Below are 144,179 nucleotides of genomic sequence, written 5' to 3'. Positions count from 1 at the left end.
CATTCCCCTGAACATCAAATCAAAAAATAAAAGCCAAATGAAAAAAATGGTAAGATAAAATGTAAGCACCCATGTCATAGAGCCTCAGCAATAACAAACAGCAAACAAGCATAATGAAGTTTTGTACTCAGTTTGAAGGAGTCTGGCTATTTGAAACAAGGCAGGACAATTTGTCAGTCCATCTGTTTGGCCGAGAGGGCTGAGGGGAGCCTGAGCCCCTGCGGTTTCTGTGGGAGTCTGAAACAACCTCTGACTATAGAATGCTCGCACAGACCCGCATTCAAACCAAACGAGAGTCAGAGATTCTCATGGCCAGATGATGCTTCAGACTGGTTTGAGATCCATATCTCCCACATCTAGTATCTAAGCCATGAAGATCAGCGGCCTGGATCAGTGCCTGGAACAACTCTGGCACATACCAGGAAAACAAATTTGTTTTGGTGAAGATGAGATTAGATGTGGCAAGACAGAGCAAAGAGTGAATACGGATGAGCAGGAGGTGTGATATTTATGGTTGGTAGCTTGTAAGATTCAATTACAGATATTCACAATAGCACAATTAAATGATACTGTATGTCCGAGAATTCGTCCACTTCCATGAGAATCAATAACAGACAAAGACATGTGTTCACTGGCATGCTGACAAGGAATAATTGATTCAGATAATTATAAAACAATTATAATTATTCAGTGTTTCTCCAAGAGATTCGTGGATCACATCACAAAGCATTTGAAATTCATTGTTGAATTAGCTGTTTTCTAGTATTACACCGGAATCAGAAAGTCATTATGTGGGCAAGTCCAAAAGTAATATGGATCTTCCCAACATTCTTCAAACTATCTTCTTTTGTGTCATAAGATTTGGATTTTGGAATGAAATGAGGGTGAGTATAAGGCTGAATTTTCATTTTTGTGTGAACCATCCATTTAGGAACAAACTCTCACAGCACTCTAACTCCAAGAGAAAGCCTTGAGAAGGCATAAAGCAGTTCTTCAGCTGTGGAAAAGTCAGAAAGATTTGTTTGGAAGTTCAGCATGGTCGTCCATAGATGGCCCAAATTTATTGGACACGACAGTTCCCTGCCCTCTGCCTCTCTCCTTTGATGCCCTCCTCTTTGACCTCGCTGATGGGCCTCTTGTCCACGAATCATTCGTTGTTCCACTCTCTTGCAGTCAGTCCTGCTGGCAAACTGGAAATGCTCATAAATGCTTATTCAACTATGGATAACACAATTACATTTTATTTTTGTTGACTTGTACGTACCCTACAGCGAAGTGAAAGTTCTATGATACAGAGCAGTGCACATAAGATGAATTGTCCAGTATGTAGCCACACCTCAGTGTCTACCACATAACAAACCGATGACAGCGGCTCACAGGCATACACCACAGCATCAGCGCTTTGACCTGACAAGGGAAGAGCAGGTGTTATTCAGCATAGACTACAGGCCTCTTTGTGTCTTTAAGGATCATGGTTCAGGTGTTGCTCGGTCTATTGCCCGGTCTGTTGCTCTGGGGCTGACGACTCGAAGCCCGATGTGGCAGCCACCCTCAGCAAAGCAGATCTCTGAGCCACACAACCCCAAACACTCCATCACAAATGTTCTACCAGAAAGACTCGGGAGGCAAAATACCATAACAAGTATACATTTATTAACAGCCCAGCAAGCAAATATTATGATATAAAGTTCTATGACGTAGGCCCCGTCCTCGTAATCCGAGAGTACAGAATCTGCATTTCCTGCCTGAAGACAAAGGCAGGGGCGCAGCTGACCCCCTGGGAGGTATGGGAACGGACCATCCTGGTGGTAGTGGGGAGAATGGAGGGGAATGAAAGCGTCAGCATCTGCAAACTCAGACATGTGTAAGTACCGATCTTTTATACAACAAGTATTAGAACACGGTTGGATAGACGAGAAGGTAATAAGTGACGTAACAATTAAGTCTTCCTGGCAGAACTTACGCTAAAGCTTTCATTTCTACCAGAAAGACTCGGGAGGCAAAATACCGTAACAAGTATACATTTATTAACAGCCCAGCAAGCAAATATTATGATATAAAGTTCTTTGACGTAGGCCCTGTCCATAGCTCGTAATCCGAGGGTACGGAATCTGCATTTTCTTCCTGAAGACGAAGGCAGGGGCGTAGCCGACCCCCAAAAATAGGTGGAGGAATAATTCCACCGGGACGGAGCCCACCCCCAAAGAACGGTAAAGAAAAGGCTGCGATGGACCACACAGAGACAAGGCTGTGACAGACCACACAGAGACAAGGCCACGCTGGGCCACACGACCGTGATAGACCACAGAGACAAGGCCGCGATCAGCCACACAGCCTTGGTAGACCACAGAGACAAGGCCGCGATCAGCCACAACGGCCACTAATGCTACACAGAAGACGAGGTAAGACTAGACAAGGTCACAAGGCCACACAAAACCAAGGCCATGGTGGACCACAAGACCGTGATGGGCCATAAAGACAAGGCAAAGATATGCCACGAGGCCATGATAGACCACACAGAACAGAGCCACGAGGACCACAAGGCCATGATAGGCCACATAGGACAAGACCATAATAGGCCACAATAGAGCTTAGATTCTCTGCCCGAGTCCGAGCCCGAGGCCGATATTTCCCGTCACTATCCTCGGGCCGGGTCGGGCCGGGGCCTTGATCAAGCACTTGTGTTACAAAACGCAACACGTCACGTGTCATGTGCAGCGTCTCCTCCGCTCGCACGCATCACACCGGGGCCCGGGATAATAGGCTTTAAAAATATTTATTTTGTTTAAAAAATATTCTATATTCTAAAACCTTGTTGAATTATATTAGAGTAGTAGCAAAGGCCTACTCCTCCTAAGCCATCCAAAGTTCATTCTTGTTCATTTTCTGTGTTCATCATTGTTCACGTTTTTTTTTTTTTTTTTTTTTACGTTTCTTCATTCGGATCCATTTGCGATTCATTCCATTCTGAATAAACAAACAACGCAGTTTGCATGCTTCATCCTTGTTACATTATTCATTTAGATAATAGGCCTAATTAATAAATGCACGCACAATTATCCGTGAACTTGATAAATGTTGCAGATATGTTTTACTATGCACTAACAAATGCCTTTCAACTTATGTGTGCAAAATTCAGAAGTAAATGAATGTGCAGCAATTTGTACAAATAGGCCTACTATATGTGTTGTAGCCATTAAATAAGCTCATTTAGTTTCATATTTCATATTTCACATTTTTTTCCATCTATGTTGAATATGAAAAGTGAACATCATGAGTAAGATAGGATGCGCAATATATCGGGAGACATGGAGTGGGTCAGACATGATTTTGACCACTTCATTCATTTTGTTTTGTAGAAAGCCTTACTTTAAATTGAATTTCGTTTTGTATAAATCGTATCTTAATTTTAATAAAAAATTTTATTAACGAATTGCCAGTATTTAATAAATAAGCAGCAAATATAGCAGACAATATAACCATGGGGCGCCCGCGCTGTCACTTGCATAAACGAAACAATTCAAAACGAAAAGAAATAGGCTACTCTGATTATGTAATCCATGATGTGCATTTCTCTCTATAGGCGCATTCACTACGGAGATGGCGATCGTCAACTTCATCTTTGCAGCCGACACTGTTTATTAATAAAAATCAATGTACGCGTGTCACCGGATTTACAAATGCACATCTTGCTTGTTGCACGCACACATATTATGTAGGCTACATATTACGAAATAACGAGATATTATGTTGAAATAACATTATTAATAATAATAAATCTTTAAGAATATTTGATTGAATGCTGAATGTTGTGCTTGTTCAATTTAATAAAAATAATACTTTAATTGTGATAATTAAAATAATTGAATTTTAAATATTAAGTGGCCTATGTTTGCTCATTTATTAATCGCATTTATATATAATATATCTAGCACCCCCTCAGCACCTGCGTTAAAAAATTTGGTGCTGCCCCTGGTTATAATGGCCCATGTAAAAAATCGGTTTAAATTGGGCTCGGGCTCATAATTACAGTTAATGTGTCGGGCCGGGCCGGGCTCGGACGTGCAAGGGCTCGGGTAGGGTCGGGCTTGATCCTAACCCTTTTGGGCCCGTTTTAAGCTCTAGGCCACAAGGCCACTAAAGGCCACACTAAGAAGAGGTCACACAGAGACAACGGCCACTAGTTCACACGTAACCGAGGCCGCTAAGGGCCACAACGCCACAATGGCCACATACAGGACAAGGCAACGATATGCCACAAGGCCTCGAAGACCCACACAGAGACAAGGCCCGCTAAGCCACAAGGCTGCAAATGCCACACAGAAATAAAACACTCATAGACGAGGCCGCTAGGCCACACAGAACCTAAGCCCCAAAGGGCCATACTGCCAGCGAAAGGCACAAAGGACAAGAAAACGATATGCCACAAGGCCATGGAAGACCACACAAAACCTATGCCCCGGAGGGCCACACTGCCACAATAGGCACAAAGGACAAGGCAACGATATGCCACAAGGCCACTAAAGGCCACAGAGAGACGAGGTTACACAGAGACAACGGCCACTAAGCCACATGGAGACAATGTCACGTTGGCCACTCAGACGTGTAATGCAGTGTCCAGTATACTAGGAGGGAGACAGACTGCAACTTTTGAGGACATTAACCATGAGTCCTGAACCAGGCTTTAGAGAGAGGAACTCCATTAGGTAGGATAAATAAGGGGGAGTGATCTGAGGATCTAGGACGGATTTTAAGGAATTTATCATAAATGAGAAGGGACAGAAACTATTATTAATTTAGAAATTGTTAATGTGAAGCTAGATCCTTGAGAGTCTTAAGAAAGAGAGTAAAGAAATTAGGTGAAAGTGTAAATCAGAAAAGGAAAGACCACGGGCAGGACTGAATTGTTTAGTTACTGAAGTGAATTCCCCTGGACGCATAAATCCGTAAGGAAGTTAGAAATACGGCTTCTAGCAGAATATTAGTGTACGTGGAAAAGAGACGATTGCGGACGGAGATGATTCATCTTTGCAATAAAGGCAAAGTAAAAGGCAACCGTTTATCTGGAGAATTGCTAGAGGATTTAGCTATGCCTTTCAGTAATAAGCGAACAGAAGTAGCAGTGAAAAGACTTGGAAAATCTGGACTGATATACTTGCGTAAAATGGAATACCTGCGAGAAATATTTAAATTACGATTTCCATAAATATAGACGAGGAAGTAACCACCTCAGGATGGGAACTAGATGAATCTGCTTCACGCACTTGAGTTGCTGATGTGATTAACCGCTGTCTGTGACGCACTCAATGAAGGAGCGTAGTGTTGCGTCGAACACATCGCTAGTCCTAAGCGGCTGTTCACTAAGGATGCGTCTGTGGCAGTGGAATGGGAAATAGTATAAGGTAATGAGATGCAAGTTGAACGTCTTTTAACTTGAGCGCAGTGTTTTTAGAATGCCGTTTCATGTGCGAGACCTTTAATGTGCTACTACTGTATGTTTGAGATGTCATGTTTTCATGAAGGTTGACAGGCTGGAAGGTGCTGTTAGTATCTCTGTTTTTACAAAACATTTACTGCTAATAATATTATTATCCATGTGGAGACATTTCCCCACAATGTAGGGAATACCAGGACAACACACACACACACACACTAAAGTGTATGTTTTATATAAAAGAATATATATAATAAAAATATTCATTATAATAAATAGTTTATATATATATAATATTTAATCATTTTATTATATTTACTTTAAAAATAAATATAACAAACTTTATTTATTTTAAGAAATATTTGTTACTACAATTTAAATAAATATTTGTATATTTTAATATAAACTAAACAGTATTTAAATAATTATATTTTTCTCAGTATATTGATAATTGATTTCCTAAATGCTATTTTTATAAACTTGAATATTCCACCATTCTCTAGGATTACATTCAAAGATTTACCTCTCTCTAAACATCACATAAAAATCAACTGTGATTGATCACTTTACAGCCCCTTCCTGAATAAATGGCTGATTATTGGCAAAGTGGACCAGACTTTATGCCAACAGTCAAATATCTGGATTTACCAACGATTAGCCATACCAAATTAACTACTACTTATCCATAAACATAAGCCCTCCTCATCCACTCTGATTGATCAATAAAAACACTCCCCATGTCCTCATTTCTGCTCTCTCTCTGACCCTTTCACCCTCTTTCCCCAGTGTTGCTCTGGATGTACTGATTTTTTGTTTGCATGCAGAGAATGCAGAAGCCCAGCACCCTGTTTGCATGTTATGAGCTCAGCGTTGGGAGTGTTGCACGTTGTAGTGTGGCCTGCATGGGCTGCATAATTCAGTCTAGCTGTTGCATCTGGGCGGGAGCTGAACCGCAGTGCATCTCCGTATCGGCGTTAATGATGACAGCCAGGCCGATAATGGTGTGGGCTGCCAGACAGGATCCATACAGATAACCCAGGCACAGCACTGATGGAGTCTCTTAGCGTCATTACCGTCCATCAGCTGGAATTACAGGGCAAAAACCAGCAGCAATATATGTCATTAGCAGAGTCACGGTTCAACAGACAGCCCTGCTAAAACAAGGGTTGAGACTAGAGCCATCAAGCACAGCCAGAGCATCCAGGCTCACACACACACACATATGCTGCTTTTATGATGTTTGATTCATCTACAGAATACGGCTACACTCTCTTTACGTTGATATCAGCATATCATTTTACCCAAGATTTTGTGCACCTCATGTACTTGGTTTTGACTAATTTGAACTAATTCATTTTTCATGACTTTAAATTATTTTAAATGCAAGAAAGAACCAATCGCAAGCAGATTGTAGACAAATAAGATAATTGTAGATGCATGAAATATTAATTTCTTAAGTGGACCTGGAGGAACACACACACACACGCACACACACACACTTTAGAAGCTATAATAGTGAGGACTTCTACACACAGTCATTTTCATACAAAGATGTGAGTGAGTGAGTGAGTGAGTGAGTGAGTGAGTGAGTGAGTGAGTGAGTGAGTGAGTGAGTGAGTGAGAGTAGTGAGTGAGTAAGTAGTGAGTGAGTGACTGAGTGAGTAGTTAGTGACTGAGTGAGTAGTGAGTGAGTGAGTGAGTGAGTGAGTGAGTGAGTGGTGATGGTGTGCGTGAGTGAATGTGTGTGTGTGTGTGAGTGAGTGATTCTCTTTTACCGGTACATTCTGAACGGTTTCTTCTGCTCAATGTTCACTACTACAGTACTTCAGCTTATACTCTTGAAACTTTCGAATTGCGGTCCTGTCAGTATTGCTGGCTCTTATTTGATAAACCGCTTGGGTAACATCGTTACCATACATGGGTTATCGCTATGAATAAAAGCATCTGATAAATGACTAAATGTAAATCCCATCAGACAAATGATTTAAGAAAAATGTCTAGGTTCAAAACTCAAACAGCGTTTACACAGCACGTTTCTACCCAAACACATATCTTTACAGCTGATAAGTCATTCTTGTTCAGAAAGAGGATATATATGTTGAGGATCTTATATGGGATCTTATATGCACATAGGCTAGATTTGATGTAGAACTAATTTGATGTTTTTTGTACTTTAAATAAATGCAATTACTGTATGTTGTCCTCCTACATAGGATCAACTACCAGTAAATTATAAATAATAATAACCTGGTAAACAGTACCACTACAAACTGCTACTTAGTACACAATAAACACCATGTGGCACATTCCATGCGGTGCCCTAGAATAATTTACTTTATGAAGGGAACTTTTTTACAAATTAAAGTATGACACTACTTTTTTTACTTTTGACAGATTTGACTTTTGCCCAAAAATCATATTCGAAGTTCGTTTGTTTATTAATATTCGAATATATTCAAATATTTATTAATAATATTTTTACGGAGATAGAATGGAGTCGATTCTGGCCTGCCTCGCCCCCGTCCTCCTCCTCTTCTTCCAGCTTGCTGGGATGTAGTGTTGACAGGTGGGCTCTCATGTTGCTGGTCGTCGCGTGGTATGTGAGTTTGGTCCTACATATTTTACACATCACTTTGTCCTTACTCGTGATTTTTTTCGTGAGGTTTCTTTGGGAACCCAAATAAAAGAAGCGCCACACGTTGCTTTTCAAATAGTCAGGAGTGTAGATTTCGAACTCCTCATCAGGCGTGGTTGTTGTAGGCGCTGGCGCGGCCATTGTTTTGGTATACAAAATAGGCGCTAACCAAGACGCTAACGTCACCTACCGGAGCCCAGATGACCAACAATAGCCTTGCTAATGAGCTCGCGATTCACAACTTCTCCAGGCGTGAAAAAGCCTCGGAATCTGAACTGAAAACAACGTTTACAAGCAAACACATTTACAAAAAATAATGCCTATAATAACAGGTTTGAATATTAAAGGCTGCCTATTCGTTCGAATATCATTATTTTTTTAAATATTCGAATTATACTCGAATAACGAAGTTCGGAGTCAAAGCCCTACACTACATACAGCCATAACCAGAAATATTCAGTAGTCCCTACTGCCCATACCAAAACCACTTATTCAGTTTATTTAGTAATTTCAAAGAATTATCATTTTTAATTCAATTAAATTCATTTAAAAGCAAGATGGAATGATTTGCAACCAGGTTAATTGCATATAAAACACACAAAGATACACTCTAATGTATCTACACATTAGATACACTCATTAAAGATACACACAAGATAATTGTTAAAGCACATCAAATATTAACTTCTTAAGCAGTTCTGGTGCCTAGATTTTTTACCTTTTTAATACTGCATAACTTTCATTATTCATTATATGACATTTTCAACTTTCCACTGATAAGGTACAGGGAGAGGTCAGGGAAAAGAAAATGATGCTTTGGGAGATCACACAGGCCTTACGGCGATCATTTCTCAGGTTTACTAAAGCAGCCATATGTATATTATCTGCTTCACAACAAGGTCATAAATCCAGAGAGAAAGAGTGAGCGAGAGAAAGAGATGGAGAGAGGAAGAGCAAGAGAGATGGGCCCACTTCCTCAGGGTTTATCATTATGAGCATAATGGCAGGATGAAAAGGTTTTCAAAGGTTTGTTTAAGGTCCTGGGGTGGACAAGTGATGACAGGCTTTGAGGCAAAAAGACCAAACACCTATTAATAGAAGAGCGCGTTATCTTCAGGAGCGAAAAGATGGTTCAGCAAACTTAATAAATGTCTTCCAAATCAATTTTGTACAGATGTAAATGAAACAGACTGCGAGACAGATGATAAGTCTGCCATTACAGAGGAGCCTTTCTAGTGTGTTTACTCTTGTGTGCTGTAGCCAGTGTATTTAAACCTCAGTGTTGATAACATGATATTAATATATTAAATAGACTGTGCATCACAGCCCAGCTAATTAATTTCTATGCATGCTGTGCTGATAATTTTTAACCATATTTATTTAATATGCTAAGAAGGCTATTTGGCACACAGGGTAGTTGTCAGAAGGGCTACTTCTCAATAAATATAAGTACTAAATGTGTGGGGTTTTTTTTGCCTACCAGTGGTTTCAGATGTTGGTTTAAAACACCTAATTTAGAAATGCCTTAAATTATGCTTTTATTATCATCATTCATGTTCATTTTATACACCAAACTAAAATTCTAACATTGTCACATTTTTGTAACAGCTATTGGAAAAAACACAATAAAACCACACTGTCATATGGTAAAGGTCAACTATATAATGATGAAGGTAGATTTTAAATGAAAGGTTGAACTTTAATCTTCACAAAAAAATTGTTTTTGCTGTTGTTATTGTCCACAAACATATCGGGTCAGGGCAGTTCACATTTCTATTGGGGCAAAGTTTTACGCTTGTTTTAAAGGGATAGTTAAATTACGGCTTTGCGGGGCTTATTGCTTTAATAACATTTTTTGGGTGAACTATCCCTTTACCAGCACCAGCAACAAAAAAATATAACATTATTTCACATTTATTCCTCCACCAAACAATGTAGTTCCAAAGAGGTTGCCAAGCAACACATGCAGCAACAAAGAATCACAAACGGCAGTTGCGCAGTAATACTAATGTAATGCGGTCACAGGTGTATGTTTGTTGAGTAATTTACAACGGCTTCGAACGCGGCTCAACCAATCAGAATCAAGGACCGGAACTATCCGTTTTATAATCTTTCATTTATTACTCACCCTCAAGTTGTTCCAAACCCGTAAGACTCGTTCATCATCGGAACACAATTGAAGATCTTTTTGATTAAATCTGAGAGCTTTCTGTCCCTCCTTTGAGAGCCTTCGCAACTACCACTTTGACGCTTCAAAAAATTCTTAAAGAGATTCTTAAAACTAATCCATATGAATTGGGTGGTTCAGACCAAAATTTCTGAAGAGACATGATCACTTTATATTTTGAGGCTTTTATTCACATATAAACATTCATCAACACACACATCAGTTATGATAAACGGAAGCTTAAGCATGTTCGCTTGACATGTGAGAACCAATGAGGTTCATTTTCATGTTGCGCAGTACGTTTAAGCTTCAGCGAGAACCAATGAGGTTCATTCTTATGTGTTACGCAGCACGTTTGAGCTGCCGCAAGAACCAATGAGGTTCATTCTCATGTTACGCAGCACGTTTGAGCTTCCGCAAGAACCAATGAGGTTCATTCTTGTGTTACGCAGCACGTTTAAGCTTCAGCAAGTTCATGTTCTTGCACGTCAATCAGGTTCAGTTGAGCTTGGTTCCGCAAGAACCATTGAAGTTAATTCTCGTGTGTTACACAGCATGTTACGATCTCTATATGAACTTTGGAAGCGTCAAAGAGTCAGTTGCGTAGCTGTCAATTGAGGGACAGAACGCTTTGTGTTCCGAAGATGATCAAAAGTCTTACGGGTTTGGAATGACATGAGGGCGAGTAATTAATGACAGAATTTTCATGATAGGACTTTCTTCTTTAAGTCGAACAGTCGGAGTTATATTATATAATATCCTGGCTCTTCCCAGCTTTGTAATGGCATTGAATAGTGCCCGAGTTTTTGAAGCTCCAAAAAGCGCATTTTATTTCAGTTAGTCAAGGGAAATATTATATTTTATTTCAATTAACAAAAACTTTAAATAGTTTTTTATTTTTATTTGTAATAGTTTTAGTTGACAATAACAACACTGGTCGCAAAGGACAATCAGTGCACTGTTAAAAATTACCAGCATTTCACAATAATTAACAGTATTATTTTACAGTAACTTGTTGTAATTAAGTTTCCCTGTAATATCCCAATGAATACCTGTAAAAACTACAGTGTCCTTGGATTTTACAGCATTTAACTCTTATTTTACAGTAAAATACTGCAAATCAAAAACCTGCTGTTATATCACAACAAGGTCTGTAATATCACAGCAACACAGTGAAAAAAATAAGGATTTCACAGCATTAAACAGTATTATTACAGTGAAATATTGTATTGAAATATGCCATGGGAAGTCACATGACATAACCGAACTGTTTTGAATTTGAACTGAAAAGGCGCGGTCGTGTCCCTCTTCTGATTTTTCGGGCTGAATGGAGAAGGTGAGCAGCATGCATGTTTGCACTTACACCCATGTTATTTTAATATAATAATATTTACTTTCAAATAAACGTTTATTGCATGACACAGTTCACATTTTGTTAGCAAGTGCCCGAAATTGTTGAATGTTCTCTCAGCATCTCTCACAGCATTTGCTAATAGTAGTAGCCTAATGTTAGTAATGACGAGAGTTTAGCTATAAGTTAATTTTTCATGTCACAGCACCGTTTAGACAAATCTGGTGTTTGTAAAGTTTATAAAACCAATGATGGGACAAACATTACTATTTATGTGTGCACATTTCTGTAATTAGTCAAGGTTATCATAGATTAGCAGGGCTAACCGTTAGCTGTTTAACTTTAATAACTGATTCAAACCAAACGGTCCATGAAAAAATATTTTTCCAGCGGATATCCTAGTTACAACATGACTGAGCTAACTAGAGTAAGTTAGTCTCATGTCGTGTTCGACAATGAACGGGAGGGTTTTAACATTAGGGTTTCCCACTTGTCCTGATATGAATGAATAATAATTGTAAAAGTTGTAAATGCACTTTACATTGAGTGAGCAATCTCAAAGTGCTACAGAAAAAAAAACAGTATATGTATATCATTTTTGACATACGATAAAATTAAATTGCAATGATCATAATCTGCATTCAAACTGAAATTCTTATTGTTGGTTGCATTTGTGTAATTTCTCCTTTTTCTTTTCTTTCCAGGTCATCAGAGTTTGATGCTTGAAGTTGATGTAAGATTTTTTATTCAAATATTTAAAATGCAAAATGAGTGATTACATTATCAACATTTACCTTGCTTGCATGATTTACTACCTCTGACCAATGAACAATATTTATCCTTTATCCTAAATCCATGCTATTGTGTGTTAACTATGTTACAGCCATGTGCCGCTGGTCAATACTGCAGAACTCCCCAGCAGCCCCTGCTTGATCATTCAAGGTAATGTTACTTTGATCTAGTATCGAAATTTCTAACTCATTATTTTGTTTTCATTCTAGAAATCTACAAGACCACAATAAATAATAATAATTATAATTATAATAAGAATTACATTTGTATAGCCATTTGTATCTTAAGCAGATCACAAAGTGCTCATAACACATAATGTTGTATCTGTTCATTTCAGGTGACATGATGAAGCCCTCTGGATGGCTTGTATCCATCGATCGAGGGACATGTCGTGATGGGCCCACACCCTTTCTTTTTACAACGGAGTAGCTGCTTTCTTCAGCAGCAATTACGTCTTCAACCTTGAGTATCCTGCCGCTGGATCGTCGACGCTGGAGTTCATTCAAAGGTATTTTATAAAGATAACATTTAATCTTGTAATTCACATTATAGTACAGGCTTCCAACTCAATGATTGTCTTGAGGTCTTTGATTATAAATCTATTAGGGTTTGATGTGGGGAAAAAGCACAGCAAAAAGCACATCTTGATAAATGCTGTCTGCAATACATACTGTAAGTCTGTTTAAAACTGATACTATCTTTGCTTATTAACAGGTGCTTCCTGGGCATCAATCCTGAAAGAGGCTCAAAGACCAAGAAGCGGATAACAATGAACCCTCATGTGAGCACCCTTTTGAGGAAACTTATTGACTTTGAGTGGGCATCATATTTTTTTTTTTGCAGCGGTAGTTGTCAGGCTTAGTTTTGAGTAGCCTTGTTCTTTTTGTAATTTTTCGAGACAACTTTGCACTACAAGATTTTTACGTGTGGACTCATTATAATGTTTGAGACTGAGAGGAGCGCCTGACCCCTTTACGACATTCCTTCATCGCTCTCTTATCTTGCCATGAAGGCCTCATTCCCATCCTGTCCATTACTGTTATTGTGACACAGCTAGATGAATAGTTGAATTGTGAGACAGGGAGTTGAATTGCGAGTTTGCACAATTTCTCTGCATTTTCTGCATTTTAAGATGACTTTTATGACTAGAAAGTTGAATTTCTTGAACTCTTGAAGTTCTTGGCATCTGCTGTACATTGAAAAATATGTATTTGTTAATAAATATGCCATTGGGCTAACATTGACTAACATCAGAGTTGTTTGTTGGGGGGGAGGGGGTTAATTGTACAATGATTGTAAATTCACAGTAAATTATTGTCAACTTGTACATTACTTTCACAGTACACACTGTAAAATACAGGGCCTTGTTGTAACGATGTACAGCAAAAGATTGTAATTCCCCAGTAATGTACTGTAATATCACAGTAATTGCTTTGTCATTGAAGCTGTGAAGTTACAGTATACAGTTGTGCTTTTACAACAATGCATTGTAATATCACAGATGTAAATTTACAGTAAATTGCTGTGAGTATATTTCACAGTATATTGCTGTAATCCTTACTGTGAAAGTCATGCAAAATTTATCCAATTATTTATTGTAAATTCACAACGAAAAATTTTGCAGTGTGGGATCAAACACAAATCATATCACTCACCAGAGAAATAATGAAAGTTAAACTATTAAACCTGAAATTCATAAACCTGTCCATACCGGCACTGCTTGTTTTATGACTAATACAGAAAAATGAGCAAGTGTAATCTATAACGCCATCCATCTAACCTATTAATCAATTGACAAAAATCTGAAACTCCAAAAAAAATTAAAATAAATAAAAGTGCAACAGCTCCACAAAAGGCAAAAACAATGAAACCCACAGTGCAATATTTCAGGTTCATATGAAAATCCTGAGGATTAATGCGACCCAACCTCTGTGAGCCCTTCAGAAGCTTGCCGCGCTCATTGTGCAGTGCTGAGATGCCATTTTCTGGTCCAGTGACGCCACAGTCACTCTCATTTTGAACATACCCAGTGGCTCGGGTTCATGACTGGCATCTCAGACATGCATTAAAAGCTTTCCCTTTAGTACTGATATGTTAAGTTTGTGATGTGAGGCAAGTCCCACTTCTCCAGCAGCTACGCAGATGAGCTCCAAGAGCATTCTGGGAGCTCTGCAAGTCAGCCTCTATTAAAAATGACAGGATCAGACGTACATACACACACACACACAAACACACACATGCACTCTCCGATTGTAGATGGGTGGTGTCACGTCACCTCTCTCCGCAGACAAGTTCCGGAATTCATCATCATGCCAAAACACAGCTCATTAAACACTATTAGCCAGTCATTTCAGCAAATTAAATCCCCTCTCGACACCTCTTGCTTAACAAACAGCTCTGGGGTCAAAACCAAAGAGGGGGAGACTCAGGCAAATGAAAGCAGACCTCTCATAATAATAGCACATCTGGGACAAGCAGACATAATGTGATGTTGTTGTTAATGATCAGAGGTCGAGATTTGATTGTAATTACTTAAAGAGGCCCCTAAATAGTGATCGAGTGCCCATAATCGGCTCGAGGCGCTTGTGAAATTGTGCTCTAAACATGAGGTGTGTTTTCTTATTACATCTGTCTTGAACACTTGATTCTGATTGGTCAAATCGCATGATTCAGCAGTCAAATATTTCTTAATATTAGCCGTTGTTTATGCCAACGCTTCAAACACTGAAGTATCTTACGCTCACAAAGGCTGCATGTATTTGTTTGAAAACATAGGTGAAAAACTGTAATATTGTACAGTATTATTACAATTAAAAATAACTATTTTCTATTTGATCTTTTAAATTGTAATTCATTCCTGTGATGACAAAGCTGAATGTTCAGAAACCATTACTTCAGTCTTCAGTGCCACACTGAAGTTGAATGTCAGTGCTGAAAACAGCTTAATATTTTTGTCGAAACCGTGATAATTTTTTCACTATTCTTTGATGAACAGACAGTCCAAAAGAACAGTTTTTAATTTGAAATATAAATCTTTTGAAACATAAATATCTTTACTGTTACTTTTGATCAAATTAATGCATCATTTTTGAATGGTAGTATTACTTTCTTTCAAAAAAAAAAAAAAAAATCACTCACTGATGCCAAACTTTTTCACGGCAATGTATTTTCAATTCAAATCAATATTTCATGTCTATGTATTTATTTATTTAATTAATTAATTGGTGAGTGGTCATATAATAAGCAAGATAAATGTACAGTCAGCAGGGCATTATTGCAAAATAAACACCTTCAGAGGGAGACAAGTCCCAATCTTTATTTTGCGATAATGACCAACTGATGGCATACTATTCCTTACATATTAAACACCTTAACAGCTTTTTCATTTACAAAGGTCTTGGGAATTAAGATTAATATACAATTGTTCCTTTTCAGTTGCCTAATCAAGCATAAAATATTGCAATTTTACATAAAACAGCAGCTGCAGAGGGGATTTTTTGAGTGACGTAAAGGCCAGCGCATATATGAGAGTTTTAGGGAGAAAATAAGAGAGAAAGAGAGAGCGAGAGCGAGAGAGAGAGAGAGAGAGAGAGAGAGAGAGAGAGAGAGAGAGAGAGAGAGAGATGTGCCCAGAAAGAAGTAATTGCACATCAGAAGCTGACAAAATGGTGTTTTGATACAGCAAAATTGGCAGCTGAAACTTTCTGTGCATACAGATAATCTGAGGATTCAGGGCCTCAGCGATGTGCACACTGCCAGCACTGGCGGTTAGGGGAAATGCTTTCTGAAGTGATTTCCAATGTCATTGACGTCTAATGTCAGGAAAGAGCACAGGCTGACCCAGCTGTTTCACCAATCAGGGAACAGACACTTTCTTCAATTAATCCTCAGCGCAAACAATCTTATGTGCAGCTGTGAGAACTTTCCAAGTTAATCTGCAAAATATAACATTTACATAGATTTACAGTGTTACCAAATGATATGTTCAAATGATCAAGCGTAGCGTTAGTTATGGCAGGTCACGTTAGTCAAGCTCGCATCAGCTGACTTTCATCTGATCCACATCTATAGGAATACGACACCCATAACAACATTCATATAAGCTCCTTCTGTATTATTAACAGCTATCGTGTTTCTCAGGAGCTAATTACTCTCCTCCATCCCCAGCTCCCCCTCTCGTCCAGTCAGGATTTGGCATTCTGACTCCCCTTGAATCAGACTAAATTCTCGAATCATGTTGTACTTTAAAATCTTGAATTAAATATATTTGCATACATTCATGTTGGTTCTGTTCTGTTTACCCTAAGAGGGTTATTGCTGCTCTCCCTGCTCTTATCCATGCTAGGCTGCAAAGAACGGAACCATACCGCCAATCCAAACTGTATGCTAATTGTCAATCGTATTTGACGATAGTGGTCCTGACAGAAATAAGATTACTGTGAATTCAGCACATGGCAAAGTGGCAAACTACATCTACAGTGGGGTCCAAATGAGTCCTAATTGAAAAAGTAATCCTGGAAATAAAACTAGCACTCATTTTACATCATAATGTTTAAGTAATTTTGAAAAATAAGGAAGATTATTTTTAACTATGATATTAAGTATGTGATATTCATGCATGATTCATATATTTCATATTAATATCAATGTCAATATATTCTGAGTGAATACCTGTAACTGTATAGGGCACGGCTCATCAACTCCAGTCCTGGAAGGCCAGGGTTTAGCTGTTACCCTAACCAAAGCTAATTAAAGTGTTCAGAATTACAGACTGGTGGGTTAAATTGGGATTGGTAAATCTGCAGGACAGTCAGCCTCCAGGACTGGAGTTTAGGGCTTCTGTGTATGACTGCTGACAGTGAATATGATCATGACAGGATATAGAAATAGGAACAAAGAAGTGAATAGGAACAGGATGTTGTGAATGTGTTTTGGAAAACTGGAAAAGTGGATGAAACTTTTTGTACAAACTTGTGGAACTTGAGTGCTGTTATCATTAAAGCAAAAGGGGATATATGAAATAATAAGACATTCTGAATTCATGTTAATTTTAAAAAAATTCGATTATTATGCTAATAATGTTAAATTAGAGTAAAACTTTTTTTATTAAAAACATATAGTAGTAGCATTTTAATTAGTGGTTTTAACCCTCGTCTATATTACAGGACTATTCACCATTTCTACTTCGACCTCAATTATGGAGAACTAATTATTGATGAACACTTTAACTTTCACACATTGATATGCGTTCATTTCTTTTACTGTTTGTCAGAAATTATTGTCAAACCTTAGTGACAACTTAATAACTTGCCATCAGCGGAGCCACTCAAAATGAAAAATAGCCTAAATGATATTTTTAGGAAAAAGATACTGGATGCATTGCAGAGTATGTGTGGAAAAGGGAAAAAAGGATCCTTGCACGTAAGCATTTAGAAAACATTTCTTTAATTTTTCATAAAGCTTAAAGGAATTGTTCACTGCAAAATTAAAATCATTTACTCACCCCCATGTCATTTCAAAGCCTTATGGCTTTGTTTTTTCGTGAAAATCAAAAGGTGACTTTTTGAAGAATATCCAGGCCACCCTTTTCCATATAATGAAAGTGAATGAGGACTGGTGCTGTCAAGTTACCAGATGACAAGTTACATAAAAGAAGTCATACGGATAGCTTGTTAGACAAACAGAACAAAATTTAGGTCATTAGCTCAAGCAATATTATCATTCTTTTGATTTGGATCTTTTTGAAGCTTAAGCGCTCCAGTTACCATGTATAGAAACTGCATGGAGAAAAAAGCACATTATTCTATATATATATAGAAAATAATCCAAATGGGTTTGTAATGATAAATGTCATTTCTGGGTGAACTATCCCTTTAAATCCTGAACTGAGAGAAAACTAAAGCACAGAACAACACAACGCGAGTAAACCAAACAAAACAAGACAGATCACTCTAGCCCAACTCAATCTCTTTGATAAAGTGAATCTCAGTGGTTTAATTTCCAATGACGGAGAAATATTTTTAGCCTGACACAAAGAGGAACAAATGTCCTGAAAATAAAACAAAACGGGCACCACGTCAGAGGATTCTAAAGTGATCTCACATCAATAGCTCAGGAGCTGTCACAGAGGGACATTTGTTCTGGAACCGAGAGGATGAAATGATGACATTCAGGGGCCCGTTTTGTGAGATGATGTCTGGAGCCACCTGCCTGACACCTCCATAAATCAGAATGACTTTGCAGAGTCACACTAATGGAGACAAAACAGAAGATTAATACGTCTCAAGGTTTTGATAAAGGTTAATTTGGTAAAAGTATGCATCCGTTTGAAGCAATTACCAGCCACGAATGGTCGGTACCTGCAGAATTAGGGTTGCCATGGATACCCGCGGAGCAAGTAATAGGAATGTTTCCCTGCATGACAACATCTCGAATTTATTCATCTTTCTGTTATTTACCAGTTCATAATACACAAAAAATAGAGGCTTTTAAAGCGAGATGGCAGACCTGGCCTGTGTGTTACGCTTATGAATCCAGTATCAGTTATCTCTTCAGATCTCTAAATAGCTGTGACCACGTAACCTCTTGTATATCTGCCATATATTTAGGAAACACAAAGACATACTGACAGGAGTTAGGATGTTGCACAGTAACTGATATTGCAAACAGAGCTGTATGTTTATGGGGATCCATTTCTGATTTCTGCACAGAAACGTTTTCAAACATAACAGGTAAGGTCAATCTTGCTCTGCTGAAAAATAAAATCCTTAGACCAGTTTTTACCATCTTAATTTAAAATTTTAAATGAGTAATTCTGGACTGTTAGCCTACCGGCTTAGTTATTGTAGCAAACAGACCAACCTGACCACTGTAACCATGGGTGAAAAAAAAAAAAAAAAGTAAATTGTTTGTGTCATTATTGAATGAAAATTCTGACCACCTTATAGCTTTCTTTGCCATTTTAATAAGAAAATGAATGTTAAATCTAATTTGTTTTTAGTAAGATCACCAGATCAGAAATTAGTGTGAATCATTGTTTGCAAATTGGACTGATCTGTTTCTTTAGTTCTCAAATGAATCAACTCACTGAATTGATTCGATCACAGCAGTTAAGTGTGATCATATTTACGGTTGCTTGGTGGAATTTTGCGAGTGTATTTCAGTAGGAATCTGCATGATCAGGCGTTTCGTGTGAGAGAGAAAAGGTTCCCCACACAGCTTTAGGTTGTGGTCATATGAAATTGTCACAATTTCAGACCGTTAGTCACACAAATACAAAGTTATTTTGTGAAACGTACTCGGTTACTAACGTAACCTCTGTTCTCTCTAGAGAGGGAACGAGTATTGCGTAAGCTAGCTTACGCTGCGGGAAAGTCTCCTTTCACGAGATACTGAAGCCAAAAATTATCCTAATTTTTTAAAACTTGTCAACGCAGTGCGGCAGCCTGCAGACCTAGGGCAAGCGAGTCGCGTGCCCATTGGCTGCTCTGCGGCAACTGCAGCAGCCTATGGCTGAGCCTTGCGCGTGACGTCACGTCCAATGAGCGCGCTTGGCGCGCTTAGTGCGTCACAGCCCATCATTAGGGGTGTGGCTTAGCGTATATAAGCAAGGAACAGAGGCTGCTTCGCTGGTTTCTGTCGCATGAAGCGAAAATTAGCTCGTGGCGAGAGCACGGCGGGTTACGCAATACTCGTTCCCTCTCTAGAGAGAACAGAGGTTACGTTAGTAACCGAGTACGTTCTCTTACGAGAGGTTCTCTCGTATTGCGTAAGCTAGCTTACGCTGCGGGAACACCTTTGTCAACGCCGTGCGCGCGCCCAGCATCCTGAATGAATTCCCATGGGGAGCCCAGGGGACGCGAAGCGGAGCTGGGCGGCCAAGATACCACAGTACATAAGCACATACTGTAATATGGGGCAGGGAGCGGCACAGCCGGTCCAACTAACACTTCCATATAGTGTAGCTCAACCAGTAGAGCTAAATCAGCAGCGTAGCCCGCGCACAGACAGTGGGCTGGCTTACGCGAGACTTAGACTGATAGCACTTTGGCCTGCAAAGCGGGGACTTCCAGGTTGTAAAACCTAACAAATGTGGAGGGGGAGGCCCAGCCTGCCGCTGCACAAATGTCATGAATGGGAATCCCACTGGACCACGCCCACGATGAGGCCATGCCTCTGGTGGAGTGTGCCCGAATGCCCAAGGGGCACTGCAGGTTTTTAGATGCGTAAGCAGCTGCAATAGCATCGACTATCCATCTGGACAGGGTGTGTTTCGAGGCGGCGAGACCCTTGGTGCGCCCACCAAACGAAACAAAAAGCTGCTCTGAACGCCTGAAGGCTTCTCAGATATAGCAAATATAGCTTCTCAGCGCCCTAACTGGGCAGAGGAGGTGACTATCTGCCTCGCAGCCAGTATTCGGCAGGGCTGAAAGGGAAATGACCTGCGCTCTGAAGGGAGTGCCCAAAATTTTTGGGACGTACCCATGCCTCGGTCTGAGAATAACTTTAGAGTCATTGGGTCCGAACTCGAGGCACGCAGCGTTAGTGGATAACGCGTGAAGGTCTCCCACACGTTTTACTGAAGACAGTGCTATCAGAAAAACGGTTTTGAGCGTGAGGTATTTCATATCCACAGTTTCTAAGGGTTCAAAGGGATGTGCTTTCAGTGCGTCTAAGACCAGTGAAAGATCCCACATAGGAACCGAAGGGGGTCGCGGGGGGTTCATCCTCCTCGCTCCTCTAAGGAAGCGGATGACAAACTCGTTCCTTCCTAATGCGCGGCCCGGCTCTGAAACAGAGAGCGCTGAAATGGCCGCGACATAAACTTTGAGCGTGGAGGGGGACCTGCCCGCGTCCAGTAGCTCTTGAAGGAAGCACAATACTTGCGAGACCCCACATGTCTGTGGATTGAGCCCTTTGGTAGTGCACCATTTGTTAAACACAGACCATTTAGACGTGTAGAGCCGCCTCGTGGAGGGGGCTCTAGATTGTATGATCGTGTTCATCACCCCTTCTGGTAGGTCAGCATGTAATTGTTGAGGCTCCACGCATGCAGAGACCAGTGCTCTGGGTGGGGATGCCAAATCGAGCCGCGGGCTTGAGAGAGAAGGTCTCTCCGCACCGGAATCGGCCAAGGGGCTGAGTCTGCCAATTGTATGAGTTCCGGGAACCAGGCTTGGTTCTCCCAGAACGGGGCTATGAGGAGCACTGTGTGGCGCGCTTTCCTGACTCTCTCGATGACCTGAGGCAGCAGAGAGACTGGTGGAAACGCATATAGCGGGCCGCTGGGCCAAGACTGGGCCAGCGCGTCCTCGCTCTTCGAAAAGAACGCTGGGCAGTGTGCGTTGTCTTTTGACGCAAAGAGGTCGACTTTCGCTCTGCCAAAGCGGCGCCACAGCGACTGGACTGTTTGGGGGTGTAGAGACCACTCCCCAGGGGGAACGTTGTCCCTGGACAGTCTGTCGGGACCCTCGTTCAGATGGCCAGGCACATGCGATGCTCTCAGAGAGCGCAGAGAGTGCTGAGCCCATACGAGGAGGCGTTCCGTCAGGGCGCAGAGTTGCTTTGATCTGACACCGCCCTGGCGGTTCACATAGGCCACTACTGAAGTGTTGTCCGTGCGGACTAGAACATGGTGACCATGGAGGAAAGGGAGGAAGTGCATGAGCGCTTTCTCGACCGCGAGCATCTCTAGACAGTTTATGTGTAGGAGATTCTCCTGGTCTGACCAGTGGCCAAAGACCGGTCTGCCTTCGAAGAGCGCTCCCCAACCTAGGTTGGACGCGTCTGTTGAGACAACTTTCCGGTGTGAAACCACTCCCATATTCACTCCCGTGTGATACCATTCGGCTGCTAGCCAGGGCTGCAGGGCTGAGACACAGACCTGAGTCACTCTGATTAGCGAGCCGCCGGTCGCCCAGGCTCGATGGGATACGCGCGTTCTCAGCCAGCGTTGAAGCGGGCGCATGCGCAGTAAACCCAGCTGAAGCACTGCTGCAGCTGAGGCCATATGCCCCAGAATGCGCTGAAATGCCTTCAGGGGAACCCGGTCGCCTTCTTTGAAGGATGCAGCGAGGCGCTGGATGCGGCGCGCGCGCTGCTCCGACAATCTGGCCGTCATCGCCACCGAGTCCAGATCTATTCCGAGAAAGGAAATCGACTGCCGGGGCGAGAGCGAGCTCTTGGTCCAGTTGACCGCCAGGCCTAGACCCTCCAGGTGGTCGAGTAGCGCTGTTCTGTGAGACACAAGTTCTGTCTCTGACTGCGCTAGAACGAGCCAATCGTCCAAGTAGTTCAGAATTCGCATTCCCTGACTCCTCAGGGGAGCGAGAGCCGTGTCCATGCATTTCGTAAATGTACGGGGTGCTAAAGACAGGCCGAACGGCAGGACTGTGTATTGATAAGCTCGACCGTCGAAGGCGAATCTCAAAAATGGCCTGTGACGGGGAGTTATCTGGATCTGGAAATAAGCGTCTTTCAGATCGAGAGAGATAAACCAGTCTCCTGGGCGAATTTGCGCGAGGATCTGTCTGGTTGTAATCATCCTGAACGGCCGTCTCATGAGAGCCTTGTTCAGATGTCTCAGATCTAAAATAGGTCTTAATGCTCCGTCCTTCTTGGGAACGAGGAAGTAACGGCTGTAAAAGCCTGACTCGCTCAGGGAAGGATGCACCTGTTCTATGGCCCCTTTTCGCAGCAGCTTTGATATCTCTGCTTGAAGCAGATGTGCTGTTTCCAAACTCACTTTCGTTTCCGTCTGCGCTAGAAAGCGCGGAGGGCGACGAGCAAATTGGAGCGAATAACCGTGTCTTATGGTGTTGAGCACCCATTCTGACGCGCCCTGAATAGCCTCCCATGCTTTTGCATGCATGGCTAGGGGTCGAATGGTCTCTGGGTTCAGATCGGCGCGTTGCGCGGGATGGGGAACCTGTATCAGAGAAGACGGGGCGGCGCGCGCGCCGCCGATGCTCGGACACGAGGGCAGAAGAACAGGGCTGGCCGACTGTGCAGACTTTAGTAGCTCGATCTCGGACGATGGAGCGTGAACTGCTGTCAAACAACCCAGGCGCGAGAGCGGCGTGGGGATTATGGTGTCTGAAAGTGGGCGCGCGTGCTCGTGAGCTGGCGCGGGATTTGCACTTATGACACGGCCAGTGTTTGGGGGCTTTATGAGGTTTGCAACCTGTCTGGCAGAGCGAGCAGTGGGCAGGTGTGAGCACAGGGCTGTGGGCACATTCCCTACACTTGATACTCGAGCGGAAAGTTTCCGCTTTAAGAGATAGCGCTCTGGACGCGTTGCCATGGGAACCTGGTCTGTGTGAGGCAGTGAGCACACGGGAGTGGGCACTTTTTCTACACTTAATACCCCTGCGGCTTGAGCCGTGGCAATTTGAGGTAACTGAGTGACAGAGCGAGCAGCGAGTAGTTGTGAGCACGGAAGTGTGGGCACATTTACTACATTTAGTACTCGAGCGGTGTGAGGCCGCTTTATGAGAGAGCGCTCTGGGCGCGTTACCATGGGGATTGTACTTGTGTGAGGCAGTGAGCACATGGGTGTGGGCACATTTTCTACACTTAAAGCACTTATACTCTTTTTGAGATTTATCTGGGTCGCCGTGAAAACGGCGTTTGTGTGCAGGCGAGCGAGTGTTAATACTGGCTCGTTGGCTGCGGTGTGTGCTGCTGCAGTAGCCTGAACATAGGGGACTGACAGAGCTGTGCGTTTTGATGGCGGTCCGGCCGTAGCGGGACTCAACCATCTTTTCCTCCTTGCGGATGCTAGGAGGACTTCGCGGGCTCGGGCTTCAACGCGATCTTGGGCCGCGGGCCCCGTGGGGGCGGCGGTCTGTGACGGCTGGTCGAGCGCGACCTGGGGCGATTGCCCTGGCGTCGCTGCGAAGCGCTGGGGGGCCTGGAAGAGCGCTGGTTAGAGCTGCGCACAGGAGGCTGCGTTTGAGGGCGGCCTGTGGCTGAGCTCGAACGGCGGGGCAGGAAGAGGTCCATCGCCTGCGACGCCTTCTGCACTTCAGAGAACCGATCCACAATTCCGCTGACCGCAGGGCCAAAGAGGCCGGTGGGCGAGAGTGGTGCGTTCAGAAACACAGCGCGCTCTGACTCACTCATGTCCGCGAGCGTCAACCATAGATGTCTGTCGATGACGGTGAGCGCGGCCATGGATCTGCCGATGGCTTGAGCAGCGGTCTTGGTAGCGCGCAGCGCGAGATCCGTAGCGCTGCGCAGATCGGTAAAGGCAGACTGATCCGAGCCCTTCTCGTCCAGTTCACGGAGGAGGTCGGCCTGAAGGATCTGAAGGATAGCCATTGAGTGCAGGGCGGAAGCAGCCTGGCCGGAGGCGGCGAAAGCGCGGCCGGCGAGAGCTGAGGTGGTCCTGCAGGCTTTAGACGGCAGGGCAGACTTTGAGCGCCATCTAGCAGACGGCGGGCAAAGGTGCGTTGCCACAGCATCCTCAACGGCGGGGATGCCGTTATAGCCGTTCTCGGCGGCTCCGTCCACCTGGGAGAGAGCCGAGGAGACTGGCGGGCGGAGTCTGGTGGAGAACGGAGCGTTCCAGGACTTAGAGAGCTCGGCGTGGAGCTCAGGCAGGAAGGGTGCTGACCTAGAGGCAGGCGCAGGGCGGCGGCTAGGCAGAAAAAACCCGTCAAGGCGATTGGGCTCCGGCTCCTTAGGTGGGGACCAATCCAGTCCCATTCTCTCGACCGCTAAAGTGAGGAGGCGGAGAAGCTCTGCGTCAACACTAGCGCGGGTTCGAGAAGACTCCAGAGTCGAGGGGGCGGACCGGTGAGAGCCCGACCACTCCTCGCTGTCGGACGCGAGCAGAGAGCAGCTGTCAGCGGCATCATCTGCATCGTCCCCCAGGGCGACGGCAGTGCGGGCAGCGGCCGGCCGCTGCGTGTCGGTGAAGGGTGGGGGGGAAGGAGAGAGCGAGGCTCGCGGGAGAGGTTCCGGCGAGCGCTCAGCTGTAGCGTCCAGTTCCGGCGGCCTTTGAGAGCGACGTTTCTTCTTTCGTGGCCCGGAAGAAGCGGCCGGAGAAGGTGGAGTTCCTTCAAAGTTAGCGAGTCGAGCCCGTAGGGTCGACATCGGTAACTCCTCACACTGTTCGCAGCCGCCCTCGGAGAGAGCGCGAACAGCGTGGTCAAAACCCAGGCAGAGAGCGCACAGCACGTGGCGGTCTCCGTCGCTGAGCGAGGCTCTGCACGAGCCACAGGATGTGCGAGGCATTTGAAACAACGCCTCGCGCTCTTTTAGATGCAAGTGTGTCGCGGCGGACACACAAACACACAAACACAGAGCAGAAAAGGATATATATGCCGGATGGCGCAGCAGGCAGGGAAGGCTGAAGGCGGCGAGCGGCCGGCGTCCTCAGGCTGAGATCCTCGGCGTGCTGGTCGCTGGATTCGACGGCGGCTTCCTCGGAGATCAGCGATGCGAAGAGCTTCGCTGAAGAGACAGAAATCAGCGAAGCAGCCTCTGTTCCTTGCTTATATACGCTAAGCCACACCCCTAATGACGGGCTGTGACGCACTAAGCGCGCCAAGCGCGCTCATTGGACGTGACGTCACGCGCAAGGCTCAGCCATAGGCTGCTGCAGTTGCCGCAGAGCAGCCAATGGGCACGCGACTCGCTTGCCCTAGGTCTGCAGACTGCCGCACTGCGTTGACAAGTTTTAAAAAATTAGGATAATTTTTGGCTTCAGTATCTCGTGAAAGGAGACTTTCCCGCAGCGTAAGCTAGCTTACGCAATACGAGAGAACCTCTCGTAAGAGAACTTTAGATAGCGCAATCTGCTTGCAATCATATCATTCTCTATAGGGCACAACTGATTGGTTCCTGCTGTATCAGTAGCCAATGAGCTCGGTGCTCAACCTTCAAATACTTGGTCAGCATTTTCTGTTAGCAGTTGCAGAGCGCTTTCAGAAACCCTCCACCCTCCCCAGCTCCACCTGTATAGATCTGCTACGGGTAATTCATGTACGCTATATTGTACAGCAGCAGCATGTCTTACTTGCTCACAGCAGTATGTTGTGTATACTGGCAGTAGCAAGTCCCGTACTTGCTCTGCAGCGCCAGCAGCAATAACCAACAGCAGCAACAGGCATAGCAGAAATATTCTGCCAAGACCAAACATATCAACATTGTAAATTACCATGCCAAACACTCAGAGAGTTGTCGTGACAGAAAGCTATCGTACAGTTTCAGAGGACTTGAAATGTAATCACAAGTAATATGGACAATTTTATGACACATGTATTGTAAGGTGAGGTCACATTAGAGAAATGTCATCAAAACTTTGCTGGCAAACTAGGTCTATTGTCAATAGTGTAGTGATGTGTGAATCACCCTCACACAGAAGGTACTTTCAAACCAAGCAGCCAAGCAAGTAATGCGAATAATTCACATGTCCAACTTGAACACAACGAAATCTGCATGGGCAACTTTTTGGACCTCACGCAAAACTTCAGAGCTCAGTGATTCCAATTGAAATGACAAGATTTCACATGCGAAATTTCACAGAGCAACAGTAAATGTGACCGCACCTTAATGGTGCTTTTGTCTTTAACTAGTGAAAAGTAAAAAAAAATACATATCATACAAACGCAATAATTATTAAGAGACGTAGACGGAGAAACTGAAACAGCTGAAGAAACTCTTTTTGTCCCCCAAATTAAAGTAATTGATCATTTGAGGAGCTATCCCTCTAGCTGAATGTTTTTTTGTTTGTTTTTTTGCTTGGTGAAGATTAGTTACCAAGACCCATAAGTGACCTTTGCCTTTGCAGAGATCTTGTGTCCAGAAAATAAAGTATTAATGCAAGTTTTGTCTAATTCTTGTCTAATATGCTGCTTGAACATCTTTGCACATAAAAATAAATAAAAAAGATTCATCATATGCCAAACAGACTTGCCAGATGTATTGCAGCATGACAATAAATAATCTAGAGACCAATTACTCTTGTATGAGGCCATGGGTCAGACAAAACAAATGTATCCCCACAGGACACATCAACATGTTTTGCCTCATCTGTTCATCCTGGGCAAAACAAACCAAAACTCCAAGAGGATACAAAATAGGCTGCTTATTCACTAATTTAGGAATGTAGGTACTGTATTTGTCTTTGTGAAGTCGGTATCAAATGCTAAATACTTCTCTGTGAGAAGTCTTTTACAGTCAATGAGTGGGAGTTCTTGAAACTAAGCAACAAAGAGATGACAAATTTACACACAGACATTTACTAACATTTTTCATACTTTCACACTTTTGAGACCATGATTATTTTTTATTTTTTTTGCTACCCTTGATTTCCAGGCCAACAAAATATGTCATTTTTTTTAGTTTCCTTTACAAGTGATGATTAGCCATAAATGATGACACCTGCTGTTAACGAACAGTTTAACTGATGTAAAGCGAACACAAATACAATACTGGATTTTCTTTGGATATATAGGCCTAACTAATTTACCTATTAATATCTCATGAAAGGATGCATACAACAAGTTTAAACAGAGTTGCCATAGTCAATTATTAAAAGCAAGTTTGGGTGTAAAAGTTGTTCTTTTAGAGTTAGAGTTTTAGCTCTAGTTAGAGCTATCACCATTGAGTCAAATCACCATTATTGCGATCAGTGTACCAGTAGGATACTTGGACCTTGGTATATGTTAAATTACTTTTAGTTCAGCAATTATAAAAGTGTAAAAAAACAACAACAACCTTTTGCATTCATTGTGCATAGACACTTGAAATCACATCATAGTCAAATCAGAGAATGTCTAATATGGCGAGAAGTTTCACTCTCACTACACTTCCGGCTTCTGAACTGGTTGCAGTTCCACTCTGATTCCATATGAGGGCGCTCACAGGACGAGTGCAGAATGAATGGAGGTCAATGGCGGTATACCCCTCAAAATCCACTTTTCTCAGGATATAATTTTTTGTCTAGTAATTTGAATGTTGTATTCGAAAGGAGATGTAAAAAATTTTTACATTGCTGGGTGTTAGATTTTTTAGAGTCACTTATTTGCTTTAAAAAAGTCTTTCAAAATGTCAATGACGTCAGAATGCTGACGTCATTAGCAGAATGCTAGCGTGTTATGGGCAACAACAACTCAACCTGTAAGAAATCAAAACGACATAAGTACTCGTTCATTCAACTTTCGACCTAAAACCCATGTTGAACTTGCAAAATCTACAATCACATCTGAGATTTCTCAACGGCAATCGGGTGAAAGAGACAAATTTAGCCGTCTAGCCCCATTGACTCCCATTCATTTTGCACTCATGGCGAGCGCCCCCAGTGGAACTCTGGTGGTACTACAACCAAAATTCGGTACAATAGGGCTTAATAGGGAGTGGACAGGCTCTCCGTAGACGGGCTCTGGTCAAATGCTGTAAAGTGACTAATATACTGGCTTTATACAGTATGGCTTTCAGAAGAGATTTCTAGTCAAGTAATCATGAGGTCGATCAACAGAGGAGCTGTTGTTAATCAATAGTGTTGCAGTAAGATAAGCAGATGTTGTCTCTGAAAATGATTTGCATGGGAAAATTTGAACTGCCACAAGCCACATGCAGACATCAAAACTCAGCCTACCAATCTCAGCAATGGTGACAATCAATAAAACAAAAGACTCATGTCACAGTGCATGCTGGGTACCACCACAGTGCCAAACTCAACAATTGCACCCAGCATGCATTGCGGCATGGATCTTTTGGTTTTACTGTTTGTTTGTTTGTTTGTTTTTTTGAGAATCACCATTGTTGAGATTTGTATGAGTGTGAATGTCTAAGTATGTGTAATAAAACGTTTTTTTTGTAAAAAATGCAAAATGTTGTTACATCCTTCAGAAGCAGTATCTTCTCACGTAGTTTAACACTACAATCTAACTTACATTCTCTTATTACAATGGCATTCGTTTAATATACATTTTTTAGCATTCATTTCAATGTTGAAAGTGGTCTGATATCCTCTTATTTCGTACAATGTGTTTTTTTTAGAAACACTGCTGCACACACAGCAAGATAATTCATTTAATATTACCCAAAGTCCAAGTGCCCAATCAAATGGATCACCAATCAGTATAATGGTGACTTCAAATGAAATATTCAATGAAACAACATCAGCAACACTTAATAAAGCTAAACCGCAAATCATATTCAGATAAATTAAGAGTTTTATTTGGTTACATCTAAAGTTGTATTTTATTTGCAGTTGATTTCCATCTAAGTCTGTGTGGCTGTGCGTCTGCTTCAGTCTTGTTCTCTTTTTTTCAGTTTACTATTCATTAACACAAGGTGTCATCACTAGTAACGGCTAATCATCACTTGTATCGTGAACTTGATTAGTCAACCACCTGGATAAATCAACAGTCAACAATACAAAGTGTAGAACCAAACCTGGATGGATGGATGGATGGATGGATGGAAACATGTGAACTAAACCGATTAGTATTCAGCACCAATGATTGCAGGAACATCATATGAGGTTTGCACGAAAGATATTACAAGTGACTGAGTTCTGAACTCCTTCCTACAGCTCTCTGGAAGTGCAGTACATTATTTGTTACTTTACTTTATTTAACTGACACTTCAAAGACACTTAAAGTACACACTGCATGAAGACCCCAGCAGCAGTCTGAGGTTAAGTGCCTTGTTCAAAGATCAAGTCATCATAGAAAATCTCGTAAACGTACAGCTGACAGGTCACCAGCAGCCTGGTTTGAACTGATGGGCTTTGACTCGCTAGAGCAGATCTTGAACCACTGCATTACCAGCATACTGATTTGATTTTAACCATGTGACAATTCAACATTTTTAAACATAATGCTCTATTCACTGACTAACATTTCATCAGACTACTCTCTAAACTGCTGGTTTATCTCAAAAATGTATCTGTAAATAGATGAAAATACACATCTCATGCAACACTTGCAAAGTTCTGAGAAACCCATCAAGGTGATTTTCAATTTTCGATTTTCAGGAAGATTGGCCTCTAAAAAAAAGAAGAAAGAAATAAATGCGAGAAAATAAAAGTATCTAAGCACCTAAGCATCTGCAGCGCTCAAACATGTGACCCAAAGCTCAAATCTTATTGGTCTGGTTTCATAACTGGCTTTATTTCCTTCTTCTTCTTTTTTTTAACAAGAGATGAACATTTTTTATTGATCATTGACCTGTAAACGTTTTATATTGATCATAGAAGCAAACTATTTTTTTCATTATTCATATATACAGACACACATAATTTCCACAGCAAATCGCTAAAACAACAGACAGCATGTGAAAACAAACAGCGCTATCATTCTTACTGAGTTCCCCATGTGTTTAAAGGGATACTCCACTTTTTTCGGAAATAAGCTCATTTTACATCTCCCCCAGAGTTAAACAGTTGAGTTTTACCGTTTTAGAATCCATTCAGCCGAACTCCGGGTCTGACGGTACCACTTTTAGCATAGCTTAGCACAGATCATTGATTCTGATTAGTCCAGTAGCATTTCTTTCAAAATGACCAAAGAGTTTAAATATTTTTCCTATTTAAAACTTGACTCTTCTGTAGTTAAACCGTGTACTAAGATCGACGGAAAATGAAAAGTTGCGATTTTCTAAGCCTATATGGCTAGGAACTACTCTCATTCCAGCGTAATAATCAAGGAACTGTGCGGCTGTACCATGGGTGCAGCAGGCGTAATGATATGACGCAGCGCCTGAAAATAGTCCCCAGCTCGGTAACTTCTTCCAACGTGACCGGGACTAAGTTTGTCTAACCTATTAGACCTATTTTCAGGCGCTGCGTCATATCATTACGCCTGCTGCACTCATGGTACAGCCGCACAGTTCCTTGATTATTACGCCGGAATGAGAGTAGTTCCTAGTCATATAGGCTTAGAAAATCGCAACTTTTCATTTTCCGTCGATCTTAGTACACGGTTTAACTACAGAAGAGTCAAGTTTTAAATAGGAAAAATATTGAAACTCTTTGGTCATTTTGAAAGAAATGCTACTGGACTCATCAGAATCAATGATCTGTGCTAAGCTATGCTAAAAGTGGTACCGTCAGACCCGGAGTTCGGCTGAATGGATTCTAAAACGGTAAAACTCAACTGTTTAACTCTGGGGGAGATGTAAAATGAGCATATTTCCGAAAAAAGTGGAGTATCCCTTTAATGTCTTCTTTGTTTCCGTATCATGTATCCCAGTGATTGAGCAGTTAGCATATTATATATTTATTCAGTCTGTGCAGCTGTCCTTGTCCTAACCTCCCTCATGGGAATGTCCTGATGTTTGTGACATTTTAATAACAAGGCTATTTTAAGATGTTTTTACATGGATTGCACCCAATCTGTTTCACTTTGTTCTTCTGTTGTTTGATCCAAGATTTCAACATCTCTGTTTGCACAGCAGTAAAAAAAAAAAAAAAAACTCTTCATGTAAGGTCTGTCTATAATTACTGCCATTTATTTTCTCCAATAGATCATATTACGCTGTCAATTAGATATCAGAGATCTCAGTTTAATAAACTCATCACTCCCACAAATGCATTGTAAGTGCAGAATTGATTATTTCAGCTGTAATATTAATCACTGTACTTTAAAATACACTGACCTTTACAGAAAATAACGGAGCTTATTAATTAAATTCATTACCCAGACACCCCCAGATCTCAAATAAATCCCGTCCACTTGTGTCTCTCTGTATAGGTCAACAATTATTAAGTATTAACACGTCTGTATGGGATATTCTACACTTTCTAGTGATCATGCATGTATTAAAAATGTCTTGTCCTTGAGGTCTGTATGAACAATAACTATTCAGCAATTAATGCTGTTTTGTTATTAATGTCACTTATAGTATAAACTTAATACACATTCACATGAAGAAATTATTCATTCATCTATTGACAACCTATTTACAAGCAAAATAAAACTTGCACATGGCCTAAAAGGCAAAACCTGCCTGATACTAGTAATACCAGTGAAATACACTACCGTTCATTTTTTTTTTAAAGAAATTAATACTTTTATTTAACAAGAATACTGAAACTGAAAAACATTTAGCAGCACAACTGTTTTCAACATTGATGATATTATGACTGAAGACTGAAGTAAAGGTTTATCAAAGTTCAGCTTTGTAATCACAGGAATAAATTATATTGTAAAAACAAAAACAAAAAAATCACAATATTTCTGTTTGTACTGTATTTATTTACATGCAGCCAGGGACTGCATTAGAGACTTACTGACCCCAAACCTTTGAACTGCAGTGTACATATCTTGAAGTAGCTGCATTTTTATTAAATCTTTTTTTATTTTTTTTATTGAAACTTTTAGCAAATAAAAGGAAATGAGCTGACTGTTCACTCTCCAAGAGGTTGGACCAAACATTTATATGGCACACAAATCTCAGTTACATTATTCTGTATCAGTTGTAAATTCAATTTACACATCTCAAACTAAATAGAAACTATAAAAAATGACAGACACTTATCTCAAATTGTATTTTTCAACCCTCTGTTTTACTAAGACAGTTAGTCCAAAACCTTTAGTGCACCTGAAAAAGAAAGCAACTTCAAACAGAATCTGTTTCAAGCTTTGAAGTCTAGTTAGTTTTTTGTGGTTAAAAGAGAGAGCGAAAAAGACAAGCCGTTTAATTTCACAGTACTTGTGCGAAGGCCTTAGATGTCGTCAGATGAACTACAGAAAAAAACTCTCATCTTAATCTATTCTCGTCATAACCTATTTGCTAAGTTTGATTCTTCAGTAGAGGGAAGTTTATGCAAATAAGGTGGTTCCTAGACACCTCTCGTAGACAGCACTGGCCCACAGCTACATTCAGGGAGCTGAATGGATTAAAGTTCAAAGGCAAGAGTCAGGGATTACTCACAGATTCAAAGTCTTCAAGGGTGCAGTGCAGCCCTTGAAAACGACAAGATTTCACCATGTCCCAGAGGCGGCGAGTGGCTCGATCATTCAACTCCTGCCAGTCAAAACTGCACAGGTCGCACTTCGGCTCTGATGTTGAGTTGCGGCACGTACGCGCCACCTGTTTGGCTGGTGCGGTTAGTGAGGACGGTGTCCACAGGTAGGCCCCAAATCCCTCCAATGTGTTACACATCATCACAGGGTTTAAGAGTGGACAGCCGGGCTGGGTTCATGTTGCACAGCGTATCTGCAGGAAAGTCAATCTCGCTTCTGGTCTCCTCATCTAGATGGGTGACATGGTGGTATTGGAAATAAAAAGTAATAGAGCTAAAGAATTAGTGTAGAAGGAAGCCCAGTGATCCCACGAGGGTGAGCAGCCAGAGAGAGTATCTGATGGAGCCCATGTTTGGCTGGAGGATTCCATGAAGAGAGGTTTGTTTCTGTAACGCTCTCAGATTTGAAGTGCGAGTTTATACCGGCTCTTGTAGGGTGTGATTGTCGGAGAACTTCTTCCCACCACCCGTATGACACAGCTGCCATTGCAATAACGTCTGTTGGAAGACTTGCTAGAAAGTGAAGCAGCATCGGTCATGAGCCTTTTGTAAAACTCAGAAATGGAGTTTGTAGTCTAATCTAACAATATAATCTAGTTTGACTTTTTTTATTAAGTGAAGCCATCAACTAAAGATACATTACATTCATTGATCTCACTGCGATTTAATCTACAACTTCTTGTAAGTGAGCAAAGGCGTAAATGAGTCTGAACTAAAGTTCACTATGAATCTACTATGTATCATCATAATGATTGTGGCTGAAAAAAATCTTAGTTCTGAGATATCTTGGTTTCCATCCAAATACTATTTTTCTAGTATGAAATTATAAAATAAATTAACAAAATATGGCACCACTAAAAAATTTTTTATTAATGTTTAGTTCCTCAAGCATTACATTATCTTTTTAGCCACATTAGCTCATGATCAGATCAGGCAATAAAAGTCATTCTAGCGAATCTGTTTGTTCATGTAAAAGGTCAGACAAAATTTATTCAACATTTAGTCCCTGTGAGGCTTTTAGGTTGTCTTTTTATAGCAGAATATTTACTTAAGCAAATTAATAATTCTAGTGTTCAGTTGTACTTTTATTTATTGTAAACGTATCTGTTCATTACTCAAAACACCCTCACTGTTTTAGCAGAAAACTACACACAGTTTGTAATTTTTCCAGAAAAAGGCCGTAAAAACCTGCAAAATTGGTTAACTCAAAAAATTAGCTGAAAAATGGTAAATGGTTCTGTAAATGGTAAAACACTTTCAAACTTTGAATTACTGTATATCACATGACATTATATAGGTATACATCAAAAATGTTTCAGGTATTACTAAAAGGGCATGTTAGTGCCTGTATATTTTACAGCTTGTATAATTCATTAAGTGATTTAATGTTTATAACAAAATACCTGGATCTACTAAAAGCTGCTTTTTAGCTTACATTTTAACTGATAACCACCATGATTATACAGGTGGTATAATGAATGTAGTGCCTGCCTGTCGATAAAACATGGCCAATACTCATATATAATTATATATTAAGTGTTTGCTGCCAAAAAGATATTTTGTTCTTTGGGCTTCAAAGATCTTTTTTTGTTCTGTTTAATCTGTCTATATACAGTATATAACGTTTGAAAAGTAACTTACACTGCTGGCACTTCAAACGGGACGGGTTCTATGGTCAGATGAAACAAAACAAAAAAAAGCTTTTTTTGGCAGCAAACACTTGATGGGTTTGGTGCACACAGGGATAAAAAAGTACCCCATGTTTAAAATGAAATACTCTGCTGTATCTTTAATGCTGTGGGCCTAATTTTCTGCCAGAGGTCCTGGATATCTTGTTCAGATACATGGCATCATGGATTCGATCAAATACAAACAGATAAAAAATCAAAACCTGACAACCTCTGCTAGAAATCTTATAACGGGCCATGTTTGGATCTTCCAACAGGACAGTGATCCAAAAACAAACATCAAAATCAAAACAAAAATGGGTCACTGAGCACAGAACCAAGCATCTGCAATGGCCATCCCAGTCCCCAGACCTGAACCCTATAGCAAATGAGTGGAGTGAACTGAAGAGAAGAAGCGCCAACATGGATTTGGAAATCTGAAGGATCTGGAGAGATTCTGTATGAAGGAATGGTTTCTGATCTCTTGATCAGGCATTATAGGAGAAGACTCAGAGCTGTTATCTTGGAAAAAGGAGGTTGCAAAAAGTATTTAATAAAAGGGAAATAATTGTTCCCAACGTGTTTTGGAGAAACACATTTATTTCATTATGTGATTTCCCCCCCCAAATTCAATTATTTTACTTCAATGAAAGGTTAGATTTTTGCTAATTAAATATATATATATATATATATATATATATATATATATATCAAAAGGATTAACAATGCAGAATTATTTTTTACAGCCATCTTTGATCATATTTACCAAGGGGGCAAATAATTCTGACCAGCACTGTAGATGGTCCATATCATACACACAAACACAAAACACCATCAAGATAACATACAATATTATAATACCATAACATAAACATTAACTAAATAACAGAAAATGTAACACAAATACTCTAAGGTCATAACTGATAACACAAGTAATAAGAAACAAAACTATTTAATTTACATTTTATTATATGTGATGTACATATCATTTCTGTTAACTAAATTTACCAGCAGATCTGATTAAACTATTTATAACAAAATAATAAGAAATATATACTTAATTATAATAGTTGTAATTTCCCCTCCAGCAGCTTCACTTTTTTTTTTTTTTTTTTTTTTTTTAAAGGTGCTTCCCCAAAACTGCTGGATATCTGGTACAGAGGTTTACTGATCAATAGTGTGATTGACAGGCTTCTTAGAAACATGCTAAGCTCATAAGGAGTGAGCTACATTGTTTGCAAGCAGGATTTGTTAAACAGCACCAGTGAAAAGATGTAGAATGCGTAGGCAAGATGATGAAAGTAGGCATTTGAATCAGTTGAGATTCATACTTGTATACATGCACCAATATACATCTTCAGAGTTTTCACCCCTGTGGCACCATCATGCTCAGATGACAATAATTCTTCTTGAAGTCTGAAACTGGGGGCCCTCCGGCCACCTCCCACACAGGAAGATGGCGAGTATGATGTCACTCTCACTGGCATAGATTTAAGGACAGGCAGAGCACTTCAGGTCACTCTATACCTGACACTTCCACGCACAAAACAATGGGGTCCAAAAGTCGGAGACCACTAGAGAAAATGTCTTTATTTTTAATAAAAAAAAAAAAAAAATTATAATTTTTTTTTTAAATCCATTCAAATTTTTAAAACAGTTCAGGCCTGTTGTCAAGTGTATGGTGGTAGACAATATGCATAGTATAACCAGGAGAACATAAATACGCATCAAATAATCACATAAACCACACTTAATCACAACGAGAACCGACAGAGGATTGAACAAAACATTCACAGAGAACTAAACTAGATACAGGTGGGATTAAGTAACCTAGGTAACAAGCAGGGAGAACTTAGTAACTATGGAAACAATTAACTAAACAGAAAGCAAACACAGGAATATGAACAAAAACACAAAGAAACATAACATGACCATGACATTAGTTCCCCCCTCCCACCAGACGTGAATACCAGAGTGGAGGGAGGGAAGGGGTTTTGGAGGTGGACGAGGAACTGGCAAAGTTCAGGGAACCGGAAGAGCTTGTTGCTTGGAACGCTATAGCAGAGATGAAGGAAGGAGGAGCCAAGGTGGAGCCCTGATAGACCTCATGGGCAGAGCCTTGGGGCCTACGGACAGGGGCAGAGCTATCAACCTTGAAGACGCATGCAAAGCCTTGAGGACAATGGTCCAGATCGACATCGTAGTCCCAGAAGCCATAGGCGATACCCCTGGCTTGAGGGACCAAGGTAAGGACGAGGGCCAGGCAGAATGGGGTGACACCGGAGGGAGTGAGGACCAAGGTGGAGCCAGAGGGAAGGAGGAGCCCGGTGGAGCCGAAGAGGTGGTGGGCTGAGGGGCAGCTAGAGAAGCGGAAGTCCACACCGAAACCAGGGTGACGATAGACCAAGGGGGAGCCGGAGGGACGAGGGAGCCCAGTGACGCCTGAGTGATGGCGGACCATGGAAGAGCTAAGGAAGCATAGAGTTGTGGCAGAGCCGACGGGCTGACAGGCCGAGGTGGAGCAATGGGCTTGGAGGCCCGAGATGAAGCCCAGGGATCCGCTTCACAGCGTCACGCTGTATAGATAATCCACACTCATCGGTGTATTATCTCACCGGCACTAACTCCTTGATGGACCTAGCAATCACGGGACGGATGTGGTGACCGGCTTTGTCTCCGGTGATGGAGGAGGCTTAAACTTGTGTTCCGCAGTGGGCACTGGATCAGGCTATGTTTCTGTGGTGGTCATGGGCATTGTCTCTTGGTCTGTTGTGGGAGATCTCTCTACTTTACTTGCACACACCAGGCTGGGACAATGTGTCCTTTCTGTAGTGGACAGAGAGATGGCAGCTGGAGGTGTTGATAGCCCTGGGGAGTCAGACTTAATGTTGTCGTTGAGAGGGAGGATCCGCATACCCAAAAGTCATAATCGATGAACTCCATGAAAGGACGCTGATCCTCCCCCAACAGCTGCATCTGGCTGAGGATATCGTCCATCCCGCTCCAGAAAACCTGTTTCAAAGTTTCATCATCCCAGCACACCTCGTCGTAATGCTCCAGGAATTCCTCCATGTACTCCTCCATCGACCAGCCGTTCTGTGAGAAGCAGTCCATAAAATACTATTGTTGACGGGTTGGTTCTTCTGTCACGTGTATGGTGGTAGACAAGAAATACATGATGCAGAATTTCTAACAAAGATACTTTAATAAACATGCAGAGTATAACCAGGAGAATAAAAAAAGAATAAATCACATTAACCGCGCTAGTCTAGACAAGAACTGACAGAGGATTGAATAAAACAGGGCGTACTTATATGTCTGAAAAGTAACTCACTCAATATTAACTTCTTGTTCATAAAATTGTTAATAGAACTGTCTTAGTTTAATTTTAAGTTCTAAAACTGTTTATTTGCAGAATAAATAAAAAATCCAAGATTTCTAAAGTGGACAGTTACATAAATGCATTACCTGCAGTTTATTTTAATAGATGTGAATCTGTCTACAACAATTAAAACAGTGAGTCACAGCCGACTTCTCAGACAGCCTTTTACTTTTCATCAGTCATCAACCTGAGAGCAAGAAAAGTTTTTTTCAAATGTGCATTTACATGCTCTTGAAAGACAAAAAGTGCATACGACATTTATGTCAAATACCAAAGCATTTACCTAAAATAACAAGCTCACAAGGCCAAAAGTGGCACAAAAAAAAGAGAAAAACCTGTGAACTAAGCTTTGAAAAAAACAGTTACTTGCCAAACAGTTACTGTGACAACAGTTAGCTACTGTGGATAAAAGACAAAATCTAGTATCCAGTAAAAATACATAATGTAGATCAAATTTTTTTGGTTTAGGTTTCTGTTGCTATGACATTACTGGTTAATATTATTAATATAGCCTACAGTATGGTCTTTGGTTTGTGTCACCAGAAAAGAAAAGGTTGAGAAAACTATGCATGAAACGCACTGAAAACAAGCATGAATGCATGGTGCACAAGGCCAGAAACGTTTGCCTTGTGAACAAGTTAATCATTTTAACTGTAGTGTGTTATTCAATATTACATTTAAAATTAAGATATTTTAAATGTACTAAATTATAGGGCTGGGACAATAAATCGATTCATCGTGATTCGTGGATCGATTCCAATATTTTCTGAATGTGTCGCCATTCTCTCTCGAATCGATTCTGAGCTTAGTTTTTAACAGCAGATGGCGCTCTAGGCTAGTTTTTAACCGCACGCTTAAATTGCTTACGAAGAAGAGCGCTTGTGCGTTCGGCTGAGTATGATAATGAACTTGCACCTCAGAATGCTTTGATGACATAAGATTAATGTAAACAGCCTACTGCAAACACCCAAGGAATTCGCTTCAACCTTTTCGAACTTTATGAATGATTATTTTATAGAAGGTTCAAGTAGTGTGTGTAAGGCATTGGAAGCAAGCAGAGTACGGCTGTTTCTAAAGCACGCAGTTCTGAAAATCTAACAATCGATCCAGAATAATTTCTCGATTCACAATGCATCAATTTATAGTCCCTCCCAACCCTACTAAATTCTAATTCAACAAGATCCATTTTGATTTTCTAAAAAAATTTGCCTGAATGCAACCAGTTAAAAGAGGTTTAGAGGTTTTTTAGGAGATTTTAGTAGAGAATTGCACATGGTAGATAGCGAGATAAATTTAACCCAATTGTTAGTGAAAATACCACCAGTAACAATTTGAAAATAAAGATCAAGCTGCACTGAGCTGTCGAGTAAAGTAGGTGTCTTCACAACGTGACCCAAAGGGTTCATCTTTTAAAATCTTCACAAAAGGAACTTTTATTTTACCCTCGTCCGAGACAAATCAATCAGACCACAGCAGGCCCAATCTGCTTCCATTTTCACCGCTGTGATTGTTTCAGAATGCTGCAGCTTTCTTACTCTCAGGTGCTAAATCCTTTGACAGTTGTGGGCGCACTTCTCTCCTCTATGATTTGAGGTGAAGTAAACATCTAATGGGAGCCGTGCTAAAGTCAGAATAGCACACATAGCGGAATTGATCCCAATCTTCTCTGGAAGATTGACAACACTGACTAGACCCAGTAGTTTAAAGGCAGCAATTTTTTCCTTGTCTGTCGTTTTTAAATACTTTAGCACGGTCAAACATAGCATTTGTAGGTCGAGTCAGATCAGAGGCCAAAGAGTCACTGAACCTGGGGAAGGTTGCATAAACATGTCACTATGTTAAGTCTGTGTCCAAGAACTAGTCTGACCAACTAGCAGTTAACAAAAGGGGTAATTAGTCTTACTTTTTGGATCCAAATTTGACCAATCTACCTTTTTATGTAACTGACTTTAAAAGTTATGACCAGTCATGAAGAAAAAAGAATTAGATGACTAACTTGTAAGACTAGTCAAAAACAGTTAATGCAACCAGCCACTGCTGGTCAGTAAAATAATTGTATGAACAATCACATTTTAAAAGGGTATACACTACAAAAAAAAAAAAAAAAACATTGTAGCATCTGCTCATTTTAAAGGAAAGTGGTTAATAAAGGGATTTTGCCTCATTATTGTATATTGGGTCAAGTATTCAAGTATTTTGGTGAGAGTTTCTACATTTATGGAGAGGTGGACTGAGACTTGATTGACTTGTATTGATAGTGGTTTGAATATGTCTTTGAAAAACGTTCAAATAAATTTTTTAGTGATTTGATTTGATTTATTTATTTACATTTTAGATGGTATTATTGAACCCTTATATGTCATTTTTGATCAAAAGAAAAATGATACGATTAATTATTTTTTTCAACCTCAGACTCATTGTCCTTGGCTCATTTTCTGTGAAGAACATACAGTGAGGAAAATAAGTATTTGAACACCCTGCTATTTTGCAAGTTCTCCCACTTGGAAATCATGGAGGGGTCTGAAATTGTCATCGTAGGTGCATGTCCACTGTGAGAGACATAATCAAAAAAAAAAAATTCCAGAAATCACAATATATGATTTTTTAACTATTTATTTGTATGATACAGCTGCAAATAAGTATTTGAACACCTGTCTATCAGCTAGAATTCTGACCCTCAAAGACCTGTTAGTCTGCCTTTAAAATATCCACCTCCACTCCATTTATTATCCTAAATTAGATGCACCTGTTTGAGGTCGTTAGCTGCATAAAGACACCTGTCCACCCCATACAATCAGTAAGAATCCAACTACTAACATGGCCAAGACCAAAGAGCTGTCCAAAGACACTAATGACAAAATTGTACACCTCCACAAGGCTGGAAAGGGCTACGGGGAAATTGCCAAGCAGCTTGGTGAAAAAAGGTCCACTGTTGGAGCAATCATTAGAAAATGGAAGAAGCTAAACATGACTGTCAATCTCCCTCGGACTGGGGCTCCATGCAAGATCTCACCTCGTGGGGTCTCAATGACCCTAAGAAAGTTGAGAAATCAGCCCAGAACTACACGGGAGGAGCTGGTCAATGACCTGAAAAGAGCTGGGACCACCGTTTCCAAGGTTACTGTTGGTAATACACTAAGACGTCATGGTTTGAAATCATGCATGCGGAAGGTTCCCTTGCTTAAACCAGCACATGTCAAGGCCCGTCTTAAGTTTGCCAATGACCATTTGGATGATCCAGAGGAGTCATGGGAGAAAGTCATGTGGTCAGATGAGACCAAAATAGAACTTTTTGGTCATAATTCCACTAAACGTGTTTGGAGGAAGAAGAATGATGAGTACCATCCCAAGAACACCATCCCTACTGTGAAGCATGGGGGTGGTAGCATCATGCTTTGGGGGTGTTTTTCTGCACATGGGACAGGGCGACTGCACTGTATTAAGGAGAGGATGACCGGGGCCATGTATTGCGAGATTTTGGGGAACAACCTCCTTCCCTCAGTTAGAGCATTGAAGATGGGTCGAGGCTGGGTCTTCCAACATGACAATGACCCGAAGCACACAGCCAGGATAACCAAGGAGTGGCTCTGTAAGAAGCATATCAAGGTTCTGGCGTGGCCTAGCCAGTCTCCAGACCTAAACCCAATAGAGAATCTCTGGAGGGAGCTCAAACTCCGTGTTTCTCAGCGACAGCCCAGAAACCTGACTGATCTAGAGAAGATCTGTGTGGAGGAGTGGGCCAAAATCCCTCCTGCAGTGTGTGCAAACCTGGTGAAAAACTACAGGAAACATTTGACCTCTGTAATTGCAAACAAAGGCTACTGTACCAAATATTTACATTGATTTTCTCAGGTGTTCAAATACTTATTTGCAGCTGTATCATACAAATAAATAGTTAAAAAATCATACATTGTGATTTCTGGATTTTTTTTTTTAGATTATGTCTCTCACAGTGGACATGCACCTACGATGACAATTTCAGACCCCTCCATGATTTCTAAGTGGGAGAACTTGCAAAATAGCAGGGTGTTCAAATACTTATTTTCCTCACTGTATATCAGAACACATTTTCAATGACCACACAATGTACACAAAAATTCTTTATAGAATAGTAAGTGTTAGTATTATTGAGTCAAATGTTGGCGAAAGAGATGCGTCTTTAGTAGATTCTTGAAGATGGCTAAAGACTCAGCAGCTCGGGTATACTGTATATATATATATAAATAAAATATAAGTTATATTGACCCACAAGTGAACTGTAGACAATACTAAAACAACAAAAAGCTAATAATAACAACAGTAAAATGAACAAAAACATAAAAGCATATGTTACCCAAAAATTTGTTTGCATTACTGTAACTGCATCAGTAACATGAGCAGCAGGTCATGGACCTTAGAAATGGCTTCAAGATATGATTGTTTAAAAGTGCCAGCTTTCATCATGCAGCCTGAAAGAAAATCAAAGCTGATTCTAATTGCTGCTCCACCAAACCACTCTCATTCTTAGACAAACTCCAGCTTCATTGCAGTGTGGCCAATCCACTGAGATGAATTTCCCTTTCTACTTCGCATACAATCAAATCCAAAAATATACATATAATGGATAGAAAGGAATGAGGCCAATGTGGTACCAATATTTGAAAGATCAGAGCATGAGCCATAAAAGAATAGAATGATGCAGAAAGAATAATGTAGGCCGTATGTTTGAATCAGTGCAGGAATTCAAGGACATTTAATTAGAGCATTTACCCAGTGGTAAAGAGCCAGGATATGGAGTCATTTATACCTGTGTCAGATTCATAAGAAGCCCTTGTCACGCTGTTGACAGCCCATGACATTATGCCAGTTACGAATAAAAGCTGTCGTGAAAGAATGAATCTTAATTGCTAGCTATAATCTGCTGTCTCAGTTTATGCCAAATTGCTACATTGTTTTCATAATAAACCAGGAGACCAGGCTGCATGTTCATTGGAGAACGATAATGATTTTTTAATCTGAGACAATTTGCCAATGTTCCTATTACACTATACTGTAGTAATTACAATTACCCATAGCAGGGATAAGCAGAACTATCATCATATTTAACTCCTTATCTCTCCAGATAAGCTCACAAATCATGCTCCTGGGATAATTAGCTGCCTGGATTAATGAAACTCCACTAATTAATAGGCCTTTGTCAGTCTTCAGTGACAAAATGATGTTTTACCTTTGACAGCGCTACACTGCTGCAATCCCCAAGCGCTAGACCAAAACACAAAGGATGGAGGAAAATAACACATTCTGTTAAGTACAGCATTGCGGAAATTCCAGACTAATAACAGGATTACAATGCAGGCAGACCCAACTGCAGTTTTTGGTGTGTACACATCAGAGTCTATTTGACGTAAGAGTAAGTTTGGTAAGAAAGCTGCTTTCAAACAGCAGGAACTGCATTGGAATACCATTCATGTGATCTGCCATTAGGATGAAAGCAACTAGTTTATGGAAGTAACTCAATATTAAAACCACCCCCTGTGGTGAAAATCAAGTTTTTAATGTTGTTTATATGTCTATGTGGTGTTTTCAATATACTTTCAGACAAACCATGTGCAAATACATGAGACAACACCATTGCTGAATATTTGTCCAGTCTCAAAAACACGGTTTGAAATCACTGGTGTTTCTGATGTCACAAACTAACTTGTAACCAATCCTCTCACAAGGGGGGTGGGCTTTAGCATATCATCGTTACTATGCTGTGAAGCAGGGGAGTCTCAAAAGAAGCCATACCATTATATTTTTCTGTTGATATGGAAAACTGTGTACATTTAGCAATAGTGGGTGAATTATGTAGGCCTATATGATGTATATTATGATGTTATGATAAAATACATGCCTTTCTCCACTGACATCCTATGATGTTCCTGAAGGATCCTGATTTTCAGAAGGCAGCTGTCTGACTCGGAGATGGCGAATGAGTACATCTTTTGAGTAACATTAGCAACACATTATAAGCTATTTGATAACGCAGTCATGCAAAAGGGTTAGTCATAATAATCATATTAATTACCGTTATGTGTCTGACGTTGTAAAGAGCGATACCTTTGTACAGTGTTTACTACAGTAACTTGTGTAAAAGTTGTGCAAGTGGATCTCTAAGCTGGTGTAGATTTGAAAATCAAGCTTTTCTCCGTTATGGTTGAATCACAGAAGCTGCACCAGTCATTTTGCCAAGAGATCTCTTACTTATTATTTTTATATACATGATGTGTCAGACATACGAGAGAAACAGGCATAGAAGAAGAGTAAGGTTACAGGCAAGGTGGTCTTCATTCCAAATTTCTCTGTTCCCCATTTCTATTTCCTCTCTCTCTCCTCTCAACCCATTATGCCTTTGTGTGTTACCTATGTGTTTCTCTGTGTATACATTTATGCTACATAATATGCATCAGTAGAAAAACATTCATTTCCTTGTAAAGAATATGCCAACTGTACAACTGCTGAAGTACACATCATCATTGGAAAACCTTTGCTCAGTGAACATATGTTGCATTGCATACATACTTCTATGCAACATATACCTCATCCCCAGCATTTGAAATGAACTTTTCCCCCCACCAGCCAATTTTGCTACAAAATACTGATTTTAAGTTACCGGCCATTCAGAACTTCTACTAGCCAAAAAAAATAAAAATAAATAACCAGATTAACTACGTCACAGCTTTATATATATATATACATATATAGCTATATATATATATATATATATATATATATATATATATATATATATATATATATGAGACTCTGTTGAATTACTTTGAAAGACTACACAAGATCCTAGAGTTTCCCAGAACTGTTCATGTCACGTCTGCCGAGCCTGTGTCTTCGGACAGGATGGCCGCCGTCGAGCCTGTGTCTTCGGACAAGATGGCCGCTGCCGAGCCGGATCCAGTGTCTGCGGACAAGATGGTTGCCACCGAGCCTGTTCACGTCACGTCTGCCGAGCCGGTGGTGCCAGTTCCAGTGCCTGAGCCGTTGGTGCCAGTTCCAGTGCCTGAGCCAGTGGTGCCAGTTCCAGTGCCTGAGCCGTTGGTGCCAGTTCCAGTGCCTGAGCCGTTGGTGCCAGTTCCAGTGCCTGAGCCGTTGGTGCCAGTGCCTGACCCTGAGCCGTTGGTGCCAGTTCCAGTGCCTGAGCCGGTGGTGCCAGTTCCAGTGCCTGAGCCGGTGGTGCCAGTTCCAGTGCCTGACCCTGAGCCGGTGGTCCCTGTTCCTGAGCCTGAGCCGGTGGTATCTGTTCCTGAACCGGTGGTGTCTGAGCCGGTGGTATCTTTTCCTGAGCCGGTGGTGTCTGAGCCGGTGGCGTCTGTTCCTGGGCCGCTGATATCTGTTCCTGAACCGGTGGTGTCTGAGCCGGTGGTGTCTCTTCCTGAGCCGGTGGTATCTGTTCCTGAGCCGGTGTCGTCTGTTCCTGGGCCGCTGGTATCTGTTCCTGAGCCGGTGGTGTCTGAGCCGGTGGCGTCTGTTCCTGGGCCGCTGGTATCTGTTCCTGAACCGGTGGTGTCTGAGCCGGTGGTGTCTGTTCCTGAGCCGGTGCCTGTTCCTTGGCCGCCCGAGGGGTCATATCCGCCCTGGCCGCCCGAGGGGTCGTCTCCGCCCCGGCCGGTCGATGGACTGTCGTCTCCGCCCCGGTCGCCCGATGGACTGTCGTCTCCGCCCCGGCCGCCGGATGGACTGTCGTCTCCGCCCTGGACTCCCGAACTTTGTGTGCCTCCCTGGCCTTCTGAACTGTCCATTCCCCTTGTCCCGCCCTGGTCTGTCCCTCCCGTCCCGCCCGTCCCGCCCTGGTCTTATGGAGCGTCTGGTAGCCGCTCCGTAGGGAGGGGGTAATGTCACATGCCTGTCCTGTCTTGTGCTGCACATGGGTGTTTTGTTATTTTGGGCCATGTGCTCTTGTCTATTGTCTAGCCCCTCCCATCTTGTTATCTGATTATTGGTTAATTTGTCCCACCTGTCTGTCTCGTTACCCTCCTTTGTTTGTTCCCCTATTTAGCCTCCTTGTGTTTGTAGTCTGGTGCTGGTTCGTTGTCCGAGTTGCTTGTTCCTGGAGTCTCTGTGTTTTGAGTTTTTGTACCTTGTCTGAATGTCACTAATAAATTTCCTCTGCATCTGTATCCTCGTCTCATGATCATCCATTACGTGACACTTCTATACGTTTATATACATTTTCTAATTATTTATTTCCAACTTATATTATGTAAAAAAAATATATATATTATTTCAGCAATTGTTATCCATGTGTTTTTACATCTTTAGCATGCTCTCTAATATAATGGCATGACATATGCCATAAAAAAAAAAAAAAAAAAAATTAGATCATCCACTATTATAAAGCATTTCTCATTGCTGATAAATAAAATAAAAATATTAATCAGCATCAGACACATGCAATAAACATATGTCATTTTGAGTGAAGTGAAGCGAAAACCACTTTCCAATTTTTGCACATCCTCCTTGAGTTGTTTCCTGGTTACTGTGGTAAACATCTGCCACAAATTCTCGCATTGATGACGCAAATGTACCGGAATACAAACATTTAAAAAGAGACCTACAGGGCAAGGAGAGACGGGTGGAAAACAAAACATTCAGAAATTTCAGACCGAAAAATAAAACTACAGGGTGGGCCATTTATATGGATACACCGTAATAACATGGGAATGGTTGGTGATATTAAAGTCCTGTTTGTGGCTTCTAAATGGCCACCATGGTCACCACCCATCTTGAGGAGTTTGCCCCCTCACATATACTAATGTGCCACAAACAGGACTTTAATATCACCAACCATTCCCATGTTATTACGGTGTATCCATATAAATGGCCCACCCTGTAGATCACAGCTGCTACTACTGCAAGCCACGGTGTGTGTAAGTTGCAGAAATGTTTCTTTTATCATCACAGCAGCTCAAAATCTATGAAGTTCTCTCTTTCACCCTCTGGCTGCAAGGTACACATCTGATCTTTATTCCTGCCTATGTATGTACATTCGGTTTATACATAACCCACTGTTTACACATTAATGGCCCATCTACATGCCAGCATGCTGTCAGTCAGCAATAGTTAGCCTAGCGTTGTTATTTTTAGTAGTCCTCATGAATGCCACCAAACATGGTATATACATATACAGATTGTCCCTAGAAATATCAGCTAATGCAAATAATTCTACAAAGGAGACAACAACTGTTGGAATTTATTAGGCTGTGTTTCGCTCATTACTGTAATACACTGTAATATTATGAAATAATGAATTATCTCATTCATGTCCTTCACATTATGTTTTAACACTAATTGATTTGTGTTAATATCTATCAATGCATGTAAAAATACAATCTCGTTGTCATCTCACTGCTTGACATTTCTCAACTTTTTGACATCTCAAAACTTCATTATTACTTCATTTAGAACTTAAACATGCACAGACATAAATAACTGTAAATTATGTTATGGGGACATTAATGATGAAAAATTGCAGAAAGAAAAAGGGGAGTGTTCACAATTGTTCAGAGTACTAGACTACCAGATATGTAATATCTGGATTTTAAACCATTTATGAATGAAACATATGAATGATGAACATGTATGAATTTATACAAAACTGTTCGAACGTTTGGGGATTCCAATTTCAATGTTTTTGAAAGAAGTCTCTCATGCACACCAAGGTTGCATTTATTTGATGAAAAATACAGTAAAACAACAATACCCAGGGTTCCCACACCTTGGTTAACTTCAAATTCAAGGACCTTTCAAGGACTTTCCAGGTCCAATACTCTCAAATTCAAGGACTTAATGTGGGGACAGATTTCAAGTGAGAGCAAGGTTACATCGTGTTACTTTTTAAGATACATTGTTACAGTTTTGCGCGCATGAACATCATGGCAACGTACAACACAAAGTACCTCACGCGGGCAACACTTAGCGTAATGCGTAAATGCGGGTAACTAAAGTAAATCCAGCAAGCTAATATGCATTGGCCACGAAGTGTTGACGAAATAACACATTAGCAGACCGGAGGGAATAATATGGAATTTTTTTTCCAGAAAACTTCTTACACAAAATAAATTCAAGCACTTTCAAGGACCTGTATCTATGAGTGTTTATTTTCAAAAACTTTCCAGGGCCTTGAATTTTTTTTGTCAGATTCACAAACTTTCAAGGATTTCAAGGACCCGTGGGAACCCTGAATACCGAAATATTATTACAATTTAAAATAACTGTTTTCTATTTTAATAGATTTTAAAAAGTAATGTATTCCTGTGATGGCAAAGCTTAATTTTCAGCATCATTACTCCAGACTTCAGTGTCACATTATCCTTCAGAAATCATTATAATATGCTGATATGCTTAAGAAAAATGTATTCTTATTATTAATAAAAACAGTTGTGCTGCTTAATATTTAAACCTTAATTTTATGAAGTGACGTGAGCGCTTTGTTTGCACAAGATAACATAATTTACCACTTCATTTACAAAATAATAATATCTAAAGTGCGTTCGCGCAACAGCCTCTGCACAACACGCATGCGTCGTGGTGCTCTTGAAAGTGGTATTTGCCTAGGCTGTCTATGGAGGGACAGAAAGCTCTCAGATTTTATTAAAAAGATCTTCATTTGTGTTTCGAAAATGAACGAAAGTCTCACAGGATTTGAACAACATGAGGCCGAGCAATTAATGACAGATTTTTCATTTCACCCTTTAAACTACAGCCTTTTCTGTCAAGGTTTAAGGTATTGTACATTTAAGGTAGGCTGCATGAATTGCTGATAATACAGTATTCTGTATTAAATGTCTTTGTTTGACAACTTTGCAGTCAATACTTGGCAGAATGATGAGTCAAATCTGATTTTCAAAAGTCATGGGAAACTCAACTCCAAAACTAAAACAAGTGTATGCCATACGGGAAGCTGACATCATCTTCAATCACATAATGTGGAATTGAGAGACTTGTCCTCCAATCTATCAAGATTTACATTCATCTGATACAGGAGTTTCTCTCCCTATTCACTTTAGTCTGACTTGCTCGTGTTTTTACAGTGTTTGTTTCAGGCTATCAAGACAGTTCCTCTCTAGAGAACCATCTCAGAGGAACAAAAGGACAGAGTAGGCTAGAATAAAAAAAAATATATAATAATAAAATCTCCAGTGAGATGTACCCGATTCATTTCATGCTTGAAAGTCATTTGACAGTGTAAGTGAACAGTAGCAAAGGGGTGGCTGTGTTCAAGTGGCATAATATAGGGAACCGCACCATTGTCAAATAACTCAAAACATACTGTGCTCTGCCAAGAATGCCATTATACAGATCCAGAATTAAAACTTTACCTTTAGGAAACATTAGAGTGATTGTAAGTAATGGAATAGCTTTGCTTTAAAATCTGTCATGTCTGTCTTGTCTATTTTTATCTGCAATAAAAGCTCACAGCTGCATATACAATTAGATAAGCCAAAATTCGAATATTGGTCTTTACACATAGCCTAATCCATCTTAAAATCAAGAAATGACAAATAAAGACAATTGTTTCACTGATTTATGAGACATTGGACAAAACATCACTGCAGCTGTACGTACCATTTGATTTTAAACTACTATAATTTTTTCTTTAAAATTAATTAGTTTGATTGTTTGTTTTTAATGCCATGCCAGCTTCTGTGCCACTTTTCATGGCAAGAAAATGTTAAGGTAAACCATATCAGGTTTTTAAAATCTACTTTTATATCTATTTTAACATTCTAAAACATCTCAGGTTACGACTGTAACCATGGTTCCCTAAGCAGGGGAATGAGACATTGCGTCTTGGATCGACGCTATGTGGAATGCCATCAGCGTGACCAGTGTCTGAAGCATGTGTAAACACACTCCAATTTCATTGGTTGGCAACAGCCCGTGACGTCATAAGCTGAGCACCCGGAAGCATAAGAGGGCCCCTGTAGCACACGTCATCAACTTCTTTGTCTGAAGGAGATGTGCAGGCAGATCCAATGGCATCGCAACGAGACAGTATCTCGTTCCCCTTCTCAGGGAACCATGGTTATAGTCGTAACCTGAGATGTTCCCTTTCAAAGCGGAACTCAACACCACGTGCACCACGCACATGGGGAACAAATACCTACTCCGCCATGCCGTGGGGATGCCTGGCTCTGAGAATATGCACAAACAGTAGAGCTAAGGCCCCATCCACACTACTGCGTTTTCGTTTAGAAACGGAGACCTTTTGCTACATTTGCACCTCCCGTCCAGACTAAAACGGCAAAAACGAAGACCTAAAACGGAGAAGTTTAGAAACGCTGCCGACCCCATTTTGCGTTTTGAATCTCCGGAGGGCGTTTTAGTGAAGACGGGTCAAAACGGAGGACTTTAGAAACGATGACGCAGAGGCTCACGCTCGGCTCTATGATTGGGTGTCATCAGTCATGGAGTATACACAGGTAATATTCAGTACCAGTAAACTCCACCCGCTGGAACAGTTTCTTACAGTAAGAAACTGCCGCGTCCCAGACGTGGCTCGTGCGGTAAACGCGTGCATGCTAGAAATAGAACCGACGCCTATTTTTCATGCGACACGCAAGTGTGTTGGAAGCGTTTCCAGGCAAAATAGAATAGGAAAAGATGTTTATATGTCATTTTGACACAAATAAATGACATTTTGATGTTTGAAAGCATTTTTTTACAGTCTATGTTTGAAAGTCTCTAGGTTTACACCGGCACGCGCATTCCCCGTGTTGGTGAATGGTCACGTGATCCGCGTTTTCAGTCATTTTAATGTGGACGGAGATCAATTCTAATACGCAGCTAAAACGCTGGTGTGGACGGAGATCGTATTCGTTTTAATTCTCCGTTTCTAAACTAAAACGCAGTAGTGTGGATGGGGCCTAAGAACAAGGAGGGCCGCCCCACAGGTGAACTTCCTCTACTTATTAGCATTGTCAAACCAGGGCCATTCCAAGAGGAGTGCTGTCCCTACTTCAAGACCCAACCATAGTTGGGGAGGGAAGTGAATGAAGTAGAGGGAAATACTGCCCATCTACTTCGATCACCTAGTATAAACCCTTGGGGCCATCCAAAGGGGAGATATGTTTCTTGTCATTAATCAGACAGGGAGGCAAACAAGAAAAAGGGCAAGCTACAGGTTGCCAATAACTCTAATCCACATACTAAGAAGGCTGTAGGGGAGCATTGTCCTACTTAAAAATCCCAGTACATTGGGGGAGAGCAGCTCAACCCTAACTTAAATAAATTCACTTCTCCATGACCCACTGTAGCTAGGGTTTTAATATGGGTCAAACTAGCGAGGCCTACACATCACCCACCCAAAGGGGAGAATATTCCTACTTCAAGATCCAACAGTGGTTGGGGAGGGAGGTAAATGAAGTAGGGGTAACTAATTGCACTACATACTCTATTCACCCTACATCAACCCTAAGAGGGTACCTTCCAAAGCAACCATCCGCAAGGCAAGCATACAATTTTACTTTAAACCCTAATATATAGAAAATATAGCTCGACCCTGGGAAACAAGATACTTCAGGGTATCAGAGCAGAGCAAGAGAGATGTCAGACACAATCAACCTCCGCCCACAGCCACTGACCCATACTACTCTCACTTTGCGGAGCATGTAGAGGGGCAGGATCTCCTTAGGATGTCAGAAGGCATTTATTAACCCACGGGAGTCATATGGATTACTTTAATGATGGATGGATGCGCTTTTGTCATAGGATGGCTTGAGGGTGAGTAAATTATGGGATAATTGGTCAATAATTTTTTTTTTTTGGTGAACTAGTCCTTTAAGCAACATCCCACAAGGAGTACGGTAAAGGTGTCTTTACATAGCTGAGTTAAGGCTACTTTCTGCCTGCTCAAAATTCTGTGTATAGATGCAATGCAGCATAAAAAGTCAGACTAAATGATTCCAGCTCTGACCCATCTCAGAATCTAAGTATGCATTTGTAATTGCTCTGTTAATGCATCTGCAGCTCTGAGCAGCAATAAACAGTGTGTAAAGACGAAACTTTCCAAAGTGTTTCTGTGCCATCTTTGTAGTGTGAATTTGTCATTAGACTCTATATCAAACTCTAAATTAGGTACAAGGCCACAAGTAACCACAGCCTGCTGATATAGAGTCTAACAGCACAATTATGAGTGTGATATTGCTTTTATACAACAACTTAAATTTAATTTACTAAATCATTGATTCACTCATGCAGAAAGAGTAAAAAAATCCCTACACCTGTCTGTAATGATGCAAACACTACTCTTATAACACTCGGCCAATCAAATTGATATATTAAAGACATTAATCCATTAACACAACTGCAAAAAGTCAAATGAAATACTGCTACCATGGTTTAAAAAACAAGTGATTTTTCTCAACTGGTGGGTTGCAGGACCATTTTGAGTGGGTCGCAGAGAGTGCGGTCAAAGAAACAAAAAAAACTTAATTTTAAATGTTCTTTTCTGATGCAGGCGAAGCGCAAGTATTGCCCCAAATATGCAAAACACTGATTTACGTACATTGATGACAAAAAGGGCCTCAGTGTGAAACCTCAGTGTGTGATATATAGTAAAGTACCCTCGCAAGAAAGCATGAAACCATCTAAATTGAAACGTCATTTAGAAACAAAACATCTGGGTTGCAAATACAAACATGTGGAACTGAGGGCATTGCATAAGTGCCTAGCATCTTCGTGTTCAAAACAAGTGCAGGAACTCGCATCTTACTAAGTATTGCAAAGGCTAAGAAAGTCCACACAATAGCAGAAGAACTTCTCTAACCTGCAGCCATGGACATAGTCAGAGAGGTGCTGGATCAATCTGCAACAGATAAGCTGAAGACCATACCACTGTCAAATGATACGTATGTAGGCACATTGAAGAAATGGCTGATGATATTACAACAGACTATAACTCACGTACAGGCAAGTAATTATTACGCTTTTCAGATGGATGAATCCACGGACATTGCTAATCAAGCAACTTTACTTGTTTATGTGAGACGTGCGTGAAGGGGACTTGCAGGAGCATTTTCTCTGCAGCAGAGTTCTCCCCACCACTACAACGGCAAAGGCATTTTCAATACTGTGGATTTGTTCTTGGCTGATGGCACAGCCTCTATGACCGGAAAACACTCAGGGGTGGTAAAGAGAATTCTTGAGAGGGCACCAAACGCGACCTGGAATCACTGATTTTAGCATTGAGAGGCATTATCAGGAAGGAATGAGACATTAAAAGAAGTCGTGCCAAGAACTCTTAGCGTTTTAAAAATCTGTGCAAAGACCTGGGCTCTGAGCACATACAGCTGTTGTACCCCTCCAAAGTTCGTTGGCCCTCGAGGGGAAAGGTTTTGTCAATGTGTTACAAACTTAAAACAGAAATTGCTGCCTTCCTTTTGGAAAATAATTGTCCTTTTATCGATGAAATCTGACTTGCTGATCTTGCTGATGTGTTTGCGCACCTCAACACGATTTAAAAACTACTTCCCTCAGAAACATGAAGACAACCCCTGGACACATGATCCCTTTGGAATCGACATGGAAAGCATCACGTTGCCAAGCAACAAAGAAAATCAGCTGGTAAAGCTGTCATGTGATCAGACACTAAAAAAGAAATTTGGTGAGGTAAGCCTTTCCCAGTTTTGGTGCCATGATGCGAATTTTGAGTATCCGTCCCTCGCCACTCGTGCAATCAAAATCATCCCACCACTCGGCACTATATATCTGTGCAAAAGTGGCTTCTCTTCTTAAGTCCAGCTTAAGTCAAAGAAGAGGAACAGGTTGGACATTGAGTACGATCTTAGGGTAGCTCTGTCTACTTTCACCCCAGACTTTGAAACTCTTATCAGGAGTAAGGCACATCCTCAATTATTTCATTAGCTTCCCAAATGACTGTTAGTGAATAGATATAGTTGTCATATTAGATGTAAATGTGGTTATGATTCTATTTATCATTCTACTGTTAAGTATTTGCATGCAGGTATGATGTTCATTCTGTTCAACAGGATCAGTATCAGTATGTTTTATGTTAGTTCAATCTGTTGTAAGGACCGCCCGTCGGCCCAACAACGTAATTTAGCGGCGTGGGAGAAAGAATATTGCGTAGATATTTTCGACCTTCTGTGAAGTTCACTTAATTTTACTTTAGCTCTGTGCTTAATCTGACACTTAATTTGAAATGATTATTAAATTTAGATTGTGTTTCTAATTAGGAACTAATCATAAATATTGGTTATGTATTAATTTAGACATTTGATTATTCTGGGTATCCCATACTTTCAATTATTTGTTCATTAGGAACCCGATGCCACACGCCGGCTGGGTTACGTGGATCTCATGGACAGAAACTCGCCAGTCTGATCTTAGTCAGAGGGTGCAGGGTTAGCTATTACCTTTTTTGGCGGTTGCCTACTCGTAGTTTATTTAGACACTTCCGTACAACTTGCTAAGACAGTTATGGAGAAATCAAAAGGTCTTCAGATGACGTGCCAACTGCTCCATTCATTCATGAGCCTTTAGTTTGACCTATTGTGGACACAGATTTGCCTCCTCATAATCTACTAGTCGTAATGATTTCAAGAGAGTCCAAAATGAATCCGAACTTAAAATTTTATTTGTCAGTTAAAAATGTATCATGCCAATTACACAATTAAACAATTAGGAGCCAATTTTAAAATGATAATGCAATTGTGAATCACATTGTAGCCACCTGGCAATTCTGTGCTCATGTATATGGTTTTACTGCAGCTACATGGTAAAATAAATATAGCAGAGTGTTCCATGTACAAAACAAACAAATTCAACATAGTCACACATGTAACTTGCAATTGCAATTTCAGTGTTACAGTTATTCCAATTTGCAAAAGAAACATGGTCTAGATTGCATAACATCTACAACCTTTAACCTAAGTATTGCATACAACACTTACAGTAAAGCAGTCATGTGTTTAAAAAAAAAAAACTCAAGTCTATGTGTACATGTTGTAGCACAAACAAAACAACTTAAATGTGTGTTCTGTGAGCACAATGTGCTTGACACAATTACAAATTAGAAAATACAAAGAAATGCATACCTGACAGCAGTGCGGGACTCAGGAAGACACTGACACAGCACTGTGTGGAGGTTTTCTGGTTACAGAATTCCCAATGACTGCTCTGCCACTTCCCATTAAATACCCAGAACAAAAGAGTTGTAAATATTTATTACACCAATATTTTTGGATTTGTTGGACCTACTCTCGTGCCCCAAAGGATCACACCTGTTTTCAGGAAAGAGGAGCAATGATTATCAGATATCTTGAAGAGAAACCACCCAAAAAGAGAACAGAATTATCTTAAGTTTTACATTTTCTAATAATATAAGTGACTGCTGTGAAATCGAGACCATTTTACCAATCGCACTGAGACATTTAAAATTATACCAAACATGAAAGGGAAAAAACAACACATTCACTAGATACAATAGAATGGAATTTCAATAGAACACCAGCTGAGACCCTGAGGAAACATTTGAGTATATCTACACTCTTAGATTCTGTCTAGTCTAGTCTCGCGTATATGCTAGTCCGCTAACAGAGACTTCACAGTGATCTGTCTCTTCAAAGTAAAGTTAACAGCATTTCTGCCTCATTGAATGCAACTAGTTGCTTTGATGTTATCTGAAACTGGAATGTCACTCGAAAGGTCATCCACTGACATTTGTAATTTCATAAACAACCGACACAATAAAATGAATCTAAATGTGGAGAAAGAAATGCAATGCAGTCTGAACTAAACTATACTGTTAAATGTTGACATTTCTCTTCAGTGCACTTTCGAAACGCATTGGTTTTATCCTATCTAAGCCCTGCTAAGACTAATGAGTCAGAGAGACATTAGTCATCACATAAACTGATAAGTGATCACAAATGGACAAGTGCTCTCGGAAATCCAATATTTACTTAGTTCCGCTTATGTGCATCAAACGACACCCAACTTTCCAATCAGAAGATATGGATATAAAGTGTGATTTGCTCTATCGAATAAAGCACTTACTGAAACAAACCCAATCAGGAGGGAAGATGGTCGACTCTCTGACCTTTTCTACAGTGTGCGTTGGATCCTATAACCTGTTCCTGCCTTATCAAAGCACAGAGCAAACATACACAGACTGTGAGGGCTTTCTACTGCAAACAGGGGTTTAATCTAATTCCTCCGCCTAGTTATCGGCTTCTCTCCGGTTTCAGATGTAAACTGAGTTCAGCTTTTAAACTTGCACTTGTAAAATCACACATTCTCTTTCCCCTAGAGAGACGCTAGAGTGTTTGTTGCACATTTAAAACCCATCTGATTAATTATTCAAGGGTATTATTTTCAGCATTCAATCTATTTCCTGCATCAGCGGTGCTGATAATGGGTCCCGGTGGAGTAGGAGAAGTCATGCATGCATATTCCTTGTTTATTCCATGCTCACCTCATAAGAACTTCACAGATGTACTGTACCTGGTGCAGAAATCAATGCTCACATTTGTATTAGAATACATTCAGGGAACAATTTCACAAACAGATGATTATAAGAACTCAACTATACTCCTGCTATGTGAATTAGTTTGAGGCATTTTTCTTTTGACAGTTTCAGTAACAGCTTGGGATGAGGCAGATTTTATTTATTTATTTATGTATTTATATCTAAGTCCCCAGAGGTTTGTATTTTTCTTTCCCTAGGTGCATAATTTCAGGCTTTTTCAGCAGATAAGTGCACACTGTCACTGTGAAAGTTCATTCGGTCTTCTAAATTAACTTAACAGGAAATGGGTGACTTCATTGAAATTATTTACAATTTGTGAATTTCAACACAATAGTTGTGAACTTAACCAGAAAATAAATTCAAATACACATATATACATCACATACATTATATGGCTATAGGATTCTGAAAAACATGTTTTTTTTTCAGTGTTGTTGTTAATGTTGTGGAAATTTCAGCAAACAGATTAACAGCAATAAAGAGGGCAAATTTATCACTCAACTGAACGCAGCACAAGCATTTTAAACATGTTTTTGCTCTGTCCGTGCAATAAATGTGTGTCCTTGAATGAGTGGGGTTTTATAACGTATTTAATTCAACGGCTCAGGTAATGTCAATGGAATGACCCATTTCAGGGGTGGCCAAAATTACGATTTTAAATGGGTCAGAGCAAGAAATGTATCTTCAAAGTTAATGTAAAGCTTCATTTTACAAGACTACTTTTTTTCATTCATTCATTTGACTGATTATTTCATTCATTCAGTTATTTTAGGTAGATTAATTATTTCAGTCATTCATTTGATTGATTGAGTCATTCATTCGATTGATTGATTGATTGATTCATTCATTCATTGATTCATTCATTCATTCTTCCACTGATTCATTCATTCATTCATTCAGTTGATGTACTCATTCGTTTGTTCGATTGATTAATTTATTCATTTGTTTGAATGATTTGTTCATTCATTCATTCATTCCTTCATTCGATCTATCCATCCATTCATTAGATCCATTGACTGATTGATCCATTCGATTGATTTGATCATTTATTTGTTTGTTTGATTCATTCGTTTGTTTGGTTGATTCATTAATTTGCTCAATTCATTCACTCACTCATTCATTCATTTGATTCATTCGTTCATTCATTCGATCCATCCATCCATTCATTCGATCCATTGATTGATTGATTGATTGATTCATTCGTTCAATTGATTTGTCCATTCATTCGTTTTTATTTACTTGTTCATTCGTTCGATTGATTCATTCATTTGACTGTTTAATTCATTCATTTATTCAACTGTTTCATTGTTCAGGTGTGTTTGATTAGGGTTGGAGCAAAACCCTGCAGTGAAGTGAACCTCTAAGTCTCATTACTGAAATCACTTCAGAATATGTATCACTGCATTCTGACAAAAGCCAGGATTTGAATACATTTTGACTGTTTTCATATGCTTGTGTTGAGCTTTTGCTTTTGGTTGCTTTCCCTTTTACTCTACAACAACAAGACAGTTAAGAAAAATGGCCTGTGTTTAGGACATGAAGTAGATCAGATTTGACCCTAGCACCCTTATGGGAGGTCTACAATGTCTCAACAGCTCTGAGAATCTTTTATGTGACAATCTGCACTTATACAAGTACGAACTACGAAGCACCACACATCTGTCATCTTCACTTTTTTATTCATGGACAGCACATCTCATAAAAAGGATGAACAAATCAAGACTAATGCTCTCAGAATAAACGCCTCTCTTGGGTAAACACTTAATGAGAGAAATGGCTCATTCAGTAAAATGTGTTGACTAAATGGAGACTAGCATCAAACACATTCGTCTCTGGTCCTCAGATTAGCATCTCAACTGCTGAGCTGTGTACTCAGCCAAAGGCAATGAGTTTCCTAATGAGCCAATGCACTGTAAAGCAAACATTAATATTAGCCAACAGACAATACATGGCCTTTTTAATGTTTATGGGCAGAACTCCAGAAATCTATTTGTTCTTTGCTATAGAGTGCCATCCAAATTAACATAATTTACATCTTTACAGAAATAAAAAAAATAAAGGGAAAAAAACCATGTATTTTAAAAATCGGTTTATAAATTCAACTCTGGGGTGATTAATTCATGACTAATCATTAACTACAAATTAATCTGTAATAAAATAGTCTACATGATCAGGATATCTTGTATTTTACATAACAATGGCAGATAAATATATTAATCAGAAAACAACTGCATGGCATGTCCATTTATGAAACAAATGATGTAGGCCCTACTTTTATAAATGTATGTTTCCCCAGATTAACACAACATTCGCTTGCTAAAGTAAATGTGCATTTGCCATCAGAAACGGATAATTTTGAGAGTTTATAAATGCAAATACCCCAACGCCCTCAGAGAAAAACAGATTTGGCATTCCACACAGCACACACGATAACAAATACATTTTTATCAATGTCGCAGTAAGAACGAGCTTTAATTTAGCGGGGGGGTCGGGGGGTGGGGGTATTCTTCTCGAAACACATAACATTTCGAAATCCACAGCAAAAGGCGGGTCATAAAAGACAAATAGAGAAGAACATAAAAAATATTGTTAATATTTTGTATTTATCCTTGATATTAATCCTAAAATAATGTAACACGAGGTATCGGTAGTCCATAGCTGTAAACAGAGACAGTACATGAGGATAATAACTAAAAATAAAACAATACTCATTGAAGTACAATTAGAAGACCCACTTTTATCTTATCTATACCTTTATATTTCTAGTCTTACAAATTAGCTGAATTAAATATTAAATGAGAAGAAAATCATCAATCTAGTCCAGCCAGTTAAGCCTAAATGTTTGCCATCATGGCTGAAGAACATCAATGATTGTATTGCTATGCAAGGGACGACATATGAAACCCATGAAAGCACTAAAATTCAAATGCAATATTCCACAAACAGTGACCGAGGCCTTGCAAGCCAGTTAAAGTTTCAACAATGAGAAAGACCTGGTGTTGCAAGTCTTTTATTTCCAGCAAAATTGAATTCGGTCTCTCCAAACACCACCGCTCTTGATCTCCTATGCTCAAAGCAGCCATGTTAAAAATGACTGTAATAAGATTTTTGGGTGCTAAATTAAAGTGACTCCAGTAGCAGCAGAAACCATTATTTGTGTAATGGAGCATTTGCAGCGGAGACTCAGAGCATGATATCACAGAGAAGCTTATTTTCTTGAGTCAAGCAAACACAACAAAGCTTTGCTCAAACACCTCCCTAATCACTAGCAAGCTCACACAGCCCCATGAAGGTACAACAACAGTGGATGCCGAACACAAAATGCCTTGACTGCCCTCTACTGGCTACAGTGGCTTGGGTTAGGACAAGATAAGAGTAAAAGAGGTTTCTATTACAGTAGTTTATCCATTCAAATTCATATCCAAACATTGACTTTAAAACTGTTTACTTAAACATGCATTAGGCTAAAGATGATGTATAGTGATTGTATTATATCCTCCTGGTACCCAGGAATAGACTTTTGTCCTTTTAGTGAATTTCTCTGACATCATACATGTCACAGTTTTAAGTCACATTCAGAGCTTTTCAGAGATATCAAATGTTTGCAGGTTACGCCATGACAAAAACTTTTCCTTGATCTTTAAAAATGGCTGACATTAATTTAGTGATCAAATGTCGAACTCTTGTGGAAATGTGATCATATTTTGCAATTATCATTTAAATCTGACAAATTTTTCAAAATTGTTTGTAATAAATCAACATCTCAGGAACATGTTATTTGGTTTCTAATCAAAATATGACTTTCTGTTACAAAACAGGGCATTGATTTTATACATATCCACTGTAGAGGACACCAGGACTTAAAGCATGTTTATCAGGCATTTTGGGAGACACATGTGAACGGGGAAAGAAATTATATATCAACATTCCTATGAAATATTACAATTTATTATGAAAATGTTGCCATTTTTTTGCCTTTTTTTCATTACATGTTGCCCCAAGAACACATTCATATGCAAATTAGATAATGTGTGATACATTGTATTGAATAGGACTACCCATGGCCATTTTACCCACATATTGCATAAAGTAAAATGGTATATCAATTAATTCCATTATATCTTTCATACATAGTTGAGAATCACATTTATGCAAAGTTTGCTTAAAAACCTAAACCTGAAACCAAAAAATTGATTGGTGAATGAAATTAAAAATCCCATTGTTTTTGCCTATACATGTAATTTCATGCCTTTAAAAAAAATAATATATAATAATAACAATAACAATAACTGAGTCCTGGTGTCCAATACAGGGGACATAGCATAATATAATATAAGAATAAAATAGCCTATATTAATATATATATATATATATATATATATATATATATATATATATATATATATATATATATATATATATATATATATATATATATTATGCTCATGAATGACAAGCTTTTTGGATTCGCCGTTTCAGATGCAGTAACATTTATATAAGTTAGTAGTAACATAAAAAAAAAAAAAAAGTAAATAAATAAATACATAAACACCAGCTTCCACAGTGCCAATTACTCAAATCATAGCTAGTCAAGACTAGATCATGGGCCTATACTGAAAATGACCCTGTTATTAGCCTAACTGTATTGAAAATATTTAATAAAAATGCAGGTACAATATGCATCGTTTCAATGTGGATATCAGCAGCAATCACATGGCATCTGTAATTAAAGTTTCAAACCACTTCTTACCTTGTCCTTGTCTCAGAAGGCAGGTTGCTCTGAAAAGAAGAACTTTCCAATTGTTGCTGATGGATGGACTTCCGGAACGATAGTCCAAACGCAAAATTTCAGAAACGTTAGTCCAGTTTGCATGAGATACAACTACATCCATGTGACCGTGACATTACACTCACGTGACGCATTTAAAACGACTTGTTTGAGTTCGATGCGGGATCATCAGCTGACTCGACCATGGGGGATCAGTTTGTAAAAGAAGTCCTCAGTCTGTGTTTGCAAAGGCTTGCTATAGAAGAAGCTACTTACTCTGAGCTCGGTAAGATATTATTGTCCCTATTTAGTTGAATTCTTAAAATTTTAATATTATATCTTATCTTATATTTGACATTGCTCTCAAATTAAAACCTACCTGTCCCCTAGGTCCAATACGTCTGTCATTCGAAAAGCATAATTTTGCTTGATTGTTTAGTTTTGTTGTTTATCTATTTCTAATGCATTCATATTTGGTTGTTCTTTGTGGTTTATTTAAACATGTGGGCCACCAGCAGCATATGTGTGTTGTGCAGATGTCAGTTTTTACAGTGTAAGGTACACTTGTTTTGGCATGCTCATATTTGCTTTTGCTCTGGTTTGTTTGAATGCTGGTCTCAGAGCAAGGTGTTCAAAAACTAATTCATCCTGGTTCCAAAAGCCTCTTCAGATCCCTGACAGTGGATTGAAAATTGGTGTACACGACCATCTTCCTTAGGAATTTGATGGATGATGATGATCTGTTGTTCGCTAGTGATTTTTCCAGTGTTTTTAAAACCCCAAATTTTCATGTTGCTACCGTTCAAAAGTTTAAAATCAGAGTTTTTGTATTCGAATGAATACTCTTAGGCTGCCATTCATTTGATCAAAAATACAGTAATATTGTGAAAATTACACTTTAAAACAACTGTTTCTCTTTTTTAAAATGTAATTTATCCCTGTGATTGTAAAGCTGAATTTTCTGCAGCCATTACTCCAGTCTTCAGTGGCACATGATCCATCAGAAATGGTAGTATTGAAATACTCACTGTAAAATGGTATTTTTCTACGAATTACTTTTTCTGAGGCTAAATTAATCTCCCATTTAATCCAAACCAGAAAGAACATTACTGTCTCGGATAGCAATCACAACTCTGAAAATTGCATGCCCAGTCTATAATAAAACAGTGCTTTGAACTTCAATAATATGTCTGCTGGGTTTTCATTGTGTCAGAAGAACGTATTAAAACCACCCGTCCATCCATTTTCCAAACCGTTTGTCATATGTCGCAGGGATGCTGGAGCCTATTCCAGCGTCTCGGGTCATAGGGAAACGCCATGAATGGATGGCCAGTCCATTGCAGCAGGGCTATATTAAAATCATTTCGAGGTAAAATAATCATTTTGAAATTACTGTTATTTTCACATGGAGGTAAAACTGAAGGCAAGTCAAGTCAATTACAGTGTAACGTGAGGGATAATTTATATATCTGAAAAAATGTAAGGTGTATTGTTTGTACCGTGCTTTTGAAAGCCAGCAATACATCTTATTTAACATTTGGGGTTTTAGAAGCAAAAGGGAAAGTAGTTATTTTTTAAAAGCACTTATTTCAGCACAAATTACCCACATTTCTATCGTTAAACGTTGTGTAACAGCGTCATATCTTTGTGCTAGAAGTATAAGAAAAAACTGCTTTTAGAATATGCATGTTTTGCCTTGATAGTCCATCTTTGATCAGAATATATCGCCATATTAAATTCTCACCAGTTGTCTCTTATCTTCAAGAATTTATTGAGGTTGTGAAGAACTTTGAAGCTGCCCGGAAGAAATGGCTGCATGCAGAGCTGGAGCTGAAAAAACAGAAGGAGCTCCTAGTGAAGTCTGATGTTGCTCGAGCTGCTCTGGAGGTCAAACTCAAACATGCTCGAAACCAGCTAGACGTGGAGATCAAGAAGCGCTACAAAGCTGAGGCAGACTACCAGTGCCTGGTTAGTTGAGAATGTTATGTTATGTTATGTTATGTTATGTTATGTTATGTTATGTTATGTTATGTTATGTTATGTTATGTTATGTTATGTTATGTTATGTTATGTGTCCAGTTGGTCAGTCCAGCATTACATGACCAACTTATGGACTTGGTGGAGGGCCGCAAGTGCTGAGAGGGTCTTTGAGTACAGGGGCCTTAATGTTCATGTGTTAATGAAAGTTCATCAAACAGAAGTGCTCTTTGATTTATTGACCATCCATGTGAAGACTAAAATTTTTACTGTTTAATGTTATTTTTGAGTATTATTTTTCTCTATTAATTTTCATAATAATTTCATAATGTATTTTGTAGAAGTCAGAGTATGTTGTACATATGTAGAGATCTGGGATGAGATATATTTTGCTTAGAGGTATGTGTGCAATGCAGCGTTCACTGAGCAGAGATGTTCCAATGATGATGATACATTAAATGTGTACAATTGCCATGTTCTTTACAAGGAAAGGAATGTTTCAACTGATGCAAATGTACCACAAATGTATACACCGAGGGATAGTGGATTGTACCATGTGCAAGCATGGCATATACATTCCATTTTTAAACCTAAGCAACATGTTTTTCTACCTTACAAGAAAGTTGAAAGTCACTCAGTGGTGTATATAAGCTCAATCTTACTGTACTACGGCAGAGAAACATTGCGAACACATGGACCTGGCACGAATACAACATCTTCTCAAGTTTCTCTCCTATGCTGACGAATAAAGATTTTACTTGGCAAGATAACTGGTGTCCGGTTCCGTGAATCAAATAATAACTGTGAAAAAGGCTTAATTCCAAATCTACACATGTGAGAGTATATTAATGATACTTATGGTGTCTTATTAATTATTTTGACAGGAGCGGCAGATGCAGTTGATCTGTGACATACTGGTGCATGACAGCAAGTCAAGTGCCTGTCTCAATGAAGAGCAGAGGTCAATGCTGACCAGCTTCAGTCATAAAGGAGCCAGTGTCCCACAACACCGAGGAAGACGGTACCTCAACGTTCAGCATGCTCTTCATTTAGTTCTCAGTTCGCTGGTGTTTTTCCCCCCTTTCACAATGCTGTTTTCCATCATGTGTCTTTATATCAGGTTATCAGTGATTGATGAGTCCTCCTTCCTGTCGCACTCTGACATTAGTTATGACAGAACGGATGATGATTTGGTGAAGTATCACATTTAGTATCATTTTTATTCATGATGTAGGATTATTGTCAGACACAAGCAAAGTGAATATGCATAAAAATCACTGAAAAGCTCAAAACAATTGTTTCTAAAAAATTATTTCACTGATATGATTTCTAGGACTTGGACAGCACAGCTTTTGTTAAGCCTCTCAAGTCAAGAGCTCGTGAGAGAAGAGTAAGTGCTGCTAGTTTACAGTACTTATAAAAAATTATATAAAAATATATATACTTCTACACATATATTGTGTCTATGTAATTTATTCCTGTGATGGCAAAGCTGTAATATGCTGATTTGCTGCACAAAAAAACATTTATTATTATCAATGTTAAAAACTGCTTAATTGTTTTGTGGAAACCGGGATGCATGGTTTTCAGGATTCTTTGATGAACAGAAAGTTTTATAGTGAAATAACTGCATTTATTTAAAATAGATATATTGTGTAACAATGTAAGACTTTATTGTCACTTTTGATCAATTTAAAAAAAAATTATTACCTCACCTCAAACTTTTGAACTGTAGTGTAATTGGAAAAGCTTGGATTCCAAATATAGTTTTAAGTAGAAAAAAAAGTTATAACATGAATATGAAATATTTAAGGTTCTGCACTAATTATGGCTTATAAGTAGTATTTGTGTCATTACAATAGAATGTGTTATGTTGTTGTATTTTGTTGTTATAATATAAAAATGTTTAGATCTAAATTTGATATTCCCATTACTCTTTCAGATTTCTCAGGTTATAAAAGTGATGTCATTATGTGTGCTAGTATATAGTTTATATAATGTACGTACTTATGCCGTTGTGTTGTATGCATAGCGTGAGTAGTGTGTTCACACTTACATTTTTTTAAAAGAAAAAGTACACTTTAATGACCTGAACTTAATAAGCCGGAAAAACAAAGAATGTGTCTGAAATCGCCCCCTATACCCTCATTCACTATTCCCTACATTACTCCACTAATATAGTTCACTTTACCGAGTGAATGAAAACGAGTAAGTGAATTCGGACACCGAGTGGGCTGGAAGGGCTGCCACTTTTGCATAATTTGTGCTTGCTGTTTATTAATCATTTGAAACTTAGCAAACAGGCAGCTCCAGTTGTAAGATAAAAAGATTTATCTTGAACTCTGTCATGGAAACTATGTATAAACCTTAATTAAACAATTTAATAATCAATTAAAAAGGAATTTATACCTGTATGATATTCCGCTGAAGCCCCATTGGACGGATGGATGGATGGATGGATGGATGGATGGATGATTCAGCTGCGGGTGCCGTCTTCTGATCAGACGCGGGAATTCATTCAGCGTGTTTCACAATGCATTATGGGTATTCTCTAGCTGTTGCCGTAAATCGGCAACACTCGTTATTGTGGTGCATTGTTGGATTGAATGAGTGCTCTCAATAACGTCCACTATGGTTTCGGACACCACTACAAATGGCTGTCCCCTCAAATAGTGTACTATAGGGGGCGATTTCAGACACATCCTAAGAGTAGAATGTTGCACACTTCATGCACTCAACTGTCGCAGATTTAAATACAAAGCGGAGGGGGAGGGGCTCTCAGACTCCAATGTTGAATGACAAAATAACCTTACACGAATACACGATTTAGTACATAGTGTATAAGTGCATAGTTCCTCATTTGGGACGCAACTATAGTTTTGTGCTAGTCGTAATGTGTCTCACTTTATCAGTGCTTGTTTTTTAGCGTTCATCAATGGGCCCAAGTGTTGGTCCTCCGACTTCAAAACGGGGAAGAGTCAGCGGGCGTTCAGGAGATCTACTAGGGACAAGACCAATGGAGAAGGTTGGTAGAAGTTTATTAAGTCTTATATTTATTTTTCTCCATCTCATTTATTCTAAACAAGTAAATGCAGAGAAGCGTTTCAGTATAAAAAATCCACGAAAAGGAAAACATTAAGCAGAAATGATCTGCGTATTGAATATGTGATGCCGCTATGCATCGTTTGAGTCATCCTGTTAAAGTCAGTATAAAATATATATCCTATATTGCCATTTAATGAAATGGCTCCTCCTGGCTTAGATGTCAGTTGGGATTGTAGCACACAGTTAGCAAAATGTCAGGTATGTTTTGTGAAATGTAGAGTCTCCTTCATTTTTTTCCCCTTCTATCAGTAGGGGGATCATAATATCCCCTCTATAGGTTAGTCTGGTGTCGTTTCTCATCAGCTCGTTCGTTCATCAGTCCCTCATCCGACTGCTTGCCATCATATTGGCCACACCCACCACTACACTTCTCGGATGAGAACAGCAGTGGACCATGTCCTGTCTGTCTCCCTCCATGGGACTCGTATCACTCCCACTCAGCTGGCACTGATCACTAAGAGAGAAGCAAAGCAATTTGGCACTTTGAGAAACTACATTTGTCCTTGTTGCCAGGAACGTGGACATGAGCTTGATAACCAATTGTTATGCTACTCTAAGGGTCTTCCATTCCAGCAGAAAGAATGATTGGCTTCAAATGGATTTTTTGTGTGTGTTTTTGTGTGTATGTGCTAAGGAAATCGAGACAACGGTTGTGAAGGCGTCTGTCACTACCCCAGAGAGTGGAGGTCAGATTCACATGGTAATAGACATAACCCAGGAGACTCCAGAACATCCATCCAGGGCTTTCAGAAATGAAGATTTCCCGTCTGTTGATGGTAAATAAGCCTCGGAGGCGCCACTTTCACTGACACATTCTAACCTTCCCAAACTAACCAGAGTCGTGCATGTAGAACAAACGTCTGTGTGGGCACATAGTGAAGTCACAGAGGCTGAAACGCTTGTTGAAATGGAGGTGATCGCCCCTGAGCCGGCCGTCCCTCAGCACTTCATGCCCATCGTGGATAAGACTTCCCAGCATGTATTTCAGCAAAAAACAGTAGGAGGCCATTCAGCAGTACTTCTCAACATGTTGCGTGGCTTTTACACCTGGTATTTACATCTGTTTCTTGAGTCATGTATCAAACATGTATTAGATTCTATTAGTTTCTATGACTTTACAAGAGATTGATTACATTGGTCAGAAGAGAGAAAGATGTCAGATTTGGAGTTACATTTGTAATCACTCCCTCAGCTGATGTATTAGAAACACTCACGCAGCAGCATTAACTAGTTTTCTGTCATTTAATGCCAAAGTAATATAACACAATGTATAGTTTTATAAATGTACATAAAAGAAAATGTAAAAAAAAATTATATAATTTTGGTAGATTTACGATGTGAATAACTCTGAGAATATGTCATCACAATATGTGAAAAAGTCCATATAAAATAGTTTTTTATTTATTTTAATGGGTCTCACTTTCCATTGCTATATGCTATAATATACTTTCCATTGTATATGGAAAGCTATGCTATAATATACTTTCCATTGGGTCATCCAATGCTATAATTTAATATAAACTTAATCTAAAAATATATTTTATTTTATTATATGAACATTTTAAATAAACATTAATTTATTATATAAAATATAGTTACTATTCAGTGTTCATCATGCTATTATTCCAGTACATAATATGTATATAATGTAAAAAAAAAGAAATTCAATAAGGAAATACTGCCAAACGTCCTGTTTCTAGTTCACTATTGTTTAAAATAAGTGGCTGAGGTAAAAAAAAAAAAAAAAAAATATATATATATATATATATATATATATATATAAATAATTAACAAGACCCATGATAACACCAATCTGACCTTAACATGCTCTACTGCACATCTTATTGTGTTGGTTTTGTTTTTAATTGTTGGTGTTGTTATTATTATTAAACTGCCAGAGTAATACAGCCTTAAATTGTAAGAGGCAGGGGACTATAAATTGACCTTGGAATTATTTAAAATAAATACAATTAAAAAAAGAAATGCCAGGTGTAAACAGGGTCTGTGTTTGATGGCACTGTGCATGTTGCGACTGACCGCCAAGTCAGCGTTTAAAATTTTCTAGGTGATTCGTCCAGAGACATGCATACCATGTGGGAAGAGGATTCGCTTTGGGAAGATGGCCGTAAAATGCAGAGACTGTCGAGTGGTGAGCCATCCTGAGTGTAAACAACTATGTCTGGAGAAGTGCAGCCCTAATGCTCATGGTTCAGCTCAGCCCAATACGGTATTCACCTTTCATACTGTAGTAGTGTACATGCATTTTCTTATGTAAAGATGACATGTTAAAATGTTCGTTTTTTTCCCCCCTTTATAGGGGACATTAGAGAGCTTTGCCCCCTCCACACGTCCACGGATTCCCTCTTTGATTGTTCAGTGTGTTCATGAAATTGAAAGAAGAGGACTTGAAGAGGTGTTTAAATAATACACCAACACAGGGATAGTTTCTCAAGCTGAAAGTATAATTACAGGGCTTGAATCATAGCACTGTATAATTGAGTTTAATTTGGATTTTCAAATCATATTGCAGTACATTACAACATCCAGTTACAGTGTATACAGTTGATCTGATATCTCACTCATCATCTCACTGATATTTTCTGTCTGACTGCGGTACGTAGAGGGGTATTTACAGAGTGCCGGGAGGAGAGCGACTGGTGAAGGAACTGAGGGAGAAATACATGTGTGGGAAAGGCCTTATGATGCTCCACAAAGTAGAAGAGGTTCATGCTGTCTGTGGACTCCTCAAAGACTTCCTGAGGAAACTCAAGGAGCCTCTCATAACATTTAAGCTTCACAAAACGTTTATGGAAGCTTCTGGTAGGTTTTCTTAATAATGATATTATGGAGAAGGATTTAAATTTAAATTTAAATATGCACTACTGAGCAAAAGTTTGAGGTTGGTAAGATTTGTTTTAATGTTTTTGAAAAGTATCTTCTGCTCATCAAGGCTGCATTTATTTGATTAAAAAACAGTAATACTGTGGAGTATTAGTACAATTTAAAATAACTTTTCTATTTGAGTATATTTTATAAGTGTTATGTATTCTGTGAAGCAAAGCTGAATTTTCAGCATCATTACTCCAGTCTTCAGTGTCACATGATCCTTCAGAAATCATTATAATATGCTGATTTGCTGCTCAAAAACATCTTATTCTTCACCTTCTCCTTCTCTTTTCAATTTGTTGTTGAAAATAATGTTCAAAAAAGCATTTTTTAAATATTTTTTCCCCATTATAATAGCTTACTATCACTTTTAATTAAACATTGTTTTAATTAAACAATTTAAACATTAATTTATATATATATATGAAGAGTTCAGATGCAAAAGCCTCTAAGTGCCATCTGAAACTTTCTTCTAGAATGATCATTTTTATCAAGCTCGTATATTTAAGTTCAGTAATTTCACTTAAAGGGATACTCCACTTTTTTTGGAAATAGGCTCATTTTACAACTCCCCCAGAGTTAAACAGTTGAGTTTTACCGTTTTCGAATCCATTCAGCCGAGTTTCTGATATTTAGAAGAATATCAGTAACCAGACAGTTTCTGGTCTCATTGACTTCCATAGTATATATTTTTTCCTACTATGGAAGTCAATGAGACCAGAAACTGTCTGGTTACTGATATTCTTCTAAATATCAGAAACTCGGCTGAATGGATTCGAAAACGGTAAAACTCAACTGTTTAACTCTGGGGGAGTTGTAAAATGAGCCTATTTCCAAAAAAAGTGGAGTATCCCTTTAAATGGCAATGAAAATTACCTATGAATTGACATTTAAGTGAAATTACTGAACTTAAATATACGAGCTTGATAAAAATGATCATTCTAGAAGAAAATTTCAGATGGCACTAAGAGGCTTTTGCATCTGAACTCTTCATATATATATATATATATATATATATATATATATATATTACAGGCCCCAAGCTTTCAGGCTAAAATATTCATGGTTAAATATTATAATTCAATATTTACAGTGTTTATTTAAAGAGCACTTAAAACTTACCGTAGTTTTTACAGCAGGCATTCAGGGCTTACTGGTCCTTCCAAACCATGCAAAAAAAAATCATGTGATCCATTGGACTCGCCCTAGACTCGCCCTACTCTGGTCTCAACCCAAACTCGAATGAACAGGTCTCGACTACAACACTGGATGAAATGTTTTCAGTGCAGAAAAACTGACATTTGTGGGACCGAGTCATTGAATTGGTTTCAAAAACTGTATGTCCCAAACATATTGTCCTTACTCCCTAAAACTTTTTTCCCCGCTCAGTCATCATCGAGTCTGTCAGGAGACCCATCTTGTCCTGACATTAATAGTCTCAATTTGACTTTCACAATTTGGTATTCTTTGAGCAGTCTGACTAGATTATCCAAAATGGTTGCAATTTTGCAGAGGGTGGATTCTATAACAAGCGTCTGGCGCTTGTGTATGCCTGAGGCACGAGGACGTATGCTACCCTCATTCATTTTGGGGCGGATGGTTATTTCCCATTACTTGTGATATAGTTGACAAGTCCCTGATGACTCGGAAACAATCAATGTCGAACGTTATCTCCCAAACCAGCGCTTGTCTTTTTCAGCGTTTTAATTTCAGTCGCCGCTGCTGAATGGAGGGTAAGTGGCAGATTTAGGAGCAGTCAGGGTGCTTCTGCTATTATTATGGAGTTTTTTTTTTTCCCCTAGCCCTCATAGATTCAGGATGACTCCAGGGTAAAGTACCTCCCTTTTAAATTATAAATTGGATTGGATGTCATGGGGAGAGTCATATTGTCTAATTTCCTTGGCTAGGAATGGTTGTAGCATATAAATGAGAGAAAGTCCTTCATAATGCATTGCTGCTACAGGTGTTTGTTCCTGCTCACTGAAAACTAATATCCTTAAGTCAGAAAAGTTGATAAAGTGATTAATTCACCTATAATATCGGATATATTGCTCTTGTAATGGAGCGTAATTGAATCTGATACTGTGGCTGGCTCGACAAAACAGTCATTTTTTTCACTCACAGAGATGGCTGATGAAGACAAGAGCATAGAAACATTAATAACGAATATCAAAGAGCTGCCGAAGCCTAACAAAGACACCCTGGCCTTCCTAATACTGCATTTGCAGAGGTAAAATGCTTTAATTTAGATATTTCTGCAACTCTGCCTTCGTATACTTTTTTTTTTTTAAAGCATGCTTACTTGTTTTGCAACCGCATTCATGTTGTTTCTCAGGGTAATGAATAGTCCGTCGTGTCAGATGGATCAGAATAACTTGTCCAGAGTGTTTGGCCCCACTATCATCGGTCACGGGATGCTAGAACCTTCTCCCATGACCATTATGAGAGACACAAACACACAACCCAAAGTGAGTTGCTAGAAAATCAGGATGTGATCAATTGCTTGTGTATTTATCTTCTATTTCAAGAAATAAACCTATTCTAACTTCTTTGCAACAGGTAGTGGCTCGGTTACTGTCGTTCCCCTCAGATTTCTGGGAAGGCCTGCTAGCTGAGAAGGATCCACTTGTCCCTCCTGTGGTTAATTCCAACATCAGCAATGTCGGTCCAAGCACTAGCAGAGGTACGTGCATTAGTATCCACCATGTGTTGAGTTAAGTCAGTCGGTTAAAGTTAAACTGCTCACTTATTGCAAATTTCATGCCATTTAAATTGTTCTCATGATCTTCTCTATTTGTATTTTTAATACAATGTGTACATTTTAACTTTAATCATTAACTTTGTTCCTGAATGTGTCTTTCAGATAAGATATTCAAACCTCTGACCTCTCCTGAGATGAGTAAATATTCTAAAACTACATCCGGCGGCTCAATCAAGGGTCGGATCAAGCACTTTGGTGGCACTTTCAATAACCCGTAAGCTACTAATCCTCATGCAACTTTTATTGTATTGGTCTTGAGCTTACTATTGCATGCTTTCATAACAATTCTCTCCTTTCTAGAAGCAAACCAAAAAATGAACCAGGAAAAAAGAAATTCTTCACATCGCCCAAATGATTTGTGTGTGTATAAATGTGTATTTTGTGTGCCAGATAGTTGCACTGGGACACTTTGCTTCAATGGCTTGAACTGTTTTTTCCTACCACGCGAAATGAAACTCTTTAGCACTTTATATCCTATCTTGGAAAATAACTTTTCTTATGAATTTAAGTCTGTCCGGAAAGAAAGAACCTTTAAACATGAGACTACACTCTTTGTATTGTTTTTGTAAAGGGTTTAAATGTTTTTTATAATAATCATGTGTAAAAATAATGTCCTGGAAAATATCTAAAGGCGGTATAATATAAACACGGTGAAATATTGATTTGAAATAAACTAGATGAATTCATGTCTTGTGTACTTTGTATAAGTCACATATGGATGGCACCGTCTGCATTAGTGCCCTCAGAAGTCAGGCAGTAGCTCTGGGAGATTTTAACTCTTTCCAAACTGCAAAAATGTTTTGGGGCATTTTATTTCTATTATTAATGTGATGTCTGTAATTGAATAATTTGTCTTGGCCTTTCAAGGTTAAGAAAAATAATTGATGGTCTTGTAGCTCTTTCACCATAAATATAGAGACATTGTGATTTTCTACAAGGCCAGCAGTAAATTACTTTATTACCTTACGTGACTTAATCAAAATGTAATTTATTGCAGACGTCTAACTATTGCACTGCGCTCGGCTTTCATACAGAGAGCAGTCACAGAAACATCAATTATTCAAAACAATTACCAACACGACTGGTATCCAATTACAGGATTTTACCATTTGTCTTACCGTTTTTTGTTTTACATGACATGTTAAATGCTGGAACGAAATGGTAACAGTGCACAAATAACCTGCCTTTTTTGCACCTTTCTTTGGCATTTCACTGACACAAGGGAGCCAACAAGCTGTAAATAAAATACATTTCAAGTCTTTTCAGAAACAGATTGACAAAGTGATTTTCTGTAGCAGAATTATGTTAGCATTTGTTTTATCCAGCTTTGACATGATGACACTGGTGGTAAATCTGTGCACAATACAGCATCAGACATTTTTACATGAACACCCCTGAATATTCAGATGATTCATCCATTATTAATGTTTACTTTCAAAGATCTGTTTTTTGTAGATTTGTATGCAAATGCCGTACACTGAAACTACAGTATGATCTGGTTTTTGAAGCTTCTGTTGAGGTCTTTATGTGGCAGGACGATGGAGTTGAGAATGATGACCTCAGATGGAATATTTACATTGCAGCCTGATGAGACAGAGGGAGAAGTATGTGTTTAGATAAATCACTCAAAAACATAATGTATTCATGATGGTGTCCTATAAAATTACCTAGAATTGTAATGGAAGGTGTTAATTTTCCATCTCTGAAGAGTGTCTCGCTGTCAATTTTGGCATACGGGTCATTAGGATTCGGATCACTAGGGGTACCTTCTACTCTGGCCCATTTGCCAATAGTGCTGCCCCAGCCCACAATACTGTTCAACACACAACTGTGATCCTACAGAAGACACGGTCAGTTTATATGCTGTATATTGTGTTATTATGAGTCATTGGTTTCAATTTTCAGACAAAGCAAAATGGAGAGAGAGTGGCATGAACTCACCTGTAAAGTAGCACCATGGAGGATGATGGACTCCCTCACACGAACTCCTGCGCCGATCGTTACTCCTGTTCCTATGGACACGTTTGGTCCTAACTGAAGGGGAAAGAAACACCAATATAACATGGTTATTTATAATGCAAATGATAAAACAAGTCAACTGTCCAAAAATATTTTGCACACAACAATCTCTGCGCCACTAACATCACCAAGTGAAATTGCAAAAATAGTTTTCACCGTCGTTTCCAAAAATGGACCCCATATGGTTTAGTAATAATGACCTGGGTCCAACTGTGTGTGATTCCTTAGTGCATGTTATTCTAAAGCAGAGATGCACAAACCAGGGCCCGTGTCTGTCATGCCTTATCAAATTGGAGAAAACTTTAATTTGTCATTTCTCTCTTCTTTTTTTTTTTTTTTACATTTGTACATTTGATTTAAAAAATCTAAATATTAACATACAATTGTTGGATATAATGCAACACTTTGCTGTACTTTTGGCCCATGCCCCCCAATAAAGATTGACATTTGGCCCTTCGAAGTAAAAAGTTTGGGAAAAATGTACTGTAATAATCACTTGACTAGGGAACTGATGACTTTTCTTTTGACATGACCAAGACTACACAGATAAAATAATGTTATGTTAGTATTAGTGCTGTCAAATCGATTAATTGCATCTAACAAAAGGTTTTGTTTACATAATATATGTGTGTGTGTGTGTGTGTATATATTATTATATTTATATATATATGTATATGTCTGTGTGTGCGCGTGTCTGTGTATATATACATATACACTGATATACTACATATATATATATATATATATATGTACAGTATATATACACACACAGACATATGTATAATATGTATAATATATATAAATATAATAATATATACACATATTATGTAAACAAAAACTTTTGTTAGATGTGATTAATCTCAACTAATCGATTTGAGGACTCATGTGTGTGACATTATGGGTAAAATACTCTGGACTACCATAGTTCCAGATCCTTGTTTATGTTTGTTAAATGATGATACCATTTTGAATTTTAAAGTAACATATAGGAGAATGCTATTTTGTGGCTTTACAGCAGCGAAAAAAACAATTCTAGAATATTGGTTTAATTCAGAGATAAATTTACTGAAACACTGGTTGTTGAATGTGCAATCAATGGCTAATTTAGAATACTCAACAGCCAGATTTAACCGGGCAAAGCCCCAAACTGTGTCGGACTGGGGATATTTGGTTGTTGAACTGAATATGCTCCTTAGAGGACTATAACATGTGTTTATTTGTTTTCTTTTTTAATTTTATGGGCCCATCTTCTCTTTTGTCTTTTATGTTACTGGTATTAAGTGTGTACATATGTTTCCCTTGGTTTTGACTTTTTCTTTTATTGTGGTGACGGTCAGTGTTTGAGTGCTGTTTTGTCTATGTTTATGTTTATGTTAACTTTCAATAAAAAGTTAATCACACAAAAAAAAACTAATCGATTTGACAGCACATTAATTTCAAACCAAACATACTTAACATAAAATCAAATATTATTGCAAATATTTTGCACATTTCCTGCTGAACATCCCATTTTACGCAGAAGTGCAAGTTGCAAATGTTTAATACATTGAAAATGTATTGTGTTGAGAAACTCTAATCAATTTAACTATAAAAGAGAACTTACTACAGCAGTTGGATCAATGTTGGCAGTTGGATGTATATAAACATTTCCTAAAATAAAATAAAAAATGCATTAGAAGGACTGCATTAAAAGCTTTTACAGGCATAAAAATGTGATATTTCCACGAAGCATTTACCTCTGGTCTTCGGCCCTCCATCTGTATTGGTAGCTAACCTCTCTGGATGTGTCTTGTGATACTGGTTAAGATACAAGCGGCTTGCATAGATCGCAGATCTGACAGAGGGGAGGGTTAATAGTTAATTATACATTAACTATAATAACACAAACATTATCAAATGTGGTTACAGAGAACATGATCAGAGCATACATTTAATGATACAGCATATGTCAAGAACTAACCCTGCAGATTTGATCTGGCTCCAGAAGCGGTCTGTTTTGTACACATATAGCTTGCCCTGTCCTGCCAGTGCAGTGAAGATGTCCTGTTCCAGACGGATCACCTCTGCCCGATGCCAGCCGTTGGACTGCTCTTCTCTGAGAACAGCACACAATGCATAGTAGTAAATAAAAGTTTTCTTTTCACCCTCTGGTGATGTCAGGAAACTTTTTCTAATATCCAGGACAGAGTATGACATAAAATGACACTATGATGGACAGTCATTTAAAAAGGTACAAATGAATGAATGAATAAATGAATGAAAATTAAAGGTAAATGCTGCATATGCAGAGTGTTAAAACCAACATGAAAACGTGTCACGTTTATGAGGAAATCAGAGTATTTAGTAGAGTGCAACAGTCTGGTTAATTTTTGTTCTTACACAGTAATTTTTTATTTTGGGTGAAATATTCACAATACAGATTGTCACCATTCACGATGGATATTGTTGCATTTTTGTATTGTGATATATTGTGACACAATATATTGTTACACCCCTTATATACACATATATATGTTTTGCAATAAACTTAAAATAAGTTGTTTCTATATACATAATGAAAACTTTTAAATAATCGTTTTTAACTATGTCATTTGGACTAAAGCTGTTAAGTACACGGTCTTGTACCTTTATGTTTTTGTCTGATTTACAAGTTTGTAATGTTGTGGTTCACCTCGTGGTTCATAACTTATAATGCTTTAAAGCTATGGTAGGCAATGTTTTTCATAAACACTTTTCGTTATACTGGTTAAAACGCTCTTGACATCATGAGAGCAATCAATAATAGAAGTGGTTTAAATATATATATATATACAGACCCTTTCCAAAAAATTTGAATATCATGGAAAAGTTTATTTATTTCCATAATTCCATTCAAAACGTTAAACTTCCATAGATTATAGATTCAGGGCCCACAACTTAAACGATTTCAAGTATTTAGTTGTTTATTTGTACATAATTTGGGCTTCCAGCTCATAAAACCCACAAAAACAGGATTTCAAAAAATTTGAATATTACATGAAATCACACAGTAATTACACAGTGATACCATGGTCATTGAACCAGGTTTTGGTTCTTTTGGCAGTGTGGGCAGGTGCAAATCCTGCTGGAAAATGAAGTCAGCATCTCCATAAAGCTTGTCTGCTGAAGGAAGCATGAAGTGCTCTGAAAATGTCCTGGTAGACGGCTGCGTTGAGTGGACAGCACAGTGGACCAACACCAGCCGATGACCAACACAGACTGTGGAAACTTCACACTGGACTTCAAGCATCTTGGATTGTGTGCCTCTCCATTCTTCCTCCAGACTCTGGGACCTTGGTTTCCAAATGAGATGCAAAATTTGCTCTCATCAGAAAAGAGGACTTTGGTCCACTGTGCTTTATTAAATCCAGAGTCAATGCAGCCGTCTACCAGGACATTTTCAGAGCACTTCATGCTTCCTTCATTTTCCAGCAGGATTTGCACCTGCCCACACTGCCAAAAGAACCAAAACCTGGTTCAATGACCATGGTATCACTGTGTAATTACTGTGTGATTTCATGTAATATTCAAATTTTTTTAAATCCTGTTTTCGTGGGTTTTATGAGCTGGAAGCCCAAATTATGTACAAATAAACAACTAAATACTTGAAATCGTTTAAGTTGTGGGCCCTTGCCGAAATTGCCTACCCTAACTTTCCCAAACACTTTTTTAAAATCCCTATGGTAAAAAAAACTGTTCCGGAACAATGGCCGCTGATAAAGCAAATAATGTAGGTTAGGACTTAGTTTTAACCATTAGGATTTTACTGGATTTTGATTGTTAGGCTATAATATTATTGGTTAATATTATTATTCCCATCCACCAGACCTTGGTCAAGGTCAACAGAAAAAGAAAAGTAGTTTCAGAGGCAAAGAAAATTTAATTTGGATGAAAGAATATTAAAACAGACTTTGTATCAGGCCGCGGTTCTGCTGGATTCAGTTCGAAGTGGATTTCAGAGATCAAACCTGAAAAGCCTATTCATAATGGTGTAAAAAAAACGTGTGTGTCGTGTCGTTATCATCACACCACAACATGCTAACATGAATCTAGTTCACAGATCAAACAAGCACGTGCGCTCACTGCAAAACCTACATCACACTTGCTCCTAATCAGTCTACATCATAGCCAAACCAGAGCTTCAGCCCACGTTCAAACTTACCCCTCATACGAATATCTGATGATGGAACAGGAAACAGAATGATGGCAGACAGGAAGGAGTTGGAGGGGGAAAGACAAATGAAGAGAACCAAGGAAAAGAAATGGATTAAGTATGCATGCACTTCCACTCAAGAACCCTACAGGATTTATCCCACTCACAACAGCATGTCCTGTTGGTTCTTCTGGAAAACTTCTCCGATGTGCTGGAATATCTCTGGAGTGAACAGGTATATTCCACAGTTGATTATGTCACTCACAAATGTGCTGGGCTTCTCTACATAATGCAAGACCTGGGGGATATGATGAGACAATTATGGTCTTATTTGGTATCATGTAAACATGTTTTATTCATTATCAATTAAATCTTAACTGTAGTAAAATGTTTGAAATCCCCAGCATATCAAATGTATCCTTCCACACTGAAAACTCAAATACCTCATCAGATTTTTCATTCTCAACAATGCAGCCGTAGTTCATGGACTGTTTTCTGTTGGCCTAAAACAATCAGATTTAAGTTTATTCATTTGATTTTTAAGAACCACATCATGGATCGCTTACCAAATCTTAAGTTAAAAACAAGCTAATACTCAAGTGAGAATCCTGTTTTATAAGTGGCTTGTGCCCAGGAAAAGTCTGCATTATAAAACGTAAATGGTTTGATACAAAAATACAAGACACAAGAACTCCTTACAGTGGTGCCGAGGATGATGAAACTGTAAGCGTCTCCGTGCTCCTTCTGGAAGTCAAGCATCTCCGGCAGAGGAAACTCTGAGCACACGTCAGCATTCATGACAAAAAACGCCTCTGGACCGCCGGACAGGATCTGATCTCTGAAATGGTAGATTCCTCCTCCAGTGCCCAGAGCAGCATATTCCTGAAGGTATCTGAGGAAGATTTAGGACAATATAAATGAAAGACTTGATTAAAGGAACTTTTCTGATTTTCCAGCAATAAATACAAACGTAATATAATTAAGTAACTTACCTTATTGATATTTTGTAATCTTGTTGGGCGCATGACAAAAATCTGTTAAGTTCTTCATTGGGCTGATAAAAGCCAATGAGTAAGATCTCCTTCATATTCGGAAGCTTTAGAGAAAGAAAAGGTCAAACAATATATGAAATGTTAAACAAGGAAACAATAAAGCATTTATTTATTGCTATATGAACTGAGCATATATACCTTAGAACAAGCCTCAATGTGATGCTGCAGCATTGGCACTCCAGCCACTGGAAACAGAGGTTTGGGCACCTCAAAAGACAGAGGGCGAAACCGGGTCCCTGTATGAACAGCAGGAAAATACTAAATCATATACTCTAAAATAAACATAATTCACAAAATCATACACTCTATATTTATGAATTTAGGATACATTTCATGTCCAATGATGACAGTTATATTTTTCTAACAATTTTCTTCACAAAAATAATATTTTATGCATTAAGGGAAAGCATAATCTCAGACAAAGAGTTTGTTTGTTTGTGTTTGTGTGTGTGTGTGTGTGTGTGTGTGTGTGTGTGTGTGTGTGTGTGTGTGTGTGTGTGTGTGTGTGTGTGTGTGTTTAAATAACGACAATGCTGCATCTATTCTTGTAGGGTATATTTTATATCCTGCTTTGCATAACATCTCTTAAAATGACCAAAAAATAAAAAATAAAAACCTTTAAGGCAGATTTATCATTTAAAAAAATGCGCTGTAGTTAGTGACAGTATCTGCACAAAATAACAAAATATGACTCGTAATTCTTCATTACAGTGACAGTCACTGTAATATAATAAATAAAAGAGGCCCTAAACACATGTGATACTTGAAGAGTAGCACTTAATCAGAGTGTGTAGTGTCATACAGTTTGTCCATAACATAGTTGACAAATTAACCAGGGAAAACATCCTTTCCCTTATAATTTCTAAATTATGTTTAATGATAAAACTTGGCAACTACCAGATATATTGCACTGAAGAAATATAACTGAAACCAATAGTCATTTTATAGAGAAAGCATTTTGTTGTGGTAATTTTTTTGTTGATATGAAATGTACCTCCAATTATAGAACGAGTCTAACATCTGTGGATATAGGCTAGGCTATATATTAGTCATAAACAGTAAGAACAATAAGACATTCACCTATTCACTGATTATGCTATTAGACATAGGCCGCTATACACACTATACCAGGTGAATTGTGCATAAGTCCTTTGATTAACTTAACGTTATGTGTTTCATATTTGTCTAGTTATTCCATTCACACAATTTTCAATGATTCGAGTATGAGGGACATCACCTTTTTGAGGACCTCCGATTAGAATGACAGCCTTCAGCATGCTTACTTGCTTCTTATATACATATATATGACAAAACCAAAAAGCTATACAAATATTGTTGTTGACGTTGGACTGGAGTCAACAGGTAGTTGTAGTTGAGCAAGAGATAAGTACTCAAGCTCCTTAAGAAAATCACTTTGATGCATAAATGTCCTTACATTATTGGCATCAACGTGCAACAAAAAAATAAAATAAAATAAAAAGAAGAAAAAAATACAAGCAAAATATTTTATCTATCCTATTCCAAGGTAATCAACATGACAGCAGCAAAACCCAAATACATCACACAGCGACAGTTCCGGAAGTGCCAGAGATTCAAAATAAAAGAGGTTTTCAAAATAAAAGTAATCCTAATCCTAAACATATTCAGATAAACAAGAAATCTGAATTACATTTAGTTAAATTTTTTATTTTTATTTGATAAAAAATACAATTCTATCACTTGTGATTGTTTGGCCTACATTAAGTTTATTATTTCATATTTTTTTTACATTATTGTACATACAAAAATAATTTCCTTTCACAATATTCAAGTAAACTGAAAAATGTTCTGCTCTTTATTAATGGTTGTGTTCTGTGTGGCTACTTTCTTTTTTCGAGATCCTGCTCATTGTTATCTCTTACTCAAATAGTTCTAAAAGTTATGTTATGTTTTTGTTGAAAGTATAATAATGCAAAAGCTGGTTGAATAATGTATTGTGCTGTGGTGTGGTTAACGCTTCGCATGTTTGGACACAAACACATCAAACACATTTTGCAGCCTGCTGCATGAACACACAGCCATGTCTTATCTGCCAGCCAAGACTTCCAGGCAGGTCTTTTCCATTCTAACCTTTACATAGGCTATATCAACATTTGCAGTTTTTTATTTGTAACTGTTACTTTCAAAAACTCATGGGGAAATAACTATCACACTGATACCAGTATCAGATGCATTGCAGTATCAGAAGATGAATGATGTGCAAATAAATGCTCAATCTTGATGCTGTGTCCAGTAAACTGACAAAAAAGGGGGTTTCACATGTACACCAGGTGTGAATAGAGGCCATTTCTGACTCCTGCAGGACTCTGATAAGCAGGTCCTCTGCGGGGCATTTCAGACTCTTTCATGCTAATGCAGAATTATAAGAAGGAGGGATAGAGGTTACACTGAATACACTCATACATTTTCATAATTTCTTTAACCCACGGCTTGCTGAAAATTATTTTATCTTCCTTTTTTTATTTACAACCAAGAAAATGTCATGCTTCAAACAATGAGCATTAAGACATAACGTATCTCTAATCTATTGGATTTTATTTCCTTATCTAAAATATATCTCAATCTGATCTATTATATTTGATCTTTGCTGCCTTTAGAGCCATGCAGCCAGGGATTACAAAAAAGGGAAATTGCATTTCCTAAAATAGATATATCATTGCTTGCAATTAATAAAATATAAACACACACACACACACACACACACACACACACACACACACACACACACACACACACACACACACACACACACACACACACACACACATGCTGCATTTTAATTTTTTTATGGAGACTTTCCCTATATAATGATTTTTATATTGTACAAAATGTATATTCTATCCCTTTACACTAACCCATATCCTTCTACCCATCACAGACAACTCTACATACACACATTTTTACATACACAAAAAAAGAAGCTGTTTTCCTCATGGGGACCAAAATATGTCTCATTGCTGTCTGAATGGGAGAAAGTCTGACAATGTAAGTCAATGAGGTATTTGCAAACTTGGATCGTATATTTCTTGGGTTTTTTTTATTTATTTTTTAAGTAGCCTATTCTTGAAAGCTTAATAAATAGATGCTTCACTTGAGCATGAGTGTCCAAATGAACAGCTATGTTTTAGCGCCGTCTGTTGTTAGATAAGTTTTACTACTTATCATTAACTAATGATGATCATTACAATAATGATTACAGTAAACAAAGTCCTTCTGAACTTGTTGAATGCAAAGTTTTAAGAATAAGGCAATGTGGTCATGTGAAGATAATCTTTTCAGGTCATCAGAAAAAGAAAAGAAAAAAATAATGAACTGTTCAAGGTTTTTTTTTTTTTAAAGATAAGGCAATATGGCCATGTGAAGATAATATTTTCAGGTCATCAAAAAAAAAAAGAAAAAAAAAAAAGAATGAATGAATGAACTGTTATTTGAACTGACATTTTTTTTCAAAATCTAAACAGTGGTCACACAATACGGTATTTTGGTAAGATGATGACAAGACTAAGTCGGTAAATAGATACTGAACACAGTCCAGCGAGGACAGTACCCTGGAAACTGGAGACGGCGCAACAATTCCTCCGAGTTGCGTTGCTTAGTTCCAGCCAATCAGAACGCTCCAATGTGCACCTCGCGCTCTTCACAACATCACCCGCTGCGTTATTTACGTAGAGCTGACCGACTTCTCTCTGTCTGCAGTCCCGTTGGTGAGGTGACAGCTAACGTGGTAAGCCAAATATTACCACATTTATTTACAATTATTACGACTATGTTAACGTCACCCTGGCTAAATAGTTAAGAACAGATAACTTTTGTGATTTAAGAAACTTTTAAGTGAAAAATAAAGTGTAAATACTGTATTATTTAGGTAGGCTAACTGTATGGAACTTCTTGGACTGCATTGGATATTTCGATATATGTTATTCTGTATGTATACGTGTGTAAATGGGGAGAGAGAGAGCGAGAGAGAGAGAGAGATCATTATTGTCTTGTGTTTCAGGAATATCACAATGTCTAAGTCAGACCCCCCTCCAAGTTACGAAGAGTCAAGACAGCAGCCTTATGGCCCACAGCAGCATGGAAACTATCCATACCCTCCATATGGATATCCAGCCCAGCCAGCAGTGTACACGGGCCCGGGACAGCCAGGCGTACACCCCCAGACAGGGCTGTGGCAGGGTCCTGGATACTCCCCTTCAGCAATGCCATCCTTTATAACACCAGCAATATTTTCCTCCAACCTAAGTAAGATTCGAATAAAAGTTCTTGTGTGAATCCTATTGCATAAATCTATTACCTCTATACTGTATTTATGTGTTTCGTTTGTAAAATTCAAGTTTCATTCCAGCAAACTGTTGCATAGGGCAGACAACCTTTGTACTATTTAGTTTTGACATACTTGTATTCTCTTTATCTCTCTCTCTCTCTGTCTTAAGTCTGCTTTGAATAAAACTGAACTGCTTATCATTTTTTTTAAATCTGAATGGCATATATCTGGTTCAGAACATTTTTAAATGTGACCTATGTGTTTTAAAATTGGAAAGATTTTGGGCCACCATGTATGTTTATCATTAGATATGTTTTGTGTGTGTGTGTGTGTGTGTGTGTTCATTGTTTTGTTGTAGGAGATGCAGAGGGCATCTCATCGACTGGCATATGGGACAGCATGAGTGTTCGCCACGCTTTCATCAGAAAGGTATTGAAACTATTTGTCCGAAACTTGTACTTCAGATTTATAAATACAACAATCTATAAATGCCACAAAATAAGCAATGGCTTCATGTAGGAAAACTGATATGTGTGCACTTGTGTACCAGGTTTACCTTATTTTAGCCGCCCAGCTGTTTATGACTACTTCAATCATTGCGGTGTTCGCGTTTGTGTGAGTACAACAAATCCACACAACAACTGAATTTTTATGAACAGCTGTGTGAATTTCATTCATTATGCATACTAGTGTAATGAAATGGGTATGTTTGCATACATTCCTCATCTTACAGTGAGCCTGTGCGTCTTTTTGTGGTCCAAAATCCTGCCATTTATTGGGCATCATTGTGAGTTATTTTACTGTCATGTCTATTTATCTAAAAAATACACAAAAGTTTGAGGTCAGTATTTTTGAAAGATTTCTCTTATGCTAACCAAGGCTGCATTTATTTGATCGAAAATACAGTAAAAACAGTAATATTGTCAAATATTATTACAATTTAATATAACTGTTTTCAATTTTAATATTCCAGTGATGCTAAAGCTGACTTTACAGCATCATTACTCCAGTCTTCAGTGTCACATGATCCTTCAGAAATATTATAATATGCTGATTTGGTGCTCAAGAAACATTTCTTATTATTATCAATGTTCAAAACAGTTGTGCTGCTTAATATTTTTTAGGGAAACTGATATATTTTATTCAGGATTCTGTGATTCTGTGAAATTTAGAACATTTATTTGAAATAAAAATCTTTTGTAACATTATAAATGTCTTTACTGTCCATTTTTGATCAATTTAATATATCCTTGCTGAATAAAAGTATTGATTTCTTTTTCTTTTTGTTTTAAACACACTGACCCCAAACTTTTAAATGAATATTATATTGAAGTAACAGTGGAATGTTTTTCACAGCCCTGTGTATCTTGTTACTTACCTTATGCTGGTTTGCTGTGAGGGGCCGAGGTGAGTTTAGTCATTTCTTGATTATTTACATTATGAGTACCAGAACATCTATTTAATCATGGAAACCCTGCCTCTGTTTTTAGGAGACGTCATCCATGGAATTTAATACTCCTGTTCATTTTTGTAAGTGATGATTTCATTTACCTATGCTTTCTTAGACACCTACATCATTATTGACGAAACATGTTTTCTGTCCTCCACAGACCCTTGCATTGTCTTACATGACAGGAACAATATCAAGGTTCGATTAGAGTTTCACAAACTGCATGTGGTTAGTTTTAAACATCAGATAAGCTCTAATTTTTTTTTCCCGTCTGGCATTATTTACAGTTATTTTGACACTAAAGCAGTGTTTCTGGCCCTGGGCATCACAGCAATGGTGTGTGTAATCGTCACAGTCTTCTGTTTTCAGACCAAGGTAAGACTGGCTCTGATCGACTGGCCGGCAGTGAATGCCACTTTGTTGGCCGTGTAAAATAACCCCATTGTATTTGATTACAATGATCGTCTGTTTCTTTTTAAACATTCATGGCTCACTGGTAAATGTCTCATGCTTGCTTGAGACAAAACCAGGTTTTTTTATGTACCCCGTTTTTTAATGGATAGATTTTTGCTGCGGTTCATACAGTAGATATACATGTGTAATATTAAATTTTTTCAAATTTACTTATGAAATCTTTTTTTTATTTTTTTATTTTTTTATTCCTACAACTTTTACAATTTGTGACTTCTAAGGTTTTTCAATCAAGCCATGCTGTCAAGTTGTAGTGAAGTCTCTTTTTTGTGTGTGTGTGTGTGTGTGTGTGTGTGTGTGTGTTTGAACAGGTTGACTTCACCTCCTGTACGGGTCTTCTCTGTGCTCTTTGTGTGGTTGTCCTGGTGACTGGCATTATCACATCCATTGTACTCTCCTATCAGTATGTAAGTGAGACCGTTATGGCAAGGTTTACACTTTCAATCATTGTAAATGATGTTGCAGTTTAAAGCAGTGGTTCTCAACCAGGGGGATTCAGCAAACTTCTAAGGGAAGTTCTTAAATTAAAGAACATACAGCTTTGGCCAGAGGAGAACTGGACCCCTGACTGAGCCTGGTTTCTCCTAAGGTTTTTTTCTCCATTTCTGTCACCTGATGGAGTTTGGGTTTCTTGCCACAGTCGCCTTTGGTTTGCTTAGTTGGGGACACTTAAAGGGGACCTATTATGCCCCTTTTCACAAGATGTAAAGTAAGTCTCTGATGTCCCCAGAGTGTGTATGTGAAGTTTTAGCTCAAAATACCCAACAGATCATTTTTTACAGCATGTTTAAATTGTCATTTTTTGGGGCTCAGAAAAACGCGCTGTTTTAGTGTGTGCCCTTTAAATGCAAATAAGCTGCTGCTGCACGGCCCAGGGGGCGGAGCTTAATGAGCTCGCGCTCAGTCTCTCAGGACAATTTCATCTCACGGAATGATGATAATATCAGAAACTCTCAGTAACGGTGTTTATTTCGACCCGGAGTCGGACAATAATGCCAACAGAGTCAGAGAATATATGCTGTATGGAGATGGAACAGGTATAGTTTAGTAGTTTAATTACGGTTATAACGTATTTGTCATCTGCTTGTATGTATCCATTATTAATAGCCTACAAGTCTGCTGTTTCGGACCAGGTCCGAATGATGATCAAACATATACTGATGAGTTTAATAAAGTTTATTGTACATAACACAAAAGATGAAGCGTCAGTTTTACCCCAGAAAATGACTGTAAGAGCTGAGTAAACAGTAAGTTATAAGAAGTGCGCAAGTACATAAACGAATTTCGGTAGAGTTGAGGGAGCATTTTCTTTAAAAACATAAAATAAAAAAAATAATTCCACCTCGTCTTCAGCGGCTGCCTCAGATTTCGGGAGTAAATAGAGAGAGCTATGTGGATTAATACATCCAGCCACACAACACCTACAACGCTTGGGAGACATTCTCGTCAGTGCAGCAGCTGTGAACTCGATCAGGGCGGGTCTATGTTGAAACGGCAGTGTCTGTCAACACTCGTGGGCGGGGCCTGTGCTGTAGTGACGTCACTAAAGCCGCATTCTGAAAACAGGTCGTTGGGAGACACTGCTGATTATTTATGGGGATTAATAAAAAAGGAGTGAGTGGATTTTTATCACTATTGGGTGGTTGTGTACACACACTGCCAACACACATTTATGTCCAAACAGCATGCAAAAGTGAATTTTGCATAATAGGTCCCCTTTAATATTCAGTAATATTACTGATTTGACTGCACTGACACTATTGGATGAGATTGAGAACAAAACTTGAACTGAATTGAGGTGGATGATGACATCACTGTTTTCTACAGGGCTGCTTTATTGCTGAATTGACTTTTTTATTGACTCTTGATTTTTGCAACATCAACACTGTTATTGAACTGATTTGAATCAACATTGAACTGACTCAAATTGAATAACTACACTATTGTCTTCTGTGGAGCAGCTAATAGCTGAAAACTCATTTCATAATTGATGAACTTTAGGAATCGCATGAACACTGAACTGATGTGAGCTGAAAAATGACACTTGTCTTTTTCAGAGCTACTTTATAGCAGAATTAAGTCCAGTTTGATAATTATTTTTATGTGTATCACTGTAAAGCATGCTTTGAAACAATCTGTATTGTATAAAGCGCTATACAAAAAAGGTAACTTCTTAAAAATACAAAATTAATTGTAGTTAATTAATTTAATATATTGGCTCCTAGTTTTTGCTAATAGAAAAGTTTTTAAAACAAGCGGCTTTGTCATAATTACAACAGAAGAATGCTGGAAGAAATAGGGGCCTTCGAAAATTGTGTTGGACAATGGGGGGACCACTGGTTTAAAAGAATGTTCTTAATGTAATAATGTAATTTTCAATGCCTACATTTGTGGCATGCTGTGTATTACCACAGAAAATGATCTTGACTCGCCCCTCAGTTTGTTAAAAACCAACACGTTGCAGTAATGCATTTACAATGGCAGAAAGTGACTTTTACTAAACTGGGTGGCACTGTAAATAAAGTATAACCATGACATTTAAAGTGATAGTTCATCCCAAAATAGTGCAAAATCATTTACTCAAAATGTCTTTTTTTTTTTTTACCATAAAACCATATGCTGCTATTATTTCTATGAAACAATAAGTAGAATGTCAAGAATTGTTACTCTCTTGCCACAAAACAACAGGTAAAAAATGATCTTTAGACTTTCTTTTTGTCTTCCAAGTGTTCTGAAGTGTGGAGGAACAGAAATTGAAGTTCTTACCTGTCAGAATATGTAAATTGTCCTTTTAAGGATGTGGTTCTCAACCAGCGGGCCAGGGCCCATAAAGGGCCTCAGAAAACTTTCAAGGGGGCCTCAAGATGACTTAAAATGATTAAAGACAAAAAAAGCTTTAAAAAAAAAAAAAAAAAACTCAGATAACCAGGATATTTCTTATTTTAATTTTCCTTCTCAACAACTGTTTTATGTCTTTGAAGAACCAGAGCTCCCACAAAAAAACCTGGATATATGAGGTAGCCTAATTATAAAAGTGTCATTAATAAATGTGTAAATTAATGCAAATTAATCCAACTCTTAAAACTCCATGGAAATAGAAATTGAGTTAAAAACATTTTTGAATTCAAAGTAGTATGCGCGCATCCAAACATCACTTAAGCAGGTGCTCGATCAAAAGAAAACTTTGCTGAAATGCAAAAGAACCGGCACACTGATATTTCTGCTCCCATAAATTGCATTGTTTCGAGACCTGATGAAGACCGCTTGTGGTCGAAACGTTGCACTTTATTAAATTCTTTGGGAAATATCAGTGTGCCAATTCTTTAAAAAAAATGACGAGTCGTCATGTAAAATCCTTGGTAAAAGGGAGCCCTGGAGAACGTTCAGATCCTGAAACTTCTGGATACCTGAAATTTAATTATTTTAATTACAGTTATTTGGTTATGCTACTTTTTGAATTTACAGAAACTAGGAGTGCCCATAGATTAAAATAAGTTTTGAACTCAGGCTAGGGGGCCTTTGAATATTGTTTTCTACAAATTGGGGGGGGGGGGGGGGGCTTTTGGATCCAACATTTTGAGAACCACTGCTTTAAGGGTTAAAGTTATTCTTTCAAAACAGTGTAACAGCTACATATTTTGCATACATTACACATACTAGCCGAACTGCTTACAAAACTTGTCTTTGCGAAGTCAGGCCTATATCCCACACTGTAAAAAAATTCTAACCCTCCCAAATCAAAAATTTCAAGTGACCGATAACATCTAAATTTTTCAATTGGCCCAAGTGAAATTCTTGTTGCAATAGTCTGTTAACATTGGCTCAATGAGAAATAATACGTCAGATTAATTGAAAAATGTAGATGTTATCGGTCACTTGAAATTTTTGACTTGGGGATGTAATTTTTTTTTACAGTGCATTTAATGAATAAATAACCTGTAATATACCTGTTCTATGATAATATACCTATACCATCGATGTCTCAGGTGCCCTGGCTGCACATGCTGTATGGTGCTTGTGGAGCAATAGTCTTTACCTTGGTGAGTTTACGAAACAGGATTTTATGTTGTTTGTTCAGTTATTTGGCAGTTGTTAAAAATGAAACAGAAAGTTGCAATTTACTACATTTACACAAGAGAATACTAACTGATGACTTCTCTTTTTCTAGTTTTTGGCCTACCACACTCAGTTGCTCATTGGAAACCGAGCGAACGCCATCAGCCCTGAGGAATATGTCTTCGGGGCTCTATCCCTCTACGTTGATATCGTCCAGATCTTTATCTTCCTCCTGCACATCACAGGGAGCTCTGAGTAAACGCACACACGCATTCGAGCGTTTCTGTTTCAGAGACTGATCTTTCTTTGAGCTTATCTTGACTTTTTCAATCACACGAATCTCAAATATCACCCTCAACACTACTGACTGTTAATAGAAGCATTTTGTGTTGTGTAATATGTTGCTCTACAGACTACAGAGGTTGCTCGTACTTTTACAAAATTGTCACTTTATTTATAAGCACTTTATTTTTGTAACGTTTCACCTGTTAATTTGCATTTTGAAGAGCCTGAGTGTGTACTAAAACAGCTCCACTGTGATTTGATTATTGTATTATCAATATTTAGCCTACAACCTGAAGGGAAATAAAATGAAGAGAAACAGTAGTGTATTGTATGATGAAGACTGTTGGGTATGCAGGAAAAGACAAGTAGATGTTTGAAGGTGTTCCACTGGCATAAAGTAACTGAAATGAAGACTGTGGACCACATTGTTAAAGGGATAGTTCACCCAAAAATTAAAAAATTTACTTAGTTTTAAATTTAAAGCTGCATTCAGTAACTTCGGGATTTCTTCGCTGTATTCTCGCTTTTTGCTCGCAGGTTTCTCTCTAGAGCTCCCCCCACAGCTTCGGAATAAATATTTGACAACACTGTTGTAAAAACTCGTTGGCGATTCTCAGACACCAGAGGCTAGTAGATCAACGACATCAAAGCAGATGGGATATTCTTTAAAACGTCTTCTTCATTCGGGTTCAAACAGCGTGAGGGAGCGCAATAATGACGGCATTTTAGCAGATTTCTTTTGGCCGTAAAGCAATTGTTTACATCGCGAGACCTGATATCACGCGATACTTCCTGACGCGGCGGCCGGCGGCCCGCAGCCCCAAAGTTGCAAGTGCGTATTTTCCGCTCACGGGCACCAGGGGGGTGCGAAACGACCACCATTCAACCCAAAATAAGTAATATAACCATTCCAATGACTCCGAAGCTGTTCAGTTAAGGTAAAAAAAGTTACTTAGTTCACCTTTAATTTACTTCCAAACCTAACCTGTTTGACTTCTCTGAGCAGGGTTATTTACCATTAACTAAAACTATTCAAAAACAGTAATTGAAGTAAAGCTGAAATTTCTCTCTCTCTCTCTCTCTGTATATATATAATATATATCAAATAAGTTAAAGTTGAAGCACTAAAATTACTAACTGAAAGTAAATAAAACCTGAAATATAAAATATTAAAACAAATTCAAAAAAGACAAAACAAATAACAAAATGACTAAAATAAAAATTAAACTAAAATCATATGAAAAATAATAATTATATGAATAAAACCAGTAATAGTATATGTATATATAGTTTTTTTTTTGGTAGTCAATGGTAACCAAAACCAGCAATGGTTACCAGCATTTCTTGATTTATGTTCCACAGAAAAAAAAAAAGTCACATAGGTTTTTTTTTGTTGTTGTTGAACTATCCCTAAAGGTCTACACTGGCGTTACAAAGCAGGAAGTGATGTAATATTGACTGTCAATGTTTGGGGAACCATAATAGGAAGTGCTTATGATTTGTTCACTTGAAACATTCATTAATGTGCTTTTTTTTTTGCACAGAAAAAAAATATATGTACAACATTTATAGTCAAATATTCAGAAGAAAAACACTCAAAAACATACTATTTAGTTCATTTATTGTGCATGTTTAATTTATTTTTTAGAATTCTCAAAAACTTGGTGTGTCAGGAACATAGATCAGTAGAAAAAAAAACCTACATGTACAGTATGATTTTAATAACACAAGATCTGCATGTCACAATACCATCTGCATCATTTAACAGTTAACACCGATTCCCTTCAATGGTTTTAGTATATTAGATGTATCTAACATCCTTCTGTATCTGGTGAGAAGTATTATAAAAGTGGCTTAATTTTTGTGGGTTAATCGTCATGGCAATTCCTCATCCTGGCAAGTCCAGATCCCTGATGGCTGGGTGACCGAGAGCTTGTACTGTTTCAGGCGGGATGGGAGACGAGAGGCCGACCGGCTACTTTAATCTTTATGGGGTCAGGCGTTTGGGGTCACGGGGGAACATGGAGGTCTGACGTACGTTGTGTAGGCCGAGATAAAGCATGGTCACTCTCTCCAGACCTAAGAGATGGCATACATTTAACATCATGCACTTGTGCCAGAGATATTTTTAAAACACTAAAACTGTTTTAAAAACTGTACACTACAATTCAAAAGATTGGGGTCTGTAAGAATTCTTTTATGTTTTTATAAGAAGTATTTTATGCCAGCCAAGGCTGCACTGATTTGATCAAAAATACAGTAAAAGGTGTATTAATGTGAAATATTTGTACAATTTAAAATTATTTTCTATCTGAATATATTTTAAAATGTAATTTATTCCTGTGTTGGCAAAGCTAAATCAATCACATGAACCTTCAGAAATCATTCCTATATGCTGATTTGCTGCTCAAGAAATATTTCTTATTATCAATGTTGAGAACAGTTGAGCTGCTTAATTTGATGAAAACCATGATACATTTTTCTCAAGATTCTTTGATGAATAAGTTTGAAAGAGCATATATTTGAAATAAAATGATTTTGAAACCATGTAAAAGTCTTTCCTGTCCCCTTTTGATCAATCTAATGCATCCTTGCTGAATAATAGTATGAATTTCTTTCAAACTCAAAATCGTAATGACTCCAAAACTTTGAAAAGTAGTGTAACTAGACTGTTCAATTCGACAATTTCTAAACTACATGATAGAAAAAAAAATGTGTCACCTATGCCACCGCCAGCATGAGGAGGAGCTCCATACCGGAACGAGTCAATGTAGGCCTTGATCTTCTCCAGGTCTGTAACAAAGAGCAAAAAATTAGTAATCTGCAACAAAACAGACATTAGATTAGTCAGTGTTTACCATAAAGATTTACAGTGTCCTTGTTACATGTAGTTACTATAGTAAAAATAACTATAAATTATGCATAACTACATGAAACTAACCCTAAACCACGCCCTGATCTAAACCCTAACCCTTATAGTAAGAACATGTAGTTAATTAACATTGCTCAGTACTTAAATCTAGAATTACACTGTAACAAGGACACCTTAAAATAAAGTAAGCAGATGAAATACTGAAGAGTGTTGAAATTCAAATGCATTATGGTCAACCAACATTTAGATGTTTTGTGCATTCTTGTTTTTTTTTAGCTTAGCAACATGTGTTAACACCAAACTCTAGTAGGTTTTGTAACACAGCTGTTGAGTTACCGATGCTGTGGTGCATTGCCCTTTCAGTGAGCAGCTGAGCATCGTGGACTCTCTGAGCTCCAGACAGGATCTCCTCTCCTCTCATGAACATATCATATGAGTTGGAGTATTTCTGCAGGAAGAACATGTGGGGTTTGTTATGAACCATATAGTCTGTGAATAAAAAGCTATGTATTTAGATTCACAAGGCTTTAAAACGCTTACCGGGTCGTTGGGGTCAGGCATGGTGTAGAATGGCCTTACTGCCAAGGGGTATTTGTCCAGAACATAGAAGTCAGTGTCATACTAAAATAATCACAAAGGTGTGTTTAATTTATATGGGCCATATATACATATACATTTGTAGAATTACATTTAGTACCCGAAGTCTAGATTTCAAATGTCTGGAGCTAAAAACACTGAAAATGTTGTTTTAAAAGGCCATTTTCCACTCTCTCTGACCTTACTTAAGCAGTAATAGGGTTAGGGTTAGACTTCAGAATGACACATTTTTCACGGTTTCATAATCTGGGTGGACTAAAGAGGGAGCTTGGGGTTCTATAGTATGTATAGTATTGTCTGCGCTTATTTCTTATTTCAGGGAAAATATTGTCTCTTGTTTCTTTTCTTTTTTTTCAAATACACTGCCGTTCAAAGGTTTGGGGTCAGTAAGATTTTTTTTTTTTATGTAAAAAATTGATACTTTTCTTTCATAAGGATGCATTAAATTGTATTTCTAATGTTAAAAAAATTAGATTTAAAAAAAAAATCTATTTCAAATGACTGAATCCAGAAAAAAAGTATCACCGTTTCCACAAAAATATTAAGCAGCACAACTGTTTTCAACATTGACAATAATAAGAAATGTTTCTGGATGCATGGAGCTCCAGACCGAGGGCGATTGATTTTTCATTTTGTATTTCTTCCATTTCCGAATAATGGCACCAACAGTTGTCTCCTTCTCACCCAGCTCCTTGCTGATGGTCTTGTAGCCCATTCCAGCCTTATGCAGGTCTACAGTATTATCCCTGATGTCCTTTGACAGCTCTTTGTCAGGTGGAGTGGTTGAAATGGAAGATACAGATACTGTGGACAGGTGTCCACTGACATTGGGACATTAGGAGTACTTTCTTAAAGTGACAGGACTAATCTGTGTTCCACATGGGCACGTAACCAATCTGTGAGAGGCAGAATTCTTGCTGGTTGGTAGGGGATCAAATACTTATTTCACTCGATCAAAAGCTAATCAATTTACAACCTTAACATAATGCGTTTTTCTGGATTTTTTGGTTGATATTCTGTCTCTATCCGTTAAAATAAACCTACCATAAAAATTATAGACCCTTTATTCCTTTGTAAGTGGGCGAACTTACAAAATCAGCAGGGGATCAAATAGTTAGTTCCCTACTGTAAACAGTTGAGAAAGAAAACTCATGTGTAACAGAATAATGGATCCGTGCGTCAGGTCTTAAATTGACAGCAGCCTAATATACCTGCTGCCAAATTATGAGATAATATTACAAATATCTATATGGCAGTTATTCCCATATTGTGGCAGTGAAAATTATGAGTGGCTAGTAACTTTGAAAAACCACTAGCCACAGTGGCTGGCAAGCAAACAAGTTAATGTCAAGCCCTGGTCATGTGACATTGAAGTGTGGAGTAATGATGCTGGAAATTAAAATCTGAATTCACAATATTACTGTTTTTCTGCATTTTAGACCAAATAAATGCACCCGTGCTGAGACATGTCCTTCAAAAACATTCAAAAAACCTTATCGACCCCAAACATTTGATGAGAAGTGTATATCACTTATGATGTCTTTTTACCTTGTCCTTCACAAGACGACCAAGCAGCTTTTCGTTCGGTGTGCTGAGGAAGAAAACATTTTGATTATAAAATCTGCCACAGATTCCCTGTGTGTGCAATGTGGGAAATTCTATGAAAGAAAGCCAACACTGACCTCAAATCTTCTTCATCGCCCATTTCCACCCCGGCCGCTCTGAGCATGGCCACTCCCTCCATATACTCCAGTCTCAGCGTGGGCTCCAGGAACTTGAACGGCTCACTGGGGTACTGCTTGTTCACGGTCTGGATCTCTGTCTGGAACCTGCAGTGCATCCACATCACAGACACACCATTAAAAGAGAATGCACAGCTAGAACGGAGGCTAGCATGAAATGTAGGCCCAAGATTTAACTGAAAATGTAAACCATTAGTAGGCAAATGTAACTTTTCTTAGTGCTGGTAAGGTTGTTTGTGATTACTGGATAAAATATTCATGCATTCCACATATAGAGACTGCTTGGGTTGTAACATTTGCCACACAATGGCAGTAAAATACTTCAGTTATAAAGTAATATATTAATAAATAATAGTCTGACCACTAGATGGCAGTGTATATCCTTGTTATTATAAACCACATGAACGTGCTTGCCCTTTCACATGAATAAATGACGTCACTTATAATGAATTTCAAGTGAAATTCGTGTGACATTATTCTCATGTGATTTGATTCGTCATAAAAGGAAATAGGGAACTTTTGAGAACTTTAGGGGATGTTGAAGGAGTCACGTCCCTTACCGGTCACGTAGTCCTTTAAAGATCTGAACCATGGTGTCAGTAATGGAGTCAATGACCTCATGGTAATGGTAATTGAAAGTCATTTCAATATCCAGACCCACAAACTCCGTCAGATGGCGATGAGTGTTGGAATCCTCAGCCCTGAACACTAGAAGAGAAACAGACAACTGTGAGATTCACATTCATAGTAACCTTAGTATTTCATTTAAAACACTGGGCAAACTTGAGTGGAACATGATTTTAAACCCATTCCTATTGTTTCCAGCAGACACAATTTTTTATCATGCAAACATGCACCTTTGTTGCAGTGTTGTTATAGTTAACAAAAATCAAAACTATTAAAAAGTTTTGAAATAATTGAAATAAAACAAAACATAAATACTAATATCAAAATCTATAAGAAACTAAATTAGAAATGCTGCCTTGACGACTAACTGAAATAAAATAATTTTAAGTTGAAGTACTTACTGTACTAAAAATAAATAGAAAAGATAAATAGAAATATAAAAAAAAAAGTTTAAAAGAAATTACTAAAATTAAACAAAAAAATTATTCACAATTCTATAATAGTATTTAAATAATACTCAAATAAAACTGCCTAGCAATATTAGTAGCAGTTACATTTGTAAAATGCAGCTGTTAAAGTTTCCGTGCCAAAAAACACGATCATCAATAATCAAAATATTCTTGCTATAAAATCAGACTAATGCACTTGTTTTGAATATTCCCAGGTCAGGTATTCAAAAAAAGCACTTATGCAATTTCTACAATGTGACTTTCCATCAGCAGAGGTCCCTGATGAGCTGTGTTTTTCTGAAGTCTATACCCTAAGGCTCTGCTAAAAGTGTTTGATATTCTTGCTCTATTCAGTGAGGGATTTCTGTGCCCGCCAAAAGCACCAAGAGCGCAATCCGTCTATTTATCCTGCAGTATGTCCTGATCTGCATACTGGCGGGGAGGAGATACTGGTGAAGGTGACCTCTACAAATAAGTGGCCAGATACTTTATAGGTCACCGTCTATGAGATTGTCTCTGGAGGTTCAGTTAATTCTTACTGTCCACGTTAAAGATGACCTAAAGATGGAAACAGCAAACAGAGGGAAATTAAAGAGACAGGAGGGTGTATTTTTATGCTTTACCTGGTCCGACACAGAAGACTTTGTCAAAGTCAGCACAAATGCACATTTGCTTGTAGAGCTGAGGGGACTGGGCCAGGTACGCACTGGTTTTGAAGTAGGAGACAGTGAAGACATTTGCGCCACCCTCACTGGCAGCTGTTAAAAAAAACACACACAAACAATATTTGAACTGTAGTCACATGTAACATTTTGTCCACAAATGTGAGCTGATAATTCTCATGGCACGCATAGTAAATAAGAGCATGATGTTCTTTAGGGTACGTACAGTTGGGTGTGTGCACACCGGATGTCATGCGGTTTTGCTGAAAGAACACAATGTTGATGGTGAAGGTGGCAGATCACACCGAAGGCGGCAAATTTTAAATTCGAAATGCGTCACAAAGATGTGTTATGATTGGCCGGCCGGGGCGCAGAGGAAATGAAAGCAACTGTTTTCCTTAACAGCGAAAACCACACAAACACAACAGGGGGGTTTGTTGAGGGAAAGTGTTGTGACACCGAGACATTTGCTGACGTAATACATAGACTTTGAAATCATTGGTGGACTAAAAAAGAAGCGTATTTAAGAGACCGCTGAAGTAGATGAGCACCATCATTTTTACACGAGACTTTCAGCATCTAAGGACAGTACCCTGTACACACACACACACACACACACACACACACACACACACACACACCACACACATACACACATATATATATACATATATATATACACACATATATATATATATATATATATATATATATATATATATATATATATATATATATATATATATATATATATATATATATATATATATATATATATATATATATAAAAAAATGTATGTATGTATGTATATGCATATATATATATATATATATATATATATATGGGTTATTTGGTGAATAGAAAGTTCAAAAGGTCAGCATTTATCTGAAATGGAAACCTTTTGTAACATATTATATGAGATATATATATATATCTGATATCTGATCTGATTTTTGGGTGAACTGTGCTTTTAAGAGCTGAAAAAGCAATCAATTTGCACCGTCTTGAGAGTCAAGTCAAATGAAACAGGCCCTGAACTCTTCACAAAGACAGCTGTGCTCATGAATCCCAGCAGATCCCATAGCACTCGGTGTACCCACCATTTCAAGAGTGCTAACATGATGGCACCCTATCAGTGACTGGAGGCATATCTCCTTAATAAACACCACTTTTTCTTCAGCCAGTGTTTTGACAGTGTCGCAAACTTTTTTCACCTCAGAAAATGAAAAAGTATCAATCCTTGAAATTGAAATTTTTAGAGACTGAAGGTGCAGAGAAAGAACAATAAACTAAGTTGGACACTATGAGCAGGAAATCATTCAGAAGGCTCGGTGTGTGAGGACAGAGATAAAACCTGTACTACTCTGTCCCTGCCGTCATGAATACAGATACTCCAGTGTGAACACGGACAAGAGACTGTTCGCCTTATGACATCTCAGATGCTCTGTGAGGTTAAAGCCACGATGTAATAAAGTAGCGGCAGATCTTTTCTTCCGTATTGTGAGGTACATTAGATTGAAAAAAAATGTAGTGCAGGGACTTGGTTTCTATCCATCGGTTGATGACCGAATGAAGGGAGATCTGAATGCAAGCTTGCAGTCGATTGTAAGAAAGGTGTGGGACTGAAGAGCAACACTGAATGATTGGAGAAGTCAGGTATACGTCACCAGAGAGAAGTCTGTCGTTTCACCAGAAGATTGGGTTAAGAAATTAGGATTGAAAATTACGAGATCAAAAAAACATGAATGGTTTGAAGTGTGAAGCGTTTTAGCGGGCAAAACTGTCTTTTGTCCTATCATCCACACATGCAAAGTTGGTTGATATATAACGGCAATAAATAATAATAGCCTAGGTAACAATTACTTGCTTACATAATATGATGTATTTTATATTATTTAAGCACCTGGAACCTTATGCCTGGTTCAGATTACACTATTTTTTTGTCTGTTACGATAGTCACTGTGTCAGATTACACGATTTTGACTCCTAAAAATCTTGTCATGTCGTGGACAAGAAACATGTCAGACTACACGTTGTTTTCCGACCAGTCATCGCGAGCCGTCTCACACACACTCATTCACTCGCACATATACACACGCTCACTCACATAGCCTACACGCACTCACACACGCACTCACTTTCTCTCTCACACACACACACGCACTCACTCGCACTCGCACTCTCTCTCTCTCTCTCTCTCTCACTCACTCACTCACTCACACACACACGCTTTCTCACTCACACACTCACTCTCGCGCACACACACAGTCACACACACTCACTCGCGAACACACACTCTCCCTCACTCACTCACTCGCGGGCCATCGTCGTGGAGGACCGTTAAAAAATTAAACATGCTAGTCTTTCTGTCGTGATGTCGTGAAGCATCGCAGACGCGACGTAGGTTGTCGCCCACTATGACACACTATACACGAGATGAAACGATCGAATCTTGCGTCCCGACGCCCGTTGTCGTTTGCGAATCCCCACGACACCCTACGTCAAACGGATCGTGCCAAAATCGGGCTAAAATCGTGTAATCTGAACCAGGCATTATCAGTTTGACAGAATGTTCAAATTCAAAGTGCCACATGAAGTCAAGCTAACTTTACTTAACATTTTCTTATATTGAAATAGTTTATTTCCTACTCCTTAACAGTTCATTAGGCTCTTGATGATTACGTCTGTCATCTCTTAGAATATCTGAAGGCCAGGTTTTTCAGTCATCATGAGAACACATTTTACACATGGCTCTTGATTTTAACTTGTCCTTATGAAAATCTACCTTAGTTCTTGTAATTGCTTAACTGTAGCATTTGTTACATTAAGGCTATTATAACAGGTAAGACCATTGATGGCTCCTCTACCATGTCTAGGCCAATGTTGTCTTCCTCTGACTCTCCAAAATTATGCAGAGAGATGATAACAAAAGGAGAGAAATGAAGTGAACTTGGAGATGGTCGTACCAGAGATGATCTTGGGGGTCTGAATCTCCACAAAGCCCTTGTTGATGAGCGTGTCTCTGAAGAGCTGACATACGCCGGACTGCAGCCGGAAGATGGCCTGGCTGGTCGTAGTCTGTGAGGGAAGACGTATAGGTTAGTAAACATGTTATGTAACCTGTTTGTTTGAGTGTGCCAGGGACTGATGTCAGCACTTCTCTTTTTATGCAACGTGACACTTTGAATCATCTACATTTCACTTTGCACTGCAAAGGTTTAGAAAGTATTTCTGCAGAAGTTCTGGAGGAAACATAACGCTAGATCTCAGAAGACCTCTTTTTATGATGTTAGAATAAAATCTCACTGGCAAAGTAATATATTCTGGTCATTTTTTCAGAGATACAAATAAATTAGGTCCTCTTCACAGTACCAAAGGGACACAGTACTTGCAAAATCAATCTTCAGCAACAATCAAACCTCCTGAATCCTCTGATATTGAGCAAAAAAGCTTTCTCAGCTTGAATTTCCCATGAATCAGATGACTCCCTGATGACCTGTGATATGCGCCACGTTTCCGATTCTTTATGACCTACAGAGCTCGCATAAATCCTAAAGAAACAATCAGCTTCTATATCAATATTTCAAGGCTCTTGTTTTACTGGATTTGATTTAGTTAGGACAGACTCGCTTTTGCAGGCAAGAATTCATTATGTGATAGTATAACATTAAGATTTCTTTGGAGATTTAAGTTAATCAGATCTATCCTAGTTTCATGTTTGTAGTTTCAACCTCGTCATGACCACATTCTAAACCTCCCTAAGGGTGAATTTTAGACCAGGGCGCATCACATAAATTAGCTCTGTTCCAAAACCAAGTAAGGTTCCTTGCAGTGCCACTGCCTACATAGGCAGCAACCTCCCAAGGCAGCTTCCTAATGAAATGCAATCGATTTAAAATCAATAGCTCTGCAGACAAATCTAACACGCTTGTGCATTAACTGGACTGGTATCTGAAAACTGCTATTTTTGCGTGATTTCAGCTGAATAGGCTAAATTTACGATACTATAACTGTCAGTTTTTATTGCTGATAAATCTAATACTGGCAAGCAAACTTGACAAACAGTTTGAGAGTTTCTGGTATTTAAGCAGATAAGAGTTGTTCTTACGGTAAGAGGGTGTTAATAAAGTTGGCTGGTGAACTTTGGTTTGAAGTTAACATGTTGTTTGAGTGATAAATACAAGGAATACATAGCAGACACTGACAATGGGTAAGATAGGGGATTATTAATTAGACGGAACTATTAAAATGATCAGTTTCAGTACTGAAAAGTACCCTAAAGTTCAAAAGTTTGGGGTTGGTAAGAATTGATCATATTTTAGCAAGAAGTCTATTTGATCAAAAATACAGTAAAACAGTAATACTGTGAAATATAACAATTGAACTTATCTAATTTAAAGGGATAGTTCACCCAAAAATGAAAATTCTGTCATCATTTACTCACCCTCAAGTTGTTCCAAACCTGTATGAGTTTCTTTGTTCTGCTGAACACAAAGGAAGATATTTGGAAGAACGTTTGTAACCAAACAGATCTCGGTCCCCATTGACTACCATAATATATTTTTTTCCTACTATGGAAGTCAATGGGGACCGAGATCTGTTGATTACAAACGTTCTTCCAAATATCTTCCTTTGTGTACAGCAGAACAAAGAAACTCATACAGGTTTGGAACAACTTGAGGGTGAGTAAATGATGACAGAATTTTCATTTTTGGGTGAACTATCCCTTTAATGTACTTTTAAATCCTGAAGCTGATTTTTTTTGCATTACTACTCCAGTCTTCAGTGTCACATGATCCTTCAGATATCATTCTAATATGCTGATTTGATGCTCAAGAAACATTTATCATCATCAGTGTTGAAAACAGTTGTGGAAAGAATAACATTTATTTAAAATATCATTTTTTGTAAGAATTTAGTGTCACTTCTAATTAAATTATTGCATCCTTGTTGAATAAAATATTGATTTCTTTCAACAACAACAACAACAACAACAACAACAACAACAAAATCTTACCCCAAACTTTTGAACCGTAGAGTATATTTATAGCTGATATTTCTCATCCCTGAGCTTGTCACAATGCACTCTGGTATAGCCCTCGTTGCAAAATCATAAATGTGTTTCTGCTTTAGAATAGGTTCAAAACAAGATATCTTAGATGCTGCCTTCCTTTCGGAAAAAGTCCACATCCAAGTAGACGGCTTTGGTTTTGGAACAGGAAAAAAAGTGCATATTATCATTAGTGGGTTATAACTTAGAAATGGGTTCCTACAACTTTTGGCTAATGAATTTGAGGAGTTTTAAAAACTCACTAACAGCAAATTTCTAGCAATAAAATAAAGTTGAATGTTGAATGTAAAGTTGAATGAAACATTTTGATTTACTATATTCCCTGATATTTCTACAGGAATTAAATGTTTTTTTTTTTTTAAATAACAGTTATTGTGTAGTAATTTATTACTTTAAAACCATGCAGTAAATGTAATATAAACAGGACAACAGGGCTTCCTCTTATTAATCAGCTAATAAATATCAAAGAGTCAACATATTAAGACAGTCTGTCTATATTCTTAGTGCAGATCATGATAACCCGGCGCCAGGGGATACGTTGCCAGGACATTTAGTGACTAGTCTGTGAAGCTAAGCGGTTGTACAGTTTATATGCAAAGCGGTTATCAGTGAAGTGTGGAAACACGCAGGTTTCAGTTGACGTCCTCACACGTCTCTCACTGTAGGCGTGGAGAAAGGAGCTGTGTGCATCACTTTAGTGTTCACAAGGCTGCAGTGAAAACCAGAGGCGCGAAAAGCTGTTGTCCTGTGGTTTGACTCCCCCGCGTCACGCTCTCAGATTTCTGCCTTCAGTTTCTGGAAGTTCTCAAAAAAGAGCAGCTCTCTCAGAGCTAGGTGCATTGTGACAGTCCTACAACACTGCCAGATTTCAATCTCCTTTGGTGTGTGAAAAAAACAAAAAACATGGGGTGTGTGGGTGCGTGACATGGAGGTCTTTCATTATGTCAGAGTTAATCCTGCCACCGCTGAAAACCGTTTAATGCTTTGCTCTTCACTAAAATGAAAGTGTGAAAGCACACAGACACATTGTCTCAGAAACAGGTGCTCTCACAAAGCACAGGCGGCCAATCACAGCGCCCGAGTCCTACAACCACATCATCAGGGCTTCATAAATCAGAACAACAGGCTCATTTGGGATTCTTCTTTTTTTCAGAACTTTATCGCTTTGTGCTCGTTTCACAATGTCAGGGAGGACACACTAAGGAGGTATATACAGTAGTAACTGAAGAAAGCTATCCGACAGCATTCCCATTTCTCTCAATAGGCGTGTTCGACTTCACAAGACGCTGCTATGAACGATCAGCGTGTGAGTTGAAGCAGTGCATGCCAGTTGGAAACTTTTGACAGTACTGCCGCCACGTGATGTATGAGGTCATACCGCAAGAGCGATTCGAAAGCAGTCAGCTGGTTCAGTCAGTGCAGTTTCTCCAGAGCGGCTACATGATGACGATACAGCTGTTTCACAATTGGCCGGATTCACCAAAGACAACGACGTGTTTATTTGGACACCTTTAGTTCCGCTTATGCTCGCAAATCCATGTTTTATAACAGTAAAAACTCTTTTCATATAACATTGTTATACTGAGTCACGTTTATCAAAATAAAACTGATAAAAAATTTAGACCCCAGTATATTGGTCCGCATGAACTGGAAGTTGCAACTAACTTTACTTCAGTGTATTTCCAACTGAAACGGATTATTGAATAAATTGCATATTTTTATTTTAGCGCACCTCCTCTCCATCTCTTGCTCATATCTGACTGATGGTTGGAGGGGAGTGGGTAAGAAGATCATTCATCCCAAGCCATAAAACCGACGTCATCAGAGAAGGGACGCCATTCCAGAGAGGAAGCCAATTTTCCGATTTTGATTAAAGATTACCACGACAAACAATTTTTTCCTGTGTATAAACTTGTACGGGTTGATTGTTCACCACAAGACTAGTTTTGTGCGCTAACAAAGTAAATAGTGTCAATTCTGATTTCATGACGACTTTAAATAGTACTGGTTTACGTTTAACTTTAGGCTTATGTTTAAACTTTATTCTTGTAATAATAGTAAAAAGAATTAATAATTCATTACATTTATATAGCGCTTTTTTGGGTACTCAAAGCGCTTTACATGGAAGAGGGAATCTCCTCAACCACCACCAATGTGCAGCATCCACCCAAATGATGCGACGGCAGCCATATTTACCAGAATGCCCACCACACACCAGCTTATTGATGGAGAGGAGACCGTGATGAAGCCAATCAGTCAATATGAGGATGATTAGGAGTCCATGATGGACAGAGGCCAAGGGGCAAATATGGCCAGGATGCCGGGGTTACACCCCTACTCTTTTTCCGAAGGACATATTGGGATTTTTTTTATGACCACAGAGAGTCAGGACCTCAGTTTAACGTCTCATCCGAAGTACGGAAACACTTGTAAACTTTACTCTTGGCTTACCCTCAAATCAATAACTCTGTTGTCCAATCTGGTGTCCTGATTGACAGTGGCTCTTCCCTCCTGAAAGAAAAAGGTCATGATTACTCCAAAATTTCTTCATAATTCTGTTGACAGCTCACAAATAAATCTGAATGGTTCAAAATCATGTAATTCCAAATCTATATGATTCTTCCATCAGGGATCAACAAGAAGGTTTTTTTTTTTCTGCCAGACTAATTTGCACTTGCCATGCCAACATTTTCACTGGCCTGATCACAATATATTGCAATAGCAAATAAAATGTTATATTTGCTTGAAATATTCATCATTTTCATTTAACTTAATTTTTTCTTTATACTTTCATACCTAAATTTACAAAAAGAAAGTTTGGAAATTATGCAGGTATAATATACAGTGCCGATCAAAAGTCAGTACTTTTTTTTTAAAGAAATTAATATTTTTATTCCACAAGGGTGCATTAAATTGATCAAAAGTCACAGTAGAAATATTCATAAGGTTACAAAAGATTTCTATTTCAAATTAATGCTGTTCTTTTGAAATTTATATTCTTCAAAGAATCATGAAAATAGCTGTTTTCCATGAAAATATTAATATTAATCACTATTTATAATAGTGTTTCTTGAGCACCAAATCAGCATATTAAAACATTCTGAAAGATCAACATTCAGTGTTCATGTGACACTGAAGACTGGAGTAATAATTCTGAAAATTCAGTTGTGCCATCAGGGAATAAATTATATTTTAAAATATATTAAGACAGAAAACTTTGTTATAATGTCTTAGAATATCACAGTTTTTTCTGTATTTTTGGTCAAATAAATGCAGCCTTGGTGAGCATAAGAAACCCACCCAAACATTTGAAAAGTTTTGAACAGTAGTGTATATTTTAAACTAGATTCAAATAGTTTCTCTTGTAGAAGCTGCCCCGTGGCTCCTGAGTTATCTTTCCTTCATAAAGCCTGTAGGAGCTCAAGACTGATCAACAGGCTACTCATCCTCGGACCGGGCCGATAAGACACAGGCGTAATGAGGCGGCAGATGCTCTGTCTGACTGACGTTGTGGAATCCCCGCAGAGAACACCTGGACAGCAACTGCAGCTGGTTTTGTCTTACTACATAAACACCATCAACTGTCTGACGTCAAGAAAGAGGGGCAAAGACAGAAGCTATGAATAGCCATTTCTGTAGTGTGTAGCATGTATACTGTGCACAGTATGCAAATTTTCCGTATGCCTGGATGACCTGCTGCATTTGCTATGAGAAGTACAATACAGCTTAAGCCCAAAGTATACTTTGGTTTTTACGCGTACACAAGTGTCGTCTAATGAGTCACCAGAATAGTACGTGCGCAACATTGAATTTGTTTTGCACTAATCAGTTGTTCCACAAGAACTAAAACTAACTAAAGAGACGGGACAACAACAAAACACCGGAGACTGCAACAATGACAGATGCCCGCATTGACAAGCGCTTGTGTGAGGAGGTTATGAGATAGCCGTAACTTTAGTTTCAAAGAATACAAGACATTTTAATCAGTCAAAACTTCTGGAGAAAAATGGACAAAGATTAAACTTTCGTTCGCACATGCTATGAAATGGAGTATACTTTGAAAGGCAACGTGTTCGACTGTACGCATACGCTAAAAAACGTATTTTACTTCGGGCTTTACACTGCAAGGAATGCTATGTACCACAATGCAATACTGTCAACAATGTAACTTACTACTGTTTAAAAGTTTGGTGCTGCATAATGCATACCGGTTTCCAAAATATAAATACTATGCAGTGTACTGTATATACTGTGCTGTATGCTTGCATTTCTTTTAACTCAACCTGTCTAACTGAACTTGGGACTTGGATTATCATAACACTGAACTGAGAGAACTGTTTAACGTTTTTTATTTGGATTTTGTTCTTGACCGTTTCTCACCTCATCTCCTTCTCCCTCGGGCCTGACAGCGTCTTCAAGCTGAAGTGGAAGTCTGGCCTCAGACTGGCTGATCACAAAGATCTAGGACAAAGACACAGCAAAGAGAGTTTAAGCTATGATTGCAGCTTTAATACAAGACTCCTCAACAAAAAGAAGTTATCTAGTAGAATGTCTAAGCTGCTCTTTTCCATACAATGAACGTGAATAGTGACCTCAACTTTCCCTGGTCCCCATCCACTTTCACTGCATGAACTACAGAAGCTTGTAGACATTGTGCTATACAGCTCCTTTTACGTTCCACAGAAGAAAGTAAATTATACAGGTTTTTGCGGGTCTTATTGTGGTGAAAGATACAAAGATCCTATATTCCATGATGAGGATTGTTTCCAATTAAACTTTCGATATATACAGAGAACAATCAGATGTATTCTTTTAATAGAGTAATATAGATTTTATTTAATATAGTAATATAGATCTCTACCCTCTCAACATGGAGCTCCACATCCTGCTGTGAACAGCTCTCGATCTTCTGCTCAACCTTCTTCACCACAGCCTCCACGTCAATGATGCTCTCCTTCGTGAGGCTGTGAACAGAAAAATACAGCATGAGGATGAAGGGGAAAAATGCATTTGGACAGCTGACATGAAATGAGGCAGCAGTGTCCTGAAAAATCAAAAACTGCACTCCAAAAGTGATTACAAATATATATTCATAAATCTTGTATAAACATATATACAGTTTTATTGGGCGGTTTAGAGTTCACACTACCATTCAAAAGTTTGGAATTTAAATGATTATTATTCTTTTTTTTAATTTAAAAATGTCTGTTCTGCTCACCAAAGCTGCATTTATTTGACCAAAAAAATACAGTAACAACTTAAATATTGTGAAATATTATTACAATTTAAAATAAATTGTTTTCTATTTTAATAAAGTTTCAAATGTAATATATTTCTGTGATGGCAAAGCTGAATTTTCAGCATCATTACTCTAGACTCCAGTGTCACATGAATCTTCAGAAATCATTCTGATATGCTGATTTGCTGCTCAAGAAACTTTTCTTATTATCATCAATGTTGAAAACAGTTTATTTTCGTGAAAACCTTGATACATTTTTTCAGGGTGTTTTGATGAACAGAAAATTCCAAAGAACAGAAGTCTTTATTGTCATTTTTTATCAATTCAAACAATAAAAGTATTACTTTGTTTAAAATAAATCCCCTTACTGAACCTGAACTTTTGAACGGTAGTGCACAGAACACCTGCTCTTTTAAAAATTTATTGGTCACAATACAATGAATATAAATGTCCCTCAAAAAGCAAAAAAGTTTTTCTTTTTAATTTTATAAAAACTTTTTTTTAAGACTTAATGGTAAGTCTTGGGTGTTTTTCAAACAACTTCTAGAAAAGCACACATGAAACAAAAACTATAGAACAACTTCATGGAAACTCATGAGATCACATTGTTAGGCAACAGTACCTTTGCAATTATTTTTTCAAACCATTCCTCCCACGTGATATACATAGTTCTCCTTTTCACAGTTCAAACAAACAAAGCTGTTGTGAAGACAAACCACATCACAAACCACATCACATCATTTATTCTGGTTAAACAGTATGTATTTTAAGTTCTTTACATCACAAACCAAAAGGCCACAGGTTTCTCACCACCACAAATACTGAAAAAAAATATTAGCAATAAAGGGCATTCACCTAAAGATGGAAATAATACCATTCACTTCACCTCTTCGCATTCCAAATGAATATGTTAAGCATTGTTTTTTCATTGGAACACAATATTTATTAAAGCTTGACAGACACAGTCACGTTGAACTATCATTTCAAGATCTGTCATAAAATTTTAAATAATGTCAAACCGGTCTGGAACGACATGAGAGTGAGAAATTGACCACTTTAATTTTGGATGACCTACTCCTTTTAGTGAAACAATATTAGATTGGCAAGTCTAAGCCATGTCATCTCTCTAAGGTCAAACGTAAAAGCGATGGCCAACTGTCTGCTGGAGAAGCAGACGGCACAAATTGAGATTGCAACCTTCATCTCTAGTCATTACAAAGGAGTAATGAGAGACCAGAGAGTGAGAATGAGACGCGCCAGTCCCTGCCAGCTGCTGCTCAGAGAGCGGCCACATCGCTCTGGGATCAGTTCTGCTCGCACGGCTCTCTCAAACAATCTCCATACAGACACTCTTCATAAGTCCTGATTAAGTCTGGTTACTGAACACTAAGCCGCCCATGATGGGCTCTGCATTGAAAGGACACTGGGCTGAACAGAGAGGTGGATATAAAAGAGAGGATTACACAGAGCAAGTGTGTTTGACCTGCCCTCTGATTGAGCTCATGTGCTTTTGTCAAACAACATTGGATTTCAAACTAAATTTACTGAAGAAGATTAGCAAGCACGGCTAATACTTAAGACAGAGATCTATTAGTTAGTTTCAAATATGAGTGACTGTTTCAGTGATGAAGACTACGCATCATCTAGGGGGATCTGTGCTCCAAAGAACATGGTGCTTGTCTGTAGTGTTTGAGGTGGAAAGGGTCACCAGGAAAGAAACTCTAATCAGGGTCTGGAACATCCTATGTTCAGGAAGCAATGCTTAATAATCTTATTATACACACATATGGCACGAACAGAAGGTGAAGTGGTGTGAAGAAGCATGTAAAATTGTGGTGGACATCAGCACTGAGTGGCTTTATAGCTTGGTTTGTATTAAAGATAAATTTCAATACATAGAAAACACTAAATCACTTACATATGCGACCAAATTTCACGAGAGGGGACTAAAAATATCTTTAATTAGCCAATGGATAGTAAATTGTACAATTACAATCACCGTCGCCTGGCTGAGAGCGCCCTCTGTCGCTTTCTATCACACACGCGCACTTAACCGTTGACTGAACTGTCACTGTCCCGATCGGACCAGTGCTATGTCGTCAAGAAAGTTTATCATTTGCACGAGTTTTTAAGCCTTGCCAATTTAAACATTCAAGAGCAAGTTCTGTGTGAGCAAATTGCAAATCCGAAGGTGAATTGAGCTCTCCTTCACGTCTTCTTGCGCTTGAACGGACAATTTCACACAAAATTGTGTCGAAATGCCCATCTTGGTGAGTATTCTAGTAAACATAGTCGTTTACGTGAACGTAAACAGTTGAGAAATAAAACGCATGTGTAACAGTATCAGTATATTGGATCCGTGCAATGTGCAATATATCTTAGTGACAGCAGCCTAATATCCCTGCTGCTGCCTGTGTTTTTAAAGCTACACTGTAGGATTTTCTCCCATCAAGCGGTGAAATTGTTTATGACTACCAACTGAATATTAATTTCTAGCCCCTCCCATTCCGAGGGCGTTTTAACTCCTACGGTGGCCGTATTATTTCAAATCTGCCAGCAGTCGCGAGTAATCTCCCCCTCGCATTCGTCACGGTGCCACTGAGTGTAAAAACGCGAAAGGCGAAGCTTGAATTTCCAGGTATGTCCCTCTTTGGCTAATGTATTTTCAAGATGGAGGCGCAACATGGCTGCCGCCATTCGAGCGACTCACTCGTATGTATTCTAAATGGCAGATTCTACGCTTACGAGAATACTTGATTAGTTGGTAAAGTAATTACACATTAATGAGCACATATCATTTTGAAAGAAGTGTTTTTTTGCTAAGAATCAACTTAAAAAAATGACACAGTGTAGCTTTAATGTTAATCAAACAACAGACTTATGGCAAAAGAAATCACTCAATGCTCTTGACTGAATAACTTTTGCAACTTTAATAAGGATTCATCTATATTTAATTTATAAAGTGAAAACTATGCCGTGTTATTGTACATTTAATTACATTTAATGAACTTCTGTAGATAATCTACTTAATCTGTATCTAACTACTACATGTAAAACCTGAAAAGTACTGTTTATTTCATTTGCATCTTTGTTCTGTTGTTCAGTTCTGCTATTGCTTGTAGTTTGACTATTTGTTCATTTTATTACAGACTGTTTACTTGACTTTAACAGTGTTTGAAATGTATAATTTATATCATATTTATTCAATTGCATTGTTCTTGCATTGTAAAAAGTCTGGCGAGTAAAATAAAACATTTACTAGCCAATGACGACTCGAGCTCTAGTGTGTCCGTAGAGGGTTAGTAAAATATACCATCGTAGATTCTACCATGGTAAAAGGATGTGAAAATAACCATGTAATGTGCACTGTAATGCATCTAAGTTGATTTTTGCTTTTAGAAAACATATTATTTAAATACAAATATTTACAACAAATAGATAGAGTATTTCTGCCAAGCAATATAAAATATAATATAAAAATGCATTAAGATTAATTTAGCAGGTTTTAAAATATTTCTTTGAACACGAAGAGATGTCCAAACTGAAATTCAAAACTATGTATTTTACAATGGGTTTTATTATTCACCCTGCAATATTCAAAAGTACATGATATTTTTCGTCAATTGTACTTTAAAAAAAAACTGAATAATGAACCTGTTTTAGGAAATGTGTGCTTGCTCTCCAACAGAATTCTAGGTAGAGAGGGGGAATGTGCATATTAGCATAAGCTAATATTGATCTACATTACTTTAAAATATGCCATATCATTACTTTAGATAATTCTGGTACTCTAAAATGTTTATTAACAGGTACATAAATCAAATAAATGAGGTGTTTGATGGAACAATTTGGGTGTGTTAAACATGCTGCAACAATAAAAGAAAAAAGCATTTTATGTGGCAACTAGATTATTTCTTTAACATCCCCTAACTGAAACTCTCCAACTGTCACAAATATTTACGTAACACAAAGAGAGGAAGTTTCTCTACAAAACACAAAATCTGCTCCAAAGATCTGTGATGTGTGGAAACGCTCATGCAATATTTCTGCTGAGGTGAAATCTTTCAGTTAGATAACAAATAACCAAGTGCACAGATATCAACCAGTCTTGTTTGAGTCAAGAACAATTACATTAAAACGCAAGCAAAGGGAAACAAGATCAACAGCGTAAGGAACTGGAAAGGAACTCCCCAGACCACAACACCCTTCCTAATTCACGACTGATAAAGTGAATAGAGTTTAGCCTCCATTCAATGCTGCATGAGCAAACAGAGGATGTTAACACGGTTAAACAGCAAACCCTCTGACCCTCTTAAAAGACTGGAAGTGGACTTGAAAACAAAGTGACTTGTCTACCACATATATACCATTCAGTGTTGTATTTGTGACTGAATGTTGGTCCTATTGTCCCACAACCCTCTATTTGACCCCGAACCCAGAGTCATTCATTCAGGCCAGACTTTAAAGTAGATCTCTGTCTCTCTGATGTATCTACTATTTGTTGTTTTAAGGGGAACGACCCATTACGGTGTTGAGGGAAAGCTGTTTCCGACTGCAAAAAATGGAGCTTTTGTTCTGAAGTGAAACTTTATCGATCACCACTTAACATGGTAAAATGGAATGAGTCGCCAGGACTTCACTTTTCCCACCATTGTTTGACAGGAAACATAGCTTACTCACTTAGCTGCAAACTTGACCATCTGCTTGCTCGCACGTTCTCCCACGGCGAGCAGGGCCTGCACGGTAAACTGCTGGTGACGCAGGACCAAGAAGCACTGTTTCCCTAGAGGAAAAACAACCTGTCAGTAAACATACCTCAACATACCTTAAAACCAGGGTGGTTGTTACTGTCCAGGACAAAGAGCCCACTAATAACACAGAACACCACTGTTCAAATGTTTTGGGATTTTTGTTTTTAAAGAAATGAATATTTTTAATCAGCAAGGATGCATTAAATTGTTCGAAAGTGACAGTAACGACATGTATAATGTTACAAAGGATTTCTATTTCAAATAAATGCTGTTCTTTAGAATGTTCTATTCATCGAAGAATACTGAAAAAAGTATCAGTTTTCAACATTGATAATAATAATAATAAATGTCTTTGAGCTCCAAATCAACATATTAGAATGATTTCTGAAAGGATCATGTGACACTGAAGACTGGAGTAATTCAGCTTTGCCATCACAGGAATAAATTACATTTTAAAAATATATTCAAACAGAAAACTTATTTTAAATTGTGAAATTTAAAATTTTGATTATTTTTGATCAAATAAATGCACCCTTGGTGAGCATAAAAGACTTGACTGACCCCAAACATTTGAATGGTAACGTAACACAACACAACATAATAATAATGTTCAATTTCACAATCCAATCTCCAAAGGGATCTCACTCTGCATACGTGCTACATCACATTATACTGTTTTTGCAAATACCGTTTCCTGTGTCTTAACAGAAACTAACACATTCACGTAGTAGATGTTTCTGATTACAAAACCAGAACTTCAAGAATGAGTATATCTACAATAAATATTAACCAATTACTTGAGAATATTTTCATATGAAGACAGTGTCAAAGACACCTCTAACAAACTAGGATTAAGGTCTGAGATTACTGTAGAGCTGTCTGGTTCAACGCTAGTCAGAGGAGTTAAATAAAAGCACCAAATCTACTGGCACCACTCAGCTATCAACAGACCGGACGTCTCTTTGAAAGACACAATGTACGTAGTCCAGACTTGTCACCAGATTGCTAATAAGACACCTTGAGAGTGAACAAACTCCGATTTGTGTAAACCTGACACGGATCAGGTCAAGATCAGAGACCACCCAGACTCTTTGAAGTCCCCCTCAGTGTTCAGAGCCTGACAGATAGTTAAAAACAGAGCAAATCAGGATGTTGTTGTGCTAAAGGACATTCTTCAGCCTAGAGCACACTGACAGAATGAGGGAAGCTCGAGGTTAAATGATTCTTGACATGGAAGTTGTCCTGGAAGGAAATGTTAGTGATATATCCATAATACATGGTTTATTCATTACTGCACTCTTAAACCAGAGGTGTACGTGCGGACCCCATCAGACTTGAATTGTGTGGGAAAGACAGGGGAAGCCACAAAGTTTCACTTAAGCCGAGGAAACTGAACAGTTTCTATTTAAGACATTTACTATTAACAAAACGCAACCACAGGAAGTGTTTGTCAGTTTTGTAGTGAAAATGGCCACTATTTTTACAGGCCTCCATCACCATTGCAATTCATCCAAATATAAATTTGGCAAAGATAACGCACATGTTGGGGGCACCCATATCCCCTATGATCCTCATCACCTGCATTAATCATGAGTGTGTTTTTTTTCTTTAAATGCCACATTTTTTAATAATTTCCATGTAAATACCCATGAAGCTGTGTTGACTGTATGTTACTCTTTGTCTTTGTTCTGAAAAGTTATATAAAAATAAAGTAAAAAACAAATAAATAAATCATTGGTGTGGAAAATTACAGGACTGAAAACCTGGAAACTATTTTTTGTCATAGTAAATCATGAATATTATTTACCGAATGTGCATTACATCCATCGAGGAACATAATAAAATAAGTCTAGATTTGAAGTTGAATACTAACATATAGCTTACTGCATACTGTGCATTACATATACATTTTATACTGTAAAAAAAGTATATGAAGAAGTATGCAACAATAAACGTTTCAATTAGTAGTATGCTACAAAAACATGTTCAAAACTGACACTCTCAAAGTGGAAGGGCATTTTTTGGGTGCACTCCACTGTAGCATGACAAGCCAATGAATGTAGTGTGCTCTAATTGCATACTTCACATTTTATCAATTGGTTATTTCATGTGTATAGAAAATGTGCTGTTTGTACACAATGGCTATGTTTAAAATAAATTGTAGTGAATACTCTGTTTATTCAGTGAGTGGCAACATGTTATCAAGTTGTTTTGTATTGTTAATTTAATTTTGTGTAAAATACCTTGATTTGTGGCAGTCTGGTTAAATTAATCAATACAGAGATCATAATAGTGGCAGACATTACTTCCTGTTCCTGTGTCGCACTAAGAATGGAAAGTGCATTCTGAGAAACTGTAGTCACATTCATATTTTGGTAAGTGCAGGAAAGTGCAGTCATGTCAACAAAATTTGGCGTGCAGAGAAAGTCCATTGTCCATTATCAACAGTGTAGCGACTGGATGAAGAACCACTTACTCAGAGGTCACTTCCAAACTAAGCAGCTTTATAGTGGTCATTCAGACTTGCCTGTTTAAATTTAATTCAATGCAAAATCCGCGTGAAGAACTGATTTGCCTCATCTGAAATTCCTGTTCAGATGATTGCATTTCACATCACATAATTTTGCTGTGTAGGTAAATGTGACTGTACCCCAAATCATCTGGGTATTATCTGACTTTTGAACCTTCCCAGTTTAAATGGTGTGTACTCTAACAACAGCATGCATAGTATGGAAGGATGCTGTTCCAAATCTTTCTTTCTTTTCATCAGTTTGAGAGGGTACTAACCCATTTTCCGTACCTTTCATTATGATAATGACCATAATGACTTAAGATTTTATAAATTGCAATAATATGTTAGTAATGTCAAATATGAAACCCTTGAGCTTTAGTAAGAGCAGCTTCCACATGATGAAATGAATTGCGCAACATTTCGAGCAGCAGATGAGCTTGTGTAACAGCGAGGAGGAGTTTACCTTTAGCTCTGCTGGTGTGAATTCTGGCACGCACCCAGATCTGCTGCTCTGCCTTCTCGGGTGTCAGGTCCTGGACACGCACCAACGCCCTGTCTGCCTCCATCCAGGAGAGAGAGAGAGAGAGAGAGTCTCAGAGAAAAGACATCAAAGACGACAGGCCTCCCCCCTTGTCCACAGAGCTCCACAAAGACATTCACTCGGATTACAAAGCCACCAGGAGGAGGGCTAATAAATATGAAACATAACAAGCCCCGTCTGAAAGGTGACCATCACGTGAATTCTACTCCGTTTTGACAAACCCAGTGTCACCCTGCCTCCGCTGACTCACATTTTGACTTTATTAAGAGGCAGCGGAGAAGGGGCGTTCCCGCTTAGCCCCAGTGAAAGTGCTCAAGGCGTTTGGCTGATCCAGAATCCACCCACATGAAAGCTTCGTCTATCTCTGCCCGAGATCAATGCTGGTGGGAGACGACTTTGTTCTGTAGCAGCAGAGCTTAAAAACTCGAAGCCGGACAGTCGGGAGTGATGTCAACCTAACTCCTCATCCGAGATTTATCTCATACTGTTATTCAAGACTATTATGTGTGACAGCGAGGGGAGGAACATCAGGGAGAGCTGAAGGGGACGTAAGGGAGATCCCGAAAGCTTTATATCGTCTCTTAAGCTTTAAGACATTTCTAATTATCATTCTATGGGTACTTTTGCACAGGGAAACCTGTCTATCTTCATCCTGTGGGAGCGAGATGCCCTCCTAAATCTCCACTTAAAAACTGAGAAGGACACTGACCCAGTTTCTGCTGGGATTGGACCATAGGACAGATCCCATAGCGATCCTTGGCAAAGTCCTGAAAGGAGAAAAGAAGAAGACAGGGAATGGTAATGAATTTTAAAGGGACAGTTCAGAGAATTTTTTTTTTTAATTCTGTCATCATTTATTCAACTTCATGTCATTGATCCATGTGACTTACTTTCTTCCTTGTAACACCAAAAGAGAACGTTTGAATGGGTACTGAAGCATTCAAGTTTCAAGACAGATGCAAAAGTATCACAAAAGTATCATAAAAGAAGTCCATATGAGCACTCTATCCCAAGTCAAACAGACCAAAATTAGTTCATTTATTCCAAATTTTGAATACTGATAATCATCCACTCCAGTAAGCTGCTAATTTGAGAACCTGGTGATTGGACCAAGTTGAATGTGAGAACAAGATCAGTTCATTTCATTGTTCAATTCATGAACAAATCTTTCAGACTGATTTTGTGAACTGGATCAACAGATTTACTGAAGATCAAACAAACGAAAGAAAACAAAAGAAACAAACGAAACTAAGATTGATAGGGTTATGTTAAAGGTGCCCTAGAATTTGAAACTGAATTTATCTTGGCATAGTTAAATAACAAGAGTTCAGTACATGGACATGGCATACAGTGAGTCTCAAACACCATTGTTTTCTCCTTCTTATTTAAATCTCGTTTTTGAAAAACACCCCTGAAAAATAGGCGAATCTCCACATAACACCGACTGTGACGCAACAGTCGGGATCATTAATATGTACGCCTCCAAAAATTTGCATATGCCAGCCCGTGTTCAAGGCCAGGCGGAACTGCGCAGCCGAATCATCGTCCGAATCATTTTTCTTCGAGAGACATCATGGCTTGCAAACGAGCGAAGCATGGCAGTTGCTCAGTGTTTGGATGTACAAATGAACACAAAGGTATTTTTTTAGCTCCTTCATCCGAGCCTCTGAAGAACCAGTGGGTTATGTGAATGTCTGATGTGTAATTGTTCAAGTTCAGACAGATAATCTTTCTCTCTCAAAGTCGTTCAATACTGTTTATGCATCAGTAAATCAAGCCAGTGACTAAACGATCAACTTCACGTCGTTTCTTAGTAGGATGAAAATAATCTTACTTAAACTGTGATTAATATACAGATAGCGATCAAAGAACAATCCCTTTCCAGTCGCCCAAGCTGTCAATCACACAGCGCGAGTTTAACTGGACACTTGCCAAAACTCGTTATGAAATCAATGACGCTGTTACACCTCACAACGAAGCTCTTACTGTACGTACATCATGTTTGCATTAGTGAAATCATTAGTGAGAGTGCAGAAACTGTGTTGCAATGATAAGATCTTCATTCACGTGATCAACAGGCTTACACTGAAGTCTCACAGCAGCCAATCAGAGCAGTGGGCGTTTACACTGAAGTCTCACACAGACACGCCCCTTCAAACAGAGTGTTCAAATCAGAGGCTAAAATCAGGCTAGGAAAAATAACTTATTTCTAAATTATAACAAATTTTGATCTAAAAAACATACTAACATTATAAGGGCACCCCAGGAAAGATTCTAAAATAATAAAATAATCCATGCAAGGTCACCTTTAAGATATTCAGTGGGTAATGACTTACATTGGTATGTTCCTCAAACACAACGCTAATTTTTTGTCATATGGACCACTGTTATGGTGCATCATATATAGATCTATTACACTATGTCTTTTAACATGTGAAATGTGATATTCATAATAAGTGAACAGTACTTACATCCTCATCAGCATCCTGCTGCTCTGCGGCCTGAATCAAACAGAGGAACTGATTTCAATAAAACTTCAACAGTAAAGGGAAAACATCAAGATAAAACACATGCTGATTATTCTTTAGAAAGGCAAACACTGCAAGTTCACAAAACACTTATTTCTACAAGTACACAAGTTCTCAAATTTAAAATAAAATTACAGTTACAGCAGTAGTGGATTCTGTGTAAATTATTCCAAACAATGCATTAATTTAATAATGATTTGTTCTGCTTGTTTCTGACTTGTTTAATTAATCTTGTGTACTTGAGTGTCAATCACTTAATCAACAAAACATTCCACAAATGCCAAAAAAAAAAAGAGGACTTTTTAGTAAAGACTTATATTTGAACAAGGGTATTTTTGGATGCTTTGGACGGTTTTAATTTACTTATTTACTTGTTTTGTTAAATGTATTATTTTATTATTATTTAAATACATATGTGTGTGTGTGCGCATATATGGAAAGTATTCAATACATTTTTGCACATTTATTAAAAAAGAAAAACTGAAATATCACATGGTCCTAAGTATTCAGACCCTTTGCTGTGACACTCATATATTTAACTCAGGTGCTGTCCATTTCTTCTGATCATCCTTGAGATGGTTCTACACCTTCATTTGAGTCTAGCTGTGTTTGATTATACTGATTGGACTTGATTAGGAAAGCCACACACCTGTCTATATAAGACCTTACAGCTCACAGTGCATGTCAGAGCAAATGAGAATCATGAGGTCAAAGGAACTGCCTGAAGAGCTCAGAGACAGAATTGTGGCAAGGCACAGATCTGGCCAAGGTTACAAAACAATTTCTGCTGCACTTAAGGTTCCTAAGAGCACAGTGGCCTCCATAATCCTTAAATGGAAGACGTTTGGGACGACCAGACCCCTTCCTAGAGCTGGCTGTCCGGCCAAACTGAGCTATCGGGGGAGAAGAGCCTTGGTGAGAGAGGTAAAGAAGAACCCAAAGATCACTGTGGCTGAGCTCCAGAGATGCAGTCGGGAGATGGGAGAAAGTTGTAGTAAGTCAACCATCACTGCAGCCATCCACCAGTCGGGGCTTTATGGCAGAGTGGCCCGACGGAAGCCTCTCCTCAGTGCAAGACACATGAAAGCACACCTGAAGGACTCCAAGATGGTGATAAATAAGATTCTCTGGTCTGATGAGACCAAGATAGAACTTTTTGGCCTTAATTCTAAGCGGTATGTGTGGAGAAAACCAGGCACTGCTCATCACCTGTCCAATACAGTCTCAACAGTGAAGCATGGTGGTGGCAGCATCATGCTGTGGGGGTGTTTTTCAGCTGCAGGGACAGGACGACTGGTTGCAATCGAGGGAAAGATGAATGCGGCCAAGTACAGGGATATCCTGGACGAAAACCTTCTCCAGAGTGCTCTGGACCTCAGACTGGGCCGAAGGTTCACCTTCCAACAAGACAATGACCCTAAGCACACAGCTAAAATAACGAAGGAGTGGCTTCACAACAACTCCGTGACTGTTCTTGAATCGCCCAGCCAGAGCCCTGACTTAAACCCAATTGAGCATCTCTGGAGAGACCTGAAAATGGCTGTCCACCACCGTTTACCATCCAACCTGACAGAACTGGAGAGGATCTGCAAGGAGGAATGGCAGAGGATACCCAAATCCAGGTGTGGAAAACTTGTTGCATCTTTCCCAAAAAGACTCATGGCTGTATTAGATCAAAAGGGTGCTTCTACTAAATACTGAGCAAAGGGTCTGAATACTTAGGACCATGTGATATTTCAGTTTTTCTTTTTTAATAAATGTGCAAAAATGTCAACAATTCTGTGTTTTTCTGTCAATATGGGGTGCTGTGTGTACAATAATGAGGGAAAAAAATGAACTTAAATGATTTTAGCAAATGGCTGCAATATAACAAAGAGTGAAAAATGTAAGGGGGTCTGAATACTTTCCGTACCCACTGTATATATATTATTTTAAAAAGTATATTTGTTTTGCTACAATCCGTCTGTAAACAACTTATTTTATTTCATTCTTTAATAAAATATATTGTAAAAATAAATATTTCAAAAACCAGTACATTATTGAACAAACTGTACTTCTATACCTAACAGCCTCAATTTCATTCACTTCAAGTGAAATAACACATTAAGCAAAGGAAATAAGCCAGATGGTTGATTTGACTGTTTAAAATATTGGGGAAACATTTTCTGGATGCAGAAACGGCCCTATGTTTGAGCATATAAACAGATTTGTAAGAACAGGAATTAGAGAACAATAGAAGCCCCTCCATACGGCAGCGGTGGGCAGAACAGTGGGCAGGGTTTGTGTCGCCTCACCAGCTTGGCCTGTTTTTCTGCCTTCTTCGCTGCTTTCTCTGCTTCCTTCTGCTGTTTCTTCAGGCCTTTCTTGGACTGGGCCTGCTGCTCCTCCTCGCCAGCTCTGAAACAGGAAGACAACAAAAAACAGTTCTGTCAAAATTCCATCTACCTTTTTTTAGCTTCCTTCCGGGAAGCTTTTCTAATAGATGGGGGGGAAGCATTCCAACCAACAGAGTCCCGCTGGCTTTTTAAGTTGCTGTGTCTTTCATCTATTGTTGCAGCATGGCCAAAGAAAGAACAGAGGCTAAATTAAACTTTCATCTGTGATTTTTGCTTGCGCTCCTGTGGTCTAGGTAGTCCATTTATAGCAGTACGGGAAGTGTGATGTCTGTCTACTGTAATATCACTCACGCGATGACTGTCCCATACTGTAACAACAGACTGATATAACAGTTTAAGGCTGGGAATGAGTAGGCCTACCTGAGTGGAAGTGGCAGCAATGATCGATAATAATAAAAATAAAAAGAATGAACTGCTTTTCAGTTTTTGATAATGTGATTTGAATGAGATTCATATTGGTAAGACCGATTCTTCAGTTCATATTTGCCCAAATTATCACATCTGCAAATAGTAACAGAGCTTAGTAATAGTCATTATAAAGATGCTGTGGTGGAACCACTGTGATGTGATAGTGTTAGATTGTACTGAATAATAACCATTTACTTATATATATACTGTATGTATAAGTAAATGGTTATTATTCAGTACAATCTAACACTATCACATCACAGTGGTTCCACCTCAGCATCTTTATAATGACTATTACTATTACCAAAAAACATGGTAATTCATTTTATTCACATGTACATTTTTTTAAATAAATTAACACTTTTATTCAGCAAGGATGCATTAAATTGAAGAGACGTAACAGTAAGGTATTATATATATATATAGAGTTATATATGAAGAGTTCAGATGCAAAAGCCTCTAAGTGCCATCTGAAATTTTCTTCTAGAATGATCATTTTTATCCAGCTTGTATGTTTAAGGTCAGTAATTTCACTTAAATGACAATGAAAATGACCTATTAATTGTCATTTAATTGAAATTACTGAACTTAAATATACGAGCTTGATAAAAATGATCATTCTAGAAGAAAATTTCAGATGGCACTAAGAGGCTTTTGCATCTGAACTCAATATTACTGTTTTACTGTATTTTGATTAAATAAATGCAGCCTTGGTGTGAATAAGAGACTTTTAAAAACAGACCCCAATCTTCTGCTGACAAAATGTGAGAAAATTGAGAATATATATAATACACAAAACCCATATTGATTTTTCTGGGCATTTCATTCACTATTATTACATATACTGGACATTGGCCACTCTGTTCTCTATAAGCATTGGCAATTAAAAAAAAAAAAAAAACAGACACTAGCTTATTTCCTCTGAATGATATGGCAAGAAACAAGCTTGTTTAAAAAGCACTTTTTTTTTAGATACTATTTGTCTTGGTATAAAACTTAAATCAATTACTCTTAAAATACTTTCCTTATTGGCATTAAAACAAGAGTCTGAGGCTGACCAAGTCCATTAACCAAGTGAGTCCAACATTTACCAAGACTTCCATCAATCCATCATTAGTTAATATGGCAGAGATGGATTACCAAGAAGTACAACAGTTATTTAAAACAAACACAATTACACTGAAACCCCAACAATACGTAAACTGATCACAGGGCATAGGCTAATGGAAATGACATGCCCTTGTGATCTCTATTACTATTTTAAACTCTCTGCATATAACACATGGTTCCCGGCTTACAGGACCGACCGACCAACCACTTTAAATACGCCCCGTTACTAATCACTCATTTGCTAAATTTAAATTCAGTTCTCTCTCTGTGGATGTTAAATATGGCATTGCAATGAATGCCACCATTTAATCTGAAACCACAAGAGTAACAGGTGGTCAACAACATGAGCAGGACAAGCCCATCCTCCACCTCCAGACATTTATTTTTACACTAATTGCTACAAAACAAAGAAACTATGAATCCAGAGCATAGTCTTGCTCTTTATCCAACTCTGATCTACAAAGCACCCCCAAAAACAGCAGAATCCGGGCAGGCGACCATATGGCAGCCCTCAGGCAACACAGGATCAAGTGCCTGTGCACACACAGTGCTGAAGAAGTTTAAACAAAACGGATCTGTGAATGTCTTCCCAAGCACTACCGCTGCCAACAAGGCAACGATGGTCCAGCCGCAGGCACTGCTGAGGCCTTAACCGTGCCAAAGTGGGCAATAAACAACCCCACTCCCCCCTCAATATTATGCGTTAGCACGTAATGCAGCGAAGGACGTAAAGGGCCACAGTGAAGATATGAGCAGTTTTCAAGGGAATTCACGGATGACGGTCCACCAAAGCATCACTGCAATTTTTGCTCACAGGAAATTGGAAGCACTGGGGCAGATAGAAGAGAATGAGAAGGCTGCCGATAATTAAAGGCCTGTGCCAGATTTGTGGTTATGTATTTACACAGAAACACAAGGCCCGGGGCAGAGCAGGGATATAAAAATAAGGGTGGAGCTTTCAGATGCCCTCCACACCACTTCAGACAGCAGCTGTGATCATATGACGCATCAAATTACGGTTTATATATTAAACCATAAACAGTATTGTTCACGTAACACTGCTTTGGGACCAGCGTAGCATTATTATAGAAATAATCTATCATTATAATTCAACTGCTAATAATTAAAATGAAATGATCAATGTATTTGCCGTTTTCATTTTCAATGTCTGCGGTTAAAACTGTGACTCTTACTTTCACTTTGTAATTGAAATGTGACTTTCACTTTGTTTTCTGAAAAGTAAAAGGTCATGTTGGGATGCAAAACTTTATTATCTTTATAATTTATTATCTCTATTTATTATTTATATATTTTTTAAGAAATTAATACTTTATTTAGCGAGGACAAGCATAAAAGCATTTATAATGTTACAGCAGATTTCTATTTCAAATAAAAGCTGTTCTTTTGAACTTTCTATTTATCAAAGAATCCTGGAAAATGTATTACGATTTCCACAAAAATATTAAGCAGCACAACAGTTTTCTGCAATATTTTTTCTTGAGCAGCAAATCAGCATATTAGAATGATTTCTGACGGATCGTGAGACACTTAAGACTGGAGAATAGTGTTATTCTTCTATACATTCCCAACTAAATTATTAAGACTAGATATTTCACAGCTAAAAGTTACCACTGTTGCAAAAAGATTACCTGAAATTTCTAATATATTGTCTAGCTCCAATTGTCATTTATTAAAGAGACTATTCAGCTGTCATAGTTAAAGATCTCTAAACTGCTGATGCAATCAGCTGCAACTATATTAGACTGAGCTAGCAGCAAGGCAAGCTAATATGCCATGACCACAAATATTAAACATCCGACGAAAACAATGAGATTGGATTCTCACCCTTGTACATTTTCTTTAGTCATAGTTCAGCTCTGGTCGGATGTAGTGAAACAAAAGCGCTGAATATTTAAAATTTCAGCTGTGTTGATGTGCAATGACAGACACTGGGAACGCAGGACATGTGGAAAAGAGGTGGAAGTGTTTTGCTGTTACACATTAACGACGTCCCTGCTAATCCGTGTAGAACACGTCTCCATATAAAAGGTTCCTAGTTACTGTTTTATCCGCGCGCGCTCTCATTGAAATTAGTCCTCTTTCGATCTCCTTAGTTCGTCCACATGAAATAGAAGTGAAATAACACATTATGTCCAGCATAAAACAAAAACTACATTCTTTGGGGACCAAATGTCTTCTCTCTCTCTCTTTTTTTTGTGCACATGAGGAAATCAGCTTTTAAATCATACTAAATTAAGTGTTTTGAAAATGTAAGAAAGTGCAGAAAGTGTTATGTGATTGGTATGGTTAGCTATGGGAAGTCCTCAAAAAAACGTAAACCTGTGTGTGTGCGCGCGCGCGCGTGCGTGCGTGTGTGTGTGCGTGTGCACCTGGTATTCCCTACGGTGTGGGGACCAAATATCTTCTCTTTTTCTTTTTTCTTTTTTTTTTTTTTCTTCTTTTTTGTTGGTCCCCATGAGGAAATCAGCTTATAAATCATTCTAAATTATGTTTTGAAAATGTAAAAGAGCAGAAAGTGTTCTGTGATTGGTATGGTTAGTGTAAAGGGATAGAATAGCCTATATAGTTTGTACATACAAACCATTATGTCTATGGGAAGTCCCCAAAAAACATGAAAACTTTGTAAACAAACTGTCTGTCTGTGTGTGTGTGTGTGTGTGTGTGTGTGTGTGTGTGTGTGTGTGTGTGTGTGTGTGTGTGTGTGTGTGTGTTATTCAGACAATCAGTAACCTCAAGACACCCTTTCTCCTGAGTTACAGACAACAACTTCTGTTAGTTGTATTTAGTTGTGTTATAGGGCTTTAAAGTCTTACAACAGCTATTGGTCACAGAAGGTCGTAATGCAGGAAGCAACCTTCCTGATCTCCCAGTCAAAACAATGTAAATGTAATAATAATGGCAAGAATAGGAAATACAGTCTAATCATCCTTCTGTGCAATAAGGCTCCCTTTAGCTTTATTTGCAGATCTATAAACAGGTTGATCAAATTTCTGACCATATTTGAGATACTTTAAAAAAAAAAAATCATTTATTGTAACAAAATAAAAAATCTTTTGTAATCTTTTGTTCATAATTATTTTCTTTTAAAATGATCATTTAACAGACTCATTGTGTTTTGGGTGTTTGGATGAACTTAACATCTGTTGTTGACCTGTGATGTGCTTGACTGAGGTTTCTCTGACTCTGAGTTAAGTGAGGTTTGATAATGGGTTTTCCCAGCAGATTTCCAGAAGCTCCTTTTGGTTGTTCTCTTTTCAAATGGCGGTTTAGAGATGGGATAGATGGTCCAGCTGAGCTCAATGGAGTGTTAATGGTGTGCCGTGGCTTTTGAGAACAGCTCTCATGCTAATGACAGAACCATTCCAGGACATTTCTAAATGAACAAAATGCAGCTCCCAATTCTCTATTTTTACTGGCCTCTTACTGTGAGAGCAGACAGTGAAAAATAACCATAAACCTTAAAGACCTGATGCAGGGTACTTCACACCGCATTGGAGTCTTTAGAAATGGTAATTTAACCTGCTGTATTAAACATGAGTTTGGTCATTATAATACAAACCTTGTGAATATCAATGTTCTGAATGGTGTATGGTACTTCAGGGCTGCTAACTTGCTTCTGTAACCTGATTGTTATTCATCAAGCAATAGACCACAACTTGATGACTGATCGCTTTGCATTGCAAACAGAGGTCAAAAGTACCTGGTTCGTACAGTATTAACAGTAATATGATGAATCTTAAGAAAGAAGAAAATTCCCATCAAAAGTTTTTGTTTTTGTCATCATTTAAGAATTGGAATTCTTTTTTCGTGTTTAGCATATAAAAAGTAATTATTGTGACGTAATTTTCATGACAATCAAGCACCCCATTTCCCATTCAATAAAAAAAGATCCTTATGCATTATCATTAATGTAAAGTGATTTTTTTGGTATATATAAATTTATGCTGATTTAAATTTAATTTAGAGCTGGTATTTTTTAGCGGAAATTACATTAGAATCATTAGTAAAAAATATTGTATATAATAAAGCTGAAACATCAAGACATGTTACAATAATAAGAAGTGGAGGATAAAATATATTTAACCGCCTTGGAGCTCATTTTATAAAACAAATAAAATATTTTATCTTTTGATTTGTGGGACATTTCAAAATTTTATTATTTCTCTCAGCAAAAAAATCCATTCGAATTTGCATTCTGCAGATTTTATAATTTCACTCTTTACATCGTCAAACTACCTTATTAACTTCTTTTGCTTGTTATCGGATACAAGAAGAAATCCCAAGGGAAAGCCAATTCCGTCCCTTTGTTGGTTGATGGGTGTCTTGTATCAGCAGTTGCTTAAAACGCTAAAGAACACAGATGTTCTTAAAATTACAGACCCTCTCCTCAGCCATTCTGTTCAGCAGGAGATCAGGTGGAGCTTTTGTTTTGGTAACTTGACAGACCTTCAGCTCTACCCCACCCCCACAGAGAGATTAGGGGTGGAGGTGGGTGTGGGTGTGGGTGTGTGGCCACTTGAGAGATGCACAAGATGACACTACGTCAGACCTCATTAAAAGTGGTGATTTTTGTGTTTTATTATGAAATAGAAGTCAACATGCAACAATTGTGACATGATTAAATTACAATTCTACAACACTTTAAAAAAAAAATTACAGTGCGAGCTACCATTTTAATAAATATCAGAAAGTTTATGGGGAAAATAGGAAAAGCTAAGTGCACAGCACACACACACAGGCAAACAATGAACTATGTACAAATAATTTACACTACGCATTCTGAATAAGACCAAAGATTATGCAACATTTCCTGATAAGAACTTCTGCAAGCATACAGACTTTGTCAAGGCTCTGCCTTTAGGCCCTGCAATAAAAAGTACTAACATTTAAAAAAATATTAATTTAAGTAGCTGAATAAAAACACCAGAAAATAAAGTCGTACAAAATAACAATGATCAACACAATAAAGAGTTTACAATGTACACAAAGTGTAGTAAAGTCCTTTTTTATAAAGAAAAAGAAAAAAAAGAAAGCTTAGTCATCCATGTCAGAAAGTTTTATGTACAAAAGTGTCCATTAACTGGACAGCACACTGGATGACTCGGACTCAGTAGATACTGATGATATATGGCCTCTTTTCTTGGTCAACATCTTGTGACTCGATCTACTGCTGATGCTCAGAGCGTTACGGGCAGATTTACTGAACCTGACTCCCAGGAAAGCGTAAAGGATGGGGTTCAGACAGCAGTGGAAGTACGCCAGTGCCTCAGTAAAGAAGATCCATTTCTCCAGACCCTGTTCCAGGAAACAGCTGTGAGATATGACGTTCAGCGTGGCCAGAGTGTCCACCAGGATCCCGGCACAGTAAGGCAACCAGCAGATGAAGAAGCAGAGGATGAGGATGACGGTCGTCTTCAGCGCCTTCCTCTTCAGGGCCTGACCCTTGGAGTTCTTAGACAGTTTCGAGATGATGATACAGTAACAGGTTAGAATGATCAGACCAGGCAGCAGAAAGCCAAAGATGATGTGCTGGAAGCGGAAATAAGCCTTCCACACCATGTTCCCCTGCTCCGGGTAGGTGAGCTGGCAGATCGTATTCATGCCCGTGTCGCGGACTTCGGCGAAGACCAGATCGGGCACGGTGAGCAGGGTCGCCGGGAGCCAAACTCCAAGGTAGATCACCTTTTCTGCAAGGAGCTTCCTGACGACATGGCTGTTTGTGGCACGGACAACTGCCAGATATCTATCCAGACTGATGAAGGCCAGGATCAGCACGCTGCTGTACAAATTCAGAGTGTAGATCATGTTGACTGTGACGCACAGAAATCTCCCAAAATGCCACCCGCTGGCCGCATCCACAGCCCAAAAGGGCAGAGTGAGGACAAACAGGAGGTCGGCGATGGAGAGGTGCAATCTGTACTTGTCTGTCATGTTCTTCGACTTCTTCTGGAAGCCCATCACAAGCACCACAAGTCCATTGCCAATGATTCCCAAGACAAATATAATCCCATATACAGTAGGGAGGAAGATCTTTGGGAAGTCATTGTTGTCCGTAAGGTCACAAAGTTCATAATCATCAAAATCCCCAGACCCGGAGTCTGTACTGTTGTCTAAAATGATGTGCTGCAGAAAATAACAGTAGATTGATTAATTTCACATGCTGTTGACAATAAAAGTAGCAATGAAAAAATATATATAGGCTATATAAACACATGATTTATTTTATAAACTTAAAAAAAAAAAAAAAAAAAAAGTTGCTTTAAAATGTTTTAAAACCACACAAAACCTGAATAGTAAAACGTGACAAGCAAAGTGCAGGTTACCAGACACGATAAACATAAACAACTGACAAAGCCTTGGTATTAAGTATTTAATCAAATATCAGACTACAGAGCGTTCTACATTTGTCTTAAAACAACTTACATCGTAAAAGTCCATGTTGTTAAAACAGGTGAGCGCAAAAACCGCGCAAAAGTCTCTCCACACACTTCAGTCAACGGATCTCCAGCAGCAGCATTTAAATAGTCCTCCGTAAAGTCCGACACGCCCCTTTATATTCAACAAGGCGGGGTCATGACGTCGGCGGAGCTTAGTAGGGCAGGGCAGGGCAGCTCTCTTATTCAAGTATTCAAGGCTCAGTTCTCTTATTTACTTTTCTAAGTTCAGATCTCTGAACAATTAGTTTCTTGTTCACATCAGACTTGGATTACTTATTTATTTAAGCAAACTGCCTGTGTTTTGGCATGTGTGCAAAAGAGTAAGTAGCCTACAATTGTCTACAATTTGCACAATGACTAAATGCACATGGCTTGTTGATGAAAACTGATGAGTTGATTCTCAGTGAAATTGTCAAACTCTTCACAACTTCTAAACATTCTGTGACCCATCACAACCATTCAGTGATCAAAATATGTCTGACATGTTATATTTCATAAATATTTATGACACGCGTTTGCTAAATTGGCCTGTCGCTGTAATGAATAGGAATCACAATTGTATCAATCAACCAATTTGTATATATATATATATATATATATATATATGTGTGTGTGTGTGTGTGTGTGTGTGTGTGTGTGTGTGTGTGTGTGTGTGTGTGTGTGTGTGTGTGTGTGTGTGTTTGCTGACAGCACAATCACTACCATTTTTGAACATGGAGGAACATCACAACTCTGAACAGCATCAGCTATCAGTGATGTATAAATACATTTGTATTCACACAGTACATTTATTTTTGTAGAGATGTGAAAACTAAACACACATTCTTGTCATTGAAGAGCAATAGGAAGATATGTAAGAAGATATTGTATGTATGTGTTAGAGAAAGACATAATAGAGTGTGTAAAAATTAACAAGCAACTGAGAATTTTCAGTTTACATGTCACATTTCTACAAAAAATAAATGTACTTTATAAATACAAATGTTCATTTTCTTTTTGTGTACTACAGTATTGCCTTTTCCCAGTCAAATTTACCTACTGTATGAATCTGTATTTAAAATCCTCAGTGTGATAGACAAAACTGACATTATTGTATAGTAGAAAGCAGTTAGAGTCAAATAAAAAGTAATTATAAGAATAAAAATAATTGACATTGACATCAAAACAAAATTGAAATATGAATATGAAAATCATAGATAGACAGACAGATAGATAGATCATTTTAATGACTACAATGAAGTTTATTATTATTATTTTAAATTAATTATTATTATTATTTGAAATCAAAATTAAATGTTTATGACAATTTATTTGCTAAGTAGCTGTTTAACAAGGCGGATAATGTTCAGTCAGCAGGTCGTTATCGCAAAGTGATTCCCTTAAGGCCAATACAAGCCACTCTGTTTTGTGTCGGGGTCCTGAAAGCCCTGTCAGGGTTTATTTTGCTTATGACCATCTGACTACATGAGTCCTTATTCATTTAATCAGATCAACTGAAGTGAACTTTCCCACCACCTAAAATTCCCTCCCAGACGTCCCAGCAGTTTTGTTTATGATCACATCGTGTTACTCGGGTGAAGAACAGTGTGAAGGCCGTTACTTGAGGTCGCTTTAGGCTTTGTAGTGTGATTTACTATATGGCAGGTCTCCTCTGGTCCTCTTTGCAATTTGTTTCGTGTAGAACTGTGATTGTTGAAGGAACCATGAGTGATGAAAGAAGAAGGTCACACAGTCACCTCCATCATATGCTTGGACTAACATTTAATGACAGATCCAAACTCTCTGTGACTCTACTTAAATGTGAGCCATGACAGAATCACATTTCTTTGAAACATGAGACTCTTATTTTAGTGATTTATCCGTTTAATTTTTGAGTAGGCCTAACATCTTTGCCATCCATGCAGTCAACTTATGCCTCCTCTGTGTTTGTTGTTATGTCTGTCTGTCCTCTCATTAGGCCAGATCTTTGCGCTAGAGCCCTGTGGACCGTACAGATGGAATTCCTCCATCCATTGTGTTACTGTGAAACATCAACAGCATGAGCCTCTGGTGAGAAATGGATATGGAATGAAGGTGACTCAGGAAAAATACAAGTAGATGTAAAAGTGTTCGCTGACAGATGATGACATGAAATCATTTTTATGCACTTTTTCTTAAGGATCATGTAACTTTGTCCTATAACAATAAACGCTTGATCCTATACCTTATACAGTTCAGACACTTAAAGGCCTAAAGCTTTCTTTTTGCTGATGATATAAATCGTTCAGCAAAGGTATGCCTAGATTTTTTTAATTTGTAAGGGATCAGAAAGGCAAAGCCTGCACAGTAATGCTTAATAATACTGTAATCTAATGTAAATATTTAAGATCAATAATCTTCTAAATTTGTATTAGATTAATACATTTAGGTCAATAATCAAATTAGAAAAATAAATTAGAAAAATGTGAAATGTAAGCATGCATTTCAAGTGGATTCAGACTCAAAGACCACTGTCGAAGTAAAAACAGGTTTTGACAGGTCGTTTCGGGCTGAATTATTAACTTGGCAATGCCTCCATGTTTTGTTTTCTTTCAATTATATGAGCGAGGGTCAGGTCAGGAGGATGTGTTTCGCTAAACCAGAGCTAGAATCCCCCCTGTGAAATATAAGATACCCTGTCCTGAGAGCACTAAACACAATCTGTCAGTATACGCCGTCTGTACCCATGAATACAAAGGATCCGTGTGCTGTTTAGAATTCATATGTAAAGTGTGAAGAGTGGCAAGGGAGCTAAGGAGCAGGGAATGAGCATGGAAATAAGGTAAAAGAATGCAGCAGAGATAAAGAGTGAAATGTGTAAAGCCTCCAGAGGGTAAACAATGCTTGTTTTGCAGCCACAACTCATTCATGGCCATCAGCACGCTTGCAAAGGATCACATACATAATAATATGAGGGCTGAAGGATCAGCTCTGGTTCATAAGATAGGGCTTTTTGGAAAATATGCAGCGATACATAATTAATCATGAAATTCTCAGCTAGGGGGTTTCCAGTAATTACAACCCAGCTGTTTGTGTGGAGACTGTTGTTTTTTTATATATATATTCTGCTTTGATCTGACATTGAAAACCCTAAGCGGGTTCATTTGCATTTTGTCATCCTGTTTGGTATGTGTAACATTTAAAAGTCCAATTTACTCTTAAATACAGATTTATCAGGTAAATATCGCATGATTACAGTACAGAAAAGATTAATTTGCATGAAAGAAAAGAATGATCCTCTTTAGTTATTTCAAGGGAAAAATAAAGTGCTAATTAGATACATTTTAATTAAGCTCTATATGCAAAACATAATAGGTCCCTAAAAACTCTGTTTAAGATCAAGTTTGGGTTCAAGACTCATTTCTGTTCTCAGATGGCACATTATTTAGATCAGTAATAAAATAGCTAAAGGGCTTGTTGTGAGCTGGAAAACATACATCAATACCATATATGCTTTCTATGGTGCTTATGTTTCTGCCTTGGGATATTTCTTGTAGATATACAGATCTACATGTTTGAATGGGTGTTGGCTAACTCATTCCAGGATCTTTTTGGTTGTGTTCTGCATATTTTTCACCCACCTCTCCTTAACATAACCAGGGGGACGACATGATACGATTTGCCTAGTCATGTTCCAGTCCAGAATATTTTTCATATTTTATGACTAAATGATAGTGTTACTCATATATCAAAATGTTTCTCAATTTAGGAGTGTGACTGTGTTTGAAAAAAAAATCCAGTTCTTGTGCATCCATGACACTGATACATTGATACTTTGGAGATTCAGATGCACTTATGCATATCATTGAATACCTATAGCATATCATTGAAACATTTAGGAAATGTCTTAATGTAATTTTAAAGTCTTATGATTGAACAATGGACATTTTTAAGGACAAAGGTTTGCCTTATCTAAGAAATGCACCTTTTTACGCTTCCTACTTGGGTGTGGGCAGACTTATTCACTTTCTGAAAGCTCTTCCTCTTATAGCATTAGGTCATGACTTTGCGCTTTGAAATTAGAGGAGAGGGCAATTTATTCACTGGAGAATTTGTTAGACAGGCTTGACATGTGCCTTCATAAAGTTCGGTGTCGATATCAAACACTACTATTCAGATAAATTATGTGTAATGAGAAATGTTGACTCTCATTTTGGCGGTTTGCTGCATGCTGTTTACATGTGACTGAAACCATGTTAAACAGGTAGTCACATGTTGTACCATGTGCTTTGAGTGGGTTCCTGCCTGATCTTTGGTGTTAACTTACAACAGGAAGCACTACAGTTTGCAAAGAAGAAAAAAAATCACTGACACATTTTCTTTGCCCACACGTCCTGACACGACTTTACTTCAAAAACGAAGGGGTAATGAAAAAGGAAAAAATAGGTTGGGTAAAATGACATTTCAAATGGTGACACTTCCCCTGGGGTGTTGCTTGAAATTTATATTCATTATTGGCTCATAGCCCAAAACAAACCACAGAAGTGTCTCACAAGCCTTTCTTGGATGGAGTCTGAAGGGAAGGGTGTTTGCTGTTTCTCCATGATAAGTTCCTACCTTCCTTCACTAACGGCTAAATTGTGGTTTAATTTGCAATACTGAAGCTGAGCAAAGTGACCATGGGTTTAAGATGGCAAAACACCCAGCTTTCACTGCAAACCCAAAATAAACTGATTACATCAGTTACTTCAAAACTCAAGAAAATTGAGGTAATCGGTTACTTCAAATATTCTGAGTTAAGAAATTCAAAGTTAACTTGCAGGTTTTTATTTTTTTTACCATTTATGCTAATTACTGTTAACTTGAAGTATGCCAAATCATACGTTTAACTTAAATTTATCATGTAATCTCAACTCAAACATTTTTAGTAGTGGTAACAGAAATAGTTATAACTATAATATAATTTTGCATTTAAAAGACATCTGATAGCCATCCAAACACAGCCCTGACGTGTAGGCTAACACAAGGCGAAATCTGGGCTATCAGTGAAAATGTAATAGACGTCTAACCATAACCCAATATCATCAATTAGAAAACATGTCAAAGAAAACCAAACACCTTACATACACTCTAAAAAATGTTGGACTAACCCAACGTTGGGTTAAAAATGCAATTTAAAAATGGACAAACCCAGCCATTGGGTTACATTTTTAAATTGCATTTTTAACCCAACGTTTGGGTTAGTCCATATTTGACCCAAAATTGGGTTAAAACAACCCAGCATTTTTTAGAGTGTACATCTCATAAGTTATTTTGGAAAAAAACCACATGTAACCAAATTCAAGGTTATTTTGGTTAGAAGTGGGTTACTCATAGCCAGACTATATCGGGTCTATGGTTAACCGAGACGGTGAAATGACGGCTATTGCTTGCTTTAGCACAGCAATAGCTGAATGAGCAAAACAGTGTAGAGCTATTAGCTTATACTTGTTCTCAAACCAAGCACATGCTCCACTTGTCACCATGATGGTAACCCCCCAAAAAACCCAACATAACAGAAACTCTTCTAAAACTAGCATAGCAAAACAACATTAAACACTACTAAATCTCCCACTTAACATTACCCAGACAGCAACATAGTGTCGGCCCAGATCCGGCCCACATCTGGACCGTGTGGAATCCGCACGAACCAGATTTGGGCCAGATCTGGGCTGATACTATGTTGCTGTCTGGGTAATCTTGCACAAAAAGAAAAAAATATACAACACTTAATTTAAAGGGTTACTTCAGGATTTAGCATTAAGCTTTGTATTAGTAGAAAACCTGTAGTATTTTAGAATCACCATGCTTTCCACCCTCATATCCCCCTGAGACAAGAGATTTATGTATTTTTTGTCTGGAAAAAATCCTCCGATGACGCAAAAATCGTCATTTTGCGTCATCGGAGGATTTTCTGGCCAGAGGCTAAAGACTACAGCCAGTAGATGGCGTTGTTCCGCATGTTTTCAGCCCGCCCATACAGGGTGGGATCTCACTCACAGAATGTACACAGTGTCAGCCGTCTTTCTTTGGAAGCTAAGCTAGCAGGCTCTTGTTCTGTGGAGAATGCTGAATAGTAGGAGAAAGCTGAGTAAGTAACCATCCTCCTTTTCCCGGACTTCAGCAATCGTTCAAAATGTACGGGATGTACGAGATCGTTCAAAATGTACGGGATTCAGCTTTTGCTTTCTGCGGTCGCTATTCCTTGTTTACATGCACACCTTTTGTTTCAATCTAACTGAATTCATTCCGATTGGTGAATTTGAATGTAGTGTTTACATGAACGCTAAACAAGTGATCGGTTGATGTGCGTTTTACCATTGCTAAGAAAAATTCCCGCTCCTCCGTGAGAGATGGGAGACCCGGCGCATCTCAGTAATCATGCCACCGGCTTCGCGCTGTTCTCCCGCGGCCGTCAGCCTCGTCCTGCTCGCCACAGTAAACATGATGAATGAATGGCGACTGTAGAACGCAAAAGCCGAATCCCGGACATTTTGGGCTATCTCTAAATCCCTCGCAAACTCATCACGTAGGCTAGCTTTGTTGTTTTCAACTGCGCACTCTTACCGGTAGGCGTGGCCTCCTAAGACAGCGAAGCAAGTGCATTCTGGGAGTTGTTGTCTTTCATCCACATAAGCCAAAAATAAATTTTCTGGCTTTTCTCAGTCTAGAAAGCTCCAAATTCAAAAATTTCTTCACATTTCTTCTACTTAAATGACCTATTTTAAATACACATTCATCTTCCCAGAGGTGAAGTATCCCTTTAAGCATTTACTCTCCCTTTTGAGTGCCATGGCAAAGCATTTAGCATCATATTATTTAATAATTGAGAAAACCTTTCCATGTAAGCCAAAGTTCTGAGAACATTTCCTGTTAGCTGGGTTTACAAGCAATTGTTCACTTAAAAATACTGTACTCTCTGTCTGTTATTCTGTCAGACATTCTACACAAAAATCTACTCCATAACAAAACAATCAGTTGTAACCTACATTTTTGACTGACATACCAGCTGTTTTATTTACAGATATACCTGTGTCTGAACTGTCAACAGAGCTCATTGTGTGCATTCAGAAGAGCACGATGCCTATCTGTGACAGAAGGGTCGAGGGGGAGCAACTCCTTTTGCCCCCTTTCAAGTGTCCCCTGCTCTAAATCCACCCATATGGCCAGAGTGGCTTAAGTAGAGGAGAAAGAGCACATCAAACACATGGCCCGCTCAATTCTGCTTGACTTGACTCAGATAAGAGGGACGGTGCACCAGATGACAGCTCATAAGACCTCATGAATGGGTGAACGGAAGAGTCATAGGCACGCTGCTAATGAGCGTTCAGAGCACCCACAATGCATTTCAGAGTTGTTCATTATTTATTAGGTTACTGATGTGTTATTAGTCTCATGTCAAGTCACATTTGAGGTATAGTCAGTCCAGATGGAGTGAAGCGGAAGCTCAACATCAATGTTTTAAAAATGCTTCAAAAAAATCATATCCTCTAACTTAATCTCAGATTTTGTATATTTCTATTGGAAGCCAGGAGAAAGTGCAGAGTTGACACATCCACTTAAGGTCACTTAAGATACTAGGACAGTTTTAGAAAAAACGAAATATTAAACACTGAATATTTGAAATGTTTTTTGAGGAAAAACAGTCATAAAATACTAAATATTACATATTATAAATATTCTTTAAAATATTTTTTTTATAATCTTTATAATATAATTTTAATCTCAGACAGATAGAGTGGACATTTTTGGCTAAAGAGTGAAGTAATGGACACGTTGCATCACCAACATGAACACCATAATGCATCAAGAACATTCACACTAACTGCTGCTCCATGTATACAGAGCTCTGACATGCAGATATTTCTTAAACACTAGACTGAAACAAAGCGCTCAGAATCAGCACAGTCATCCCGGCACACTCTGTCTTCTCCAAGGTCTGGTTTCTTGAAGCCTGAAAGACGAGATCAGAGCAATGGCCTGCAGCAAGCTGAAAACAAATGGTAGTTTTTCTCTGTCTGGAGGTGAGAGAGAGAGAGAGAGAGAGAGAGAGAGAGAGAGAGAGAGAGAGAGAGAGAGAGAGAGAGAGAGAGAGAGAGAGAGAGAGAGAGAGAGAGAGAGAGAGAGAGAGAGAGAGAGAGAGAGAGAGAGAGAGAGAGAGAGAGAGAGAGAGAGAGAGATGAAAAACAAGCACCTGTTAACGTGACTTGTTTTTGTTCTTCAATTTCATAGGCTGTAAGCTATAATGATGGCCCACACCGTGAAACTCTTGACATAATTATAGGCTTCTACTGTCTGAACTCCAAATTCTGACGCCCGCCTGCTGTGCAAGGCCAAGTACTCACAGATACACGTATTTAAAGAAAAAGATTACTGTATATTTACTTTTATGTACTTTTCATTGGGACACACATGCACACGCACTTCTTTTCCTTATACTGTTGACATTTATATTCAGTGTACACATATATAAATGACTCATTTCAACTGATAATACTGCCTTGTTATTTGTATATTTAAAGTATGAAAGCCTGAAACTGAAAGGAGATTCCCATGAGGCTTTGTGTTTTAAGAAAGGTAAACAGAGGACTCCCTTTCCCCCCCCCTGGCTAAACTTTCCGCCTCCTGGCTTTTTCTGTGGACAGACAGGGAATCTTACTCCCAGCATGGTCTTTGTAAGTAACAGCCCTTAGTTTATTTTGTATTGTATTTCACGCCACAGTTTCCCTTTTTTCCTGTTATGACTTGTTAATACTGAGATGTCTTCACCGATAAAACCTGCTGACGACAGGATCCAGACAGAAAAACTGAGAGCATTGCTGTGAAGTAGCCAAAATATAATCCTGATATAAGCATTGTGTGTTCACATTTAACAAAGTGTCATTTAAGGCTCGAACCCCCTCGAAGGCAGTCATAACAAAATGAAACAGTTTTAATTTTACATTTTAACAGTGTTTTGAGTAACCACAAAAGTTAAGGCCCATTCACACCAAGAATGATAACTATAACAATTAATATATTAGCGTCCACACCAACACACAATGGCGTTATGTTTATAAGCACACAGTTCTGTCATATCCCGCTTTAAATGCATGACCTTTTAAAGCAGGATGGATTCTTATTGGCTGTCAATGTTTTCATTGTTCGTCAGCTTAAAAAAAAAAAGGTTTTAAAGTGAATCCAATGATATTGTTCCTCATTATTGTTATAGTTGTTGTGACTCTGCTATTCTTTAATTTAGAATGATTTTTATAATGATATCTTTATTTTTATCATTATAGTTACACTGTAAAAAAATTAAGTTATGACAACATATGTTTTTATATGGCTTTAACTCATCAAAATAAGTTAAGCAATTTTCAACTTATTGTATAAGTTATACAAAATTCAACTAGTCAGTTTTTGTCAGTTTAATAATTTAAGTTGAAATGACTTAAACATCCAAGGTTATTGTACTTAAAAATTGAAGGCAGCATTTTTTTTATTTATTTTTTACAGTGTTTTGTCCTTGGTGTGAACAGGCCTTTAGTCAGAATGTGTATTATCACATTTGGCAGATATCTCAAATAGAAAAACAATTTTTTTTAAAAAAGGTTGCATGACACCTATAGATGGCCTGAAAATGAACAGAATTCTTGATTTAAGTGTATAGACAGATATTGGATGCTGTACAATCTTCTGTTCTGACTCACTCACAGCAATGTGTTTTGAATCGTGCTCGAATTGCATTCTACTGTAAGCCCCTATTGTTCACAGCCAAAGTCACTTCACAAGATGCAGACGATTTGACAAGGGAAATCTTGTTCAGACCTCTTACTTAGAGCCCAGGAAAGTGCTCTTCACTCTCACTTCAAATCAAATCAATGTCTGATCAATCATGGGCCCTAAGCCTTCAGGGTGGCAGTGGGGATGAATCTGCCATTTTTCAGGGTGTCCACTGACTGCCTATATCTGGGGCTACGGCTGAGGCCTGTCTAATTGAATTAGCAGGGCCGCGTCCCCGGGGTGGTTTCCATCTGGTTTTATATGTAACTGACAAGATGAAGTGACTTGAAGATACATCAACAGATGCAGCTGGTAGTCCAGGAGGGAACTAAACTCTATAGAGGATGCAAAATGAGACACTATTTTGCTTCATTTCCTTGGCACGGTTTCATCATGTGTTTTGAAGAGTTCATTGTAAAATACACAAGCGTTGGAAATGTTAACCCCTGCAGAAATAGTACATTTTTTTGACTGTTGTTTCCTAACAGATGTACTGTTATTTGAGAACTAAAAGCATTTCTCGTGCAAACACTCTTTTGGCATCCACGGCTGATGTTAATTAAATCGATGTTATCATTCCATGTGATGACAACACCTGTGCTATAAGTTCATTACTCAGACTGAATCACCTATTATTGTCTTCAATGTCTGACACCAGAAATTATTGCTCAACCAACTTCTGAGCGCTTTGTCTTTGCCCTCAGACACCCGTATCACATTTCTCTGCTTTCTTCTGCAGAAGATGGATTATTCCGATTTGTTCTCAGGTGTTCCTAAGGCCAAATCACTTTTTCATATTTATCAGGGGAAAGCCTGTCTTAAAACACTGAGCCACAAAACCATTCAAAATAGGTCTGTTTTAAATCACACTTTTAATATGCCTGTGGCTTTGTTATAGCAAACTAATATGAACAATTTTATGACATGCAATAAGAGTGTTCCATTGTGCAGTTTAGTCTTATCTTGTTTTTGTTATTTTTGCTTATACTTTGCTTAAAGTTTTTCCTCAATGCTGTGATAACTTAAATAATAAATTAAATAAAAAAAAGTTTAATCTGTCGTAACGCTTTTGTTTGCTCCCTGCTGAATGCATTCATGTGTTTTAGAGGAAGCGTGGCTTTGGAGAGCACTCTGAAGGCAGGGTGGGATCTTATGCTTTCAAAGCTAGCATGCTATTGCTAGAAAACTGCATACCACCTTTACACTAATAATAAATGATGACCGAGCACGTCAATAGAAAAATTCCTGCAAAATCCTTGGCATAGTTCATATAGGAATCCTGGTTGGATGTTTTTTAAGGTTTGAAAAAAGGATATGTCCGGGAAAAAGACCATATGGTAATCCCATAGTCAGAACATCTTAGCAAAAGTATATCTTCCCAGACAGTCACTTTAAAACTGAAAAAGTATCTGTCCTTCCTTGTATTCTAACTTCTTTATTCAATGATATAAGCTAATGACAAGGCCACTCTAGAAAGCAGGTGTTCAAAGAGCACTTACATTAAGAAGTATTAGAGTATAAACGCCTGAGCACTTTCCTGCAGAGCTGTTTTTACCAGTGCCATTCAGTTTGAAAAAAAAAACCATGCAATAAAAAATGATGCCGTCTGCTGATGTCTGCAGGGTAATTAGCTCTCTCTTTCACTCCCTACCAAACTTCTGCCATTCAACATGTTACTTCAAACACAGTGTTCCAGTGGCTGAACTCTCTGTGAACCTGGCTGGTGTTCTGATGATGGTAGTAGCTTCTCATGTTGTTCAAACCTCAGAGAAACTTCCCCTGTCTAGTTTACTCCCCTCTAACCCAACACTAGCCTGTTGATGCATGATAAAATCGCCTGTCTGAAATTAAATCAATAGTCGAGGACATTGATGAGTCACTGTCACATTTGCCCATTTCCTTGTTTTGCACACTGATTGCGTGAGAGCAACCATTAAAAACAAGAAGTTGCGACTTGTTTGTTTCCCCTTGTGAACATGCTGAGGTGACTGTCAAGCTAGAATTCACACTGGATACTTTCTGCTGCGTTCTTGTTCTGTGGTCTTTCGTGCAGAAAAGTTCACCTCTGTGTCACCTGTAATGAGAGAGGGGCTTATTCATGATCAAGAAAGCCACTTTAAAGCATGACCTCATGCTCTATGACATTTTAAAACCATAGGCAAAGTAAAGTGGTCGCAGAGCCATAGACTCTATTGATCGCATTAACCTCCTGTTCATTTAGAAATAGACATGAATAAATATTTTAACACCCCTGATCAGGGGTCGCAGCAAATCCATATATATATATATATGTTTTTTTTTGGTTTTTTTTTAGGTGGCACAAATGGATGTCCTGGCTCACTTAAGCCCCAAGTGACATAAAACATGACAGAAGAAAAATAAAAAACACTTAATAAGATAACATATAATGGACCATTTTCACATTTCCTGGGGTTCTCAGAAGTCATAGTTGGGCAAACTTTTATAATGGTGAATTTAAACTGTAGCCTACAACAAATGCATTGCTTGCGTTCTCATTTCCCCTATAGCAAAATAAAATAATGAGGGATTGATTACATTGGTTAGAAGAGAGAAAGATGTCAAATTTGCTGTCACTCCCTCAGCCGTTGTAGAAACACTCATGCAGGAGCATTAACCACTTTTCTGTAATTTAATGACAAGGTAATATAACAGTATAGTGTTATAAATGTGCATTAAAAAATAAGAAAGAACATTGCTAGGTTTAATATTTCAATAACTGTGGAAGCGACTGTGAAAAGGGTCCATATGCAAATAGTATTTTTTGGAAGTCGCATGGTCTCAAAATCTGAGAGGTCAAGCTTGTACCTCACTCCTCAGGAGTCTTCTTGACATCTATTAGAGGGGCAGATGGCCTCTTGTCTTGTAGTGGTGGTGGGGTGGGGGGACAGGAGGTGTGAAGTGTGGCCTGCTCAAGAGCTCAGGCTTGAAGGAGCCACGCACAAAGGCAAGCACCCAGAGATTAGTGACATGACACAGCCATTCTGAAAGCACACAAGCGGAGCACGGCGATTGTGCTTTGTTGCTGGGGAAAATGGCAGGGTGACACATCTGGAGCAGAACTGCATTCAGCTCAGGGTTTCAAGGCCTCCCACGGGGCTGCTTTCCACCATTATCTGCTCAATGGGTGGAAAGTCAGTGCATTAGCACTTTCAAAGAATAGAGTAAAAAAAATAAGGTCTGAAATTCTTAAAATTAAGTTTTTTGTTCCGTTAAACAAAGCTAACTAAATAGCTAGGGAGCTAACTAACTAGCTAGGGTGAATTATTCTTTTTTTAGCCTACTGATAAATGTATATTTCCCATAAATAAAAGGAAACTACATTTATTGCCAAGAGTCCAAGACTTAGATACAGGTTCAGGGTTTGCAGTCACATAGAATATGGTATATACAGGAACTGGTTAATCTGATCTGATTTATGTTTATGGCAAACAGATCTTCCTGTTTATAATGACTTTATGTCATTTAAGTTCTTTGATCGATGTAAACATCTCTTCACCAAGCACAGCAAATCAGAACAAACATTAGATATGCACATATGCTGTTCCTACAAACTCATTATCATGGAAAATGATAATGCAACACAGTTTTACACATCTACGTTCTCATTTGTCAACGGTTTTTAGCATGGCGTGGTTGAGAAGTTAATTATGTAACATCTTGCTCCTGTCTGTATGCTAATTGTTATAGCTGTGCTTCGAAGGTAGGGTCGTGTGTTCATTACAGCACTCCAGGGCAAAACAGGGTTCAGAAGTCATAGCACTTTAGTCATAAATCTCCCGATCTGCCTAGTCTTGTCAGTATTAATGCATCTCATTGGCTAACAAAGACAAAGTAGAGTTTTTTTGTGTGATTCACTTCACAAAATTTGACTTTGACTTGAAGGGTCACTGAATTATCCCAAAATAAACACATCACACAAATGCAGACGCACAGACGGAAAACAACATGTGCACTGCCATCTGTGAAAGAAGGCTGATTATGATGTTCATTTGCATCCTTATTTTGATGGTTCCATTCATATTGATGGAAGAGTATAGGTGTTGGTTGAACCATTACATATTGCTTTTTTGGGGGGTTCAAAACTTATATAAAAATCTTAGAGTCATATGTAATAACCTCTCATGTTCTGTCAAGACTGACTGATACTGTATATTTAAAATTAATAATAGTTATTTTAAGTAATTTAAGTGTTACATTTTCTTAAAATGCACCAAATAGAGAAAGGCAGCATGAAAATTCATTGCATTTATTATTTATTTTTGTGGAAGACATTTGAAAATTAAATTTGTGTTTTAATAATTTATATATATATATATAAAATGAAAGGTTGTAAATGCCTATTAAAATGTTAAGTATGCTTTTTGAGTTATTAAAATGACCTTGGGGTCCCAACAGGGGTCCCAAACAGAGAACAAGGGTTAAAAGTAGTAACGTCATCTGACAGTGACCCTGTCAAGATTTCCCATCTAATATAAACCAATATGTCAAACAGTCACCAGGTGGCACTCCAAACACTTTAATTCAGGATCCTCAATCTTCCCCTCATTCTTTTGATTGAATTTAAATCAAAGCATATGTCAAACGACTTTCAGATTCCAGGTTTATTCTGTGATCACTCTGTTGAGTGCTATTAGAGATGGCATACTCTGCTTTAATCAAAGTTTGATGAATCAGTGTTTCATGTGAAGACTGCTCTCTTTTTCCTTCTTTTAAGCGCTTGTGTTCTCTCTCCTCTGGGTGTTCAGAAGTTCTCACGATGTAAAATTTCATATTCAGCTTTCTTATATTGCATGCACTGCAAGACTGTACCACTGTAAAGCTTTACTGTGAGACCAAATGATGATAAGCAGAAGAATTCTGTAGGGAGATCAGTATTTGCTATCGACTACAAAAAGTCTACACATAGCTGTAATGTGAAAAAATGAAACAAAGATAAATCATATCAGAACTTTTGCAGCTTTAATGTAAATAATAGGCTACAACATCTACAATGCCACTGAAAACCAAAGTGACATTTCACAGAGAATAACCAGCTGCATAAGTGTGCACACCCCTTTATTACAGCACAGTCTGTTTAGATAGGAATCTATCAGTTTGGCACATCTTGATCTTCATTTTTTATATCACAAAAACCAGTTGTTTTAACTGTGGTGTGTATACTTTTTTATGTCCACTGTAAACTGAATCGAAAGCCACTTTTTCAGGCTTTAAAACCTTTGATTGGTCTATATCTGTTTCTCCATGACTTTAGTTAGAGATGGCTGGGTTTTGGGTGGGAAGCAACCTGCTGCGTATAGGGCCAGACTCATTTTCCTCTCTCCCACGCCCACTTCAGCAGTCAAGGCTAACATACTTTCTCCAGTTTCCCTCAGAAGAATAATTGGGCCTCCTCCTTGTTTTATTGTTGCTCTCCAGATCATAAATCAGTAAGAGGGATGGTGGCGGTTCCACCGTGTGGCTCCACTCCTGCCCTGCAGCCATGATGGGGAACTTTGCTCTCTAGTGACATATAGTATTCCCATGTGTGTGTGTGGGTATGGATCCCAGAGTAAAGGCTGCCACAGGAAACAAAAGATGGCTTGTATTATTGTGACCGAGTGCCCAAAGGCTAATTAGGCAGAAAAAAAAGGAAGAGAAAGCCTGCAAATCAATCATGCCGATGCTGCCTCTAAATAATGAATGACAAAATAATGAATTTTTAAAACAGTTTTGTTTTCTGTTTTTCTTGATGTGGTGGAACAACATGCCTTTGTTAGTGGGCATGTCAAAACCAAAAGAGAACTTTTGAAATGGTGATATTTTAGGGGGTTTTGAGTTTCTTCAGTGAGGCTATAGTTTCACATTCAGACCGAGTTGAGATAAAGTGTGATTTGGTCTGCTGATCAAAACCACTTCCTGTTGCAGAACAAATTGTTCTTGGCACTGTTTTTTTTTTTTTTTTTCATATTAACACATGTATCATGTTATGTGAGCAAATGAGAAATGGCATTTGAGCAGTAGGATATTTAATTCATCCAGAGCTCTTACAGCCATTTTCAGAACTGTTGTTGTTCTAAAACAGATATCTGATATTTATTAATACATTTCAGGCAGACAGTTGTTGTGCATTCCCTTACGAAAAATAAGTTTATTCAAGTGTTCTATTAGTATACTTCTTTTAAACTAAAAATAAGAAAGAATACTTTCAGTCT

The 144,179-nt window shown here is 38.4% G+C and overlaps 5 protein-coding genes and 1 long non-coding RNA gene across 7 annotated transcripts; 3 read left to right on the top strand and 3 right to left on the bottom strand.

The window, feature by feature from the left end:
* The first annotated feature begins 12,366 nt into the window (after positions 1-12,366).
* LOC311298024 lies at positions 12,367-13,469 on the top strand. The gene is made up of 3 exons (XR_014628904.1): positions 12,367-12,529; positions 12,717-12,887; positions 13,094-13,469. It is a non-coding gene; the product is annotated as an uncharacterized lncRNA (long non-coding RNA).
* Positions 13,470-61,745: 48,276 nt separating this feature from the next.
* Positions 61,746-73,379, top strand: LOC311298593 (rac GTPase-activating protein 1). The gene is made up of 16 exons (XM_084421663.1): positions 61,746-61,991; positions 63,471-63,673; positions 64,567-64,703; positions 64,803-64,875; positions 65,016-65,072; positions 66,609-66,707; positions 67,422-67,563; positions 67,639-67,784; positions 68,853-69,014; positions 69,105-69,200; positions 69,409-69,607; positions 71,798-71,903; positions 72,009-72,141; positions 72,233-72,356; positions 72,537-72,648; positions 72,735-73,379. The coding sequence occupies exons 1-16, from the start codon at positions 61,910-61,912 to the stop codon at positions 72,787-72,789; spliced, it is 1,926 nt and encodes a 641-aa protein (XP_084277789.1). The 5' UTR covers positions 61,746-61,909; the 3' UTR covers positions 72,790-73,379.
* On the bottom strand, positions 73,375-81,263 carry gmppaa (GDP-mannose pyrophosphorylase Aa). Of its 2 annotated transcripts, XM_084421664.1 has the most exons (13): positions 80,914-81,262; positions 79,815-79,912; positions 79,617-79,720; positions 79,324-79,516; positions 79,068-79,127; positions 78,792-78,922; positions 78,634-78,648; positions 76,414-76,548; positions 76,190-76,287; positions 76,057-76,103; positions 74,376-74,468; positions 74,102-74,270; positions 73,375-74,018 (listed from the first exon to the last, which is right to left on the bottom strand). In XM_084421664.1, the coding sequence occupies exons 1-13, from the start codon at positions 80,951-80,953 to the stop codon at positions 73,918-73,920; spliced, it is 1,284 nt and encodes a 427-aa protein (XP_084277790.1). In that variant the 5' UTR covers positions 80,954-81,262; the 3' UTR covers positions 73,375-73,917. The 2 variants fall into 2 exon arrangements, with proteins under 2 accessions (XP_084277790.1, XP_084277791.1); XM_084421665.1 differs by lacking the exon at positions 78,634-78,648 and having other exon boundaries at positions 80,914-81,263.
* Positions 81,264-83,369: 2,106 nt separating this feature from the next.
* Positions 83,370-90,561, top strand: LOC311297834 (protein lifeguard 3). The gene is made up of 12 exons (XM_084420300.1): positions 83,370-83,439; positions 83,713-83,957; positions 84,338-84,408; positions 84,530-84,594; positions 84,713-84,766; positions 85,336-85,386; positions 85,470-85,509; positions 85,590-85,627; positions 85,717-85,804; positions 86,212-86,307; positions 89,887-89,940; positions 90,069-90,561. The coding sequence occupies exons 2-12, from the start codon at positions 83,723-83,725 to the stop codon at positions 90,213-90,215; spliced, it is 939 nt and encodes a 312-aa protein (XP_084276426.1). The 5' UTR covers positions 83,370-83,439; positions 83,713-83,722; the 3' UTR covers positions 90,216-90,561.
* Positions 90,562-91,845: 1,284 nt separating this feature from the next.
* Positions 91,846-123,765, bottom strand: dars1 (aspartyl-tRNA synthetase 1). Its single transcript, XM_084420299.1, has 18 exons — positions 123,593-123,765; positions 120,128-120,230; positions 117,777-117,806; positions 116,015-116,072; positions 115,228-115,320; positions 112,182-112,284; positions 107,124-107,226; positions 106,643-106,723; positions 104,714-104,773; positions 100,158-100,269; positions 97,152-97,286; positions 96,013-96,160; positions 95,393-95,539; positions 95,259-95,301; positions 93,654-93,734; positions 93,450-93,561; positions 92,963-93,034; positions 91,846-92,320 (listed from the first exon to the last, which is right to left on the bottom strand). The coding sequence occupies exons 1-18, from the start codon at positions 123,613-123,615 to the stop codon at positions 92,229-92,231; spliced, it is 1,596 nt and encodes a 531-aa protein (XP_084276425.1). The 5' UTR covers positions 123,616-123,765; the 3' UTR covers positions 91,846-92,228.
* A 2,556-nt stretch (positions 123,766-126,321) lies between these two features.
* Positions 126,322-128,292, bottom strand: cxcr4b (chemokine (C-X-C motif), receptor 4b). Its single transcript, XM_084421342.1, has 2 exons — positions 128,192-128,292; positions 126,322-127,891 (listed from the first exon to the last, which is right to left on the bottom strand). The coding sequence occupies exons 1-2, from the start codon at positions 128,204-128,206 to the stop codon at positions 126,845-126,847; spliced, it is 1,062 nt and encodes a 353-aa protein (XP_084277468.1). The 5' UTR covers positions 128,207-128,292; the 3' UTR covers positions 126,322-126,844.
* Between the last annotated feature and the right edge of the window lie 15,887 nt (positions 128,293-144,179).

This window comes from Rutilus rutilus, assembly GCF_951802725.1.
Source record: "Rutilus rutilus genome assembly, chromosome: 10".
NCBI classification, from domain to species: Eukaryota; Metazoa; Chordata; class Actinopteri; order Cypriniformes; family Leuciscidae; genus Rutilus; species Rutilus rutilus.
The sequence above is the reverse complement of the archived record's forward strand: the minus strand, read 5'-3'. Positions and strand labels throughout refer to the sequence as shown.

Bases quoted from the DNA above. Each gene is read 5' to 3' on its own strand.
- LOC311297834 (XM_084420300.1), top strand. From the start codon at position 83,723: ATGTCTAAGTCAGACCCCCCTCCAAGTTACGAAGAGTCAAGACAGCAG. The intron at 84,767-85,335 runs GTGAGTTATTTT...TGTTTTTCACAG, and splicing joins GCCATTTATTGGGCATCATT to CCCTGTGTATCTTGTTACTT. The intron at 85,387-85,469 runs GTGAGTTTAGTC...CTCTGTTTTTAG, and splicing joins GTTTGCTGTGAGGGGCCGAG to GAGACGTCATCCATGGAATT.
- LOC311298593 (XM_084421663.1), top strand. From the start codon at position 61,910: ATGGGGGATCAGTTTGTAAAAGAAGTCCTCAGTCTGTGTTTGCAAAGG. The intron at 64,704-64,802 runs GTACCTCAACGT...TCTTTATATCAG, and splicing joins CCACAACACCGAGGAAGACG to GTTATCAGTGATTGATGAGT. The intron at 67,564-67,638 runs GTAAATAAGCCT...TCGTGCATGTAG, and splicing joins AGATTTCCCGTCTGTTGATG to AACAAACGTCTGTGTGGGCA.
- dars1 (XM_084420299.1), bottom strand. From the start codon at position 123,615: ATGACTAAAGAAAATGTACAAGG. The intron at 95,302-95,392 runs GTCAGTGTTGGC...TTTCTTCCTCAG, and splicing joins GGCGATGAAGAAGATTTGAG to CACACCGAACGAAAAGCTGC. The intron at 93,035-93,449 runs GTAACTCAACAG...TCTTTGTTACAG, and splicing joins GGCAATGCACCACAGCATCG to ACCTGGAGAAGATCAAGGCC.
- gmppaa (XM_084421664.1), bottom strand. From the start codon at position 80,953: ATGCTGAAGGCTGTCATTCTAATCGGAGGTCCTCAAAAAG. The intron at 74,469-76,056 runs GTAAGTTCTCTT...TTTCCCCTTCAG, and splicing joins ACATTGATCCAACTGCTGTA to TTAGGACCAAACGTGTCCAT. The intron at 74,019-74,101 runs GTAATTTTATAG...CTGTCTCATCAG, and splicing joins ACCTTCCATTACAATTCTAG to GCTGCAATGTAAATATTCCA.